The 144,179-nt window shown below is 37.5% G+C and overlaps 1 protein-coding gene across 1 annotated transcript; it reads right to left on the bottom strand.

Annotated features, from left to right (window-relative positions):
* Positions 1-1,034: 1,034 nt before the first annotated feature.
* SLC1A3 (solute carrier family 1 member 3) lies at positions 1,035-67,500 on the bottom strand. The gene is made up of 10 exons (XM_030968182.1): positions 67,367-67,500; positions 65,327-65,601; positions 48,336-48,473; positions 22,594-22,798; positions 19,241-19,283; positions 10,621-10,916; positions 8,352-8,585; positions 6,378-6,572; positions 4,848-4,982; positions 1,035-3,600 (listed from the first exon to the last, which is right to left on the bottom strand). The coding sequence occupies exons 2-10, from the start codon at positions 65,505-65,507 to the stop codon at positions 3,396-3,398; spliced, it is 1,632 nt and encodes a 543-aa protein (XP_030824042.1). The 5' UTR covers positions 65,508-65,601; positions 67,367-67,500; the 3' UTR covers positions 1,035-3,395.
* Between the last annotated feature and the right edge of the window lie 76,679 nt (positions 67,501-144,179).

Raw genomic sequence — 144,179 nt, forward strand, 5'->3', positions numbered from 1 at the left:
TTGTCAGGTATGAGAACAGGCTGCCCAGGGAGATGTTGGAGTCATCATCCCTGGAGGTGTTCAGGAAAAGGATGGACATGGCACTCAGTACCATGGCCTAGTTGACAAAAAATTGATCAAAGGCTGGACTCAATGATCTTGGAGATATTTTCCAACCTAAATGATTCTGTAATACACTAGCCCTCTTTCTTTTCACTATTTCCATCATGGCAGTAGTTCCAGAGACGCAAAGATACCTACCTGGATCAGGTGAATGAAAATGCATGTAACTAGAAATAAAATTGTTACAAGTTATGTTCATGTGCCCTGTAACACCATGACTTCTCTGAACCTTTTTCATCTCCAGTTTTTTTCACAAAATTTGTTTACGCTTAAAACACCACAGACATATTCACAGAGGTCATTGTTTGGTGTTTTGCTGAAGTATGTTCAGGAAGGCAGGACTTCTCCCTGCTGTCTCCATTTGCTCCAAACAGCACAACCCCCAAGATGCAAGTGGTTCAGCTTGTATATTTTACACCTTTTCAGTGCCTCTGAAGAGATATTCACTTCCATTAGATGATAACTGCTAGCTGAAGGTTTTGCCAAATGAGCCCAGTGTCATAAACCACTTTCATGGGCATAATAGTGGATTGTCTAAGAGGGTTGTAATGTTATAAAGCTGAATTTGGGGTTTGGATCATCCAACTATGCTTTTTTGTTGTTGTTATTGTTGGCTTTGTGGGTTTTTTAGTTTTCTGGGGTTTTTTTAGATTTTTCAGACATTAATATGTATTTATAAACTTGAATTCAAATGAACTTTGATGGGGTAAACACTGGTTCCTTAAATTCTTAATGTTTCTGCCTCCCACCATTTATGTCTTTATTTTTGATTGTGAAACTAAATATTTGTAGTGAAGAAGCCCTGTTCAAAGCCCTGCTGTACAAAATGGCCTGTAATTCCTGAAATCCCATACTATGAGTTCCTCATCTCTGGGTTTGTGCAAAGCTTGTATTACAGAGCCTTTGAAAGAAATCTAAATCACAATAAGAGGAGTAATGTAAAACTATTTTTATTGAAAATACATCTACAAAGTAATGTTTCTCAATCCACTCTGGGTGCATACCAATGCAGAACCATTGAGGATGGGGAAGAGAATCTTTCTATAATACCTGATTTCCATAAGAAACAAAGTTAGTATAAAAAAAGATCACATTCTTTGTGACACAATTAATTTTTCTCAGCTGATGTCATAGAAAGACAGCCTTTTACATTGTCTTTGCAATGTATTTCCAAACAAAATCTTAACAAAAATTTAAAATGTTATGCCATAAATTCTACAGTTAATGTTTATACACACATTCTGAATACAGTATCTATATAAAAATATCTCTAATTATATATCAGAAAATGCCTGTCTGTATCCTAGATTTGCATTCTGTTAGCAAAAAAACCAAAACAAAACTGAAAATGAAAAAAACAACCCATATCTTCTTCCAGTCATTCATTTAGAGATTCATTTAGAACTTTCTTGGTTTGATGCTCAGTAACCTATATTAAACCCTGCTCACTTCATTCACTTGAGAGTTCTTGCTCATATTTTCTGAATTACTCAACTGGAGAAGATTGACAGGAATTTTCAGTCCCAAAAAACCAATCTTGCCTGGGAAAAGGTTTGTCTTTGACCAGCATGCTAACATTTTCACTACAGTTACTTGTACACCTTATTGATGGACTTTAAGTAACAAACGCAACATATTGAATGTTTTTTGAACGGCAGCTGGGGCAATGCGAAGGGATCCTTCATTTCTGTCATCAGAATTATTTTGGCAAGGGGGCAAATAAAAAGAAAGCTCAATATTTCCATAAAACAGATCATTGAAAATTATTGTGCCTGTCCATTTATTATTTTTCTTGCTCCCAACTGCATCTGCATTATAAAACTTCCTGGTTTAACCTCTCTAATAATACAAGGCAAAAAGGGAAAAGTACATAATCTGTATTTCTAGAAAAGGACTTTTTCAGGGAATAATCTTGAGCAAAAGAGCCACTGTATTACAAGTGCATTGTTTTCTTTTTTTGTTCTTTCCTTATCTACTCCCTGAAATTTACCTACAATATTTCATTTAAAAAATCCTTTCTAATTAAAATTTCAACATATATTATAGTATTTATTATTTTTCAATTTGCATATCTTTTCCTAATGAAATATGAAAACATCCATTAATTTTATTTTCTAAAGGCTTTTATCTTCTTTTTCAGGTGCTACTGGTAAACTCTCTAGGAATTAAAAAATTCACATTAAAACAGGGAGCCTTCTCCAGATGGCAAAATGTAAATCCAGTTCAGACCTCTATAATTTATTAGTGGATCATGAATTTAGGAGGTTTCCAATCAGAAAACCTCTGCTGGTCTCAGGGATTCAGATTCAGAATGCAGCCCATTTAGGAGCTGAACATCTCACCCTCTGCACCTTCTGTAGAAGGCTGGCATTGCCTTCTTATAATTGCTTATTAAGTAGCTCATTAGTGCATCCAGAGCGTGCAAATTTTTTCATCCAGAGATCAAGACACATTTTCTGTCCCAGACCAGGGCCTTGCTCCTACAAACACACACACAGATTGTTTAACTGGGTTGTGATGTTGAAATTAAGGGAGCAAATCCAGATTGGAAGTACATACATGCATATGTAAATGTTTGTGAGACAGTGGGAGCCAACTAGGCTAAATTTTTATAAAGATCAGCTGAATCTAATTAAAAAACTGTCTAGATAAAATAATTTTCTCAGAAATATTTCATCTCAGCTGGTAAAAGTGCTGATTTGGGGGTATTTTCTTTTCTTTATTTATATATCTTCCCCCTTTTTATCCCCTCAATTAATCTCCTGCTTTTTATTTTCCTGCTAGTATTTGAACAATAATATAACACTAGAGAAAAAAAAATCAGATAAAATAGCAAAAGTCCTGTTAATTTTCTTCGCTGGATGCAGTTATCAAGTTAGAAGGGTTGATTGTGTGTTTATAGATGTTAGGAATTTCTCAACAGGTATTTAAAAAAATAAAACCATTTTCAGGCTCTGTTATCTGTTTTTACTTTCCAGTTCATAAAGAAAAAAAGAAAGAAAAAAAAAAAGATTCACAGGACTGAGTAACATATACACAATCTCTTTTTTTATCCCCAGTTAGCATATGTCTAGCAGGACCAGTGTTGTTGCCTGTTAATTTTTTTTTAAGTGGGAAGCCAACATATACCATGATCGCTGCTAGTTTGGAATATATTTTCATTAATTCTTTCCAGTGCGAGCATAAAGGGAGAAATCAAGGAATGGATGAAGTTGGTGAATTCAAGATATAAATCGCCGGAAAAAGTGTGTGTTTTCCCACACTTGTAGTGTTGAACTCACGCTTTCTCTAGCCTACATCTTGGTTTCACTATCTATTGGTTTCTCATTCTCATTTTCTTGCGAGATCAGTTGGTATGGTTTCTTCATCTCGTTCTCCTCTATCACGGAATTGCCCATCTCAGCATCCCTGTTCTTCAGCTCATGCCGTGATAAATGTTCGACAATTCCTGCTCCAATGGAGTCTCCCAAGACGTTGGTAGTGGTACGAAGGCGATCCCTAGGGAAAAAGGCAGTGAGTGACTCCATCCCTTGCTCAGGGAAGCAAGCAGACTCGGTGCTAAAACAGCCCTCAGACAGCTACCAGGTGAGTCACCTGTTTTATAGACATTCTCTTATCTGAACTCTTAATGCCATGATTTCTTCTACAGACATTTACAAATACAGTGGGATGTGGAGTCACAAAATGTGTTAATACTCTTGGCAACTTCACAGCAAGAAATGGTCATGTGATGAGGGTGGCAAAGGGAGCATATGGCTTCTTGCAGGCATTTTGATACTCTTGGATATCAAGAGTTCGTGTTTATATCCTCTAAACATGTAAGCCAGCAAGAATTTACCTTGTTAGTCTTTACCTTGTTTTACCTTTACCTTGTCTGTCTCCTGACCATAAGATATGATGTGTAATTTAGGGTGGAATTGTGCAGGAATGACTCAAATTAAACTACAAAAACTCATCCCTCTCGGAGGGCTCTGGCCAGCAATTGCAGAAGGCAGCTTGACAAGGAGTGACTGACAGTGTCAGTAGGAAAGTATCTATTTACATCAGGCGGTTGGATAAACATTTGAAGGCATTATGTTCTGATAACAACACAGAGAACTTCTTTCAGGGATCACTTGAGAAGATTGAAGGGTAAAAGCCCCCAGAAAGGCTAAATAATAGGTGTTAGAGGAAATAGAGGTTGGAAAAAGACTTCCTTTCATTTATTTCCTGGACCTAGGTATATATATTTAAAGGTGCCTGTCATCTTCTACAGATAGATGAATGGAAAAACTGAAGGGCAATACTTTGTGCTGTCAGTTCCACAATTATTTTTAATTTCTGCTTTCGTGGGGCAGACAGATGAACCTTTCCTAGATTAGATAGTCAGCCAGGTTGCAATGAATTGGTTGGATCTGATTCAGTTTTGAGTCTGATTTAGTGAAAAGTTTTCATTGTTATTCTACAAAAATGAAAGAATAAAGCAATTCTTTGCTTATTTAAATACAGTGTATCTGAAAGTTTTCTTAGTATCTGAACAATACAGGCTTCTATGTAAAATTTGCATGCAAAAGGAACCATAATTAAGCAACACCTCTCACCATCTGCTCTAAGAAAATATCTTACTAGCAAGAAGGAGTGATTCCTTTTAACACTTGTTTCCAACTGCCTTCCAGAGCAAAACAGTGTAGTATAGCCACAATGTGCCTGGCTATTTCACTTCTAAATATGGTCTAAACCTTTAACAACTCCATAAAAATACTTACAAGAACCAGTCCACTGCGATGATAAGAGTGATATCATCTGTAGGCAAACCTACTGATGTGAGAACAATGACCATGGTGACCAGTCCAGCTTGAGGAATGCCTGCAGCCCCAATACTGGCAGCTGTAGCAGTGATGCTGTGCAAAGAGATGGCAAGAACAATTAACTGATTTCTGCAATTAATCTGTAAAAAGCTGTCCTTATCATCTATCAAGCTTTAAAACTTGATATAAAGCAAGAAGGCTTTTACTCAGTAGTAAATAAAAAGATGAGCCTAGTCCTTTATCTGAATACCCTACAGCTGCAGATGACTATGGCCCTTGATCCAAAACCTAAACCTCTATTCAGAAACCTTGAAACATAATTTTGTAAGTGATAAATTCCCAACTAGATGCCAAGGGACAGAAGAAAATATAATAGTTACATGTCCCCACCCACTGAAAAAACTCTCTCCACAAGCTCAAAAATGTTAAAAGAAAAGCTGTGGAGGTAGTTCTGTCCTGGCAGATCTAACATATGAACTTTTGCTCTCTGTCCATCTCAGTATAACTTCATGCCAGGTGAAGTCTCTGTCCTCCAGCAGCTGGTGTTCTGGCACTAGAAAACAGAAAGCTGCCAGAAACCCCGAGTCATATAGTCCAGTGACTTCATAGAAATATGCTTGTTCACACCTGATATAGGGGGAATTTGTTTTCTCAGGTAGTTTGCCAGGGAGCAGCTCTAGTATTAATGAAACTGAAACAATTGCCTTGGAGGGTGAAGGCAGAGTTTTGCCTTAGGTTAATGAATATTGAAATAAACTGGTGGGTTTTATGGAGTGCTATATCTGAACTTTCAGCGTTCCTATGTGATAGATACGTGTCTTTGTCCCACAATGCCCACTTGACCCCTTGCTGACATTTCTTTTTTCTGCACAAATATCCATCACCCTTTTTCCTTGAATTGTGATAAACAAAATGAAACTAATGCAGATCAGTTATTATTGAATGCTGTAAGTAGTGAGTTGTTTTCTGTTATATTTCAAGCAAGAAGGGTTGTGTTCTTGAAAACATAACCTGTGTTCATCATTTCCATCAGCTGATGCAATACAATTGTATTACTATTCCTTACACAGCTAGCCCTGATGGTCTTCTGAAACCAGGAATACCCTTCCTCCTCTAGCAATAACACTGTGATGACTTCATGCTTCAGCTTTGTACATGCCTTATAAACTACCTGGTACTCATTATAAGTCTGTAGGTTCCAACAGCTGCATGAGTTCTTAAGAAAGAAAAATTTGAAACTAATTAAATTTTGTACTTGTTGTCTTTATTAAAGTAGTAATGGGTCTATCAGAGTTTTCTTAAAGTTTATCTAAATGAGAATTTGTGCTGGGGGTCCTTCTGTGTGAAGAAGATATAAGTTATGGATAATATGATACTGTAGCAGTTTTTGTTTTTAGTTCTAGATGCTTTTGTTTAATCCCACTTAAACCAGGAAGGGGTCATCACAAAGGTGCTTTTATTAAATGTAGGTAACAGTGGTTTCCATACCTGATTGTGATAATCTGTCCAAAGTTCAGATCAAAGTTGTTGACCTGTGCAATGAAAATTGCAGCCAAAGCCTCATATAAAGCAGTTCCATCCATATTAATCGTAGCACCAACTGGGAGTACAAATCTTGTAACTCGCTTGTCCACTCCATTTATTTCTTCTAGACACTTAAATGTAACAGGTAGTGTTGCAGAACTGAAACAGAAAGAAAAAAGATAATATATAATATAAATTCTGCAAAGAGGGAAAGAGAAGAATGTCACACTATAATCATGAGGCGGTTCTGTCTTAGTTTTTATGTGATCTACCAGAATAGGTTTTTTTTTTTTTATGCAAATACTGAATTTAAACATTTCTAATGGTGAAGGTTCTCCTAAAGCCCTTGGAATCTTTTTCCAACTGTTAATTACTGCTATTTTCTATGTAATCCCTAATCTGAATGTGTCTAAATTTAGGGTTTCATCACAAGGTTCTTCTGCCAGGCACAGGAATCTATCTAAAATTCCTGCTTCTCAGTTTTAAGTCATGGAGCTGTGATTGAATCACCCCTAAGCATTTTTTTCTTGAAGGTATACCAATTGGACTATTCAAACCTTCAGTAACAAGCTTGTTTTCTCTTCTTGTTTGTGGGCTCTCCTGCAAAGGGCATTTTGATTGATGGTTACATTATTTTCCCATCTATTGGCTAACACCAGTAGGCAGCTAAGCACTGCACAGCCACTCATTTGCCTCCACACCTTGATGGGACAGGCAAAACAGAAAGGAACAGTAAGAACAAGAAAATGGAGAGGTTGAGAATAAAAATGTTTAGTAAGTGTGGGAGAAGTTTGAAAGAAGAGCAGAAGAAAATAAAACAATACAAGTGATACTTAGGCACCACTCCCACAGATGAACCAGTGGCCAGCAAGTCCTGGAGTAATATGTGGCCAGCCTTCCTGAAATCCTTTTTCCTCTTTCATTGCTGAGCATGATGTATGTGCATGGAATATCTGTTTACTTACTTTCATCTGTCTGTTCATCTGTCTGGCTGTGTGCCCTCCCAACCCACTGTGAACCCCTCAACTCACTGTGGGGGCAGAATGAGGGTCAGAGAAGATCTTGATGCTGTGCAAATACTTAGCAACAGCTAAAATGTCAACATGTGATCATTGTTGTTTCGGCTAAAGATATAAAACATGGCACTATATGAGCAGCTATGAAGAAAGCTAACTCTGTCTGAGCCAGGCCTGCATCTCTTCATCTGATCACACCAAAGTAAAGAGGTTTTCCAAGACACAGCAATTCAGGTTACTTGATCCCAGTGAAACCTTCATTGCTAAATACTTAGCAGACTTCCTAGTCTTTGAAAACTCTATCAATATTGATAAAATACTGACCAAAAATAAAGAGGGGCTGTAGAAGACTGTATTAGAAAAATATCTTAGCTAACAGCCATCTTACAGTTGAATTTAAAATGGTTTTTAAATCCACTTGCAGTATAGTATGCCATCTTGCATCAGCCTAGGTTTTTATTCAAAACAATCTCAAACACCAAGGACTTGAATTTAGCATCACAGAATATCTGACTGAAACCCCCGGTCTTTAGGACACGTTTTTAAAATCTAACAAAATTGCTGATGTTTTATGAAAGGTCAAATGGTATCGAAATGTACACTTTATTGTAATGTTTCTTTCTGTCATAGATGCAAACAATTTTTAAAATTCACATGACATAACTCTGACCTGCAAGAGCAAAAGTGGCATTTCTGTTGTAGGTTCAGTACCCATAATTGGCTATCAGGATTTTGGGTGCAAAATGTCAGCTGCCAATAGGAATCCCCTCAGGACTTTTCTGTTTGCTGTTCCATTTTGCCATGCATCCTTCATTATCAAGCCATTACAAACTACTTAGAATATCAAACATTAAACAAAATTGTTTCTTAAACCAGTAATACTAAAAAAAAAAAGATGCAGCTTTAAAATATTTTGTTATACCTGGAAGATGTTCCCAAAGCTGTAACTAATGCCTGGATTAAGCCTCCAATAAATACCCAGGGATTCTTCCGAGTGATCACGAAGTAGAGAAGAGGTAGGACAATGACAGCATGAATTAGCAAGCCAATGATAACTGTTACAGTGTACATGGCAAGCTGACCACCAATCACACCCATATCTTCCATCTCAACAATTTTCCCAGCAATCAAGAAGAGAATTCCAAGTGGAGCATACCTGCAAGTAGGAAATCAAAACAGCATTACAGAACGAAGTAGAGATTTGGTTCCCCATCCATCCTGTTTGTGTTTATATGCATAAATGCAGAATTTCACTGTTAGGATGCTCTTATTAAGGAGCAGTTAAAAAATTTAACTCTTCAACTCTTAACAATTCTACCTAGATTGAACCACAGCAGTGAGTGTTTTTGGTGGGGTTCAGTGGATTCAACATCTGGTGAGGATTTCAAGATGCCTTTTGGACAGGTAGGGAAATGAATTCTCCTTGGAATTCAAGTGTAATATAAAAGCTAATTTAGCCAATCCCATTATAATTGTTCCTGTGTGAATGAAGGCTAAACTGATATATATGTGTACTATACGAAGACCCAGTCCTATTCCAGTGCTGTTTCCCACAGGGAAAGTAAGTTTCCTTGGGGAAGGAACCCACACAGAAGTCTGATAACTTCTGAAGATTTCAAGCTGCTTCTGATGCCTAAGATTTTTGAGCTTTTTATATTTTTCACATATTCGCAGCTTTGTAGCTTTGGCTATAACTTCTAACATTTTTCCTACCTTCCGTACATTTAGGAACAATAAGCTAACCTTATAAATGCATTCCTAAATATTGTTTAGTTTTATTCCAAAAGGAGTACAAGGGTGTTCTGTTTTCCAACCAGGATCTGGACCAGATATATCAAAAGTGGGACAAAAGAAACCTCTAGACTGTTTCCAGTGGGGCAGGACCCCAGGAATAATTACCTAACCAGCTAACCTTTTAATTAGACAGTGTATGATAAGTATAATAATGGACTAACCATATAAAAATTATAGAATTAAAATACCATGTGCGACTTTTGACATATGGTGTACCTGAAAGGTTTCAACTAAAGATTTGCATTTATATTCACTCTAATGTTTTTGGGAAGGTCTGTCTATTTTCCAGGCATCAATTCTGGCTATGTTACATTTCATCCAGTGGGGCACTGGATGATATATTCATCGCCATGAAGAAATCCATATGTCAAAGGTTGGCTGCACAGGTGAGAGGAATGCTTTTGCCTATCAGGAAGCACAGCTAGAGATGAAGAAAGAGCTGGTGCTGAGCATTAAACTCAAACATAATTCTGCTGCAGCAGTAATTTAGTAATTTACAGCCCTACTCCTATAAATGTCCACTTGCCTTCTCACAGTAAGATACCATGGAATAGAATCTATCCATTGTATCTCAACTGCCCTTTATGTGATCAAGTTCCTGTGGAAACTTATCTGAATCCACTGCTTTAACATTTTAAACATGCTTGTGAAGGAGAAAAGATTTTAGTTAATGGAGCAAATATACTTATTTTTGGTTTACTATCTAGTATGGCAGTATATATGTGTGCTCCTTGATAGACTCTTGGAGCTGATTTGGTTTTTACCTGTAGTAAAGAAGGCAACAAGACATAATTTGTTTTCAAAATTAAGCTTCTACCTGGAGAATAATGAATCTTAATTTTTGAGAAGATTTCATACCTTGAAGGAAAAGGTATATATTTTATTTACCTACTGAACACAACAAAGAAAACAGGAAAATTATATGTATGTGTGAGCAGTGCAGCTACAATGCAAGGACGTACATGTAGACCCCACAACTACAATGTAGGAAAATTATGATAACAAGGCCTTGCTGTGTAGAAATAAGATTATGGGAGAGGTTTGTCGGTCTTCTTTAATGAATTCAGATTAGTATATAAGGAAAATTCAACATCTTACTGCTGTGAGTGCTGTCTTTGTGAAGACATAGAATAGGTCTGATAAGGGTAGCAACTTCTGCCATGGACCCTGATTTTTCTCATGTCAAAAGTGAAACCCACTGAAAGAGTTGGTATGTTTGGGCAGATTGTGGTCACAGAGAGTTACAGCTCTTGGGTCCACCCATGAAAAAAGTTCCAAGGTACATGCAACCTTATTGTCGGACTTTCTGCCAAATAGATTCTTGCTACTCAGTGCCTGACTGTGATGAAAAAATACTGTTAGTAGCTGAAAAAGGAATTTATCGAAGAGGCACTTACCACATGATTAGAGCTACCAATCTCATGATAGCCTCATTAAGGCTATCAAAGAAGTCTTTCAACGCCTGACCCTGCTCCCTCATGCTCCCAATCACCAGGCCAAAGCTTATTGAGAACACCACCAAGCCAAGGGCATTCACTCCATTCACAGAACCTGGAACAGGAACTATTTCCTCTTTCATTCGGGTGAGAGCTTCCATTGCTTCTGACACATTGCTTATTATGGAAGTCACTGTGGATGTGTCATTGGGTGGAATTGCTACTTTAAACTTTCTCTTTTCATAGTTGGTTTTGAACTGTTAAAATGAAAATAAAAGAAAGATAGAAATTCAGTGAATCATATCAAACAGAAGTTAAAATCACAAATTAAATTATTATTTATCTAGGTAAAATGTACTATGATGAATACTTGGTTTTCCTGAGAACAACAAAGGTCCTATTAACTTCAAAAACTAAATCTTCAGCTTTAGCTTCTGGAAAGAATTTTCTCATAAATAGATTGAAGTCAAAGATGCAAATTTGTTCATGCTCCTATATTCTGTAACAAAACTATTGACTCTCAATTTGCATTTTATATAAATTACTATTTTTCCTAACAACAAAATTCCAAATTTTTATAGTCCTTTTTTGGCTAGTGAGAATATTTTCTTGTGCTCTGGACTTTCTTTATTTCTTCATCTTCTTGTATTAAAAAAAATAAGACTGAAGTTAGCTTAAATATAACATACCTCTTTTTTCCTTTGTTATGGCAAGCCATTAGTTTACTTTGCAGTACAAGTCACCACGTTTCTTAATTAGAAAAAGTGTTATATTTTAAACAGTTCCTTTATGGAACAGACAATTCAATTTCTAAATCTCAATATGGTCCTAAAGGTCTGCTTTGAAAACCAGTCTTTCACCCCGAAATGTTTTTCCAAAGAGCAATTTAGAGCCTGAATATTTCCATCTGGGCACAAAATGCTCTGCAGCTCTGTCCTGGTTAAATTTTGTTGAACACAAAGCATACTAAACATCATCATCACTAGGATGTTCCTCATGTGTCTCAGGATGCTTAGTCCATTAAAGCAGCAGAATGTTGGTGTTGAGGTTATTCAACAACTTTGGATTTTTTTTTTTTAACCTATTTTTGAGCTACCAGGAAAGCTCCAATTATCCTTACTGATATCTGGAGACCTGTTGAACACTTCAGAAGTACTTGAGTGAAATGAAGCAATTATATCCAAGATGGGAAACCTGAGTATCATCATCTTTCAACACTAGCCTGATTTAATGTTACTTTCTGCACCTGAACAGTTTTATGCACTCCTTCCACCTATTTGAGGTACCCCCTAAAGGCTCTAAGTCTCAGAATGTCAAAACCTGGTAACTGGACATTTATGGAAGGTTTCTGAATAATATGTAGCAGAACCAAGATTCATGAAGGTCAGATGCTCTTGAGTTTTGAATAAAATTTGCTAAAATCTTTCAAGATTTGGGCTGTACAGAAACCAGCTGAGAGCTGTGTGAGCAGTTGGCTGACAAGGAAAAGTCCAGTTCCTTTGCCTCACCCATTCACATGTAACCTGTGATAATTCTTGTTTGATCTGCTAGCAAGACAATGCTACTTTTTAAAAAGTGGCAGAAATCTCACCAAGCAAAGAATGTCACCATTTTTTACGTAAAGCCCGAGGAAGTGAATCAGCTCAACTGGCTGTTGAAATGTTGGAGAGGGAAGAACACAGAGACTGGAATTACACAACCAGGGAAGAAGGGATGGGGTTGTCTCTTTAAGAAACATAGAGGTATTTTAAAGTGTAAATGGAAAAGTAATATAAGTACTCATTAAAGTGTTTTTTATTCTGTCTTGTCAGGAATGTCAAAATACTGCCTAACAATTTACATCAAACACTGTGGTTTTTTTGCTTTTGTTTTGTTTGGGGGGAGTTTATTTGTTTTTGTTTTTCTTTTTTCTTTTTTTCCCTTTCCATTTCCCTTTCTCTTTCCCTATCTTATTCTCTTTCCTTGTCTCCCAGTGTGGTAATTGTGTTACATTTCTATTTTTATTGCTGTTTTTCAATAGGAAAAAAACCTTAGGTGCAAATTCATTAATGCAAATGTCTGTAACTATTTTGCATTTGCAGGCACACAGATTAGATGAAAGTAGGAAAGCAAGCTGTTTAATGAGTTCTGTAACAATAAGGTCTGGAAGTAAAGCCTAATTTCTTATGAAATTTCCTATTAATTTCCCACTTTCCCTAGCACATCATAACTTGGTTCTGAATCCCCTCCATTATGCTCAGGCTCTTCTCTCATCCCTACCTGGAGGGTCAAAGGTGTGAAACAGCTGTAGGACAGAGCTGGATGTGTGCTGCCTGCCTGCTGGAACAGGGCATGAGCTAATGACAGGGCATGAGCACTTTTCCATCAGAGGCACCATGACCTTTACCTGTCTGAGAACTGCCCCCTTGTGTCAGAGCAGGTCAGAGCTGCCCATGTGGCTTCAAAATTCTGGTGGGGGACTGGGAAGGTGTTGGGAGCTATATGGGAAAAAGTATAATCACACAAAGATTTCACCTTCAAATACCTGTGTTAGAAAGAATTTTAGGTGGTAATAAGAATATGTCTTCATTTTATAGTCATTCTGCAATTCTGTTGCAGCAGGAACATGCCTCTAATTCATTACTTAAGTCTCTTTTGGGGTATTATATGGATTTTAAGACCTCACTCAGCTAAGTCCTTTTCCATTTCAGCTACTAGAGTGGACCACAGAGATGCAGGTCTTTTCTGTTTGCTCCCTTTATTCATCAGAATTTTAAGTATTCAGAAATATTACTACGGAGAATAATAGCCTTTCTGGAACCCCTTCCAGAGCGAGGGAGAAACAGCTTATTCAGAGTGAGATTCAAAATATTAATCTAACCAACAGAAACCAGAGCAACTTTATGTCCACTGGAATATTTACTACATGCTCTTTCTTCCATTATAGCTAACTGAGCACCAGGAGATCCCTGTGGATATGCCTGCTGTGGATCTGGCTTATGCACAAAGTTGTCTACCAAAAGCCACGAGAAGCTTTGTGGTGAAGCAAAAAAAAAAAGCAAACAAGATACAGGGAACACAAGGGATGTATCTACCGAGGAAAAAGTGTGAGGTGTTGGTTGAGTTTTATCCTCACTTTTGCTTTTTCAAATGACATGAAAGGCAAAATATAAGACTGCTTGACCACCGCAAAACATATTTTCTGTGTGTGAATGGTGAAAAAACCAACTGATCATAGGAAGTGACTGGATGAAGGACCACCTTCAAGATGTTAGAAATGGCTTTGAGATAGATAATTGTACAGTTGACTATTACTGCACTGCAGAGTAACTGGTGGTAAGAGTTAATTTTTTGACCTTTTATGATATTCTTATTTTTAGAAGATCTCAATCTCAGTGGCAATCAGAGTTATCAGCTTTTAATGTAGCTGAAACTCACGGTTTCATTTCACATTGTGATTCTACTGATTCTTGTTCCTTTGCAACTTTCAGAAATAGAAGAAGTCAGGCAAAATAATTGTAGGTTTAAGGATCTCAGAAGAGAGAACTGAGGTCCATACACTGATAATATATGATGGGCTAGGCAGTACTACTGAAGACCTATAACTTCAGGAGGATATAATTTCGTTAGGCTTCCAGGAAGAGGTATTTTTGCCTGGTAAGATTTTAGATGCAAAATGCTCATAATTTTTCCTTAAATTCATGTACTGAGAACAACTGAGGAGTAAGATAAATGTTATTTGAATGTATTAATTTGAACAGCCTTCTATGAACAATCATATCTGCAAGTTAAATACAAAAGTAATGAATTTCTGGACTTTTTTTACAAGACATGGTGATAATGATCAACTGGAAAATGAATTTTAATTAACTTAGCTTACTATGTAATAGACAATGTAGATTTTGTATTGAATAATATGATGAATCAGTTGTTTACACTTTGATTATTATTCTGGTTTTATTAGTGATACAAGATATCCCATCATTTGACTTGGATATATTGAAGGACTTTTGAAGAAGCAATATTATAACCTGGCAGCAGCGTATCCCATTGGCTTAACTTGCAGAAAAGGTAATTGCAATGATGGCTGTTCTGAAAGTTCATAATTCACTGTCATAATTTACTCTGTCATTAGTACTGTCTGTGCTAAGTCTGCATGATGATGCAGCATTTGGTGAACAATGATTTTAAAAGTAACAAGTTTGCTCAAATGCAACCCTAAAAAATTAAAACAAGACAGAGATATTCTGTCTTCTTTATTTTTTTTTCTTTGCTCTCCATATGGATATGTGTGAACGCATTCTAAATTTTATGTGTAAGAGTTGATGACACAAGTCATAATATATCTTAATTACCTCAAATTATCATGAGGAATAGACACTATATAATAGTTCGTATTCGTTTCTGGATGTGTGATTAACACTTATAATTCCCTTGATAATTACAAGTTCAGGAAAGAATATATAATTAAAAATATCTCAGAAGAAATGCAGTTATCAGATGCAGCTCTTTAGGCTTCAGCTGGCATCAAATTCTACCTATTCACACCAGAACAACCCTTGCCAAATTTTTGGATTGATTTTGTTTCTCTTGATTTTGCAAGTTTGCTTATGTTTCTTCTGCCCTTTGATAGACCTTCAGAGCACAGCACAAGGAACAAGATACTTCTTAAGGCAGTATCTGCTTAATAAGCAGACTGCTCACTACTGCCCAGCCCCAGGCTAGCCAGCATTTTTTAATTTAGCAAAGAAAGAGAAATGAAGAGATAGATAGTGGCCAGAGCTGAAATTTATACCCAAAGATTTCTTTAGATCTCCTTATACTGGGGTGAATGCAGGGGCATAGCGAAGAATTTGAACAAAGTAATCTAATTTTAGGTGTGGAATATTCACCTGCAGTCAAACTATACAGATTCTCTTGTTACTCATAAAAATCACAAAAGTCTCATGAGGACTGTGCATAGTGAATGTTGTGACAGGTCATATGAAAACATCCATCATCAGAAAACGTTATTTAGATTAATAATCTTCTGTTCAACAATCAGCCTGAGAAGGCCGAGGTACCCAATGAGTTGTCTCAGTCCTCATTGTCTGGCATATCTCCTTATATCTCTCAAGTCCCTGAATCTCCAGGTGGAATTTGGAGGAGCCAAATCCCTCCCACTTTACGCAAAGGTTTGGAATCACCTAATGAAATTGAATGGATGTATCCAGGACATGAAAAAATGCGTCCCATGATCTTGAGGGACCAAAACCACTCTCCATCATATTTGAAAATTCACGTCAGTCAAGTGGAAAATGGAAATATCTGAGAAAGAAAAGGTGCAAAGAAGGGGGATGAGGAGAAGTAAAAGAAAGGGGAGGCAGCTTTGCCTCACAATTTTGTTGGGAAAGAAACAGGAAAGGGAATCCAAAGGACCAAACAAATGAAAGAAGAGTAGAAAATTTAGGAAGACATTTCCTAGGTAAGTCCTAAGGTTTCACTCTCAGGACTTTGTCTCCCAGCAGGAACCATATAAAAGCATTGCCAACTCCACTTAAAATCTCTCCCACTTTGGTTATGCTCTCCTTTAATTTCGCATTTTCCAGTGGCTTCCAGTACAAACTAGGAAAGAAACCTGCCTAAGGATGCTGTAAGACATAATGTGCACATCTGATCTATCCAAATGAGATTTAAACGTGCAGTGCATATTCCAGTGATGATTTCCAGGTGTGTGAAGCTGTGGCATGGTGTTACACTGTTAAATGTGGACAGCTATGAGAAGTACTGTGTTCTGATCATCAGACACGGTGTTACACAAACAGATTTGTGCCAGATGGCTCATTCCTCTTCGTAAATCTCCTGAGAAACATATGAAATAATGGATGGAAATTTTTGGAAAGAAAATTGTGGGGTCAGATGTACAAAATCATCTGGATACCTAAGAATATTATACATACTTGTAAGCTAAGATATTTTTTTAACAAATTTGATACAACAAAATAACTTCCATGTAAAAATCTAGGGTTTGGTATCAAGTCCAAAAAGTAATGGTGGGACAAATTTAAAATGCTGGTACTTCAGTAAATCTTGGTACTGCTGCTGAAAGTCAGTAAAAACTTCCACTGAATATGTCCGGTTTTTCTAGATTGTTTTTTCAAAACTCCCTTAGGCTTTAAAGCACATGAGAAATACAAGATACTTAAATGTTAACATAATCTACAGGACATCCTTAATTAAGAACATGGTTTAGTACTGCTAATTACTGAACCAAGTTTTCTGCTACAGTAGAATACTATCAAAAGAATTTTTTAAACTGTATTGGAAAACTGCTGAAGTGTTCCTATAACTCCCAAATGAAGATGTTTTCAGGAATTCAACTTTAAGTTGTGTAGGGTTAAAAACATCATTAATTTCCAGTTTAAATTTGGCAATAGTGATTTCCATTTCTTTTTGTATGTTTTTATATTATTTATCTCTGTTCCCACTTTTTTTTGTACTTGAATAGTTTCTCAGTAATTTTTTTGTTCTATATGTTGTGTTCCTTTGATAATTCCAACAACTCCTCTCTTCACTATGTTCGTTTTGCATGAATCTATGAATGAAGAAAACTGAATATACTCATTATCCTAAATGGTCACGTTCCTCTGGCCTTAGTTCATGCCTTGGTGTTCTGTCACTTAACATACATCCTAGAGCTGAATTGAACATTTTTGGTGTTTTTGATGATAATTTGCTATGTCAAAGAAGAAATTACTGTAATTTCTAAATGTTTACTTCACATGTGTTGAAGAGCTACTGGGAGGTAACCAAACATGCCAAAGTGTGCAAGAGCTGAGTAATTTGTTGCTGTGACTTTACAGTGTTGTGTTGTGCCAGGGTTTTATCACTTTCTTCGGCATTTTTTTGATTTCTCAACACAAAGTGCTTCGACTTTCTTGTCATCTGTAAACTTAACTGTGTGCATCTTTTGGCAATGTAATTTATAAAAATATCAACTGATGTACTTCCAGCCCTTCAGGAACTTCCATTGCTATCTCCACAAATTTTAAAATTCTTACAGTCCCCTGTGCAACTATTTCACTTTTGTAATCTTAAAAACACTACTGTTTCTCAGAAGTCAAAAAAAACCCCAAAAAAACCAAAATAAAAAACTTCAACCAAAACAAATAATAACAAAACCAAAAATGAAATTGAAAAAAAAATGAAAGAGCAAATGAGCAATATTATGGAAGAAAGATGGTCAAATTTATGTTTCAGAAACCTTTGTGGTTTGGTAGTAGGTTTGTTTTGTGTATTTTTCTTTTTTGTTTATTTTAAAGTCTCTACTTTTCCCTTTAAGGCATTTATAGCCTTCACTACAACCAAGATCAAACTAATGGCCTGTTATCTGCTTAAATAATTTCCCAAACCTTTTTGAAACTGCAATCTGGAAGACACTTTGATTGCTTTCAAGAGCTCTAGATAATAACTTCCAAACTTGAGAGATTTATGAAAAATACTTGCTGCTACATCCGTAACTTTATGCCCTAATTATTTCATTGTTTTGAGATAATGATCATATCATTCCTGTACTTTATTGCATTACATTCTTTGCATTTATTTCTTGTTTAGATATAGACTTTTGCATTTCTATACTGCTCTTCTGCTTCTCTGTACTGAGTTCATCAACATCCTTGCTGAAGACAGAGGCATGGCATTTGGACCTGGGTCTAGTTTGCTTTTTAATCTTTAATCTCTAAATCTTTAATGCAGAAAGTGACTCCTTTTTACTGGTTTCTGTTTATACAGCTAAAGATAATGCTACAATTTCTTTTCAATTCTTCTGCAAGATGTAAGTCAGCTGGATTTTGGAAAGTTTATACTTTATGCTCTTCTTGACCTCCACATCTGGGGTTTTTTTTTGCTATGACAGCAACTGGTATAATAATATCAGTTCAAGATTATCTGTGAGGTCAATATGAAGCAATTAGATTATGGAAAGACACATTCTAGGTTTCATTGAATCACTAATGTCCTCATTTAAAAAAAAAAATGGGACTATTATTTTCTCCATAGTACAGCTAAGATTAAGACCAAGACAATGATAGAGGTTTTTGAAAAGCAACATAAAAAATGAGCTCCTAAGGACTTCTACTGTAGGTGACAGGAAGATCTTAATTTGCTTTTTTTGTTAATGTCCATAAATTTTTTTCCTCTGTTTCCAACCTATGCATATTTGTCATGTGGCATCCTTGGAAATCTTCCAGTCTTTGCACAGATGGTGAATATCTCAGTATCTCCCAGTTTAACAAAACACTGTTTTAGAAAAGCAGATCCTGAATTCCCTCTAATGAACCTTGCTGTCAACTGATGAATTTGACATTTTGAAAAAAGGAACTTTTTGATTTGCCAAACTGTGTGAGTTTTCTTTACTTCTAATAACAAACACTGTTGTCTCAATATGATTGAAAACAAAGCATAGATTTAGTTGGTTTAGTTCAGGGAAATTTTTTTTCTGACATCTGATAGCAAATATAAGTTATGTTCCTGCTATAAGTAGATATTCTTAAGGCAAGCATGGTTACATTTAATTTCTTAATTCTTCATGTTTTATTTGGAATTTAAAAAAATTAAAAGTTACCTGCTTAAAGCAAGCTTCCACCAGATTTGGAGGGAACATATTTCTGTGAAAGAGAAAAAAAACATGAGAATAATATGGTAAAATTCCTTTAGTAAGGACATAGCTAATAAAAGAATTGGAGAGCTAATTTTTGAGGAATCCTAAGAATAATATGCGATTACATATTCAATGAGTAGAGCTTTGCAAGTTGCATTGGCCTGGTTAGCTTTACCAGGATGAAATGTAGGATTGGATAGTTCCTGGCAACTAGAATCTCTGTATTCAGTATTGTATAACACGTCTGGTTATGGAGAAGTGTATTAGCTAAATTACTAAATGTACAAAGCTCTATGGGCTCACTTTTGATTTTATACTTATGAACGCATTATGAATCCAGATTAAGAAATAATTTAATAATATTTAATGTATTTTGAGTTTTCAAACAATATTTGCATTTATGTAGTCTAGTACTTAATGATATTTATTACTTGATTTAGTCTTGTTGTGGTTATACCCAAATCTTTGTTTGAGTATTCTATAGTAATATATACACATGCACATTTGTTGCAGATAGGGATTTGTTTGTTTGTTTTTGTTTGTTTTGTGCATTTCTGTGGGATTTAGAAGCAGCCTAACTGAATAAATCTTGAGGAATCTGAGTGCAAACCTCTTAATGGAGGTTTCTGTAGTCCCCCTTTCTGGCAGTGTGATCCTTGGAGGCCTTTCTCCGTGTCTCCAGATTCTCCAAATGGGTTAGTGGAACACAAAATTTTGGTGGTTTTACCTGTGGAAAAGCTCCTGAGTTCAAAACCTCAGCTTCCCTACTCCCTGGAATATATCTGTGACATGTTAGCTCTGTAAAAGAGGTACTGCAGATTCTCTGAGCAAGGAAAAACCAAGATTTTACGTCTGTGCCCTCTATCTCAAGCATTCTACTTGCCCGTTCCTGAAATGCATTTCCCATTCATATAAATTGAATAAATTGAGTAGATGCACCCAGATTGGTGGCTACAATTCAAAATTGAAATAAATAAGTAAATCAGGGGTTCAAGTGAAGTGACAAAACTGTTGCAAGTTGGAAGAAAACGGGAGGAATTTAATAATAAGGTCTGTGCTATGGAAGGAGGAAAAAATACTGATGCAGATGGGTAGGTGCAGATAGAGGAACAAAGGTCTTTCTTTTGAGAGAGAGAGAGGAAAAGAAAAAGAAAGAAAGAAAGAAAGAAAGAAAGAAAGAAAGAAAGAAAGAAAGAAAGAAAGAAAGAAAGAAAGAAAGAAAGAAAGAAAGAAAGAAAGAAAGAAAGAAAGAAAAGAAAGAAAGAAAGAAAGAAAGAAAGAAAGAAAGAAAGAAAAGAAAGAAAGAAAGAAAGAAAGAAAGAAAGAAAGAAAGAAAGAGAAAGAAAGAGAAAGAAAGAAAGAAAAGAAAGAAAGAAAGAGAAAGAAAGAAAGAAAAGAAAGAAAGAAAGAAAGAGAAAGAAAGAAAGAAAGAAAGAAAGAAAGAAAGAAAGAAAGAAAGAAGAAAGAAGGAAAGAAAGAAAGAAAGAAAGAAAAGAAAGAAAGAAGGAAAGAAAGAAAGAAAGAAAGAAAAGAAAGAAAGAAAGAAAGAAAGAAAGAAAGAAAGAAAGAAAGAAAGAAAGAAAAAAGAAAGAAAGAAAGAAAGAAAGAAAGAAAGAAAGAAAGAAAGAAAGAAAGAAAGAAAGAAAGAAAGAAAGAAAGAAAGAAAGAAAGAAAGAAAGAAAGAAAGAAAGAAAGAAAGAAGGAAAGAAAGAAAGAAAGAAAGAAAAGAAAGAAAGAAAGAAAGAAGAAAGAAAGAAAAGAAAGAAAGAAAGAAAGAAAGAAAGAAAGAAAGAAAGAAGAAAGAAAGAAAGAAAGAAAGAAAGAAAGAAAGAAGAAAAGAAAGAAAAGAAAAAGAAAGAAAGAAAGAAAGAAAGAAAGAAAGAAAGAAAGAAAGAAAGAAAGAAAGAAAGAAGAAAGAAAGAAAGAAAAGAAAGAAAGAAGGAAAGAAAGAAAGAAAGAAAGAAAGAAAGAAAGAAAGAAAGAAAGAAAGAAAGAAAGAAAGAAAGAAAGAAAGAAAGAAAGAAAGAAAGAAAGAAAGAAAGAAAGAAAGAAAGAAAGAAAGAAAGAAAGAAAGAAAAGAAAGAAAAGAAAGAAAGAAAGAAAGAAAGAAAGAAAGAAAGAAAGAAAGAAAGAAAGAAAGAAAGAAAGAAAGAAAGAAAGAAAGAAAGAAAGAAAAGAAAGAAAGAAAGAAAGAAAGAAAGAAAGAAAGAAAAGAAAGAAAGAAAGAAAGAAAGAAAGAAAGAAAGAAAGAAAGAAAGAAAGAAAGAAAGAAAGAAAGAAAAGAAAGAAAGAAAGAAAGAAAGAAAGAAAGAAAGAAAGAAAGAAAGAAAGAAAGAAAGAAAGAAAGAAAGAAAGAAAGAAAGAAAGAAAGAAAGAAAGAAAAAAGAAAGAAAGAAAGAAAGAAAGAAAGAAAAAGAAAGAAAGAAAGAAAGAAAGAAAGAAAGAAAGAAAGAAAGAAAGAAAGAAAGAAAGAAAGAAAGAAAGAAAGAAAGAAAAGAAAGAAAGAAAGAAAGAAAGAAAGAAAGAAAGAAAGAAAGAAAGAAAGAGAGAAAGAAAGAAAAAGAAAGAAAGAAAGAAAGAAAGAAAGAAAGAAAGAAAGAAAGAAAGAAAGAAAGAAAGAAAGAAAGAAAGAAAGAAAGAAAGAAAAAGAAAGAAAGAAAGAAAGAGAGAAAGAAAGAAAGAAAGAAAGAAAGAGAGAAAAAAAAGAAAGAAAGAAAGAAAGAAAGAAAGAAAGAAAGAAAGAAAGAAAGAAAGAAAGAAAGAAAGAAAGAAAGAAAGAAAGAAAAGAAAGAAAGAAAGAAAGAAAGAAAGAAAGAAAGAAAGAAAGAAAGAAAGAAAGAGAGAAAGAAAGAAAAAGAAAGAAAGAAAGAAAGAAAGAAAGAAAGAAAGAAAGAAAGAAAGAAAGAAAGAAAGAAAGAAAAGAGAAAGAAAGAGAGAAAGAAAAGAAAGAAAGAAAGAAAGAAAGAAAGAAAGAAAGAAAGAAAGAAAGAAAAGAAAGAAAGAAAGAAAGAGAGAAAGAAAGAAAGAAAGAAAGAAAGAAAGAAAGAAAGAAAGAAAGAAAGAAAGAAAGAAAGAAAGAAAGAAAGAGTCTTCCTTTTAGTATTAAAAACAATTTATTCCCTTACAACAGCTAGATTTGGAAATAAATCCATGTAACCATTTTTAGCATTGTACGAGTTACAGATATTGATATCACACAGTTGAAAGGAATTTGGCAACTTTATGCAATCACTGTTTAAAATTCTCTACTTTGTTCTCTGTGAATCTAACATTACAATAGCTATTGGTACAGAAAATGTACAATATCATAGCCATACCTGATTAAATCAAGAAAGGCATCTGCTGCTGTCACTTGTACAATTTTGCCTTCTCTGTGCATGTTTTCCTTTGTACCTTTCCCGGGGTGGATGATGACCACAATGATTATGCCAATCAGTACAGCAATGATTGTAGTGCTCATGTAGTAGACTACAGCTCGGACTCCCATCTTCCCTGAGGCTTTACTATCCAGGGCAGCAATTCCTAGTGGATTTAAGCACAACGACATTCACCCGATGCAGTTGTGAGGAAAGAGTATGAACTAAGCATGATGAAAATAGTTCTGTGGGAAGAATTTTGATGATCGCACTTAAAACTACCCAAGGCAAGATGTCCCTAATTTGCAGCTCATACTGCCACTGTCATAATCTTTAAGTAAAGATTATTGGTCTGATGTGGTGTGACACTCCCTATATTCCAGTGACACAATTCGTGGTTTCTGATCAATGTAGTTACCATAGTCTGAAAAATGTGCTGCACATAATTTATAACTGTAAGATAGAAAAGCGAGTACTCTTAAGTAATGTTGATAATGTTTGCAACAATTAACATGTATGAAGAGTTTTCTTTAATCCCCAATGGGCAACCTCAGATTACCTCTGTCCCAAGCCATGGGAGTTTAAAACAGATTAAATGCTGTTTCAGAAAATCCTTACCATGGCATGAATAAGCCTTTATAGTCTTTCATAAACTTTACAGGACTTGCAACATTAATCCTAATTCTTGGCTCTATTTGGATCTATTGTGAATATTATGGTGCTCCTTAGGCCATCTTCTATAGTGTTTGTTCATCAGATTGCACTGATGAATGGCTGCAATGTGTTTTCTAATAGAAGGTACAGCTCTGCCAGGGAAAGAGTTCTGAGTCTCTGAGAAGGAATGTCTCATGAGGGCTGTCAGAAATGGAAATGCTCTTTCTCTTTCCAGCAGATGCAGCTAAGTCTCATAGTTCTTCTCCTGAAAATGTCCCACTCCTCTTTCTCCTCACTATTTGCCCATTCTCCATCAGGAGGGATGTGCCATCTGCCTCAAAGCAGTGCTAGTGCTTCTTGTTGCAATCAAGCTTTCAAAGTGCAGAATGAAAAGAGGGGTTAGAAAAGGATCTTTTAGCTTTATTATCTGCTCCTATATGGAATTGCCTAATCCACACTTCCTAAGATTCCCTGCACATTTATTGGATGCTACCTTTGAACATATAAAATATAAAAAAAACTGACTAACCTCTGCTTTGGGTGCCTGTTTCATAGGAGAAAGCATTTAAAATAAGGCAAGAGGACTGCAGGAATATAAATAACATGGAAACTTGAATCATAGCCCAGCAAAACTAAAAGTTTTTTAAATTATTGTAGATATATAATACTTCTGTCTGCTTTCTCAAGGAGAAGATACATTCTCTTGGAGCTACAGTGAAAGCACTCTAGTCCCTGATCTGGCTGAGATCAAGGACGTGTCCCAGGCTCTGATCAAATCTTCAAAGTATAAAACCAATCACATGCTTTATACTTACCCTTTCAGTTCAGCTTTTTTCATTTTCTGCCCTTTTGGCAGAGACCATTAGAGTCAGTAAGATTTGTACCCACAAAAGGAGTTGCAAACAGACATCACTAGATTCACACACTGAATTGTTTGGTTTATGTGTGTGCCATTGTAGTGGAAGAACAAAGGGTACAGCAAGAAACTGAGCGTGGAAATCCAACATTTGAAGCATTTGATCCTTCATGTCTCTACTCAGCTTTTCAATCTGCAAAATTGGATTATTATGTTCATTTTATCTTTACATTTGTGATTTGAAATGCTGTGAGGAAAATGGTTAATACTAGCAAGTTAGAAATAGCTTTTTGAGTTTTACAAACAGGAAGTCCTGTAATTCTCTTATTTGTGGAGGGAAGATTTGTTTGTTTTTAGAGTCCTCAAGTAAAGCAAATATGAAATAATGCAAATGCTATTAGCCAATAAAAGAAATAAAGTTAATAAGTTTTGGAAAATTTAGATCTGCTATCAAACTGCACAGCACATATCTCAGACATTTGTTACAAATTTTATTTTTAAAGTATTAATATGGCACTTAAAACATAACTTACAAAGTGAAAATTTGAATATTTACATACTAGTCCATTCAATTTAATTTTTGTAAATATAATCAGTTTCTTTCTGTTATTACTTTTTCTTTCTAAAGTAACAACAATGGTCTATCTATTTTTGCATTTTGGATAAGACCATTTTTAAACTTTTTTCACAGCCTGAGCTGTGAAACTGTACAGTTAAGTAGGAAACAGTTTAACAAACTGTTAAACTGTACAGTTTTGTAGGAAAGTTTGGAAATGCAGAGATTTTGAATTAGTCAGTTCCCAATATTCTGCCCTTTACAGATAATAGATTCAGGACCAGAGGCTGAGCACTGTCATTCTTAGAAGATTTGCAGGCACACCTGCCTGTGCTTTGACCAAGCCTGTTATTTTTTTGTACTTCACCCCTTATGAAAGTTGGACCTCCTACACTCCAAAAGTCACTAGGAGTCAGTGTAGGACATACCTTACCAGAAAGGATTGCTGTTTTGAAGGATTAGATATTTTGATCCTAATTTTTTCTTGGGCTGGTTCTGGGATTGATTGGTGAACCATGTGAAAGCAGTATGTCAGGGAGCAGGGGTGATGCTCTTATCTCTGTAAACTGCTTTCCAGCCTGGCTTCCCAGGGTGCCCTCTGCCTGGGACTACATTGCTCCTTGTTTTAGGTTGCTCAGTCTCATTCCTGCTCTTGCTATCATATAATTTATTTCTCAGCTTGGACATAGGGAACAGCAATTCCTCTCTTCTTGAGCTGTAACTGCTTGTGGTATGTACAGCAGAAAGCATTCAAAGCAGAGGGATGACAGGCCTAAGTATGAACAAAAGCTGTTTGAGGGGGAAACAAGTGCTCACCTCTGAGAGCCCTTGCTGGGGACCTGCTGGGCAGTCTCCCCTCCCACTGCAATTAATGGGAACTCGGCAAACTGCAAAAGTTTCCAGCATACCAACAACAACAATTTTCTAAAATAATATTTAAAATCCGTTTTTAAAACACGGGGAAATGAGAGGGGTTGTTTCCTTTGCATTTTAAGATGTTGACAAGACTCCTTAGAACTGAATGGGGCTCTGGAAAGGTCCCCAAAGCTTTCATGTGTCACAAAGCATTGTATCCTCAGTGTGTCTTTTCACAGTCAGCCAGCAAAACCCCCATTGTCCCGCGGGAGATGTATGTGCCCCTTTCATCCTGCTCGCTGCTCTCTCCTCCTCGCTGCTGGCTCCAGCACCTCTGCCTCCTCTCTCCCTCTCCCTCCCCTTCCCCAGGGGGCCTGGGAAACTTTGCCGTGCCACCAGTCCCCACGCACAGGGATGCCTTGGGGTTGTCAAGGGGATCTGGAGCAGAGCCCCTGCAATTTCTCCCAGCGTGTGCGCTCACACAACATGAATGGGAATGATTTTTTAAGTACTGATGGGGAAGGAGGGAGGGAGGCTGGAGAGAAGGAAGGGGAGAAAAGAAAGCAGGGGGTAGGCATAAGTCTGCAGAACTGTAACTCCCCCCATCTTCTTCCTTCACCTACCCCTTCCCTCTCTTGGGAAATAAACACTGTGTGTGAAATAAGGACATGAGATGGAGTTCTCCAGGGTGTCACAAAGCAAAGCACTAGTTTGTTGTTTAACAAAGATATTAGAGAAAAAATGAAAATAATTTATAATATAGGAAAGGCAAGGAGAAGGTAAATATATAACAGGAGAAAGAGAGAGAAAAGATACAGGGAAAAGGAAAAAAATCTAGTTAGGAGGACTTTAACAATTCTGAATTGTTAATTTGGTAGTTCTGATTGCTCATCTGACTTGATCACTGTTCTGTAAATTGGCATGAACTATTAATTCTATGACTCATCATGAATAGCTACTATTTTATGAATAGTCTCAATATTATGACTAGTTTTATGTCAATTATATTTTACTTATGATTTTCTATTATACAGAATTCTAGAATTTGCCAAATCCAGAGTTATGAGATATTGAAAGCATGCTGCACATAATCTATGTGTAATATTGAATTATAGCAGGGCACACTAATGCAGAGGGATGGTACTGTACTCCTGGAAGATCAAGCATAAAATACACGGAGCATGTTTTCTTTAGATAACATTTAAGACAAACAGCTTTGAATCTACTTGCTCAAGAATAAATTCCAAGGAATTGTTTTAAAAGCTGGAATGTAGAACCTATGCTAAAAGTCCTACAGCTTCAGAATACTTTCTCCCTTTAATTAGCACAATAGAATCAATGGAATAAACTGATTTGTGCTGAACAGTCCAAAGTCCTCAATGAGCTATTTCAGTCTGAGATTGGAGTTTATGCCTAATTTTCCCTAATACACTACTTGAAAATTTCTACCTCTAGTATTTTCCTGTTTTTTTTTAAAGAAGAACTAAATATATTACATAATTAGATGCAAAATGCTTTTTTCCCACAGCAGTAACTGGTCACCAGCTGGTATGCCTGAAGCCCTGTTTCTGTGTGTAAACTCCTAGTCAGCAAAGCATCCTTGGGTTTATATTTGGCTCCAAAATTAATCACTAACAAATGAGAGCGCATAAATAGTAGCTTTTAAATAGGATCTCTTTTCTTACACTCCAAAGTAAATAGCAACCCTCTGAGGAAAAACAGTCATTATGTAGGATTGATTCTAGTACTTTGGGTGATTTTATCTTTCCTCAGGACAAGCAAGACTGACACTGGGAATAGAGGGTGTGCATGTAAGCACATACATTTATGCATGCCTATAATTTTAGTTTGAAAATGGTTAAAATGCTCAGCCACTGCTTATCATATTAAAAGTCCCGGTTTCTGACTGGTTTTGGTGCCCTTTAAAAACTTCTGACAAAACTAAAGAGTTTATGTGTTTGCTCTCCTACACTAAAATTATTGTGGTTTTAAGCGTTTCCCCCAGTGCTTTTAGATTTTTGTTTCTTTAAAATGCATAATGCCTTTTCATGCATAATGACAAGCATTTAAAATATTTTCTGTTGGGGCTGAAATGACCATCTAGGCCAACTAGACTTCAGAACTGACCAAAAATTAAAGTTATTAAGGACATTGACTTCTTCAACACTGACAGGTGGGGGTTATTGGCCACCTCTCTGGGATGCTTGCTCCAGTGTGCTGCCTCCCTCACTGAGAGGTCAGCCCCTCAGCCTCCTTTTCTCCAAACAGGACAAACCCAAAGTCCTCAGTCACTTCTCACAAGGTATTGGTAACTCTTCTCAGTAGGGGAGATTGTGTGCTCAGAGCCCAGGTGCAGGCTGAGCTGGCACTGCCATGGGGTTCCCATCTGTGGGCACAGGACCCAACACCTCCAGGTCAGGATTCTGACAAGATGTAGCAACATGTTGATGAAATGGCATAAAATAATGAAGCAGTTCTGGATGAGTGTGTGGAAAAACTGTCCATTCTGGTCCTTATATATGCTAACTTCTTGAAACAAAAAAAAGAGGATTCCTATGACCATGATGAATTCTTTCCCTATTCAGCATATTAGAATTGAATGGATGGCACTTCCTTTCCAATGGAGATTTTCATATAAATTCCCTTTAGATGTTTTGAGCTAAGTTTTTATACACAAAACATTATGAACAGACCATCTTTTTATTCCTAATTATTTTCCTGTTTACTTTTTTATGGTCTCTTCATTAGGAAATTGCAGTTGCTTGTTAAGGACTCCTATGGTGGAGCAGCAATAATGGCAACTGTTGACTCAGGAGTGTTGCCCTAATTTTGTTTCTTTAAGGTTGTCTTTCACTCTCCTAATGAAGCAGTCTCAAATGGGCTACTCCCACCCCCTACATCCACTAAGCACTGTGTGATGAGTAAACTCTCAGTGTGAGACCATGAGAACAATCCCTTTTGTGTATGTTGATGAGGATTTGTGGAAAGTAAGAACACTGTGCAAGGTCACGGTAAAATATGCTGACAGAAAATTTGTATGGAAAACAATTAGTTAGGTAAAGGCAGTGGAGATATTGCCCAAATTTAATTAACATGATTAAGCACTAGAGTTTTATTCTAATAGCAGCTGAATATGTCCTCTGTGGTGCTGAGCATTCCGAGAAAACAAAAGTTAAATTTTGGCTTTGACATTTGGGCCCCTCACAAGATCAGGTACAAATTACAGTTTTTAATAATAGTAACAGTAAAATAATAAAATTGCAAAGAAAAAAGACATTAACATTTTCAAAGAACTATATGGATAGGTGAAGTTCAGCAATATTAAATCAATATGGCTAATGGCTTCCTGAAGCCACTTAAAATATACGTCTGAAATACAGCCTTTTTGCATAAACTGATAAGACAAGTTGCTCCCAAATATCAGTTTAACTTATCTTTGTTTAGATATGAATGTTTAGATAATGAAATTAGATATTACATTATTTTTTTCCTGTTCTGTTAAGAACAGTGGGCAAATAGAGGAAAATTAGCAGTTGTATTTGATCCAAAATTATGTGACTGTGATTAAGCCAAGCTGACTAATGAAACCCATGGCTGGGATATAGTAATGCAATTCAAAGAGCCAATTAAATGGCTAAGAGTGTCTCCTAAATGACTAGCCTTGCCCCACAGCAGTAGTCCTGCCCCATCCTTGCCCAAAAAGGATCAGCTTCGGGTTTTGTAGGATTAGTTTTTTCTGATAATTTGTCATTTTGAATTACCCCAGAATTGTGTCATGTGAACACCAGAACTTTTACAAGGGAAGCAGAAGGAAAGTGTCTGGGGCAGAAAACTAGCAAACACCTGCTTTTTTAGCTACAGTTTATTCCTTAGAAGGAGAATGTTTGTGAAACCCTGCCACAATAATGTCTGAACATCACTGAATGTTATAAATGGAAGAGGTCCAAATAATCTCTAGTGGCTTTACAGTGAGTTTTACCTTTCAGTTAACCATGAATAATAAAAGACTCTTGTTGTGGTTCATCACTGAGTAATGCTCTTTTAGTAAAATAGCTTCACTTTATGAAACCTAATCTTTTGTGTGTACTTGAAGGTATTTTTGGGCCATCAAGTTTAGCCTTCTAATACAGTAGAGAAATACATTCTACAGTATTGGTTAAAAACTTACTGAGCTTGAGGTTCAAACCAATAGCAACTTTTATCCCAACAATTTCCATGTTTGGATATTCCGCAGCCTTACTCTCTTTTTAGTTTGCTAATTCAGTGCAAAAATGATTTGATTGGTCAATGTCCAGATGGAGACCCATGATGGATGGTGTCCCTCAGGAGTCTGTGCTGGTGTCAGCACTGTTTGACATTTTCATCAATGACACGGACAGTGGGATTGAGTGCAGCCTCAGTAGGTTTGTGGATGACACCAAGGAGAAAGGTGTTGGACATGCCCGAGGAACAAGATGTCATCCAGAGGGACCTGGACAAGCTCAAGGAGTGGGCCCAGGTGAACATCATGAGGTTTAAACAAGAGCATGTGCAAAGTGCTGGGCCAGGGCAACCCTGGGTATCAGCACAGGCTGGGCATGAACAGACCCAGAGCCCTGGCCAGAATGACTTGGTGGGTGAAAAACTTGACATGAGCCAGCAAAAGCATAATCAGCAGGTCAAGAGAGGTGATTTTCCACCTCTACTCTGTCCTCATAAGATTCCACTTGCATGGGAGTGGAGCACTGCATCCACCTCTTGGGCCCTCAGCACAAGAGAGACATGGACCTGTTAGAGCAGGTCCAGGGGCCGCAAGGGTATCAGAGGGATGGGGCACATCTTGTTTGAGGACAAGCTGAGAGAGTTGGGGCTGATCAGTCTGGAGAGCAGATGGCTCTGGGTAGACCTTTTAGCACCTTCTAGTACATAAAGGAGGCCTGTAAGAGAGATGGGGAGAGACTTTTTAGTAAAGTCTGTTATTACAGGAAAAGGGGTAAGGGTTTCAAAGAGGGCAGATTGAGGTTGGACATACAAAAGAACTTTTTTCAATGAGGGAGCTGAAACACTCTCGGCCAGAGAGATAGTGTCTCTCATGGAAACTGTCAAGGTCAGGCTGGAGAGGGCTCTGAGTACCCTGATCTAGCTGAAGCTGCCCAGCTGATTGCAGGGGGTTGGACTAGATGACCTTAAAGGCCCCTTCCAACGAAAACTGTTCTACATTTTCTTCCTTTAAAATTCTCTGTCAGTGTGAGTCACTGAGGGCAGGGAAGAATTTCATAAACTTCCCCTTTACTCTGCTTGTTCTTGCTAAAGTATTTATAAACAATGAAGTATAACACCTGGTAAAATGAAATATGTCAATATAAAACAGTACATCTACTGAGTGTTAATGATGCTTACATTACTAAATGAAAGCTCCAACAGGATCATGCTCTTCTGTTCTGAAAAATGTAGTTGGCTTGCTTTTCAGGTTTGCAATATAACAGGATACATTTGAAGAACCAGTAGGAAAGCACATTTCCTGAAACACATCTGCCTGAGAAGGACCCTGCTGTGGGGCTGTTGAGATACTCATTTAACTCTTCGCATTATTCTGTCTTTTGCTCACAGTATTGGAATGTGACAAACAATATGCTTTTTGAAGGGAAACTAGGGAGTAATTTATCTTCTTTATGTGTGCTAAGCAGAGCAGGAGGGAGATGCAAGCAGGGATTCACAGCAAGCCATGGAGCAGTGATTAGTAACAGCTGACAGTCTCAAACCAAGACTCTCTTTCTTTGGTTACTTCATTGTAATAACAGAGTACAAAGAACTGACTGTCTTCAAGCCAAGAATCAGAGACCCAGGAACACAGAAAATAGCAGCTCAAAATTTTTTTGGTAACAAAACACTATTGCTACCTGCACAGTGCAATTCTAAAAAGACATCCTTTTATGCCCAGACACTTGAACTAAGCTTTCCTGGAACTGAGATTCTTATGTTGGACATAAAGCTGATCATTTTCTGTGTAAGGAGTGAAAGAAATAAGTGTATTTGTTTATGAAAAGGCGTAATGTAACATGGTAAATTAGTTCAGTTTAATCAGGAAACAAGTTTATTTTGGTAGCTGATAAGCCAAAGCACATTCAATCAGTTTAAATCCTAAAGTGCATGTTGTTGCAAGACTGAAATAAATATGGTAGTAGTTGTGCGACTTATATCCCTGAGGATGAAATATTAGTTTTCATTTATTTTGAATGTATTGCCAAAAATACCTGCCTTAAGCATGAGATGCACTGCATCCTACGAAGCGATAGAAGCGATAAAATTACCTTTGGTTTCTGGATGGTGTTACTCAGTGCTCCATAAAAATCCCTAATGCAATTTCTCAAAATACATGTGCAAACTTAATTTGCTAAAATGCTGGTCCGAGTTTTGGCAGACTGTGTCAGGAGCTCTTCACAGACATGTTTTTGTATGCGCAGCACTTATTAAACAACATTCCACAAATGTACAGTGCTTCCTTTATCTGACTGGCTCTATACAGTGTAATGAAGCTGCAGACTATTTACTCTGCTAAATCACTCCTGATGTATGTTAGTTGCTGCTGAAAAAATAGTGAGAAATTAGAGGTATCCATAAGGGAATAGTAGCTGGTAGCGCAGTCTAGTGTAAAAAATAATTCGCTTTTACATCTTGGGTATGTAACAAGTGCCTGAAGAGACACTTACATGAATTGCTAGAAAAATGGACACAGTTTTAGTCAGAGTGGTGCAAGATTTAAAGAATGGGAAATTAAGCTTCTCCCCTAAAAAAAGAGAGATAGAAGGCCCTATTTGTGTGCAAAACTACATGGGTTTTGGGGCATGGGATTGTTCTGATCATTAACTGGTCAGAGCTCTATGCTGGAGACATCACCTTCTCACTTAAAATATGATTCAGAATTGTTGGCAAACCTGTTCTTGGCTTCACTGAAAGTTCCAATAACAGACTCTACTGCAATGCTAGTATCTTATTTGGATGTTTGTCCACTAGGATCTGACACGAGTTAAGTTAATTTTATAGAGTTCATGCAACAGTCATTGGAAGGAAGCTTTGCCCAGTTGGATGTGACTTGATAAAGAATCAATGGCGGTGTGTGACTAATGCATCTTGCAACATCATAGCCTTTGGTTTTCTGCTTGGATTTTTAATTTTAGCAAAATTTAGCACTGTTTGTTAATTCATCTATACTAAGATAATTTGGAAACAAACGATGTGACGTTGCCTTTAGGTGTGTATGAGACTTGGCTTTTTTGAGTAATCTGACATTCCACACCTTAAGAATCTTTCATGGTTTGTATTGTTGCAGTAGCTACTATCTATTCTTGTAACAGTTTATGAATAATAAAAATAGCCCTGCTTTGTTGTTTTGTTCATTTAAATAAATCTTGTCAGTGATACAATGCTGATTTGTACATCTGTGGCCAACTTAAAAGTTCTAAGTGTTCATTTTGCTTTCATCTAGCAGTTCATTCATCTGCTGCTGTTTTACCCATTGATCTTCCATGAGCTGCTCATGGAGATAGTGGGTTTTTTTTCTTGTATGTTGCACACACTCTGCTGGTGTTTACATCTCCTCATGAACCTTTAAGTTGATTACATTCCTCCCCATGTGCCCTGCATTTTTTCAGTCTGTACTGTTTTACAGCATCCTGTATGCTTCTGTGGGGCATTCTTTGCTGACTTCTCCTTTCTCCTTTCACACTTGAAGTATAATTTTAACTCCCTCCAAGTTCAGCTGCTATCTGCACTGTAGCAACAAAAATCACTTTCAGTGAAGCTCCATGGTACCACTGCTATTCTGCTCCCCAGAGTGATAAGACTTAGCTCAGTTATCTCTCTGTGGCAGTGATCTTGGTGTAACAGCTTCTCAGTCTGCAGAGGTTTGTCCTGAAAGACATAATACCCAAGCCTATGCTGACATTTGTGCAGGACCTAATGTTGGGATGCCTCAGTGCCGCTGAGAGTTCAGGCACAAATAATGTACACCACTACACAGTATCTATTCATGTCAAAAACAAATACACAGAGCTCTTTCATGTATCTAAGTCATTTTTTGAACTAGAAACTACAGAGCAGTAACTAATTAGACAATACAGACTACTTTAGGATTCCTTTTTTTAAAGAATCACAAGAACTTGCATTTGACAAAAGAAACAATGTGCATAAACTTCTTTATAACAAAAATTAATCCTGTGTTGATAAAGAATGTAGAAACAATTTGAGACTTCCTTTATCATATATAATCGTCTATTTAAAGAGAATGGTATATGATACAGAAATTATTAGAAAAAAATTATATAGACATGATTAAATTTATGAACTTGAAGCCTTTTAAAATGCCATTTATAATCCATTCGTTAATACGTTAATAATAAATAAGAATATCCTAAGGTATAACATGATAGCATTTTTCCTTTTTTTTCATAGGAGTAAATCAGAGCCTAATGACACTCTAACTTCACCCCAAAAATTTAATTAGTAACAATCAAATCAAATTTAAGAAAAAAATTAGTTTCTATTTGTGAATTTAAGGTCCTCTGGTAAAATGCCATATGAATACTAAGGAGTCATTACTTTAGCTGCAATTAGTCTATTATGTTTTCAATTGTCATTATAATTTGGAGGGTTTTTTTCACAATTCAGTAATGATGTTAAGGCTCTTCTGAGAACTCATTAAGAAAGTGTGGAATTGGAGTTTCATGTGAACAGGCTTTTGTTTTCCTTCTTTTCTCTCTTTTGTTTCAATGACCTCTTGAACTTTGGGTCACTGATTCAGTTACAGCCTTGCAAGATCAAAGACGTACATTTTTTTCTTTGTATTTCTTCATCTTACAGACTTGTAGGAGGGAATGGAAAGAAGTTAATACTTACCCCGGAATGCCTGACAGTAGCAAACAGTACTTTTAAATAATATTATTACACTCTTTTCAGGATGTTACAGCACCAAGTACAGATGAAAAAGAGGGTTTGGCATCCACAATTCAAGTGCTATACAGTTGCCATCTGGACACTATCTGCTTGTTGGCAGGATTCAGAATATGAATCTCTATGACAGGTCAGAGGTATCAAGAAAACATCATCTGATTTCAAGCTAAACACGCGGAAGAGAAGAGATGGGTTTTTTAGGTTACTCTTATTGCTGGACTGCGGTGTTCTGCAGAACAGAAAACTAGCCTGTTGGTTGGTTCGTTTTTTTTTTTTTTTTTTTTTTTTTTGTTTTGTGGTTTTTTTTTTTGTTTTGCTTTGTTTTGTTTTGTTTTCTTTTCTTTTCTTGTTTTTTTTTTAAAAAAAGCTAGTAATCATCCTATCTCAAATTTGAAGGTTTATTTTCTAATGGAGGATAGTCCTTTGCAAGGTTCATTGGCCATGAGACAGATGTTAACCAGACTTAGTAAGAGCACATTCTACAACTTGGTTTTCAGAGTCTGGGGAATTAAGACATATTGAAATTGTAAAATCTGGACAAAGCTGATTTTCAGTGCAAGAATGAATTAGTGCATTAATGAAATAGCCATTCTTTAGGTGAACTCTTGACCAAAACCTACTTTCTCTCTAGCTCTGAAAAGAAACTATATTCACTGGAGAAGCTCTGATATTATCTAAGTATTCAGAAATAAGTTAGAAGTGGGTGGTGAAACATCAGAATTAAGTATTCAGCTTTGCATGTGAGTAAAGAGAAAATGAGAGAGCTGTTTATGGTGGGAAGAATCAGACTCATTATGTTAGCTGCAGTGCAAATAGTGTATTTCTAGTGTTATGCTGTACTTTTGTTTTTCTTATCTACCACCAGTAAGGAGCTACTTGTACTGTTGTCTAAGGATGAAAAAATGCATTTATCTGAAAAAGAGTTGATCTTGTTTAAGTATACAATTATAACAAACCAAGGTCTGATTCTGAAAATGCGATGAATTGAGGCATATAAATAAATATTTTTGTTAATGTACTTAGTCTGAAAACCTCTTCACAACTTGTGATACTCTTGAAACCCTTCAAGATCTTCAGTGAAGTAGACAAGATGAATATTGCTGGAAGATTAATACCAGATCTGGTAAATCAGGAACTAAAAGTAATGTTCTCCAAACACTGGAGAACACTTTTCAAACAAGTGCTCTCTGTATTGTGACTCTTGAGTTCTTAGAATACAGTTGGAATCTATTTGTGAGCTTCATTTTACAACCAGAGGCCCAGAATTTAGTTTGCTTTGATTTTTGACTTCCAGAGATGATGGTACTTTAAGAATAACATTAAGATCTGAAAGCTTCTGTTGGCACAAATGTTGAGTTTTCTTTATTTGCATATTAATTCCTCAGTCTTGGAATTGAATTGCTATTCAACTGTGTGAAGCTGTAAAGAACTTTATCTTTTCCTTTCTACATGACAGTACTTTAATCTCTCTTCCCCCCAAGTCTCCCTGTATTGCAGTAGCTTTTGCTTGTCTTTGTAAATCATCATTTGTATATCTACCTTTGACAGACTCCTGTAGAGGATAGGGTCTTTTCTTGAATGCACAGAACTTCTGTATCTGGCAACCAATGAACCAAAATTTCAGAGCTTGTCATCCCAGGTGCCTTTCTTGCTAGTTTGCTAGACATAGGTGTGCCCACACTAGCAGGAACTGAAAGTGTGGGGTGTACTAAACTGTCTTTTTTTACAGAGCATGCAAACCTCTGAGGAATTAATGTTTGTACTGATTGGACATGTCCCTTTTTCCTTTGGAAACACTATGCTTTGTAACAATGTACACCAGTCCAAAACCAAAACCACTAAAAATACAAACTCTGTTGACCCCAGGAACAGGCAGACAGAGAACTCAAGAAAGGACTACCTTGAGGATAGGTAGAGGTCTGTAAATTTCTTTTTACCCATTTCTGGAATTCAAATGGCACTTGCTACCTTGCAGAGACTAATAGATGTGATTTTACGTAAACTGGTGTAGCTTTGCTGCAGGGTGTTATCAGTGGTATCATTCTGTCAAACTTGGGAAGACCAAGTCCTAGAGAGAATCAAAGGAAAAAGGCCATGTGGAATGGAGAAATGTGGCACCAGAGAGGTCCAAGTGAACTATCTGATGCAGTGTATGGAGATGGCAGAGTATGCCCAGACTTAGCCCAAACTGATGCTCTCTGGGGTAAGCCACCATCACAAAACCCCAGTTATTTCTGGGGTCACCAGGGCTTGTCACCAAACTTCAGCAGGGTAAAAGCTGAACCCCAGACTCACCTGTTTGAAGAATAACAGATCTGACTCTGTGAGTCTGAAAACTTTGTACCAAGAGACTTCCTACCCAATTAAAGAAGACTGGCAACTCTGTAAGGAGATTCTAGGCTGCAGCAAATACTTTGCAATGTTCATGACTGTCTCAGGCATTTATCTGGAAACAACTTTGCAACACAGGAATAAGGAGAAGGTATTCTACCATTCTGCCAGCCATGTCTCTGCAAAAAGTTAAGAACTAGGGAAAGGAACTATGATACAACTGGAAAGCAATTCCTATCAGTGAGGCCAGCTCTTATATACTTGCAATGATTATCTTTTGAGACATTCTCCACAGCATGTACAACAGCATAATTTATATTTTGTTCCATTTGTTTCTCAAGATCTGAACAGGACGATTGAGAATGTATTCAGAAACAACCTATAAGTAAAGAAAAAAATTATGCACTACCAGGAATGTCTGGATGAAAAGAACTCTAGCACATGCAGGAAGTGCTTTTTTACTCCCTGACATATAACTCAAATCCCAGATACTGCTGGTTCTCAGTTGTATATATAGTCTCAAGAAATTATTAGAGATTTTTGTTCTGAGTGTTTGTTTCCCCCTTCTTATTCTCCACCAGTAAGAGCTGTGACCTGTGGCTAGAATGCCAGGATGAACAATTATCTGGGAAGCCTTCCTCTTCATCCAGACAATCCAACATGTTACTGGAATCCAGACCCAAAGCTTGAGTCCTGTAAGTCTTGTAGTCCACAGTGGCTCTCCTCATTTTCCATTACTCAGAATTCAGGTGGAATTTCCACCAATGCTTTCAGTACCTCTGCCTCCAGTGATGGTGATAATGATGGATCTACCTTATAGAAGTTTATAATCCAGATACGTGTTTGAGGGACAGTATGTAGTAGATCCAACAATTAGCTTTGAGAATTAAATGGAAATAATATGTTAAAGGTCAACAACTGTCCGTTATCAAAAAGCAAAAAAAAGAGTAAAAACAAGGCTAGAGGAACAAATGATAGTATATGTTTTTGAAAGTGACAGTGTTCTGCAAGTTTTAAAATGATCTGTGTAGCTGGTGCAATTCTTCAGAAAGTACTTTGTGCCTTATGATATTTCACAGTGCTGATGAAACAATTATATGTGTTACTTCTCCTGGTGTGCAAGTGCTTCCAGTACCATCCCTGTTCCCAAAATTCAGTCTCAGGAATTTTCTTCCTTGTATTCTTTCAATTTTCACAAGCAGTTACAGCAAAGACAGACTGGCAAGGAAGAAAATATGATGGAATTGTGCTATATTTGAATGTACGAAATGAGAATGTGAATCACAGTGTCCAAGGGAGAGTTAAGGAGGTAAAAGGAGTAGGAAAGTGAAAGCTGATAAAGCCTGAAAGAAGCCTGCATGTAGGTAACTATACCCACATTTTCTGGCTGTTTGTTGTTATATTTTGATATTGTGATAATGGCTCTTACACTGTTGCTATTTGTAAATTTCCCAGAAGTGGAATAATTAAGAGCTACCAGTTCTGTTGTGCATGGTGTCTTGCTTTGGCTGTTTTATTTTTAAGTCCAATTTCATGCCAATGGAGTGAGTTAATGTCTGGTTGAGGTGAGATGATTCTTAAATCCTGGAATTGTGTTTCCTTGGTTTTGAACTGGTTCTTGAAGAGCTGTGGTGTGTCATAAAGCTGAAACTGTATACAGCAGTCAATGCCTCAGGGTAATTGGTAGGTGAAATCTTAGCAAGTGAGACATACTTTCAATCTGTTAAGAAATTCTAAGGAGTGCAAAATCAACATAAAACTATGCGATATAAATTAGTCCAGAGGTTGTCCAACCCATTTGTCTTCACGTTTATCTGACAACAGGTTCTTACTGAGAGACTATGAGGAAAAGAAAAAGATAAATTGCCCTTGTTTGCCCTCCCTGCAACAAGGGAGCAGTGGGATCTAGGGCCTTGCTAAATTGATAGTTTCCAAATTTACTAGCTAGTGATGACTGTATCTGTGAACTCTCTTTCAATTTAATTTTAATTTTAAACTATTTACTTAATTTAATTTTAATTTGAAACTGTTAACATAATTGAACTGAATTGTGTAATGTGAAAAAGTACTTCCTTTAATATAAATGCATGCTCTTGTTATTTCTTAGGACACCCTATTTTTCCTTTATTGTGAAATATAGTTAGGGCATACAGTAATAAATAGCCACTGCATTATAACTTCTGCAAGGAATTAATGATTTCTGTGGACTTTTACAGCAACTTCTGTGCCTGTATTTTTTCAAGTCAAAAATAGAAGTCTGTTCAATTCCTCCTTGTCTTTCACTGGAACTTCATTCTAGCCCTGTCACCCTCTCTGGACTGCTCACAGTGAGTCTGAGAACTCTTGCCTGTACCAATGCCCATTTGAGAACTCCTGATTAGGTGTAGCACATTTCCCTTTCCCAGGTGTATTACTTTGCACTTGCCACCACTCTAGTTCACCTGTCAGGTTATCACAGACTCATTCATTATTGAAGACATCATTCTTTACAGTTTCAGTATTCAATATCCTGAACAAAATGCTTGCTCAGTGTCCTAATTCTCAAAATGCTGAGAGCTGGTTTTGTATTTTGGACATTTTGCTGTACAAAATTTCCATTTACGAACTAATATAACTGACTTTGCAAATGATTTTTAATATTTTTTGAGTTTTTTGTTTCAGGTCTGCTGTTTTTCTGTAACCAATAGAAAACAGTTTGTATTAAACTAAAAAAAAAATGTTTTCAGTTTTCCCTAATACATTTTCAGTTCTGCCCTCGACTGAAATGTTAAGAAAAAGACAGTGTGGTTTTACAATGGTCCACCAGTGCTCAGGCAAGATGCTTTAAATTTTATGTGTTCTTTCAAACAGTTTTTGCTTTGTCAGCAAGCAAAGTATTGATGTTATGAATTTGAACTAAGATATAAAAGCAAAACTAAATCTTTGTGGGTGGGAGGTTGTCTCTCTTGTTAATTCAGCTGTAATCTCATGCAGAATACAAACTAAATAAAAGTATAACAACCTGTTATTCAATACTTTGGGCAGCAACTGAACTTACATTTTGCAATGAAGTTTAAATCAGCCTTCAATTAAGGACCACTAGCTAAATTGAATTATTTTAGGGGAGCTTTTGAGTTTTACTATCTTTAGTTATTGTAGACTTTATTCTTGATCACCCCTGCTGTTTCTGCTGCTCTCACAGACTAAGACTTCAAAAACCATGCTGCTCTGTACTTTCTGCTTTTGAATGCTCTATGTCCTGCTTAGGTTTCCTCTTTTATGGTATAATCATATTTTATCTTATACAGATTCTTATTTTGTGGGGGAATTTAATCTCTGCTGTCAAATCTGACTAAGAATTCACTTAAAATTGTTCTCATAGGCTCTTGTGAAGATAGATTTTTGTGTATTCTGTATTGCCAAATTGTTTCAGAAATGGCTCAGAAATAATAAGTTATAATTTAATATTATGAACCTTTCTGGAGTCCTTAGTATTTGCATAGATTAAGATGTATGGCAGTTTTTGAGGAAGATGTTCCACCCAAAGGTATATTTATTGCACAAATACTTATGACATTTCATTATGATTTTCTAACTTCCATGCCTTGTAAAATACTAGGTATAGTTCATTTCCTAACTGAATGCCAGCACACTCAGAATCTGAACATAATTTCTTTAGTATTTTTACATGAAAGTTGATGTTTCTAGGTGCTGAATACTTCCTAAGCTACCTTTTTTCCTTCCGATTTTTTTAAAAATGGAGCTACCAGCTATTTATACTCAGTTTTTTAACTTTAAAAATATTTTTCAAAAATATTTAAGATTATGTGACATAATTATGAAAGGCATATTGCTCACATTGCCTTAAAACTGCACCGAGTAACAATTTTAGAAGGTTCAAATCTTGTCACCTATGAGTACCTATATAAATAATGGTTATTAAAGACTATGTGCCAGACTTGATAGACACTTGTTTTATACAGAAATACAGCTACTGAAGGGAAGGTATTTAAAATAGTTTTATTACAGATGAGTGCTTGTATATTTTTAGCTGTTGTTGGCCTGAATCTACCATAAAGATGCTATTCTGAGATGAAAATGTTATTGAACTTGGATCAATATTTGTAATGTTTCTTCAGTTGATTTTTTAACCTGACAGGTTATTCTGTTTACAAGATGACTGGATCTCTACTAACTGTGTAATTTATATGCCCACACTTTAAAACAGTCCCTATTTTGGACACACAGATATCAAAGCATGACTTTTCCTTTATTTCCTTTAAGTATGTGGATGTTCAAATTAAATAACTTTGTCATCCATTTATGTAAATGGCATATGCAAGTATCCACATGAATGCATGAACTCATTTGTGCATGAAATGTACAAGTGCATAAAATTAAAGCTGCCATGTAATTCAGCTTTTACAATATTGATGTGCTTATAAAGGTTTGGCTGGCAAAGAAAGAGGAAACAGTTGCCTAGAAAGAAGGTAAGTTACTTTTTAAACAATATTTTATGCATTAAAAGAAAACCATAAATGAAAAAATAATACACCCCTAGGATGTCCATGAATTTTACTCATAGTAGGCTTCATACTACAGGACATGTCTACAGAATTCCTCTGTAGAGAGATCCCAGTACAAATACGTAGGCAGCTCAAATTCACTGGCAATGCAAGAAGTGCTTTTCTCAGAGAGAATGTGTTATTTCTTTTCACTGTAACTGGAGTCAGCTGAAATGAATGTAGAACTTTTTATTGATTTGGTGGGTATTAATTATTCTGACTTCTAAAATTCTTTCTACAGACCATCAAAAATTAGAATTTTTGGAAAATCAGAAAATGTGCCAAACTTTGGAATTTAGAAAATGGGTTCATTGCTTTTATGGCTAGCTAAACTGACCAAATACTCTTTAACTGCTTCTTGGTTTTTGTGTATGAACTATATGAACTGAATCAGGAATGCTGCATTTCTTAAACTTTTCTTAAACACAGAAGTGTAAGACTGACTTTTATTAATGTTTTTACCTTCCAGCTTAACTGTGAGTGCTAAGATGTTTCACAGGTACTGGTTATGTGTCTGTTCTGCCAGAATGAATTAAAAGGAATTACTTCTAGATCTCTCCTCTTTTTTTTCCCCTGGGAGAGAATTAACTGGCTCCACAGGTCTGTTCTGCCTGAATGAGAGACTTTCCATCTGTTGAAATTACCATAAATATTGTAGCTGATATGAGACAGCACCTGGGGCCTTGTAGTAGGTGACAGACTTTTTTCCATAGCACACTTGTCAGCCAGCAGACAGGAGAACACAGGAATTACTTAGAGGCTTCAAGCAGTATGGTTCCTGCTTCAACAAACCTAGACACATGCTGCTTTCACAGCCCCTTTCTTGAAGGGATGATGCACAGATCTCTGCTCTCATGTGCGCTCTGATGTGAAAGGTTGAGATGAGCAAATTAAAAATTCTGGCCCTTTAAGTTTACTGCTATTAATTTATTTTGATAATAAAGGAGATTACTATTGTCAAAAAAAAGAGAGATTAATACAGGATAAGGGTTTGATATGATTGATAGCATTTGCATCTAGTTACTCTTCAAGGGTCATTTACTTTCTCATTCCAACATTAAAAAGGCAAATATAAAACCCAATTTCTTAAGTTGAATAACATTAGACTATTTTCTAGAATTATGTCTTTACAGAAGGTAGCGTACATCTGCTGTCTGGATGTGGGAGGTTGAGTCACTGTACCACTGTCCCCTGCTATGCACCCTAATTTAAGTCCATCATTGTAACTCAAATAGCTCTATGGATCTGCTGAGCTATCCTACCTGCCTTTACTAAAATTTCCATCACATACAGTCGTCTTATTTTCTGCCTAATAGCTATAAAAACCTAAGAACACTTCACCAGCAGTCCATCTGAAGGGAGAAAGAAAGCAGAGACGCAGAAGGGAAACATGATTTGTCTAAGGTTATACAAAATGTCACAGCACTGACTTTCCACATTTTACATCCACAAGAAGCATCTGGAAAAAAAGTGGCTTTTCTGCAGTAGAATATGCTCGTGTCCAGATGCTGCATTTTTCCTGGCTTGTGTAAAGGGAGTGAGTTGGAGCCTACGTCAAGTTCAGTTGTTTGAACATTACCCTTGTTCATTGTAGGAAATTTTAAGCAACTGCAGCTACCACTTATCCGTTAGTTGTGAACCCTGAGAGTGCTTTGTTTTATTACTTAAGTAATTCTGTGTGACTTAGTTTTTATCTCATTAAAGGTATACACCTTATTCCTTACTGCACGTTTTTAACAGGCACCATCCATTGCATTCCTTTAATAGCTAAACTCAAAAGCATTGTATGCACTTCTGAGGTTGCTTAGGAAGATTCCATCCATGGAAATCCCAGCTTTTTTCTCTTTGTCAACACTTCCTATAGTTTGTGTAGCAGTAACTACTATGTAAATTTTCATAAAGTTTCAGGAAAAATTCCTGTGTCTCTGAGTCTGCCCCTCAAAAAATCACTCATGTCTCCCGCAGTACTCAGTGTTGTTGACTGTTATTGTAACCGTACAGAGGCAGGGAAGTTTCTGTTTCTTCCAGAACCCACTAACAATAGCTGCATTATTTGATTTAGAATGTAAAAAAAATTTAAACTAAGATATTATACAAACTACATATTAAAATGCTCTTCCTCTTTGGAGTAAATTTTCCATGCTCATTCTTTTAAACTGTTTTTCCACACAGCCTTCTTTTTTTGGCAGGGGATCCATGGTCTGTGTTTGTACAGAACCTTGCACACAAAATCCTGCTAAGTGGTTAGGACTTATTTGCACCATATTAGTGTTACCCCCATAAACAGTTTGGACAGTCAGTATTGTCTAGTGCACAGTGTGTTGTACTGGTGCTCACAAATGGGCTTTTTGCTTGGTTCTGTAATTGCTGTATAATCCTTGGTGAGCCAGCAAACTTCAGTTTTACTGTTTCTATACTCCTATTCTCCTTCCCTATCTTGATGTATATTAGTAAACACACTGTACACTTACTGTTTCTGCAACGTGCAGCAAAAATTAGTGTCAGGTCTAGAATGGGCTTCTTATGCTTTGCTATGATTTACCAGACAAAGATATCTGAAATAATTTCACAGAATTTAATACCAGTGCACTTGCATTTAAAAGTAGTCATCCCTGTAAAAGTAAATTCCAAGTTCTTAAAATTTTGTGGAAGGAGAAGCAGTCTATTAAACTGAACTATGTCTAGAACTGTGCAAAATATCTGCAAATAACCCTCACAATATTTCTCTAGATTTAATATTTCTCACTAATATTATGTTAAAACTATGCTCTTCATAAAGACTGGCTGTGAATCATTTTCATGGAAGGGATTTCAGGAAATAAATGGTTTCATTAAGGAAAGATACCTCATTCTGACTGCATTATATTCAGTCAATAACTGAAACATGCAGAAAAAAATTGTGGGCCAGTTTTAAGGACTGGACTTTCAATTTCATTATCATCTTGCTATAACAGCTCAAAAAGTGTTAATGCATAGTGCTCTTATTGCTGATGCAATTTTTTCTGGCTTTGGCTATTTCATGATGGGTTGAATTGCTATCATATTCATATACATTTGTTTTATATACCTTTTAGGGACAATGTACATTTTAAAATAATTGTGTAAAACAATTTTCATGTTATATGCTTCACGCTGTAATGAAATGAGAAAACATAAAATATTTTTTCTCTTATAACTGCTGCAAATTTGAAACAGAAACAGAGCAAAATTCTCAGCTTGCTGTTTGTATAGGAATTCATATTTAAATTCGTATTTAAGACTTGGCCATAATACAATCCAAACTGGAATTTATTTATTTGGTTATTTACATTTCCTCTCATATACTATGTTATAATTTTGCCTTTGACTTTATATGAGATTCCCATTGGCAATGCTGACGTAGGAGTTCTCTCATTTTAAAGACTGTAGACAATAAACCCAACAGAGAGTATGGAGCTGAATTTGTGTCTAGACCACAAAAATAAATAATATAGACATTCATATAATCATATTTTCCTATAAACATGAAAAGATGTATAATGGTATGCAAATAACCTCCATTTTCTCCCAAGCAGACGTTAGTACATGCCTGGTAAAACACACACCAGAAGATATAATCTCATGGAGAAAGCTGCACACCTGCTTGAACCACAGGCAATGGGGATAAGTCATAAGGCAAATGTGACTAAAAACCTCTGAATGTGATCCTGCATTGCTTCTTTCATGAAATACACAAACCAGGGTTAAAGAAATGTGACTGGATTGACTTCATCTTGCATAGTTTATTTCCCTGAGGTCTGTGAATAACCGTCAGAACTATTTACCTGAATAGCACAAGTCTTCAGTTTCTCAATTTATCTTTTATTTCTATAACAGTGCATTAATTATTAGTTGGATTTTATTGTTCTAACTTCTTTGACAATCACAAAGTTGGCAAGGGAATGCAACCATCCTCAGCCTATTTCTAATACCACAGAGTCCATAGTTTATGGTTTTGCCACAGTTACATCCATCACAGTTGTGTAAATATAAAAGGAAACCCAGGAGATAATTTCTACGAGACATTGTTGCTCCTGCAAACAGCAAAATATTTATTCAAATAATTGACAACTGAAAGAAACAAGTATGTTATCAGGATTAAGACCTGTAGGGGTCACTTTGAAATTAGTTAAGAGGCATCCACTTTGTTTGCCACACAAAATACAGGAAATAAGAGATTTGCCCTCAATATACTGAGTGGTCTGAAGAGTAACTTGAGAAGTATAAGACTTTTATCCACTGAATTATCCTATAACATGCAAAAAAAGAATTTAAGCATGCATAAAATTGCACAGTAGTACATCTGCAGAGGTTATATTTAATTAATATTTTGATGTTCACTAATGCCTGTATGTTCATTTTTGTATGAGAATTCTGCAGCAAATACGTAAACCATCCTTCTTCACGAAAACAATTAGTATGCTAAATGAGGTATTGTTCAGCGTAGAAAAGAGCTTTTTTCCTAAATTTTTAGAATAATATGGAAAAGTATTTTATTCCATGAGAAAAGGTATAGCCCTGCTGTACTGAATGATTCTTAAAAATAAATTAAATCTGCCATTTGTGAATTGCATTGAATTTTCTCTGATTGCTCTCTACCCAGCTAAAGAAGTTTAAAATGTTATTCACCTTGAAAATTACTGTCTCTACTTCAAAGGGATCTCTAAGTATAATCCACTTAATATCCACTTAATATTACAAGGCACATGGATGATAGGAGGGCAAATCTTACCAATAGAGAAGATTTCTCTTTGCTAAATGCTTTTCTATAGTAAAGAAAATTATTGTTATGAAAAAAAGGATAAAGGGCTTTAAAGGGAAAGAAAAACACATAAAAAGAAGGGTATTGTTTGAATCCAGAGAATGAAGATTCTTTTCAGAATAGGATTACTTGGAAGCTCATTTTTCTGATATTTCACAAAATCTCTACTGAGAGCTGGTGACACAGCAAATGAGATGGTTTCATCAAAAGTCCAGCTCTTTGTGATGCTTGTGACCCTCTAAGATGAATTTGCTGATCTTTACCTGAGCGCAGTTTTTCTACTTAGATTATTGAAAATCATTCCCATCCCTGTATAGGAGGATCGATCCTGATTTACCTTGAGCTCTCTCAGAGAACCAGTATGATTGAAGAGTTACAAGGAATTGAGAACTGATCAGATACATTTTCCTGAAATAATTCATCCTACAAAATTCAGCAGCAGTGCTAGCTGACATTGAAAAGGGGTAAATATCTCTCCTTTTCTACTTTTAATGGTTCTTCTATCTGAAAAATGTCCTGCCAACCCATGGAGTTCTGCAGGTAAAAGGGACAAGAAGATGGGAGAATGTATGACGTGTAGCCAAACTATATAGTGGCTGGGAATAAAACATACCCTTATGTCTCCTGCAAAACTTATACTCCCTAGTTTCAATGTTCATTTAACTTTCAGTATCCATATAATGTGAGTGCATAGAAGCAAACTTCACTTTTTTTTCTTGAAATATGAGAAGGCAAGTGATTTTGTAATTGTGAATACCCGAGTTTTCTGCTGTTAAATGAACAGCTTATACTTGCACACACTTCCTTTGATTTCTCTGAACATGCGAGTGTCTGCTCATCTGCATTTTTAAGACATCTTTATATTAACATATTTGACAATCAATTAAATAGAGAACAACTTATTATCTGAGTTCTCTATCAACCAAGGCAGTGTATTTGTGTTTTAGATACTAGGACTGCACAGTGGGTGATTTTAATTAAGTTCTCCAAGCTGTCTATAGACTAAAATCCATACCTTCTTTTCTTCAGATAACTGAAAGAATAAACACATCACAGGTACATCCTAAACAATCATAACAAATCTGAGAGGTCCTCCACAAAACTTGGGCGGAATGCCAAGGCATACATCACCATAAGAAACTAAATATTATATCACTAGTTAGAGGAACAACTTGGTAAAGAGCATTCAAAGCTTGTTAGAGCTTCTGACCAGAAGACAAAACAGAACTGATGGAATTAAGTTTCTTCCAAACTTTCCATCCAATTCTGTCTATCCCCTATTGACATGGGTACATTGGAGTGGGTCCAGAGGAAGTCATGAAAATGATCAGAGGACTGAAATACCTCTCTCATGAGGACTGGCTGAGAGCATTGGGGTTGCTCAGCCTGTAAAACAGAAGGTTCCAGGGACACCTTAGAACTCCTTCCAGTACCTGAAGGGCCTAAAGAGGGTTTGTAGTGACAGGAGAGGAGATAGCTTAAACTAAAAGAAGGTAGTTTAGACAGATATCAGGAATAAGATCTTTGCTGTAAGTGTGATGGAGCACTGGCACAGGTTGCCCAGAGAAGCTATGGATGACCCATCCCCAGCAGTGTCAGAGAACAGGCTGGATGGGGCTCTGAGCAATCTGCTCTAGTGGGAGGTGTCCCTGCCCATGGCAGGAGGATTGGAACCAGATTTTTAACGTACCTTCCAACCTAAACAACTCTATTATAGGATTCAATTTTTTCTAATCTATTGCTGGAAAACTAGGAGGCAGACAGATGTTCTGCATATCTGTGGTTACAGGCATGTGTTGTTGCCCACAATCAACAGTTTCAACTTTCTTGGGTTTGGCACTGTGTTTTTGAGATATGTTGTCTTTGATAATAATAGGATACTGAGGAGGAAATATCTGTTCAGATAGTAAAAGAAGAGAGTGGAGTACAGAGTCAGCTTCATAGCAGCTGCATATAGTAGCTTGTACTGTTAGTTTGTCTATGAACTTGGAAAACCATTTTTCATTATCTCTGTATATTAATTCAAACCTCTTACTACATTGTCTCTAAAGCAGTAATAGCAATGCTATGTCTTTCTGTAGGTTATAATACTTCTAGAACATAGAATGTTCACTTTTTAGATTTTGGTGTGCGCATCTTTGTAAAATTATTCAAAAGAGGTGTTTCGGGGTGTATTTTGTTTTGTTTTTCTTTGTTTACCTGTGACTAAACTGGATACAATTAGTGGCAGGACCAGCATCTGCAGCATTCTCATGAGTAGTTCTCCGGGAAACGAAAAGTATTTCACTTCCCGATAGCTCATCTTATATGATCGAAGAGAAAATCCCAGGATTACACCTGAAGGGAGGGAAAAGAGGTATCATTACTCAGTCTTTTAAAGAAGCAGTAGCATCTCAACATAAATATCTATAAAGCATCTAAAAAATCATCTATACTGGACATACCTAATTGTAACCTGCGGTTTTTACTACACTGATTTACTTTCTCCGGTATCATCTACTATTATGACTAGCCCTCCTGAAAATGTTAAGTTATTGCCATTTAGGAATGGCGTTCCCAATTTAGTGTTCCCAGTGAAACACTGCAAACCACACCCCACTTGCTCAGTCCCCTGCTCCCTCCCCCTGTGGTGGGATAGAGAGGAGAACCGGAGGCACAAAATGTAGACACCATGTAATGAGGCAAAAGCATTTTACTGAAGACAGCAATGAAATAAGAAAAAGAGCAGTAATAATTATAATAATGAAGTGTAGAAGAGGTGAATGATTCAGAGACAAGTGCTCACCATACAGAAAACCCTAACATGCTCCAAGAACCAGAAGGGACCCCTTCCCCTGATCCCAAAAATTACATCAGGCTTTATAGAATAACCCCTGGGTCCTGGCCGTCCCCCCTCCTGGCTACTGCAAAAATTAACCCTCTCCTGGCCAGAATCAGCACAGTTATTTAGAATTATTTTTGTGCTATTTTTTAAAATCTGGATTACTCTCGAAGGTGTGTCTTGAGTGCTAATGAAGAGAAGCAATCCCTGCTACTACAGCCAAGTGTCTTGAATTCTGAGATTTTGTGTGTAATCTGATATGCAATGCATATACATACTAGCTACCAGTCTTCAGAAGTCTTGTCCATGCCTGTCTACTCTGCCAGCCTGATCCTACAGATGTGCGTCAGATTGAAGGAGATAAACAGGACAGACATACTTGAGAATCCCCTTGTGGTTTAGTCTTTTCACAGTCAAAAAGAAACAGGAGGTAAGCATCATTACCCATGGCTACCTTCAGGAATACTGACACTTGCAAAGAAGCAGATAATCAGGGCTGAAAGGCCTTACTGGATGATTAAGAGGTGGGTTTCAATGCCTGAGGGACAGGAGCAAGGGATTGCCTGGAGCCATTTATCTTGCTGGGAACAGATAAATGGTGCTTGAGATACATTTACAGATTGAAGTCATAGGTGGGCTCATGAGTGGAAATCTAAACTTCCCAGCTACAACTTTGAAGATTTTGTCCTGTATTTGCCACCAACTGCTTTGTTTGCATATTTATTTAGTTATTTGGTTAGCTGACATGACCAGTTGCAATTTGCAATTGTTAAATGGCTTGGTGCCTATCTGATGTGGGACTGCTATACCCAGCCAAATAACACATGGCTTTATCTGGAACGCATTAACCACACACACACACACACACACACACGGTGAAACTCAACTATCTCTCCTTTCCATTCACTCCATGTTCTTCACCACTGTCTGGTACTGGCATTTGGGTAGGCTCTGTGTAGAAAGCTGGATCAGACAATTGATCCTACTGCAAACCACAGTGTGTTTGCAGCAAAAGAATTTATTTTACTGGGTTCATTTTCAGCCAGGTCAATTCCCTGATGCAATTATTTCGTATGGCTAACAGAGGTTGGTGCCTTCCTTGGTAGATATGTGCCTCAGAGAAGAGTAGGATTGCTCTTTTTGAAAGACAGGCAGACTCAGGTTTCATAAAATGTTTTATGAAACTGCTCCTCACTGATCTTAGGCAGCAGAACATTCCAGCTCCACTCTAGATCATGTTAGGTCTTCAGTACATCCTGAAAATGCTGTACCACTGAACAATTTTGACAACTGCTAGTTCCAATTCTGACTCTTTGTGGTTTTGCTTTTATTTAGAGACTGATTTTTGATTGGTACTTCCATAGAGCAGATAATATCTTCATGCCAAATTTTGCTAGTTAAAATATGCTGTCATGCCTCCTACACCAGATTATTGACATCTGCTGGTGAAAGGAAACATCTGTAACTCTCAGTTTAGTGACCTCTATTTGATCATGATTTAGGGACTTTGCCATGTTGGTTAAGCTAGAGGAGTCCAGAAATATCTTGTGCAGAACAGAAAATAGAACCGTGTTCTAGAGAATAGTGTTACAGAATGGAGAGAAAAGTAGTTAGAGTGCAAATGACACCAAGCATGGAGTTGGGGTTATGGAAAAGAGTGGCAGGACTAGAAGGCATTTGTTTAGTCTCATTCATGTTCTGTGGTCTCAGGTAGCTAAAGTGCATTTCGCATAATTTTTTTGTTGGGGTAAAATTACATAATAAAATGCCTAGAAGAAGAGCCTCTGGATAATTGTTGTTTAAAAGACCTGCCTGAGAGTTTCCCTTCTTTTCAAAAAAATTTTAAATTCTGCTGCTGAGTTTCTCATTATTTTCTTTTTTTATGAGAAACACATTTCTCAGATATAAAGAATCCATCTGGACTTTTGTTTCTGCACTTAATGAGCACTACATTTTGACAACTGGGTAACAAGCAAACAGAGCTAGACTGGTTTCTTACTTAGGCCACAGTTCTGCAATTAGTTCCACATGAATTAATCCCTACACTAGCACAAAGCCTCACTGAGGTTGGTAAGGGTTTCTGAGGCTGCTATAAGAACTAGTCCTTATGCTATGCTATAAGGGCTTGATTATCTGTTCCACTACCATCCAAGCAGTACAGAGTGGCCTGAGATGGCTGCTTGAATGAATATTATTGGTAGTGAGAATGAGTTTCTGAAGTTCCATGTAAACCTGTTGAGCCAAAAATTATTGGCTGTTTTTTGTCCTTACGTGCTCTGTGCATAATTACAGGGTTTCCCAGCACTGCAGTTTACAGAAAGAATTTCTGCAATGTGAAAAGAAATGTGCCCTGGTAGTGTATTATGTTGAAATGGGTCAACACACAACAGCTACTAATTCTTCAGCCTTAATCTTAGCACTGTTATTGATCTCTATGCAGTCATGCCCAAGACATGAGAACCTTTCTCTGACTCAGTTTCCCTGCTTGAAATATAGATACAGTAGTAGTTGTTTCACAGATATTTCTGAAAATTGATTGTGTTCACACAGAACAAGAAGAAATTTAGACAAATTATTTCCTCCTTGTAGGGTTTGATAATGAATGCAGGACAGCATGGTTTTACCAGTCCCTCTTGATTTTAGAATAAATTAAGATTGAACTTTATTTTCTGTTCCAAGTCTGAATAACTAAATAGTGGGTATAATATCCCATCTGACAAAGTTTAATTAAAAAATTCTTGAAACAGAAAACTCAAATTTGGCAAGGTAGCTTTGTCTTCTTTGAATTAGCTTCTTACAACCAACATTCACAGGCTTGAAATGGTGAGATAGCAGCATACAATGATGATGTAAAAATAGACACAATGGCAAAGCATCAAAATAAAGTCCTGAACCAAGACCTGGTAGGAGGTACTAAACCTTTTGGAAGGGGTGCAGTATTCCAACAACCATCCACTACTTTGTGTGTGGCAGGAGTTTTAGTGCTTCACAACCAAGACTGGGAAGATTACATACTGGAACTGGCCTTTCTCAGCAAAAGTTTAAAGTTTCAGGTTAATTCTGAAAATTGTTTTGAGACAAAGCCTTGTGTGAAACAAGCTCCCACAACCTGTTTTGCAGGTTTCTGTGTACCCTTTGTAACAGAAAAGATCAACTAATCAACATTATCAGAGCCTGACTTCTCAAATGGTTAATAGTGTACCATTTCTGCACTGCAGCAAAGAGTAGATTTATCAACAGAATTTGGGCTTTTTCTGGAAAAAAATCAGTAGTGCCTGTTTAAGTTAACACATAAGTTAACAAGAATTCTATACATGTGTTTAGTGCATAACAGAATCATATTGTTAAATAATTTATACAGTTTATAATGAAAAAGCAAATTAGCTTAGAGTTATAAAAGGATTTTTGAGGTGTTCTTGATATAGTGATAGCTAAGTATATGGAAAAATTTATTTTTCCACTATAGTGATAAAGTTAATTTTATGGAAAAAAATTATTTGTAGATGATCCTGATGATAATCAGAACAATCTAAAAAGCTAAAATTATTGCATTGATTTTACACCAATGTTTTTGTGAATCAAAATGAAATTCAATATGTATGAATACAGTGAAGAGAGGACTTAAAACTTGCAAGGAGCAGAAGGTGGAAATAATTCTGGCAGTTAGGGTAATGAGATGGAAATGGCAAAATAGTAGTTAGGATTTGGAATTCCTTACTCTAAAAATAGGACTATATTGATGAATGGCCTATGGTCTTCACTTCCAGTTGCTGGATACCAGAAAGAAAACAATTAAATCTTCATGTTGGACTTTAACAACTATGGGTATACTTGTATATCTAAAAAAACCTACACAAGTTTCTATACAAAATGTCTTTAACGGATTGACATCAAAGTGTGATGAAGTAAGCAATAAAGTCAGGGTCTAAGTTATTGAAATGAATTCTTATGAGCTTCTGGTCTCAATCTTATTTCAGAGTTACACAGAAATTAAGACTATACAGTTATCTGATACTTTTTTACAATGCCCATGCTGTCTGCTGCATTTTCAAGCAAGAAGTGCACAGTTCTGACAGCTGTACTTCTCAATTGACCAAACATCACTTAAACATATTTCAAGAGAAAATTACTATTTGTTATATCAATAATGGAGCAAGAGCTGCTTTGTCTTTATCAGTGCTTGCCAGTTCAGTCAGAACATACCACTAAGAGTTATATACACTTCTGCTTCTTACTGTAAATCTCAACACACTATTAAAGGAGGTCCATATTGATATCCTTTCCCTTAATATATGTGGTACAGAATTACTTCTTCTTTTCCAGTAGGAAATAGAAAACTTCAAAGATAACTGGGGAAAAAAAACCCTTACGCTGAGTAGAATGCTATTCTAAACTAACAGCTGTTAATAGTTCAGTTCCAGAAAACCTTGTAACCAGCAAGCAAATAACATTTTGTTCTATAACAGCAATTGGGCAAGAGCCATGGAGGGAATCAGGCTTCTACCAGTTTAATGGGACATTGTATATTTTTGTTAGCTCCACAGCCATTTCATTCCTACATTCCTGCAGAGCTCTGGAATGACTGCTTTTGTTCTTTGGGTCATTTGTTATTGCTTAATTTACCATTTTGTTCTGACACCTTTTCTTCTAACAGCCAGCTTCAGATAAGTCCACAACTGTATTTACTTGAGACAAACAGGTAAAGTACTTCTCTAGTGATAAGAAATACTTCAAGTTGCCGGCAAAATCTCTTTCTTAACTTTCCTTGCTTGCAACAAGAATCACCCAATTTGCTCAGCATGACTTTGATTTTCATAATTCTTGTTTCAGAATTTTATATTGAATCTTCATCCCCTAGTACACCTGGTGCATCACACCCACCCTTTCCTTGCTTTCTGGTTTTCCTTATGTAGGTAGGAATGTGTGTTCCCTTTGAAACCATTTTATTGAACATAAATGCCAGGTTATAACTGCATGATGACACTGCAACAGAGAGTTTAAGGACTTGTACTCCAAGTTGCCACTTTAGAATCCATAGTAAAGTGGAATATGTGTTGATTTGGACACAAGCAGCTATCTCTCCTTTGCCTGGGACATACTGAGAGTAGTCATGGGAGAAATAATGTGGAAGAGCTAGATATCCTAGACATGACTGGGATCTAGAAAAGATCTGGGACCTGCAAAAAGGGACATGTCAGAGAAAAGCAGGTTTATAGCAAAATAAGAGTCATGGTGATGTTGGAGAGTTGTCCACTGCATCAGAAGATAAGTCAGTGTGTTACCTTTGCTCAGGGGCCACAGGAGTGTCATGGAGCTCACAGCCGTGCTGGCGAGACACAGAGTCACAGTCCTACAGTCACAGTGCCTCAGGTACACCTCCCCCTGAACCTGACCCTGAGGGTTCGCTTTATCCTGTAAGAGAGATCGTTTTCCCCAAAAAACCCACACCAGGCTTCTAACGGCAGTATTCAGTTACAATTTGCAAAGATGCAGAGGCGTTTTATCATAAAAGTGTATTGTGGGCATTTAGAGCTAGATTTACAGAGATACGTGGGCACTCAATTCCCAGCTCAGAGACAATCAAACACTCTGCCTGACATCTTCTGCCCAGCTCTGGAGGAGCCTGAATTTCTGACACATCTTTATATCTATAGCTATAAAACACTTGTATGTTGCCTTTACTTGCAGACACAACACCTCCTTCTTGGATTTTGTGGACAGAAAACATGCAAGTGGAAAGGGGAGTCTGAAGCTGTAAGAACTGATGTAACAAAGCAATGAGCAAGAGCACCATTTGACCAGAGGCTGCCTAAACTGGATACCAAATCTGAGGACGGCTTCTGAGTGTTGCTAAAAAGGCTTTTTAGAAACTATTGAAATTTGTCCTTTGCTATTTCTTTGCTCTAGTGTTAGACTCATACATTTTTTCCCTTTTGTCTCTAGTTGTTTGGCTCATTTGCTTATCTTCCCCAATTAGGAGGTAATTTTGTTCCTTTGAAAACACGTCCAAAAAATTGTTCTCATTTTATTCAACTTCAACTTCTCTGTTTGCCTTTAACTGTTTTTAAATTTTTTTCACTTGTTTTCCTTGAACTGTTTCTGCGTTTGTCTCTTGTTTGTAATTGATTTCTGACTTATTTTTATTTTTTAATTTTTAAAAAAATATTTTATTTCCAGACAACCAATTGCAGGGCATTAGGAGCAGATTTGGAATGAAGAGTTTTCACTGCTGGCACTGAAGCAGATGGTTCTTAATGGAATAGGACATTATTCATTATTTCATCCTCAGACAAGAGACTTAATTGAAAGATAAACTATGCCTAGTTTATGTACTCTCGTTAGTCTCTGAGCTATATTAAAAAAATACTTTTGATGCAAAAAATAACAAATAATTCCATGAACAGGAATAATATGTTGCTATGTATATATGAAAGCTCAGACATTCACAGTATATATCACATTATATTTTATGCAGTATTACTTAGAATTAAGGTACTACTCAGTGCTTTACAAACTTACTACAATAGCTCTTCCTTTCATGCCTGACTTTACTTTGCTGCTTCATGTTCATGACTAAAGTTAATGTATTTACTCCTATAAAATATAGATCAAAACAGATAAGAAAGCTGCTCTCTCCAAGTCTATAGGGTACATTTCTTTCCTCTTTTTCCTTGGCTGGAAGTTGACATATTCCTTACCAGCACCGAATTCTACTTTTCCCTACTGTGGTTTCAGCTGCCCATCCATATTATTTTGTCTTTTTGACAGTATAGCTTCACAAAGGAATTGCAGACAGTGAGACTGAGACCACTCAGGTCCAAGAATTTTGTGCAAACATTCACAGAAAACAGAGCTCTACTCTGAGGAGCTATTAGTGTAGTTTGACAGAGCTCTTGAAACTGGATATGGACAGTTGCCTTTGTTTTTTTTAATTCCAGCTTAGACACACACTACAAAGAGTTAATTTTAGGCTGGGCTATCTTGATATGCAGTTTAGCACCATCATTAGCACATTCAAATTATGCATACATATCCCTATGGAGCTAGTCCACCTTTTAGTTCCTACAAAACCACCTGTTAATTTAGCTTAGTGCTGGTAGTCTATGGTAGTAAATGACTTGTTTGACACCAAGGTTTAAGTATTTTGTTGAATCAAGATATGGCCATGCCAGAACTATCTGGATCATGGAACATATGGCAGACTTAGTTAAAAAATTTCTTTTTTTTCCAGGATTTTTCTGAGACATGCAAACAACCAGGACAGACTGAGAGGGAGCATTTCCCCTTGTAGAATACAAGATTTTGCCAAATCAGGTGTAAGCTTTGCCATAACATTTTTTTTTTAATATTTGATTTGTTCGGTGAATTCTTTCCATAAGAAAATCAGGCTCATGGCTGAAGTTCATGGAATTATGTTACCATTTTCTTAAAAAGATACCTGGGATGCTTTCAGTCCCTCACTGTTTGATTATGAGCCGCTTCATCCCTGAAATCCTCAGTATGACTGTGAAACTATTCGCAAATAGAACCCTCCATCTATTTCTTTTACTTGCCAACAGCCCCTTCCAACACGTGAATTTCCAGAAGTGTTTAATTTCAGTTGATTAAAATGAGGTATCACACCTTACTACTTGTGAGTTGACCCATCTTGAAGATACATTGTAGCATATTTTATTAAAGTTGATGCAGCCTCCATACAGGTAATGACACCTCTCTTCCAACTGTTAGGTGTTATTCTGAATGGTAGAATTTTCCTATCTTAAAGGTCATAAAATGGCACAGAGAAACTTGCACCTGGAATAATACTTGATTACACAGTAAGTACCTGAGTCCAGACTATGACCTTTTAAGTCCCTCCAAATAAAAAAAAGCTTAGCTCTGGAAATCTATGAAGTTAATAGGCACTACTCCATTTGCTTTGGAAGACTCCTCAGTTCTCACCTTTCTGCTTGTGTTTTTCTCAGATCTGCCATGACCTAAACATTTATTTGCCTAATTCCAGGCTAAATCCTGAGGGACTAGCAACTGAACACAACTGTCACACAGAATGCACAGAATCATCTGGACTTGGCATACCCTGTGTCCCTGTTCTTGCTCCAAGGGCTGCTTCACAGCCTGGGGCTTCCTGTTATAGGTGAGCCTTTTAGTCATTAGGTTAAGCACAATGATGCATTTGCTCTCTTGGCATATGCTTTTGTCCACAGAAGTCTTACACTTACCTCTGCCTAAAACCACAGCTTTGAAAGGAATGGTGGAATTGCCTCCTCCTGTAACTTGCCTTTTGAGAGGAAGGGAATTAACCTAGCTCCTCAAGGGCTGCTTGAGGACAGCATTCTCACCTGGGCTTCTGCACCTCCACTGGGTGAAAATGTCTGGCATGGTCCTGACTCAGAAAGGAGTGGGAGTAGGAACGCAAACCTGTTTGCTTGTTTGTTTGTTTGGCTGCCTGTGTTCCTCCTGGAAGTTTTAGTTACATGCTTAGGTCATGGACTTGTGCAGCTACCCAGCTGAGTCTCCTTGCTCATGCACTAAAAAGACACAGAGCTCTGAGATTTAGGTTCCATGGGCAGCTTCCTTTGCTTGCATTTTAGACTTTGCAGAACTTGATTGCACATCCATATCTGTTTAATGCATGGATTCTCAAGTCAAAATTTTTTTCAAAAGACATCAAAATATATGTAGTAGACTTGCTTGTCAACTAACTTTGGTTAGTACTCCCAGGAATTCCCTGATTATTGCTCCTACAATACAAAGGCAATTTGACTCTTTTACTTTCATTTAGCCCTTGTGCGTGGTAAAACCAAAGAATTTACTAGAGCCAGTTTGAGGGGCCAGATTATGTAGCAGTGTAAATGATGCTTAAAATTTAAGCTCCATCTTTTATAGATTTTGTTTTGAATAAATTAATTTACAGTTATACCAAGTTACAGTAAAAGGCGAAAAACAAGCACAAACTTTGTAACTCTCAAGCTCATTTCTATTTATGGTCTTCTATCCATGCCAATAAAATATATATACACATGCTAAATTTCAAGCAAGATATTGCATTTTTTTAATGCAGAGAATAGAAAGAAAATTCAAAAGGCAGATAAAACTCATGCTAAAAGAAAGGATGTGTGAGAATAACCAGGAAATATGAGTAGCTGTAGCATTTTGTTACTATCCTGATTCTCCTCTGATCCTTCTGGCTTTCCTTGCCTCTTTTCTAGCATTTAATTATTTTCCTTTTCACTGTTGAGCAGTTCATCACACCTATTATTTTACTCTTTTATTTTAAAAAGTCGCATGAAACCTAGAACCAAAATAAGTTTCTCTCGTATGGCTTTTAAAGGGTTACACACCCTGTGGTTTCATTGTGTTGATTGAAAGTGCAGACACTGGCTATACAACTTCAAGTGTGATGGGTTGACATAATAAATGCAGTAAACCAGCTTTTACTAAAATTCCTCTGAAATTATTTGCATTTATTCTTTTCCTATTTTCCATAGTTTATTCCCTACTCTATACCATATATATATATTTTGTATCCATTAATAATCTGAGACTTCTTTGTGAGGAGCTTAGATGTTCTCTAACATACGTTTTAGACACCACAGAATATTCTGTGAACAACAGAGATAGAGAAATTTATATGGGAGACAGAAATTTCTTATTGCTCCTTATTAAGTATTTTTATAACACCAGTTGCACTGCCTTATTGTTCCAAAGCTCCAGTTAAACTGAATTGTAATGTGCTGTGAAAAAAAAATATTATGATGTATGCTAAATCCCATTGAATCATAGAACCAGAGGCTGGAACGGACCTCTAAGATCACCAAGTACAAGTCTTAACCCAGCACTGCCAAGCCCACCACTAAACCATGACCCAAAGTGCCACATCTACACAGCTTTTAAGTGTCTGCAGGGATGGTGGCTCCAGCAGATGCCCTGCTTCCCAGGGCAGACGCTTTTAGTGTTTGACAGCCAATTCAATGAAAGAATTTTTCCCAAAATCCAAGCTAGACACAAAATCCTCTGACACATCTCCAGACCTTTCCCTCTTGTCCCGTTATCTGTGAGAAGAAGCCAATCCCCACCTGGCTAAGCCTCCTTTCAGGGAATTGTAGAGAGTGAGAAGGTCCCCTGAGGCTCCTTGTCTCCAGGAGAAAAGCTGCTAAAACCTCGCAGCTCCCACAGCTGCTCCTCACAGGACTTGTGCTCCAGACCCTTCCCCAGCTTTACTGTCTGTCTCTGGACTTGCTGCAGCACCTCAGTGTCTGCCTTGTTTTAAATTTACTTATCACAAGATCACTGGGTTGTAATTAAAAATGAAATGAAATACAAAATCTTAAGGAACTGCACAGTAAACAGAAGGACTTTGGAGGATTGTCAGAGGATATGCACAACTAATGTGACTACAATGATTATTTTATGAAGCTGGTGGTTGCAAAAGACCTGATTTCCCTTTACCAAGGCATGAAAAAAAAAAATTAGTGTGTCTTGGCTATGGATCTAGATGCCTATGTTACACTAAAGCAAAATTATCTTAATACCTGCTGCTTTTTTTTTAGCAGCCTTTTCAACATCTAGAATATCTATCCCCTTTGTTTATTTCTCTTTAATACTGGATTTATAAGTATAGTTTTTCAAATGCTCTTAAGATAAGGATTTCATAAAAACATTTTTTCTATGATATCATATAATCCCATGAAAATTTCAGATGCCAAGCTATTTCAAGGAATTTTGTCAGAATTTTAGGCTAAATGAATATTTTCAGGAATTCATGAACAACTGAACATACCATCTTCAGACACACCTTCATTGTGGCCAGCTCAAAAGCATTTCATCTCCAATGACATCTTGTTCTAGCTTTACAAGTGTAAGTAAGGATCTAACAATGTCAAATATTTATTCAGCATACAAATCACTGGCATCTTGTTTATGATTTTGTGCTGCCTTGCAGTCACCACAGAAATTATAGTCCCTGTCTACTGAAAAATGGAAAGGGTTGGCAAGCTTTAATACTAGTTTATTTCATGTTTATGTGCCTTTTCTGACCCCTTTCAGGATCAACACAAAAGCTTTCTTGAGAATCCTTGAGATAACTACTGTTCCAGTTGACCATACTCTAATGGCATTCAGAGAATTTTCTTGTAAAATCTCTGAGAAACCACATCCTAAATGCCCCACACAGTTACTGCCATGCCTTTCACCTAGGATAGCTTTGAATTTTGATTTGTAAGAAGCATTACTGTGTATATACATTTATTTTTTAACTTCTAGAAAGAATTTTGAGAATCTCAACAGCCTTTTTTCAATCTCTATGAAGAGTGCAATGAATGTATGTTTCTCTGGACTGTTTCATGACCACTGAGACACACTGCTTTTGAGCACCACTGTGCAAGTCCACTGATTTGACAGTTTAGAGCATTAGGATAGAAATAAGCTGATATTTGGCTCTTAAAGATTTTGCATTTTTACTGTGCATTTATGCACAGCTGTTCTCTCCAGAATGCTTAATTGTTATTCACGAGATAGCCAAGTTTATTGTTGTTACTCTGTGCCATATATGGCAGTTCAACAATCATTGCTGTTTCATTTCAGTAACAACAAAATGAGTTGTGGTAAGAAATGTGGATTGTGATAATACATTATCATTATTTTATTTTGCTGTTGAACTAGAGTACTGTTTGTATTTCACAGTCTGACTTTTACTGCTGTCTTCTTAATGGCAGAATTAAGGTTCCTTGCATTTCTATACTTTTTCTTCACTTGAAAAGAACAATCTCTTTTGGAACTTTAAGTGTCACTGAGTTTTATGGTGTGAATTTATGCTTTTTTTTTCCTTCCAAAATTATAACTATTTTATACTTAAAAAAAGAAAGGTTTTGATTAGCAAATTTTAAGAATATTACTTGGCAATGTTTTGTTACTCAGTGTGAAATCAGTTGCATTATGCAGATTCTTTAGGAGAGCCCTGAGACAGAGTCAACCTCTAAATTCAGCATAAAAAGAATTAATTTATCTGTAACTGTAGCCAACTGTCTTGATTTTCTTGCATATATCTTATCATTTTTTTGGAGAATAATTTCTCTCTTTATGTTTTAACATACTGTTCACCTAAAATTCAGGTCCCACCGCAGTTTCTCCTTCAGTGATGGATCTTCACTCTGTCCTCATGTAAATTTTTCCAATGCTGCACTAGGATTTGTCACAGTGTTCAATGCCAATATATAGTGAAGGCAAACACTCTTCACTGGGTATGTCAGCCTCAACCTTAAGCAGATACAGAAATCTGTCAATAGCAGAAAAGATGGTGCAACACACCAGGCTGCTGTTTTTGTGGGCATTATCCTGAGTTTTGTCTACCTGCGTATCACAGACTTGTACCTCACAGGTCTTTTAACTGTTGTTCAGACAGGGAGTCTCTTGAGATAGGAGAATCTCATATCCTATGCTCCTTTGCACAGCCTTTCACTGTTCAGATATTGTAAGGGCTCTGTGGGTGTTTTGCCTTCTGTGTCACGAAGGATCCTTTCAAGGTTTATTTATCACTGCTTTTTTGTCTTCAGGGAAAAGGGGCAAGGCCTTCATCTCACTGTCTTCTTCCTGTTCTTTTAGCTAGGTTTTTTTGGTAAACACTGGAAAGCTTTGGAATCTCTCACATGGTGTGTGCTGTTGCAGAACAGAGGTTGTCTGGGTTTATCTATATTTCACACATATTGTGAGATTGCTGGCAATTACAGAAGCCTGGCTTCAATGACACAGCCAGACCTGCATTCCCTCTTCCCTTTGGGAAAACAGGGAGTCAGAAAACATGGATCCATCCCCCACCCCCTTGAATGTCTCAGCAGAAAACTGCAACATGTACCTCTGGCAAAAGGATTTTAGCTAGCGAATTGGAGCTTAAGAACTATGCAGAAACTTACTTTCATAGTACTTGCATCACAGCCTACCCTGTTTCAATTAAAACAGCATTTCACTGCAGACAGTTTCTGAGGATGTCTGCTCAGCAGCGCTCTATATCTCAGTCTTTCCTTCCCTACAAGTCCAGAACCCATAGGAGATTCTTTGGCATTTAGAATCCTATCAGAATCTGGGTTCCTGTGCCATTTTTGAGAAAATAGCACGTGAGAATGAAGGCAGGCTGATAAAGGAAGTGTATCTGAAAGGAAGGAGTTTTTGGGGACAGGATGATGGCTCTGAGTAGCGTGGGAGAGCCTTAGATTTTGCCAGTAATTTGGCTAGCACTTCAAAGTTTGTGAGACTTCCTGCAGATTTTCCATGAGCCACCATGTTCCCTACTCTACCTTAAAGTGCTCCTGGTCGTTGTGATATTCTCAATTTACCAGTGGTCAGCTTCAAAAATTTGTCTTACAGGCTTGCTCTCATCTACTGAGTCTTGGCAAGATTGACTACAGAAAACTCATTCATATCTTTTTGTGGACAAGGAAAATGTGAAAAAATTGCATCATAATTTGCTTTTTGACTATGCTTTTCTCCAAGTTTCTTGAAGGGCCTGAGAAAAGTTTAAATTTCACTAAAAATATTAACAATTATTATGACAATGTGCAAGACAGATCCTACCTATGCAGAAGGTGTAGTCTGAAGGACATTCCATGCATTTTTATGGAAATAGAGAATAGTTCTAAGTGTTTTTCAACATGAATTACATGAATTTTAGCTTCTTTCATCTTCATCACTACGTTTTTAATGAGTAATTGGCTTAGTGTGGTAACAGCTAGTGAATTTAGTTTAGAATTTAGTTTAGAATCTGAATAACAACAGATGGCTATATAAATGTCTGTATTTCTCTTTGTCATGCGAATGCCAGAAAAACCTCACCCTATTTGCAAAATATCTGTATACAACAGATAGAATTGCATGTTTTAGTTTCCCACTTCATAACAAAGAGCAAGTTCCCATTCAATACAAACTCAAGCCCCTGCTATAAACTACAGTACTGGAACTAAGATAAGATCCTATGCACTTAACCTCTACTGAAATCAATCCTGCTCAGCAAAGAAATAGGAAATGCTCTATTAAAAAAGGCTTTTTCATGTTTATCCCTTGACTAAAGAGACATGAAAAAAACCTCTCTGAAGAAATGTTGCTCTCTCTAAATGAAATGTTTTCTTGAGTATGGTGTCTATGAAAACTTCTGGACTGACAGCTCTAAGAATTGTCATCTGTCTGTTAGATTACAGAGCATTAAGCTTTATTTCTTGTAAATTATTCAGCCCTGGCTTGAGTATAGTTTAGTTGCCACTTAGACTCACATCCAAGCACCTCAAATGGGAGAACCAGTAGTGCTAATTGGTGGGCTAATTCTGCAACAATAATTATTGTCTCCTAGGGAGGGGATCAAGACCATCATCTAATTTTCCACAGACCACCAAACGACTGAATGATGAGAACAACTTAGTCCGTGCCAAACTAGACAGATGGAGTTCCACCACTGAGTGTTTCCCAACCACTTTAGCCATCTGTTCCCTGCTTCTGAGTATTTCCACAACAGCAAAGAACTCTCAGAAGCCCCCAGTATTACCTTTTTATAATCGATTAACCATGAAATTACTGCTCTAATCATATATAGGTACTGCAAAATTACACCACAAATAGCAGATGTAAGAAAAATTTTGAGCATTTTGTGATAATAACAAGACTTTTTCTTCTACATGCTATACTAGATATATCTTCAGGTTCATGAGCAGATTTGGAGCAGCCAGCTCATCCTAGGCTGCACATTTTCATCAGTTCTCCAACTTGTGTCCCAGTGCCTATTGATCCTCTGCTGTAGGTGGTAGAGGAGTAGTGGGCAGAGTGTCAGTAGTTACCTAAAATTATTTGGAACGAGCAATAACAGCAAAACCACTTGTCCAGTCTACACTTCATTTCCATTTCGACAAATCTGTGGGAGCCTTACTGGATGTAGATGACAGAGAAAAAATTGCAAAAAGAAATTTTTTTCACATGCTGTCTAGAAAAGTAACAATCAAAGAATTGTGTTCTTTGTGGTTGGACAGTGTTTCAGAAGTAGCCTTGCCTTTTCTGACCATTGTAGATAAAACATCTAATTTTTCACCCCTGATATTAATGGGGCTTTTAAACCTATAAAGTTCTTAGTTAGGAATTAAAAACATTTACTATCAAATGGTATTTATAAATATCAGAAACTGAAGTTACTGCTTTAGCAAAGAAGTACTTTATTTTACCAATAGGCAAATTAATATAAATGCCTCTCAAGAAAAGACCATCAAACCTGAAATTAATTTGAAATAACAGTGCTGATGTGGTATCAAGCAACAATAATGGTAGAGCCCTAAAATTTCAATTCCTGTAAGAGCTGCAGAAACACAGCAAGCAGACCTATATAGAATAGCACTATTAAGGACATTAGGGCATACATAGGCAAAGGATATAGGCCATTATCTTTAGGTCCTTACATATGGTTTTTCATCATCATCATCATGATCAGATTCAAAATTTTATATTTTAAACTAATGGGAAAAGTGAAAGATATACAGAAAAGCCATTAACTTCTTGCTCACCCTGTAAAGAGTGGCTATTTCATGAAATATGGTGTCACTTTGACAATATCTAGTTAAAGAAAAATTAGCTTAAGTGATCATGTAATAATTTAAAGAAAAATTAGTTTTAAAAATTGCATGTTTTTCTCAGCAGATTCTCTTTCTAATGCTAATTCAAAGTATGTAGCAATATTTTGGTGCATTCCAAATCAAAAGGCTGTTTGATGTACTGGATTCCTCTCAGTATACTCTTAAAAGGCATTTAATCAGGTGATATCTTTCAGTCCTTTGAATAAGTAACACTGCCATTGTTGCCCAAATTGCATCTGAAAGATGCATGTGTAAGATTGTGACTGGCTGAGGGAGAATAAGCTTAGGTTTGCCTTTATCAGGGGAAAACTGAAAAGACTGAGGCTGTATTTATTTCATGCCTTTGCTTAGAAACTTCTCATTTCGTCCATTGACAGTTTCTGTTCATCATTGCAAAGTGTTAATTTTTTGATAGTTTAGGCGAATAAAAGTTGCTTTCTGAGCATTTTGCTGCAACTGGCTTTGGTAGGAAAATATACAATTGAAAGCATTCAATTTAGTTATTGTATCTGATTCTTTAAGGGAAGAATTCATAACCCAGCTATTCTGGTTGGTTTTTCTCACCAAAATTTTTCTTAGGAATTACTAGAATAATTCAATGGCTCTTCCTTAAACTACAAGAAGCTGTCAAAGCCAAAACTCTCCAAGCCAGAACATTCTTATCAGTGCAGAAGAATTTGGAAACTCATTTGTAATGCAAATCACCCAGTTACATCGTCATTGTCAAATGCACTGGAGAATAGAATATTCCTATTGAACAAATTACTCACCAAGAATCACAGCAACAACGGTGAAGAGCACAAAGGCATTCCTCATTAAATAACTTTTAACATCGTCCTTTGTTATGCTCTGCACTTTTTTTTTTGCCAAAAGAGTACGTTTCCGGACTCCTTGTTGAATTCGCTCCATCCTACTTCCAGGTTTTGGGTCTTCTCCGTTGCCTTTAGTCATTTATCTTGCTGAAAGCTTTCTCTTATAATTAATTTCTGTCAGTATCCCTTCAGAAAAGTGGAGGACTCTTTTCAGTGGGAGTTACTGGAGAAACCTGCAAGACAAGAAATATCAAACACTGCAGTAAGATTTTAGGGGAATTATTAGATATATTTACATAGAAGCAAATATTCTTCATGTTTCAGTAAAACTTGTATTATTCTTAATATCTAAGCAGTCTTTGATGCAGAACATCATTGACTTTGAAAGAAGGACTACATGGACTGATCAGATAAGTGTCCCATGTCTTCAGACATGAACTGCTGTCATGCTGTAAAACCCAGGAGTAACTTTTTTTAATATTTGCTATTAATACATATATGTAAAATCAGTACAAATCATACCAATTTAAGGTAGAATGTTTAAAACTCTCTGTCAGGCTTGCTCTTGTACTTTTTATCAGGCCATTATTATCTGAAAAAAAAATCTAGCTCACCTTCACATTAACCATTGAAGAGAAATATTTTGCTCAAACTGGTACATTTAAATTGTTCTACATTTCAAATGTTTTTAAATGATTGAATGCATCATCTCAATTCCTTCTTTTCACATGGAAAAAGGCAGCAGCAATAGTTTACTTATCCCTCAACCACTATTTAGAAGATATGCCTTTGACAGCTTTATGTTGATAACATTCATCTTTTAGCTGTATAAACTACTCCGAGCACATCTGTAAAACATCAGAAGTAATATCCCACTTAACTTGTTGCTTCAGACAGTAACACCAGCTCACATTGCAGAGCAATGCTTAGCTTGTCCTGATAGCAACTATGAGCATATATCACAGAATCGCAGGCTATCCTGAGTTGGAAGGGACACATCAGGATCATGGAGTTCAAATCCAGGACCTGTGCAGGACAACCCAAGAACCACACCATGTTTGACTTCAATAAATCATGCTTGGAATCAACCTTAAAATGTTTCAATATTAAACGTTTTTCATTAAGGTATTACTTTTTATTTTAGATGGTGTGGGTTTGTTTTGATGGCTGCTGGGTATGAGTTTGTTTAGTAATGGAGACTCCTCCAAGGTATTTTCCAGACTGAGAATACAATTTTCTGAAGTCTTAGTCAATATACACTGGCACGCTTTTTAAAAAGTAATTATTAATGAATAAATAGATAAACCTAGGTGCTTCTGCTGCAATCTGTCTCTGTTTATAGACAGCTCAACTCTAACATCTCATTTTAAATAAATTTAGTGCCAAAACACTTTTTTTTCCCGGAAGCATTTAAAATATAAATACACTGTGGTTTCAGCCAGCACGTTTTATGCAAAATCGCATGTTGTAACAAGTTTATTTTAGTGGATTTTGATCGCTGCTTTTACCATATGTTTCAAGACGGTTCACTTTAGCACTTCAGTGCAATATCCTCCCTGAATTTTAACAGAGCGCTATAAACTTTGCTGCTTTAAGGAGTGGAAACAGAAATTCTGAGACCTAGCTAAATATTTAAATTTAGTAAGGGTTCTACCGTGGACGCGGCTGCTGTATGGAAGCAGGATTTTTTTTTTCCCCGACCGATTAATGTACGCATTAAAAAAAAAAAAAAAAAAAAAAAAAATAAATAAAAGGGGGGGGGGGAAATCGGGGGATCGTTCACAGTGCCTCTTCTTTCCAGGATGTTTAGCAGCTAATCTGTTCTGCACAATCTACATCAAGATCATGAAAGAATACGGGCGCAGCCAAAAGATTAATCAATCAAAAGACTAATCGATTAATTAGGACACAAAGGCACAGAGTGAAGGATGAAGGATGCCTCCCCCCCGCTCGGACCCTCTCTGCAGGACAGGACAGGAGAGGACAGGAGGGGCTCACCTGGTCGGGGCTGTCGCGCCCTGGGGAGCGCGCCGGACGGGGCAGGGGCGGGCGGGGAGCGCGGAGCTGCGGAGCCGGGCGGGCGGCAGGGGGAAAACTGACATCTGCATGTGCTCCCGAGTACGGCAACTTACCATCCCTGTAACTTAAGGAAAGGGGAGGAGACTGCCGGCCCAGCGCCGGAAAAAAAAAAAAGGGACAAAACCAATCAACCACGATCCACGCATCAGCAGAGAGGGGAGGAATATTCTGGAATATTGATTAGTCTTGGCCCAGTGAAAGCAGGGTCGCTTTCTTTGTTTTTTCCTTTTAGACCACTTTCACGCTTTGTCAGTTCAGCTTCGTTAGAAATGCAAAATCAAGATCCGGGAAGAATTGAAGGATCGCACACACACAGGGCAGGGGAGGCTGGAACGCTTCTTCATTAGACATTCCAGGCTGGACATCTGAAAATCCTAAATATAATTATATAACACTAGCCCTGTGCTTTTTAAAACAAATGATAAAACATCTGAGCATGCCACTTTGTTCTAAAAACAGGCATGGTGTGAAAGCTATCACGTATTTTCTAATTCTTGAAGACAGCTATTCAAGATCTACTCTTCCCAGGGTGGGGAACCAGACATATCTTTCAGAAGCAAATGGAGCACTATCAAGGAGAGAGAAAAACATGATCAGTCATAATCCTTTGTATGTTTCTTGTAGATATTCAAAATACATAGTAAGACTTGCCTCTTGTTTGGCACTTTAAACTCACAGACAGCAAGCCCCATTCAGCCTGTTTCAACAACAGAGAATGAATGAATGAAAAGTATAAAATATCCACTTCTGAGAAATAAGTGGCATTCAGTTTTTCTAGCATTCTAAAGTATGCATCGTTGAAAAGGTATTTGTTGATGGGAATCAGGGGAATTCCCGAAGAACTTTCCTTTTTAGAAAAACACTTTCATTTAAGCATTGGTAAAGTCAGGTTAAAATATTCCATAATTATATTTTAGTGCATCTTTAACAGGATTGAAAGTATTTTCTTATAGACAAATACTGTAAATTAAAATGTATATAATTTTATGTTAAATATATAATTAACCTCTATATATTATCTTTAAAGGTTTGTTTAAAAATGATGTTGATATTTAAATTATTTTCCTGAGAAGTCATTTTAAGTATACAGGAAAAAGACCTAGGTACAATACAGAAAAAGAATAGATAGGTGCAAAATAAAATTAAGAGCAGATTTACTTCCATATAGTCAGAGTAATGGTTTTGCTATAGTGTTTTCCAATTTGAATGTGATTCAAATAATGATGTATAATGTAGAGAAAAAATCTAAAATCTAATAATTTCAAATTTTCTTATGATTAATGTAGATTTTAGATTGATTTGTGTACCATAGAATCTTGCTCTTTGGTGTCTAACTTAAGAAATAAAACATCTAAGTCAACTTATTAATTGACTTTAAAAATGGAGAAAAAACATTGACAGCTTGTGTTGCAAAGACAGAAACACGTGCTGTATTTTCTTGCACCTTAAATGTCTATCTCATTTTTATTTTTCGTGGTGCAGTTTTTAAACAGTTTCACCATTTTTTCTGTAGATGTGGACTGACCTTTTAATGAACCTTTGCCCTCTAGCAGTCTGCCTGTTTGATCTTTCTTTTTGGAGCATGGCTTGCTTTCTGCAAAACCTCCCATATACTCCTGCCCTCTGCTCATATGAATAGTAATGATACACTTGACTTAATGGGACAGGGCCAGGCCCCAATGAGGTGGTCCAAAAGTATGTAATGATTTAATGCTTTCATTAATACTGAATCCACGAGAAAGCAGGATAATCCTGTGAGAGAACTAACTGTTCAGTGAGACAAAATTAAAATAAACAATAATCAGTTGGAGAGCTCAGCTTAACTTCAACGGTGATACTTCCATTATCTCTCTGAGAACAACAGATATTATTACACACTTCTTAGATAAACAGAATATTAAGAGCTTTTGTGGCAATATGTTCAAAATTTTCTGTCTTTTTTCCTTGCTCTTTCATCTTCTGACATTCATTTATTTTATTGATTTTAACTTTCAAGAGTATTATCCTTTATATTATAAAATCCCATGTATTTTAGGTATCTCGGATAGCAAAAAAAAGAGTCAAGTAAGTTCATAGCATGATGTCACTCTGCAACACATGTAATTAAAATGCACTGGAATTTCCCTTTATAGATACAGTAGATTTAACAGATTTAGTATGCAGTGTTTAATACTAGGGCTAGGACAAATTTAAAATGTTTTTGGTAATGTTCTTTTACCTGTAGCATTTCCAACAGTGTTAGTTTCTAGGAAAACCAATTTAGAAGTTAGACACATTGTAGATTTTAGACTGGATCAGCCAAGGAAAAAAAAATACACAAAAAATTTGTTATGTTTTGTAGAGTGACACAGAAGGGTAACCGTCAGTGCAACCACCAATTTTACATAGATGAAATAACCTCTACATGCTTCAGGTGGTAGGTTTTCCTCATTAAAACTGAGAAGGAATGACCTAAGGCCTGGATGAGCCTGTCCGTGTTGACATGCTAGCTCAGCACTCTAATCTGTGCTTTGGGCTCCAGTTTCAGCCCTTCTTTGATAATGCCCCAGGTAGCCTGCAAAGCAGTGAAGTGCAAGTGCAGGGCAAGGACTGGCTCTGACTTGGACCTCGTCCTCCCAAGCAGCTTGGATTCAGCCACTTGAAATCGTTTTGTGGCAAACCCAAGCACTGTGTGGTTGTGGCTGACAAAGTCTGTCACTAAATGCACTTTGCACAGTAACCCAGTGCCTTTGTAAAATAAGTAAAGGTATTAGAGGGGAAGCTGCTGTTCCAACACAAAGTATTGTTATTTTCAGCTGACAAGAGCTATCAAACAAAAACCCAGGGAAGCCAGTTGTAGCAAATTCAAAAAGTGGAAATGAAGCAACCAATTGTACAATCTAATTTCCCAGATAGCAATAAATGTGGCATGAGACTGCATGGATCCCAGCTGAAACAAACTTCAAGATTCAAAGTAACACAGGTTTCACATTAATAAGTCAGCACTATAAATTAATACTGGCTGAATATCTGAAGTGTTAGAGTTCTACTTAGAAGCTCAGTGAAATACTCTTGATAGCATAATGGTAAAATGGGAGTAAAATTCTTGTGAAAGAATATGTTTATTCATGGTAAATGGCATGCCAGCATGTCCCAGACTTCAATTAAGCTGGACAAAATAAGAAAATATATTACTCCCTTTCAAGCTGCAATCCAGTTTAGAACTGTTTATTAGCATTATACACTGTTGTATCAGTGAAGAAACTGAGTCTCTAAGAGGTTGAATTTAATCCATACAAGTTAACAAATATTTGACAGAGCTAAGCCTTAGGCTCCTGAATATTTCCACAGGATGATGGCATGGTTTTCTTTCTGAGATACTTGGTTGGCTCTTGCTCTTTTGAGCATGCTAAGATGAGTAGGATAAATTGAGGTTTAGTGTTTGTTTCTTTTCAAATATCAAAGGGGAATTTGATGAATACCTCCATTTTGGCCAGCCAAATGTGAGGCAGACAAATTTCACCAGCATGTGCACTACAATCATCAAAAAAACCATGGGCTCTGTTCTGTTAGCAAGTATGAAGTGCTGCAGGAAAAGATCTGCAGATCCATAGCTGGTTCTGAGTACGAAGTTTGCAGAATCTACACATTGTAACACTGAATTTCTTCTAACATCATTTTGTGCCCCAAACGCCTTTTACTGCTTAGACTGTATGATCTGGTTTTATTTCTCCTAGAGGAATCCAGTTCACACCTTCTAAGACCACTCCATGAAATGAATCAAGCATGTCTTGGTCACTTCTAGAGGAAACTTCTTGTACTGATTACACTGAATTTCAGTTTATCTTTGAGAAGTTGTAAACCATTGGTCAGTTCACTTTTCAAAAGAAAAACCCCAAGTCAGTGTTAAAATGTTCTGTTGATGGTAAGGATCAAATTATTTTAGAAAATGCTACTATTCTGTCAAAAAACATTTAAAAAGTAAAGTTTTTTGCCTAACATAGGATGAACGACTTGCAGTACAGGACAGTTGAATCAGCAGGACTTCGATTTTTCAGTGATCTGTTTCTGTGTTTCTATTTAGTGTCCCATTAATGGTCTTAACATTGCTCACTCAAGCCAGCCAACAAATCCTCCTTCATTTTGAGGTCTTGTGCCGTGAGAATAAATGTGATTTTATGCTTTTGAGCTCTGTCAGTAGTCAGTCGGAAGTCACACACAAAAAAGGCGGCATTCCTTTTCTGCTCTGTGAAAATTCCCAGCAGAGAAACATGAACCTTTAGTATCTCCACTCAGCATCATGGGCTGTCTGAGCCTTAACACACACTGTATGTCTGACTGCAGCTGAATAGACAACCTTGTTTCCTTTCAACACAGGGCGTCAGATCAGCGCTCACTCCTGGGAGAAGGGGGGAGGGAAATGAAGTTACACCAGCAGAGGATGTGGCTCATGAACTTTTCCCCTAACTGTCTTATCAAGGATGTGAATGTCTGTACGTACAATGGGGCGATTCTCACCAAAGAATAAGCAAGGTTGTTTAGGAAGGATTGGGGATAGGATGGGACTGTGTCATTGTAAGAAATCGAATGGGATCTCATCAGTAGCTGATTGCATTTCAGATGCAAACGCCTGTACACTATGGCTTCACTGGCTTTCCCACAGCCAGTGGCAACCACTTAAATGGGTGCCGGGGGAGAGGCAGGTTCATTTGAAAAGTTAATGCTGCATTGTGGCTAGTTACAAAAGAGCATGGCATTGGAGCCAGAAATTTGCTACCCCCTGTCACTCAGGTCCCTCTTGGTTTCCTCTTCCCAATTTCCTTTTTTTTTTTAAAGCCTTTTCTCTGATCAGCTGCTGAATTTCAGTAGCTTGTGAACCGGCAGAGATTCTGAGAGTGCCCTGGGCATGCTCCAGCAGAGAGTATTCCCTGCCACGGGTACTTTAAATCCTGACCTCCAATCCCTGCCTGTCACAGTGGTGCAATGGTCCCACATGGGTCCTGATTTGGGATACTGGCATCATTTTTGGGCGTCCCACTGGCTGAACTGTTTTCTGTCTTAATTCCCAAACTTGCTGTTGAAGAAGCCCCTTTCTTGGATCCTGTGTTGTTTATATTGGATATTCTTTAAGCAAGATACAGGCTTATCATTAGCACATGTGCTAGCTTGTACAACAGATTGGTCTCAGACTATTTTTTCCTTTTCCTCTGCCTTTTTTTTTTCTTGACATGTCCTCCTTACAAAGCAAAGGCAGAAAGGTGAGAAACAAGACTAAAGAGACATGGGCATTTCTGAATTAGAATATGGTATTATCTGCATGAAGCACTTTTAATAAAAAACATTGCTTTTCATTTGACATTTTTATCCATAGTTATTTTTATAATGAAACAATAATTTATCAGCTGCTTAATACATACTAGTTTGTTATTAGTATAGCAAGTAAGATAAATACAGAAAAAACCACTCATTTGTATGAAGTTCATTTAAGGAAAGTAATTTATCTGGAGCAGTAAGCTAACGCGACATTTTAAATAGATATTTACTACTATGGAATCATAATTACTGCAATCAAGACACACAAAAATCTTTTGTAAAAATAATTATAATTTAAAAGCACGCAGCTCAAAGTTGCTGCTTTAATAATGACTATAATAGCAACTGTTTAGCATTTGGACATTTTTTTGGCAGGAGGGCTTTGCATTGTTTATTGTGAGAAAGAAACAGGCTCTGAGAAAACATGCAAATTTTCAGCGAAGGAAAAAGCAGTATCAGGTTTGCAAAACAGAGTGGCAGAAAGTCTGTTTTGCTTCTATATCTTTAGCTCACATAGGCTAGGATGATTTAAAGTAATTGGGTTCTTTTAGAGGATGTCTGCTTAATATACTGTGGAAGATCTCAAAATATCTGTTTCATAGCATCCCTGGCATCCAGACACTCGGGCTTTGTGGTGATCAGCATTTATTTTCTTGCTGTGTGTTTCATTCTGAAATTCCATTCTCTGTTGCGATCCAGAGTTCACAGAACTCATTGGTAATCAGCAATTAGCTTAAAACAGGAACTGTCTTTAATATTTATTACTCATTGTTCTTCTTGAAATATGATCAAATGCCTGTCATCATATATATAGAAAAATTAAGTATTATAGTGTGAACAAGTATGTTTCAAAGAAAAGATGGCATGTCACTGGTATGATATATTACTTCAATTTTTTCTGTCAGCACTCATTTCTTTACTCAGCTTCTGGGAGGATACAAATATTATTGTTGTACAAAGAAGTTCAGATAGTTGTAATTAAATATTAATTACAATCACAAAAAAGATACATTGAATCCACATTTTAATGCCGTCTTTCTGTAACCAGACAAAGGATTGATACATTGCACATTGTTTTTATTTAGATTTCTGTGACATACAATGAAAGCTTTTCTGACATATATTATAAATGCATCTATAGAAAGAAAACAAACAGTAGTCTTTTCATTTGGACCAGAAATCGTTAAAAGAAAGATGTAAATCAAATCTCTGTCCATAATATAGCATCCTATCCCTCATTTACAGACTCAGTAATTGCTACACCTCAGATTTGTTTTCATGCTGTCAGTTACTCCATCCATTCTTCTCCATTCTGAACTTCTACCCCAAGACAAGTTAACTTAATGTCCTTGTCCCCCCTTGCCCTCTTTTCCTTGGTAAAACTACTCCTCCCCATGTTTTTGCAGGTTCACTGCTTTCCTTCTCACTTTACTTCCATTTATTCTATCTCCATTTTTAGCCCTTAGCCCACCACTAGTTTCCTTTGAGTCAGAGAAAAATTACTCAGAACAGGTCTTGTTTTAATTTTAATCAATGAATCCAAGTTTTGAGGGAGAGTTAGACTTTGGCCCTATTTGGTCCTTAGATGCCCATTGCAAACCATTCCTTATTTTATGAGTTTTATTTGGGTAGTTTGTAATACTACTTTTTCCTCTGTTCGCTCATGTTATTTTCTCCTTCTTTTTTTCCTGTCATTTTGTTCTTTTTCTTTAGTTCATTCTGTCTTCTTTTTCATCTTTAGCTTTTACTTGTGTTCCACTTATACCAACTTTCAGTGGTTTGGGAGGCAGCTTGAAGGTATCACTCATCCTGATGTGGATCCATGGAGGAGTTTGTACCATAAACAGGTAGCCTGGGGTGTCTCCACAGACAGTGGATATGCACTTGCATATCTGCATGCTGAAAACTGCTTAGTTAGAAATCTCTCCCTCCTCCAACTAAACAATGATAGCAGGTATGGATGGTGGAACAGATTTCCCTTCTAAACTGCAAGGATGTCAACTCCTCCCTTCCAAACAGAGGTGCCTCTTCCGCCTACAGACTGCACGCAGAAAGGAAATTATTTTAATTAATTTGTTAAACCAAAGGGAATGTCAGAGTGAACAGCCAGATGCCTTTCAAAACAAAAACATTTAAGCCAAAATAAGGGGAAATAAGAGACAATGCGTTCGAAAATGCTGCTTTATACAAGCCTTTCACATGGCTCCAAAAATGTCTGTATTTCTTCCAGTTATGTCTACCACCTAGTGTTAACTTCAGAATGGTGATGTATTGGGTGCTTTGCTTAGCCACGCGGTGAATGGCTCCCATTCACCACGAGTCTCAGCTCACTCCATATGCAGGCAAAACTCCCAGTGAAAACAATGCGAGCCCAGGTCCCCTGACTCACATTTTGCTCAGGCAGAACCCCCATTGTCCAGTGATTGCTTTGCTCAATGAGCAGTGATTCAGAAGTGCTGAATAGGAACCCAGTCAGCTGTGCTTTGATATTATTTTCCTGATGATTCATTAATTCTGTAAAATCATTATAAAAGTCTTTGTAGAGTTACCTAGTAATTTTTGTTTGGACTAAATGTTAAAAACACATCATCTGTGAGAAGAGGGCATTTTGGGAGAAGTATCATTAAAACAGTATATTTTCTGAGATCTGAATACTTATAAAGTATTTGTTGGTCCTGACTTCCTCTAGGCCCAGGAATATGAGAGCATTTAGTTCTTTGATCAGGTTCCTGATAAATTATTAAAGTGTGAGTTTCAGTGATTCAATAACACAAAACAGGAGAATAAAATGAGAGATGAGTGAAATGAGATGATCACATTCAGTTGCTTTTGTCATGCTGTATTCAAACAATTTAAAACAAGTTATGAGAACTTGATAAAATCACAAGCTACTAAAGTCTACAGTGGTTCAGTAAAAAATGAGACTCAGAACTCCTGTTTGCACAAAAAACATAAACAGTTGAAATCCTGTTTGACTGTAGGAATAACATTTTACTTTGATGGATCTATGTGAATACCATGAAAATCAAATATGCTTTGTCTCAGTTTAACATTTTTAATTTTCTATTTCCTCTGTTTTATCAGGAATGTGACAGGAGCCTCAGTCCTTTCTTTTCCGATACCTAAGGGCTTTCTTAATGTGGTGCAAAATAAGTGTAAAATGCTTCTAATTTCCCCTCCCACTAATTGCACTGTGTGAATTGTACAACAATGTACTACAGAATTATGCTACAGAAATATTTCATTTTCATTACCAGAAACTCCAGGAACCATATCTAACAGTGAGTCCCATCTTCCTCAGAGAAATTCCTGCTCTGTAAGGTGTGGGACCAGTGATCCAGAAAAGGCAGCTTTCTGCCTATCACAGAACTTTTCTTTGTTCACATTAAAAAATATTTAGCAGATATTTAGTAAAAGCCCATCAAAGCCTCAAAACTTACAATGTAGTGCAGGGGTCATGAATCACTTTTTTGGTGTGTTTCAGATGGATGCATTAATAGACACTGTATTAAACAGAAATATCTAGATAATTTGGAAATCATTTTTTTCCAGTAATCAAGGATGGATGTCATCTAGGTACTTGATTTCCATCACCATTAGTTTTGCTTTCTTTTGGATCCTTGTGTAAGAACACTTTAGACATAGTAGAATGCAGAATATTTCAACACTCTTCATTCTGCTTCATTAGATCTCTGCTGATGACTCTTTTCATTGAAGGGTTTTTACGTACTTTTAACAGCATTTTGAGATGCTTTTTTGACACCAGATGTAATCTTTCCCTACTGGACTCTTGTAGTTGATGCAAGTTAAGGACCACAGGCCTTCTTCCCATCCCAAATATTGATTTCCTCAAATTTCTTCAAGAAAACACAAACTAAGATCACAAATTTCCATACAAGTTTGAAAAGTAAAAATAAACACAGGGTTTTTTCTACAGTGTCAGACTTTTTTCTGAACTTTTTCTTCTGAAGCCACATTGGTACATGTAAAAGGACCTATCCCACTTCTTTTCATAAGTTATCTGTGTGTTGCAGCCCTTAAATTACTCTCTTTTGCTACTGTGATTATGTAGATAACAGTAAAAAAACTGTCTGAAGAGGAGTACAAGAAATCATCTTGGTCTCTCTTGACTTTTAAATTTTTGAAAGATTTACTACTCAATTGCCTTCCATAGGGAGGTTTCAGCTCTGAATTCCTGAGCACTGGCAGAGGAATTTGCAGTTCTATTAATTTTCTGAGAGTTTCAAGTAAGGGTTCTGAAGAAGGAAGATATCCACTTCCTACTGAAGAGGATCAGGTCATGATAATACGCCCTCCCAGACTCATCACTTCAGAACTTTTCTGTTCATTCTGGTACTTTTAGCACAGTACAATATAAAAGGGTACTCATACATCACTTCTAGATGAGGTCTTAGCAGCCAGAATAAATAGCAATATTTATGCAACAAGATAATTTCTGCCCCTCTTTTTTCTTTGGCTTTTCTCTCTCTCTTTTTTTTAAATAGCAAAATAAACATAATCTTTCAGTTATTTTCAAGTATTAATTATGAATTCCACCACCCGCCAAATTAATTCTGAGTTAGAAGGTTCTGAGGTAATATTTAATCATCATAAAAAGGTAATAGAAGTTGTCCATTCTTCTAGTAGAGATGAATCAACATATTTCTGCACTCTAATGTTAAGATCACTTGCAGATAAAAGTTTATGATTTTACTTGGTGTAAGTCAGCATCTGTGACATGTTGAAAGCTAGATGTTTTGAGAAGCTATCACTGTGGAGGATCCTGTGAAAATTTTGCCAAGCAGATGATTTCAGTCTTGTTCAGAAGATATTCCTTAGTCTGACAAAAAGTATTCATTTATCCACTGATTGCTTTGGACATTTCTTAAGAAAAGGTCTTTCAAACATACTTTTACCCTCATGAATATTGTGTAGGTGGCCATTTGATTACATTACTTGCCAGAAAAAGTCCACAGAAGAGAAAACTTTCCTGACATCTCTATTTGCCCTTTATGAGCCTGCAAAATTTGCAGTTTTGTTTCAGGAACTATATGTGGCTTTTGAATGAATCTTTGACCAACTAGTGAGACTACTGGAATACAACCTGGGCTGCAAGGTCATTACAAATTACTAGGAACATTCCTATTTCAAAACTCTTTGTTGCTTTGTAACTTGGACCAAATCACAAAAGCATCAGACAGGTGACAATCAAAGACAGGAAGGTGCAGCTGATGGTAGAAATGTGGTCAGAGCTGAGAGAAGATGACCCTTTAGAAGATCTGTCTCAACCAGCACCTCAACTTAATTGGCATAGGACACAGAAATATTTCCAGAGGAGCAAAGGATGGCTCTGCCTGTTTACCTGCCCCTTCCTCCTACTATCAACTGATCAAAAAGGTCCTGAATGAAACATCTGTGGAATCTGGATGCTGCCATAGAATGAGTGCAATGCTGTGATTGTAAACCCTGTCTTCAATATTCAAAGAACCTCATATGTGCTAATCTTAAAACTATTCTTCTCATGCTAATGTCTTTGAAGCCTTTCACTCTCTGCACAGGAATGTTAGTTCTACCACAGGGCAGAGAAAGCAGACACAGTTTTACTTGGAATTAAGGAGAGCAGCCAGACCTGAGGAGGTTATGTCCTGCCAGCATTGCAATACTAATAATATGCTTCTATTCCTGAATTTGTTCCAAAACAAACAATCAAAAAAGAGCCTTGCCCCTACTAACACTACTTTTTCCTTTTCTAACAATATATGTAAGATCATTCCCTGATTTTTTTCTATACTCAAGTGTGTGGAAGTCAGTACTTGGCCTCATTTCTGAATCACAGGAGTGCTGTGTAAACCACAAAACTAGTCAGTGATTACACAAATAGAAAAGTTCTGAACTGATGGATTTGTAAGAAAAATCTTAAAAGGGTTCATCAAAGAATAAATGCACTAGTACCACATTTATATTCTATTTCTCTGGTTTTACTGACACTGGTTTATTTACTTAAATTGACTTGATCGTGACATTTGGAAAATGTTTTTTACATATTTTGAGGCTCTCAGTATAGCATTCTGTAGTATATTTGAACAAGAGTCTTGCAGACAGGAAAACATTAACTTCTCTCTGTAGGCACTCCTGCATTTTAACGCTGTAAATTCTAAGAAGAGTGAAACAAATTTGTTATTAGGAAAGTTTAATGTTGCAATACTTTTGCCATAGATACTCCAATAACATTTTTGGAGAGACTGTTCAGAATAGTTACAACACCACTTTTACACTAGACATTCTCCAGAGTACAGAAAATCTTCCAAACCTCTCACTTCCAGCATGTTAATCCATCACTTATTATATTACACATATGAAACTTGAGGGAGAAATCTCTCAGCTGCATTTTTGCAACCTCATTAATGTCATTCTGCCTTTCCTTTTTATACTCGCCTCTCACTTTTGCTCACAAATGTGGTAATGAGTGAAATCTTCTTGGTATGAATCTACAATGACTTTGCATAGTTAAAGTGGTTTTGTTTTCCCATTCTTCATTGTTTTCTTGATAAATCTGCACTTTGATCTTGAAGCTGCCTTACCCCTGGCACAGCTCTCATCCTGGCGGTGCCTGTGGATTCTTTGTGAATGAAGAGTAGAAAGTTGAGTTTCTAAGCACATGAAAATGTGGGAGTTGCAATTCATATGAAGTCAAGAAAGTTGTTGTTGTTTGGTTTTCAGAAAAATGTGTATCCTCTGAGCAAGCTCAGAGAAAAAATCATTAAATTTCACACATCTCGCAGCAAGAGGTATGAATTTCTTCCCAGTTCTATTGTGAAGAAGTCTAGTATAAAACTTCAGCAAGTTAGCTGAAAGAGTGAAACTGGATTGAAACAGCTATCCTGGTATTTCTCATCATTATGATATCTTCTATCAAAAATTAAAAACAGGGCAATCAAAATGACTTTAGAAAAATATCTGTTTTCTGCAGATCAGTTTCAAATTGAAGTTCCTATTACATTATAACAGTGAAAACAGACAATTCAAATTATTTGCATTTCATTTGCCTCACAGGTTTTATGTGAAATACTATTCCTATAGAATGCAGCCTACTCAGTGGCAGGGAGCTGGTGACTGAGGGGTCAGGGAGAGCTGTTTTCCTGGAACACTGCGTTACGAGGGTACACTTTAGATACACTTTGATAACTGGCATACGCCATAGTGTATGGAAATAAAAACTGAAAAGGCAATAGGGAAAAAATAGACATTTTAAAACTAGATTTCTTCTTCTGGGATCTTTTATCAAGCTGAGAAAACATATTCTCATCAGCTGTTGTGGGTTTAGAAATGCTTTATTTTTGAGGGAAAAGGCAATGAGACCCCCACAAAGATCTTTTTATTGAGAGCATTTGCACTAGAATAATAAATACAGCACTTACCTATAGCATGATATCATTGTGCCACTTCTTATTTTTCATTCCATATTTGTGTTTACAAAGGTTGATATGTTGGCACAGCAGGAATCTTATGTTTGCCCTCTAGCCATATACACTCCTGGGTCATACAGGCAACCACACTGGGAGCTCCCTGGTAGCCTGCCAAAAACCTCAATCCTGCAATCAAAAGCAATATTTTCTTCATGGACAAGAGGTAATTCAGTCTCTGCGTGTGTTTGGTTTGGTGCTAGTGCAATGAGCAGTTTAGAAAACACTCTGTATTTGCATGGTGATTTCATAACTCCACATGGGCAGTGGAGCCAGAACGCTCACAGGGATTTGTGTTCCAGGTACTTATTGCCATGACCATGGCATCTGCAGATCCTGCATGTTCAAAAATCCACATTTGACTGTGTATATCGGGAGGTTTGGTTTCTGACTATGAGGCCAGCTTATATTGGGCTGCAAACAACTACAGCATCCTGTGAGTGCTAAATTGCACCCAGATTCAGAGAGAGTTTCCTTGTGCTGAGACTGACATACTGGGAGATTAAGGACAAGGAGGTCTTTTAGAAGAAATAGAAGGAGTGTACTTCATTTTTATATGGATTTAACATCTGATGACAAATGCTGAAGAGCCTCAGCAGACTAAACCCAGCCTGATGATATCTTGTTGGGATGGCCTTATAATGAAGGGAGATAAAGCATCTCAGAGAATCTAGATAGCACCCAGGTCCCCAGGGCGGGTTGGGCCTTTTGTGTCATTTAACCACAGAAAAGAGACAGACTGTGCCCTGGAGGGCTTTTTGTCTGAAGATATGGAATAGAGTAGCTTGTACCAATCAAATCAATTTGTGGGGGAATTGGCTCTGTTGTAACATTTGCATGGCATGCACTCTCTGTCTCTTCTCCTGAGTCTGGAGACTGGGGAGGAAGTACCTTTAAAATGAATAAAGGGATGGGAAACAGCAACAAAATCTTTATAGCTGGAAATTTGCCAGGAGGCTGAGGCCTTACAGGGGGATTTGGTGGAAGATAAAAATATGTCTCGTTATTTATTGCAATTTTGTGAGGCAGGCTTTTCAAACCACAACTATCATGGTAGAGGAAGTTTTAATTGTGTTTAGAATTTTGGTGATAAAAGGAAAAAAAAGAAGAGCTATAAGGTTCTCAGAGCAACAGGTATTATTTATGGCGTCATTACTTTATCAACTTCAATTATTGTAAATTAGCCTGGACTCTGCTTTGAATTGTTGGGATTTATTATTTGAACTAGACATGTGTGCAAGTTTCCCACTCAATCCTGTGAATTTGTCTCAATTTGCCTGAAATGTTTTAAGAGGCGCTTGCAGGAAAGTTCTGCTGGCAAGAGAGAAAGTGTGGCAAACACTGGGAGGGGCGCACCAGTGAGTAGCCAAGGACAAATAGGAGTTGTAGCAGTGTGAGCTGGCACAGCTGCACCCAGAAAGGACACACGGCTCCTGTGTGCCCTAAAATATATTGGAGTACAAGCAGGTATCTCCAGTGGAGCATGCCAGCTCAGGAGGGAACATGTGGAAAAAGCAACAGCAGAGGAGAAGAACAATCTCACTGCCTGCCCAGTGGTACAGATGACACAGTTTGGCTCCGATGTAAATTGTGTGTTTTCCAGACAGGGCTCAACATCTTCACATAGTCACACTGAGTAAAAAGCTGGGGAGACCTGGCTGGCATTTGCACTGTGCAGGAATTTAATATCATATGGTTGTACTGCTAGGGTTCAAATTTTTTCTGTTTTCTGCTGTGTTAAACAAATAGAACAGAGAACACTGTTGGAGAGATATATTTCAACTGCAATTTACTAATATTTCTATAAGAGACTCAGGGTGGGAGACGGAGTGCTAATTTTTTCCTGGTTTTGGAATTTTGATGTCTTTGTTGTACCATGTAAAAAAAGTACTTTTCTTCAGTATACTTGTGATATTGTCTTTCCTTTTTAGTAGTAAAGACCATTTAATTTCCTTTTGGTTGGTTTCTGCTATGCAAACACAGTAACTTTTACATAACTCTTTATGATGGTGGCTCTAGCAAGTGAGATGCAATGTGTCCTCATCTTTGTTAAGCTGTTATAGTCATCATTCATTTTTTTTTCACACTGCTGTGACTTTGGGACAGCTGCTGAGCATTTTTTGGTTCCATTGGTAGGTTTGCACACCATCTCCACCTGCGTTACCCTCCAGGGCTCACTGTAAAATGCTTATAAAAGGCAATTAAGCAGACTGGGCATGTGAAAGCTTCAATAATAAACTCTGCTGACCTTTCTGGACGGTGCATCTTTGATCATTTTATCTTGATTTTCTCAACAGCTCTTTTTCTCAGAGTTGTTTTTTCTTGGCTCTTCTCTTGGCAGAACAGCTGCTTCTCTCTGGCCACTGGGTATGGCCTTATTTTATTTATTCTTGCCTTTAACTTTTGTAGGGCAGCCAGATACATGGGGATGGGTGTTATATAACAAATACAATAAATAAATAAAGCCCAATTTGCAACGTTTTTGCTGTCCACAGTGAAAGCTGTGGTCATGGAGAAAGGAGTTCATTACACAAAAATGCCCTGTTTGATCCTGTTGGGGCAAATGGCTAAAAAATGGGAGGATAGTTTGAATATAAAGCTTGAAAGCTGAAAAGCAAAATTAGGAGAAACTCAGCTGGTTTAGGACTTGTTGAGTGATTTTGTTAAAAACTAAATTTGAAGCATAGAATATCTCTTTAGACTAAACAAGTCACTGAATTTAGATTTAAATTCTTAATCCTTCCAAATGTAAAATGGTTGAAACTCAGGTTGCTGCTGGCACTGGCCACTGAGAAGCAATGCCAGAGTCTCAGTGTACTGTGGAAAGTTGATTATGCAGAGCCAAAAGACTGATCAAGGATTCACGCACTGCAAGCAGTCACTGAGTTTATTTGAAACACTAGGATAGATTTTATAGTGTTTAGAACTTTAAAAGGGTTTGAAAGAGGAGGTCAGCAGGGTCTGTTTTTGCAGTAGGCTCTGGGGCTTGAGAAGAGGCCTTTGCTAGTGTTGCCAGACTTTCCAGATGCTTTTAAAGACTAAAGACTATTTCTTCCCAGCTTTCACCTCTACAATAATTCTCTTGCCCTTTCCCCTACCATTTCCCATTTTGCCCTTTCATTAGTCCCTCTTTCTTTCTTCCCACATCATTACTTCTCCCTACTCCTTCTCATTACATCTCTTCCCTCCCCATTCCTATTACACTCTTTAGTCTTTGGGATCAAATACTATTTGTATTATTTTTCCCTTAGGGAGTAAGAGCTAAGTTGCCATCTTGAGTGGAGAGTGTCTCCTAAGGTGGATGGTAAAGTATAAGAGAGCCATAATTGTTTTTTTAAAAATCAGAGTATGGGAGATCTGATCATAAAGTTTAAGTGTACTGTCCAAACAGAAGCTTTGCTGTCGCTGGCCTTGTAGTTACAAGTTACAGTTACTGAGTTCAGTGTCACAGTTAGCTTTATCACTGTTAGGAGCAGCATATTTTCACAAGATATGTTAGTGTGCCCTTGCAGAAGGCCAACCACGTTAACAAGATGACTTTTAGAGTGTAACCAGTAGGTCAAAGGAGCCCATAATTCCCCTTTATTTGGCACTAGCTATACCTCAGTTGGACTGCAGTGTCAAGCCTTGCACTCCCAAGTGCGAGAAAGACATCAACATGTTGGAGAAGTCCAGCAGAGAGCTGTGAAGCTGATCATAAGCATGGAACACATGTCACATATGAGGAGAGAACTGGGGTGGTTCTGCCTTCAAAAGAGGAAAAAAAGAGGCAGATCTTACTGCTATCTTGAAATATTTCACCTCTGGGAGGATGTAGAGAAGACAGATGCATTCTCTTCCCAGAGGTGCCCAGTGGAAGGACAGAGGGCAATGGACACAAGTTGGAACAAGGGACTTCATGAGAAATTTTTAATGAGGTGGTGATAGATTTTGAAATAGAGACCAGAGAAGTCATGGAGTCCCTGTCAGTGGAGATATTCAAAATTTCACTGGACAAGGCCTTGCTGCACAAGGCCTTCAATCACACCGATTTGTCATTGTGTTGACATATGCTTGACTTGTGTTGAGGACCTCAAGAGTCATAACAGGATGTAATTTGGGCAGCAGCATACTACAGTTAAAAACCACAAGCCAGCTAACAAGCAGTAAGGGAGATCAAAATTATCTTCAGATACCAAATTTATATTTTGCTGAAGAGAATGTAATGTTCTTTATAGATGGCCTGAGATGTGCATCGTCACTTCTTCCAATCCCTGTCTTGAAATCCACCAGGGCAGACTTGGGCATTAGGGTGTAGACCACAGCGTATGTATTCGCGCTGGAAGTGAATTTCTCATACAGGCACACAGTGGCTTTTCTTTTGAAAAGTGTAAAATGTGATATATAAAGAATACCAAGGCAAAGATGTTGCTGATACAGGGAGAAAAAATACTCAGATCTTGCAGGGCAGTGGTGCATTACTTCTTGCGCATCTCTTCACCCTGTTAGTAAACTTAAAGAAACACAAGTATTTGATGAAGGAGAACAATGAGTCCAGTTGAATCTGAAGCCACAAAAGAACAAACTTGGAGTAGTACATGCAATTCCTAAACATCAGAAGTGGGCTTGCATAATGAAAAATTTTTAAAGAGACAGATCTTTAGTATATACAAAAATGATGCTCTGAACACAATCAGTTTCAACAGGATTTAATTTGAAGACATTTGCCATTTTATTTCCTTATGGTTCCTGTGGAGAATTTAGCTTTAGAAGATAGAATTAGAGAGTGTTCTGCTCTGTTTTTGTAACTGTGTAAACTTATACTTTATAAGGGAACAACCTAGGAGAAGTCTGATCTTGTGAATAAAAATGGCTAGGAAACTAGTCATGCCAGCTACAGGAATAATTTGGTATTAAGATATCCTAATTCAGTGGTCTAGAAGGAATTCAAATTACTGGGCAAATTTAGAGAAGATAAGAATGAGATCATTTACACCCACTTCTGTGCTGCATAAACCCTCAGGACAAATTCTTTGCTTCACTCAGAATTTCCATCTCTGAATAAATATTAACTTCACTTTCTGTACTGCAGAGCACACCTTTTCCCCTCCCTTTTTATCCCCTTTTTTATTTCTTTCTTTTCTTCTAAGGACTTAGGCACAGGGATGTCTTGCTGTGGGTTCCAAGTGGCCTCAGGTGAGAGCTGCATAGCTGAAAGTGCATCTGGAATGCAGAGCATGTCAAGTTTGGACAGGTAAATCATTTTGGTTTAAAACATTTGATACTGCATATGTTGCTTAAGACAAATGTAAACATTCAAATTCTGCAAAAATTACACTTTGAGTGCCTAAATTCTTCTTTTAATTTTCCCAAAGATGGGGACTAAAAACAAAAGAGGTATCAATAAGGTTTTTTAGGCTTCCCAGACATTGGAAAGGGAATGATTCTTGTCCTGCAACCACACTTAGAGACATGAGAGATGCAAAAAAGAAAACAAGGCTTACTTAATTAATGCTTGAAATTTATTTCTATTCTGCTTCATCTTCTTCTGATGGGGTAAAATAAGAAATTGTAGAATCTGTGACTTCAGTGTCTGCATAACATGGTTAAAGCATTAGCGATGACTACATACGGTCATTTTATTTACACACAAATTGTTTCAGCTGAGTCTTGTGTGTGAAAATGCAGGAAATGCCACTACTAGAGCTCAATTACTAGAAATCACATCCTCAGTGACATTTAGAGAATCTTGGACAAATATTTCTTTTCAGGCTTTTCCTTTGGTCTGAAGTTTTCCTTTGGCAACATGAAAAACAGGTTCTTTTATTTTGCATTTGTTTGCACTTGGATGTCTATAAAGACTCCTAACAATAAGTAGGCAATGGACTGAATGCCTTAAAACCTGGAGAAACTTTTTATGGCTAACTAAGGTTGCATATTAAGTTCTGAAACTGAGGAAAAATAAAGAAAGGGATACTATTTAGTACTCACTACTCAGAGATTTGTGTATCCAGACTAAAGTAAAAGTCCAAAGAAGAAGAAGATAAGGTCATAGCTATACTCCACAGAGTGGACAGAGTAAAAATAATCTGTTTGAATGCATCTGCTCTTGTGTTGGGACAGATTGTATTTCTAGGCAGAACAAGCATTAAAACATTACAGACAGTAATACAAAGTGAAATAATTTTATAGAAAGAGGGTTTATATTGACAGAATTAACTGCATATATATTTTTTTAAATCTCATTTCTCTTTCCTACATGATTTTTTAATTATCTCATTTACCCTGTGATGAAAACCAGGATGCTTTCTATAGACATATTTATTGACTCTATAAAAACCAAAGTACTCCAAACAGGTTTCACAATTGTCTTTCTTGTGTAATGTAACACCAAAATAGCCCCCTCCCCAAAAATAGAGCACAACCAGCATTTTCCAATGGCAAGTAAAGTGTTTAAATCACTAGATTGCTGTGCTAAAGATAAAACTACCAGTTTTTACCTACATCATTTGACACTTTTAGGAGAAAACAATGATCTGTGTGTCAGTGTTGAAATTCTAAACTTTTAGTTTTTGTTGTTAACAGCTGGTGTGATTTAAGTTATACCTCAAACAGTTCTGACATTCCAGCAGCAAGTCCAGCCCGTCTCCTCCTTGCTCCCTGTATTATCCTGCTCTTTTCTCACTTCTCTGACTCCCTTGCTCTCCTCAGTGGTTTGCACATTATGTGGGTGGATGCAGAGACAGTGGGATGATCTGATGGGAATGCAGGTTTTTTCCCCCTGTAATGTTGGTTCAAGTCAGTTCAGCTTCTTGATAGGGGTGACTGCAGTGCCAAGAAAGATCCATTGCTAATGCAAGGGAAGGAGCAAACACCCACAGGCCAAGAGGAGAGCTGCTCTGCCTGTTAGCAGCACTCAGCTTTAGCTGCCCTTAGCTGTACCATTATATATCCTTAATCTGCAGTGCCATGATTTCTGTAACCCTTTGCTCAGCTTGCTGTCCAAAGTCTTTTTTTTGCCAGAATGAATTCTAGCCAAGCTAAACAGTTGGCCAGTTTGAGGGGCTGATCTGGCTGAGAATTAACTTGTGGCATCAATAACAAAACTGCAAATTTTCAGCTCACCTCCATGACTAGGAAGTGTCTCCCCAGGTAAATGTGTCAGCACCTCATGTGTCCTAGGGCTCTGAGTTCTGAAGTTTCATAACTGCAGGTTTCAGGTAGGCAAGGCACAGAATTCTGAGATTTCTTTTTCCTTAGCGTTTCCTGCCCCCTGGATGTATTGCCTTATTCTTGGTCTGGCTGCTACTTAGAATTGTCTAATTCAGTCACTGTATGGGAAATTCATCAGCACCTTGGATTCTTACTTTTAGGCACTGAAGCATTAAGCACTGCAATACCAAACTAATTTTTTGGATCTCACCTCATGAATGAGATTAGCAAACAGCTCAGGAAAGATTGTAGAAAGTATTTCAATGCTTTAATATCATATTTAATTGTGGTGACAGGGGTAGAGAAAAGGAATGAAATATTTCTATGTGGTTACTTTTGTCTGTAAAGTAGTCCAGGTAATTTGTCAGCTCAGACCTGACATCACCTAAAGATGTTTTTTAGAGAATAGTTTTTGAAATAAGCCCATGTTTTTGAATAATGCTAGCTTGTACCAGAATGTGACATCTTCGCAGTCTTCATATATGATGTACAAAAAAGAAGATTATCTGATTCCCTTGCTGAATATATTGCTTTCTCAACTAGGTTTTCATTGGTTTGTTTGGTTGTTAAGAGTATATTATAAATCTATGTAGAATAAATGGCTTCCTTGTGTGTTAGCCATAAATTCCGAGTTTAGACTCCTGTTTACAAAGTTACTAATGTAAAAATTATCTGTGATACTCCTGTGTTGCTTAATCTGCAGTCACATAGAGACTTCTTGAAAATGAAGAAAAAACTCATGAGAAGAAAAAATGTCACCATTTTTTGGTTTTAATTTTTGCAGATCTTGGTTGTTAGTTTGGCAGATTAAAAACCCTCTCTATTTGTATCCAAGAGAGATCATACATTGCTAACTCTCTAGGGGAGAGAGTTTCAGAGTTTATATACTTTCCCTTCTGTCAACCTCTACTCTACTCATCTCAAGATCTGCCTTTCATGTCTTACAGCCTGTCTTTTAAGCATTACAAAAGACTTGCCCATGCTGGCAGCTGAAGCATCCCATTACTTCATGGACAGCCTGAAGATGTTCACAGAGATAGTGTGTGCTCTCAGAAGGGTCACACCTACCAGTGCTCTGTCCTCAAACTGTTTTCTTACTCAGGCTCAATCTGTACCCTTCCTTCTAAAGTTAGGATTTCTGCTAACATAACCTAATAAGGATGGTGACACTTTCAGAGAAGGTTTATCACTTCTACGTAATTTATAAAAAACATAAAGACAGAAATGCCTAGGTTGAAAAGTCTTCAGTCCAAGAAACAGACACAACCTGCTAAGAGCTATCAGTTTTTCAAATGAGTAGAATACAGTTTTCCACCTTGTGACTTGGAATTTTATTTGAAACTTAAAGCCTAAATTGAAACTTAGAATATTTATAAATATGACCATGCTGGTAAGTGTTTATTATACTAACAAAACCAACATGTTTGGGTTATTTTGAGCCTTCTGAGACTGAACACATTAGTGATGAAATATTCCTGTAATAGATTTGAGTTACATGTCTTTTAACTGAAGATTTAAGATAACTTGATGTCTCTCATAGAACATTTCTGAACTATAAGGCAATGATTTTTTTTTTCACATTTGCCACGGCTAGGAACAAGTATGAAGTGGTACCATGCCTATGCTACCAACTGGACTTCATGACACTATGTGTACTATGTCTGCATCTCTAAGTGAGTTTTCTGTGTCTCAGTCTTCCCTCTGTAAAATGTTTGCTCAGCTCATTTGACTGTCTGTAGAGAAGTTTTTTGAAACTAAATACACTAAGAATTATCTGGTACTTATAACTTGAATGATTTTTACGTAACTTGTAAAAACAGTGATGGTACCGGATTTTAAAATAAGGTCTATTTAAATGAAGGGGTTTTTTGTCAGCAGCATAGTGAGAATTGAAAAGAGCTATGCAGAAGTGGGAAACTTAACCTCATGGGGTAAATTAAGATAGTCTGATTAATTTTGTTAGCTTTTTCTCCTTAATCAGGCCCAAGCCTTAACTCACTGAGTGAGGAAGGGGAATGGAATCTGGTCCTGCAACAAGTGAGGTGGAGTAAAAATGTTTTATCTTCCTGCAATTTAGTGCAAGATGTGTTTCCTTTTATTCCTTTTTTCTTTTAACATTTCTTTTCTAGAGTCAGTTTACTAAGTGTTGCCATAGCAGTCAGCGTTGCCATAGTAATTGTAAACAAGTGAATTATATGACCAAAAGTTGGAAGAGGTAGAGCACATAAACAGCAGCCCTGTGGGCAGTTCCTGTCACTACCAGAGAGTGAAGGGAGCATTTAAAAAAAACCATGAGTGCTCACCATCCATATGTGGCACATAAAAATAAACAGAGGTTTCTATTGACCAGGATTCAGTTACAGGTGATGGGTCTCACATTATTGCAGTCAAAGCTGCAGTCATTTCACAAAGCCCCCACACTTTCTGCTCTTGCCTTTCTCTGGAATTACATTCAGGCCTGTTTGCAATGCACCAGTACTCAGAGGAAAATAATAGTTATTAGAACCTACTTCATGATCTTGGTCTTCATTTCTGCTGTGCGACAGGGTGACATAAATTTGTATGCTTCCATGAATGATTTTTCCTTTTTTTTCCCTTTCCCTGAGAATTCTGAAGATCACATTCAGAAGCTGCAATTTTTGTCCAGACAAAAAGCAACTAATTAGCATTTTCTTGATAATTTAGCTGGACTTCATGCCCAGGATTTTATAACATCAAAGATGTAACAAGGTATAATAACACTCAGTATGAAACAAAAAGTGTTCAGCTGAATTTAAAAAAAAATGAAAAAGAAAAGAGAAGAAAAGACATAATGCATCCTCCCTCAGCTTTCTGACTTGCTGGGGCTGGAAGGGAGCTGTGGAACTGCTTGGATGGCCTCTGTGGAATGGAAGAGATGTGTGAACCAGGCACCTTAATTCCTCTTTGTGGATTCTTGTGCTTGCTTTACCAGCAAAAATGCAAAGTATGTCTGCATGGAAGTGTATTTTAAAAGAAACCACAAATCATTGTAGTATGCCAGGAACAAGAGCTACGACTCTCAGAAGTAAATACCATTGATAAAAGGAAAAGTGATCCTATCTTTTCCACTGATCTGAATATTATTTCAGATATATATGCTACATATGGAGATTGCTCCAATGTCATTTTTACCCCTGCTATTGAAATTAAAATGCTAAATATGAAATTATTAAAGAAATCAGCCATAAAGTTGATGTTGCATGGAAATTTGAAGAATACTGCAAGGAAGTTACAGTCAAAAAAGTCAGGTAATAAATGGGAGGCATGCTCTGACTTGCCAGTACTAATACTTTTATAAAGAGAAATTTGGGGAATTTGAACACAGGCAAAACTTTCCACAGCTAGTTCTATTGGAGAGACTTTTGCAACCTCAATGAATTTAATTTTGAAACTAAGATCTCGCAAAAAGCCGAGATATTTAAAAAGAAAACTACAAGGAGAAAATAATCAAATTTATTAGGCTGAAACAGATTTAGTTCTATAAAAATTATTTCAAAATGAATTAATGCAAGGATAACACTTGCCTGGTTTTTTCCAACTTTATTAGTTGGTCTAATAAAGACCAGTTTCCCCTTTCTATAGACCTTACTTGCCCATCACTTCATCCATTTATATCCAAGGTATCAAGGCCTTCTACAGTAATACAAAATTCTGTAAAACTTCTCCATGAGGGAGGTGCCAAAAACTGACACGTGTGACTTACACTTAATATGACACCTTTAATATAGTCATTGACTACTTAGATGACTTACAGGCAGCAGGTGTAAATTATTGATTTTGTACTGCTGAAGGACACAAATTCTGCTAACACTTGTCACTGTGTTCATTTATTAAAATGTTGGTGCAGTAAAAAATTACTGGAGGACATTCCCACCCTTCTGTTGTTGTGCTTCAGAGCATAAAAGGAAGGTGCATACCTTTCTCATTTTCCTCTTTAATTCTGCCTGCCTTTTATGGTTTTTCAGTCATGTTTAGAAGCTGCAGGCAATCCAGCTCCATTGGCTGAATTCCTGCAGTAATTTTATATAATAGGTGTTGGTCTGCCATAGGGCAGCTTTGGACAGCATGTTGCTGTTCTCTGTTTCGGTTTGTTCCCGAACTTTACTAGCACAATGCACTAGTAAAATAGATAGCAGGGAAATGCTGTATTTCTAACCAGGCTTGTATGAAAAAAATACCACCAAATATACAGCAGGTAATACATTAAAGGTAGTTTTTATATTTGTCATGAAGTCCTGTGTGCTTGGACAGGAACATGAAATATATTTTTCCTTTGTTCATCAGAAAAATTTGAAAAAACCCCAGTAAAAAAAAAATTCATCTCGGTCTAATTTTTCCCCAGTATATATGTTCCAGAACATTCACAAAGCTTCCTAAAATCATTTTTGTAGAAGAGATATCCATCCAGAAATGAGTCAGTATTTTATCTACCAACCAGTCATAGAAATTATTCTAGTGAAGAAATATTAGGAAGATGTAGAATAACAGCAAAATCTGTACTTTTATAAACAACTTAGAAGTCAATATCAGAAACCATAAAGAAATCTGTAACTGTCTTCTCATTCACAGGTAATTCTTGCAGGAAATGCTTGATCTTCATTGTTTTTGGGGTTTTTTTTGCTGTTGGTTCTTCACCTATCTAATCAGAAATACTGCCTTCTCAAATGGAAAAAAAGTCTTGATTTTCAGAAAGAACAGAGCATGAATAATGTTAATCAAAAGTATTTCATTAAATATATCTAAATTAATGTAATCTGAATCTCAGATGAGGTTTAATGTTATATAAAGTTTCTAATTTGATTTAGAGAAAATCGTTTATGCACATTCAGGCAAAAGTATGTTCAGTAAATTTATAGAATGGCAAAAAAAAAAGGACAAGGGTAGTGGTTTTGACATCTTTAAAGAGATGGAATAGATGAAACCTTTTGAATGAATTTAAATATTTTGATTTATGTTTTGGTTTCAGATGTGATCCTGAGGGACCATACCTGCACAGTAGCCACCTACTTGAAACCTGCAACAAACCCACAGCTGAGTCTTCATGGCATTTATAGCTTCCAGTCCCAGTAAAGGGTATGGATTTTTCTGGTTTATTCACGGATTTTGTAGGCCACACTTTCTTGCAGCACTATCCATGGATTAGTGTCAATCTGGAGGAAAGAATTAGGCAAAAGAATGGACCATGAATTACCTACAACCCAAGTGATGCTTCATTTCTTTTCTCCAAATAGGTAAAATCAAGATACCAAAGAAAAATACCAAAGAAAAATACCTATCACCCTAAGAAAATCTGTTATTCATGATGTTCACAACCTGAAGAGTGATGATATGTTAAAATTAATAAATATTTATAAATTAGCATTCATACAAAGAAATGCTAAAACACTGTTTTATACTCTGCTGTAGAGGTTAATATTACTCACTTCATTACCATAACAAAGCATTATTTTATTCTGCAAGTCAGACATGAAAAGAGAGATTACTTCTAATAAAAGATAGGCTGAACTAAATAAAGTGTTTTGATATTAGAACAAAGGAAAAGACATAATGTTTTGGGTTGATGCTGGCCAGATGCCAGGCCCTCACCCAGGCTGCTCACTGACTCCTCTCTCCTCAGCAGCTGCACAGAGGAGAGAAAATGTAAGGAAGGGTCCGTGGGTTGGGATAAGGACCAGGACAGATCACTCGCCAAATACCAGCAGAGCCAAAACAGGCTCAGCTTAGAGATATGAAGTGAATTTTTACTAACAAAATCAGAGCAGGATAATGAGAAGTAAAACCCTTAGAAACACCTTTCCCACCCCATTCCCTCCTTCCATCTACCTCCTACCCCATCAGTGCAAGGAGACGGGGAATGGGAGTTGTGGTCAGTTCATCACCTGGGGCTTCTCTCACTGCTGAGGGAGAGGAGCCATTCCCCTGCTGCACCGTGAGGTCCTTCCTGTGGGATTCAGTTCTCCATGAACTTCTCCAGCATGGCTCCATCCCATGGACAGCAGCTCCCTGCAAATTACTGCAGTGTGAGTCCATCCCATGGGCAGCAGCCCTGCTCAAACACTGGGTCACTCTTCAGTGGGGTGCAGTCCTTCAGGGACAGGCTGCTCCAGCCTGGGAGCAGGGCCCTCTTCCACAGGTCTCCCTCAGGCTCACAGCCTCCTTCAGGCACATCCACCTGCTCTGCTGTGGCTCCTCCAGGGGCTGCAGGTGGATCTCTGCTCCCCCCTGGGCCTGCAGGGGCGCAGCTGCCTCACCAAGGGCTGCACCAGGGGCTGCAGGGGAAGCTCTGCTCTGGCTCCTGGAGCAGCTCCTGCCCCTCCTCCTTCACTGACCCTGTGTCTGCAGAGCTGTTCTTCTTACATGCTCTTACTCCACTCTTCTCTGCTCAGTATTACAACTGCACCACAATTTTCGTTTGATTTCTTTTTAGATATGTTACCAGAGAGACATTGCCACCATTTCAAATTGGCCTAGCCTTGGCCAGCAGCACCTCCATCTTTAGAGCCACCAGGGATTGGCTCTGCTAGATATGGAAGAAGCTTCTGGCAGCTTCTCACAGAAGCCACCCCTGCAGGTCCCTCCTGCTACTAAAACCAGGCCCTGCAGAACCAATGCACATAAAAAGAATTTTCCTGGAATGTTTTTGGTACAGTTAAACCCATGTCTATTGGAAGGCAACATTATCTATGGAAATCTGGAAACTTTTAATAGGCCCTCATTTTCAGTTCTAAAGGCCAAGAGTGATGTCAGAGGACATGTGTAGAGTGAAAAAGTATGTACTGGTTGCATGCATTATCCAGATTATCATGAATATTTTCCTAAGGTTTCAAATTTTCAGGCATGCCTTTTCAGACTGTCTAATGCTGATCATCACACATCTAGAATCCTGTCTCCTATTAGAGTCTAAAATGAAAATACTGTAACATGGGTTTCTCAAATGCTGTACAGCTGTACAGCTGCTTGGACAGACTATGAAGAGAAATACCAATGTATATTTACATTTAATCTGCATCTCTTTAAGGCTGTATAAATTCACAAAAGTTCTATGTATTAGCTGGTTTCCCAAAACATAGATTTTACTCAATATTGCTAACTTTAATTAAAACAAAAAATACCTGGTTCCCATGAGATTCCCATCTGCAGATTTGAAAATATTTCACAGAGTAACTCATTATATTTTCTTTTTTTTACAGATAGAGAAACCATAGTGAGAAGAAAAAGCAGGACTTTGGGTTGATTGTTTCTTAATATTTCTGTATGTTCTTTAACATAGATGGCTTCAGTTATTTTATGTCACAAATATTGCTTTTGCTGTGTAGGGGGAAGAGCAAGTTTCAAGTTATCAAATAACATATCAAAAATAGTATTTATACTGAGGGAAGAATTATGGAAGAAAGACATTCATCTTCTAAAACAGACTTCAGTAAACAGAGAATAAGAGGGTGTGTATGCTTATAGTGATGGATTTTCTTAAGGTGAATTTTTTTGAAAAATGAACCATTCACAGCTATTTGGGAAAGTTTCAACAACACAGTCTTTCTGTGCCTTGTTATTTAACAAAATAGAAGTGAAATTTCTTCTTCACCTTTGCTCACAATTCTTTGAACAGTTTTTAGTTCTCCTTCAATGAGAAGTAACAGATAAATCTGTATCATTTTAGAATAAAAAGACAGAAATCTCTTTCACATGACTTGGATGCTTGAACTACTAGCAAGTAATCCAAACACACCATTTGAGTTACCTAAAAGTTTTTCAGACTGAAGCTAAGGAACACCGAACAGGAAAATTAACAACACCATGAAAATATAAATGCTTATATGTAAATCTGCCAGAGTCATAATCCAACCATTTTTTTTCTCAAATCTGTCAAATAGGCTGACAATGGGCAAAATTCTTGACATATGATGTTCAGACATGATACATAAAAATTACTTTTAAAATTAAGCTCTCACAAACTTTCAGTCTTTCAGCTCACTTTATTTCCATCAGATTGAATAACTCTATCCGTATTCCAGGCTTTTTTCCTCATTTTCAGTTACACATGATATACATTAAACCTATTGGAAAGAATCATAGGTCAATTATTTATGAATCAATTCAACTCTAGATACGTGCACAAAGTAGAGCTCTGCCAAGCCTCTGTCACATACCAGTATCACATTTCTAACAACAAATAATCAAGAATCTTGACAATTTAAAAGTCCAGTAAAATTTCAGTCCTCTTTTTACATTGGTCAGCATTTATAAATAATGATGGTTTAATTGTTTGTGCTTTGAAAGCAGAGTAGCAGAAAGTAGGATTGGTAACGTTTTTCAAACCTAACACTGATTTTCCAGTAACACAAAGTGTCATCTTGCAGCTGCTCAGACCTTTCTAATCGGAGAAAATGCTGTAGGTATGGATAGACTAACTACATCCTATGTCAGCCTGCAATCTAAACAGGTCCCTCAAATTATTTTGGTATGTTCAGCAGTTGTATGTCATAGCCTGGAAAAAGTGTTTGCTGCTGCCTCGTTAGCATTTCAGCTCATAGTAGTTTCTCTGAGCTAATCTCACACACGATCTCAGTGATGCTACTTGAATGAAATATGACATCAAGCCCTCGCCCGCATCTGAATAGTGGTAATATTTACAGGACTATTCTTAAAGTAGGGTTATTACCTCTTTGCCAAGGTTAAAAGGGAAAAGAATGAAAAGACCATTCAGCCTGGTTACCATCTTTGCACTCTCCACCAAATTGTTGCACATCATAAAATACTGTGCCCTCTTCACAGGCCTTGGGGCTGAGGATCATTCAAGAAAATGACAAAGATTTCACTCACCTTCCATGAGATTTTAAATCTACCACTTATACTAAAACCCATCAAATGTTTGCAAATTTCAAGCCAGGCTTAACGTTTTTAAGAATTTAATTAAAATGTCCTTCTAAAACATAATGTAATTATTTTTTTAATTTAAAAGTGGCTCTTGCAACCAGGATTTTACTTTTATGATCTGAATTTGATAAAAAAATTTGGTTTCAGTTTGGGGGTTTTGCATGTTTTTTGGTTTGGTTTGGGTTTTTTTCTGAGCATTATACTTTATGTCTTTGGGTTTTTTTGTTCATTCATTCATTCATTCATTCCAAACACTTTAAACTATTTCACTGCTATTGGAAGCATCATAGGGTATTCCACAGCTGACAACATGAGGACTGTACTCCATGGGATGGAAACACAATTGTTTCATGTTCTGAGAGCAGAAGGGCTTGTTTGCTTGGCAATATTGAATACAGAGCAGACCAAATAACTTCTCACACATAACCTTGAGTTTACTGTATAGCTGCCATAGTTATCACTATATTTTTCTGATCTCAGAGTCCCATAACATTAGAAATTTTACTTTTATCATGGGCAACTGCACATCTGGTAAACATTGAGACAGAAGTATTCCATCAACTCTGCCTAGACAGTATTTTGAAGTGGAAAAATGAAACCAGGTTCTGGAAGAGTAGGCATGCAGTACTGTGGTCGGTAGAAAGGATCTTGTTTCTGAGTTATGTGACAATTCCTGTATTTTGTGTAGATCAAGATGACCCTCAATTTTTACTAAAAAATTATTATTGTGTTATTGGACCATGGAGTAGAAGTGACAGCTACAGTGTCTGCTACCAGCTTTGCAAGGGGGGATTAGTGTGACCTAAATCCTTTCAACCTAAGGGTCTCTTTATCTACAAATATGGTCTAGGCGGAGAGATCCTTTCTAGATCTGAAAAATGCTCTGAGAACCAGGAAGAGAAGCTAGCTATTGTTATTTCACAGTGCATTTCAGCATGACAGATCCCAAAATAATTAGCGGGCCATGTAGTTTAAATTAGTTTTCTCCAAGAGGAAATTACGTAGAAGATAAGGGCTAAGCTGTACCAGAGAAACATCCACATCTGCAGTCAGGCAAGGTGAACTCTATATTCCCTGCCAGCCCTTAGCTCTGTTCCAGACATCATAACAAGCTGTACTTCAGAGTACAAACTGAAGTTATGTGGTGACTTGTGGTAAATAAGACAAATTTTCCAAAATTAAATTTGTCAGAATACCAAGTCATTTTTTTTCAAGAAATGCTAAAAGGGGAGATTCTCAAATACTGAGGGCAATGGCAGAGATATATCTGTGATTAGATTCTGGCAACTTTTGAAGATGCTTTCTTACATCATCATCCCATTTACAGTACATATTATAAAGCTTTCAAAAAAAATAAAACAAAAACAAAAACCAGCTTAAGCCATTAACATAACTAAAATACCAAAAGGCAATTTTCTGCGATAAAGCCTTACTTCTCTGAGCATAAATCTAATTCTTTGATAAAATAAATGGTTTTAAAAAACAACCGTACTTCATGAAAGTGCGTGTTTAGAGTCCCAAGTACTGTTTGATTTTGTACAAGCAATTTGAAGTACAATTAGCAGTAAAATAGCCAGTTGTTAAGGCCACCAATAAATTAAAGCCAGAATACAATGGTGACTTGTGCTTAGTATGCAGATCATACAAACCCCAACTGCAGAGGCCAGCATTAGGATTCTGGACACCTGGTCTGCTCTGGCGGTGAATAAAGAGCAGGGCTGAATGTTGGGCTTCAGTCGTACACTTCTGGTAGTTAATCCTCTTTGTAACGGTCGATTTACATGTTAGAAGATCTAAAAGAGAGGAAGTACAGTGTCTGGCTTTGAGTCTTGGTTCAAGAGATTTCTGTTCATCTTCCTATGGCAGGAATTGCAATTTATTGCCCGCTACTTCATAGCTTGCTTTGAAAAATTTCCATATGTTATACAGTGATTTAGCAATCCACAACCATGAAGACAGTTTGGATTGTTTGTGGTTTTTACAGCTGAAAATAAGGCTGTTCATAATATATATTAGAAACTGAATATTGTCTGTGTAGTGTAACAGCAATATTGACTATGAATCAAATATGGAAAAAAATGTTCAGGTGAGTCTCAAGCAACTACATTCATAATGCATAATATATTCATGCCTGAATGAAATAATTCTGCTTATCAATTCTTAAAAAATATTACTAAACCAGTTATAAACCTGCTTGAAGTTCAGCAGTCACCTCGGGTCACACAATAGGCAAAAATTTGTTAGGGTAACCCAAAAACATGAAGGGTAACCCAAAAACATGAAGGTGCCATCGATATCTTAGAGGGTCCACACTCTAAATCAAGCCTATGAGCAGAAGTACAAATCTCAGTGCCCCCATGTTCACCAAACTGCCCTCCTGGGACCTCCGTGCTTGCCTGACTGGCCTTTACAGCAGAGGGTTGGAAATAGATAATCCTTAAGGTCTCTTTCAACACAAACCATTCTATGATCTCCGAGTCTGTGACTTTTCTTCTGAATCAAACAGTGTCCTGATGAAGGACAGGGAAGTCACATGAGAAACCATCATGCTGGCCAGCTCAGCTTCTCTCCAGGGCTTTGCCATGGCTCCTGCACAAGGAGCACTTGTTAACATTCAACAACATGTGCATGGCTGAACGTGCTGTGGTTTCATTTAGTCTCCATCAAGTCACTTCAGTCTCAAAAATCACTTTGGTCTCAGACTGACTCAGACTGGTGCTTCTTTTTCAGTGGTCACTCATTTTCTCCCCAGGTGTTTTGTGTTCCTCTGGGTCTCTCTTTCTCACAACAAGTTCTTTTGGCCAGCACTTTAATTACTGACATCAGCTTGAGTCTTCAGGTATTTCCTGTGCCTCTTACCTTTTCCAGTACAGCCAAGTACACAGATGAGATTTTGTTTGTAGCTCATTAGTGGCAAAATATGGCATGTTATGCTAGATGCTGAATGACTGCTAGTGAATGCATTTTTGATCTAAGAAGTCTTCAGACTGCACTCAAGCTGATAGGTATGTCAGCTGCTGCCCACTCAGTCAAAATGTGGAAACAAGTGCACTTATTGTTCTTTGACTGATGGCTGAAACAGTGACACATCATCCAAACACAAAACCTGGAGAATGATTTGGATTCATCTGTAAACAAGGCTGCTCTGGTTTCCCCAATTAGGAAAGAAATGTTTGCCAGAATTTTTTGAAGCACAAATGCAGCTAACATATGATACTGACTCCAGCTTCCCTCGCTGTTTCTGAGTGAATTCAAGCTTTGCAATGTGAGCAGATGAAGGATCATGACAGACTACTTTTCAGTATCTAAAGACTCATCTGTTTGTAGATCACTGTCTGAGATTTTGGGTTCTTGCTGTGTCTTGTAGAATATCTATAAAAGGCAAGATGAGAACATAGGTGTGTGTATGTAATAAAAATATCTAAAGAGCAGAGGGATGGTGGAAACATTCACATACTGTGACACAAGCAAATAGACAGGGTAAGGGACTTATTTTCTGTGTGCTCTCTGGAAAGATAACTTAGGGCTTGTGAGCAAAGAATTCCTTGAACTAATTTGATCTTAATGCAGTCAATGAAAAGAGAGTTCTTATGAATTCTGTGTTTAAAAAGACATTACTTAAAAAGGAACAAACCAGCAACTTCTTCTTTTTTTTAAATTGGAATTCAAGAGAATCTGGGCTGTGCCTATATTCTGGTGGCCACAATGGATAACATTATTTTTCTCTGTTAATGAAGTGTAGTGCCCATGAATATTTCTGTAATTTTCAGAGGAAAAAGGTGGGTCTAGCTTATAAATGCTTGTTTTCTGATCAAATTCTTGACCAACACTGTTACAAAAATATGGCTTTTGGTTTTATCACAAATATTTTAGTTCAGCCATATAGTGCTGGCTACTTTTCAGAATGAATGCCTATTACTATTGATCTTTGATAGCTTTCTTCATTCATAATTTTTTGAGAGAGATATGCAGATCTCTGGTGATCAAGATAATAAAAGTTTTATGGTAGTTTGGAATATTTGGGAAATTTCTTGTTTTCTTTTGTTGTTTTGGACTGCATCTGCTACTCTTATCAGAGGTGAAGAGAATTCATGAAACTACAAAAGAGGTTACTGTTTAGCATTTCTCCAAATATAGTTAATTTAAATAATTTCAAATAATTACAATCAATCGTTTAATCAAACTGAAAAAGATGTGAGCAAATTGATAGAGGTGGGAAAAATTAGAAAATGAAATGTCAAGTGAAAAATGAATCTCAGTGGAAACTTGTCCAACTCAATAAATAATTTCAGAGGTTTTGAAAACAAAATAGAGATTTTTGTAAGTGCATTTCATATTTTGTTATTATTTTGAAATCACTGTTCTACATTTAATGGCAAAGAAGCAAAACACATGAAAGCAAGGGATAACATCTTGTTTTAGGCAAAATATTATCTAGCTCTTTATTAGGTGAACTGAAAGGTGAGCTGTTCACTCAGTCCCATAGACTGACTTCATGCCATGCTGATGTACAGCTCTGCCACAGGGGCAAGAAAAAACCCATCAGGAATCAAAACAATTTGGCAAAGATTTCCAAAGTTAGTTAATATTGGCCTTACTTTATTTTGTTTTCAATTATGTTGTCCAAACCTTTAGAGATCTATCAGTGGGATTCTCTTTTCAATTATGTCTATCCAAAAATATTGTCATTGGTGTTTATTTTCCATTAACTCAATCTTTAAGGATAAACAAACTTATATTAATAAGAGGTTCAAAAGTGAGGCAACACTTCTATTAAAAAGTAATTAAAAATTAAAAATTGGAGGAAGATTTGATTTTAAGGAAGTCTGAACATATGCTATGCATTTAGCTCTAATGTATGTTACAATGTAAACTATAAACTGCTTTAAGCTAGATTAATTTAGCAGAAAATGAGACTTGAGTAAATGTGCTATAGTACCTTACAGTTTCCAAAGCAATTAATCATATATTTCTACCATCTGACTGCATTGCTTACCTTGTGGAATAACATAAACTAACTTCTTCCGTGATCTACAGTTCTTATCCTGGCACTTTAAGGCTTTGATAATTTCATAATCTCAAAAACTTCCTGTTTGTTCACACACGTACATCATATTGTCCCATTAATTGCTGATAATTTGAATTCCACTGTGGATTTGACAAATTTAAAAAACATCATGGCTGTTGTTGGGGGTTTTTTAGTGGTTTTTGTTCATTTGTTCATTGGTATTGTTGCTGTTGCTTTTTTCTAATTTTTCTGAATATACTGCCTAAACTAACTCCTGTGAAATTATTTTCTCCTATCAGATAATTCCACAAGACCCGCTTCCTTGAACTTGCAAGAAATGAGCTGTAACTTGTATAAACTAGGAGGAGAACACATAGATCTGTAGCTGTAATGTATACAACAGTAATTATAGGTTGGGCTGGTAGCAATCTTTTATGAAAGCTAACTGACATTTTTTGTTAAGAATCTATCATTGGTTGCTTATAACTTTTCCAGGCTTTTACTCACATTTCAGACTGAATGTGTGCCTTAACTGAGCATTTGGAGGCATGTTTTTGTATGTAATTCTTTCATTCAGAGAGAAGAAAACTTCTCTCTTTCAAATTAAGAAAGATATCCATCAACCTCTGCTTTGAATAGCCCTGCCATCTCTTTACTATGGTATTTGCAGCTTGGCAGAGTGCTTATAGCTATTCCCATGGAGTTCCACCCACACATAGCCAAGTTACACTTTGAATTACTTCACTTGGAATATGCTGCAAGACTTCAGAAGAGTTCAGCACCTTAATCTGGAGTCTGATGGAGATGGCCTCATGCTGGCCAGCCTGTACACGTCACTGAAAACACAGCTGTGCACGCTGTGCAGTAGCCAAGGCACAAAACCTCTCTCAGCACACTCAGTCCCAGCTGCTCGTGGGCCAGCTCTGCTCCAGGCAGGCAGCTGCTGGGAGCAGCAGGTCTGCCCTGCGCCCCAGCTGTGCGGACAGCGCTGGGGCAGGAGGAACCTGGTAGGAATGCAGTGCAGACAAGCACTGACCCAGGGAAAGTATTGGGGGCTGGAGTGTTGACTTGCAGGGCTGGATGGGCAGGGGGAATGGAGCACTGAACTGGGAGTGGGGCTTGGGATATGTACACACATGGCACAACATCATGGACAGGGAATTGACAGGAAATGGAGCTGGAAAATGCCTAGCAAGACAGATAAAGGGAAGCTTTAGGCTGCAGTTCCATATGAAAGTTAGGAAACCAAGATGTGCTGTGTCCTTTAATCCCATGCCCTTCCTGCTTGCCCCCCTTCCCCTTCTTGCATTTGGTACATTGTCCAATTCCTTGCTGTGACACTGATAAGTGACACTTAAGCTACCTCAATACACCATACCCAGCAGAAATTATTCAGCCTTTTCCACTCAGTTTGTCTTAAGCAACATTAGGAGACTAAAGGGACCATTCAAGGGCTCCAACAGGTGCCAATTCTAGCACAAAGTGCCTTGGAGGGGGATGTAGCCCACAGCACAGAATGGAGAAGGATAAAGCACCATAACTGAGAAAGTCTCCCTTTTCGAGGCACTTTCTTTAATTTGATTTGGGCTAAAAGTCAAGGAAGAGAAATCTGACAAGATTCACTATGGAAGCAAGATGGATTTTAATGGAACAAAAGAGTAGTGATAAGGTCTGAAAATGGGTTTGACTTGTACAAAGGAATGTTGATAGTAATGGTGAAGTGAATGGTAAGCCAGGAGGGTGAATTTATTTCCTTTTAGTTTTTATCTCTGTATGCTTAGGGACTACAAGTCTAAACATGGATAAAATGCAAAGGGGAGAACAAAAGATAACCCCATTTATTCTGTAGTAGACTGGGTAGGTAAGGGGAATGGGACTGAAATTAAGATAACATAGGTCTTTATAATTGTAGCCCTCCACAAAGGGTGGATGCAATATAGATTGATGTTTGGAAGACTAGTGAGTGTCAATACATGGCACATGCTGCACAGCAGTGTTGGCACCCTTTAGCATAGCAAAGTATGGAGAAAGGAGGAGGAGATGTGAAAAAGACCACATAGAAGAACACTTCTGTCCCATTCTCTGCATTCGACAGCTCGTCTGTGAGCTAGTATCTCTGTGTCTGGCCAAATAGCAATTTATCCTGGTGCTTCTCATAGCCTTAATAAGGGCAGTGACTGTCACTGATAGCTTACTCCTTTGGCACATTTGCTATGCTGTTAGCTTTAAATTCTTCTTCTCTTGGTTTAAAAAAACATAAAAGAACAAGTTTTAAAAGCCATAACTTAATTTTAAAAAAAGGAAGAATGGACAGAATATAAAGGGCAAACCTCAAGATGAAACCTGGGGTCTTTGTTTTGGTTGATTGGTTGCTGTTTCTCATTTGCTTTTCAGGGAAAGCCTAGAAAATAATGCAAACTTCAGAGAAATTGCCTAGAATATGTAAGCTTGTACTCAACAACTCTATTGTATCTGTAAGGTGGTATGTCCCATTAATTCTATATGAATGTCATAAAACTTAAATTAATAAGAACTAACAACTCAGATATTGTCCTAATAAATGTTAGAGAAAAGCAAGGAAAGCAAAAATTTCTGTTGTCAGGCAGGAGTTTAATAGTATGTAGTAAATTTCTATAACTAATTCTAAGGGAGCAACACTGCCATTATAATTTGAATAAGCATAAAAATTTCTTTGATATGTAAACAATGTGATATCATGTTTGTATGTGACTCATGTTTATTGCAAATAAAATTGTTACCATTGATATTGTTAAAAGGAAGGAAAAATGCCAAGGTTGTCATATCAGTGATGGTGTTGAGAACTCATTGGCTTAGCATTATTTTCACACACAGAGCATTGCTTTGCAGTGGAGGCATTCACTAAGATCCTGGTGATTGGGGATCATGTCTTGGCTAAGTTACAGGCATTGTATGGGACTGCAGTTAACTCACATAGACTCACTGGCCTTAGTTATTATCTCATTTCTCATCTAATTTATTTTTATTTTTTACATAATAATTTTAGACCATAACCTCAAGACAAGAACTCCTATGATGCCTGTAGGCACTGCCATAGGATTGGGAGGCACCTGTGGTCAGAGAGAAAGGTTTGAATGGTCTTGAGACTTGAGTAACAGAATGATAGTATGAAGTGTAAGGTAATGTATGTCTAGATAATTGAAAGCATTCCTAGGAGCTTAGCACTTTGAAAAGCTGTTTCCAGCAGATGAAAACGAATTTAATATGCTACTCTAACAGATGTGGTGAGTCCAGAATTACAGGCATGGTTGCAATAGTATTGTACAAAATACAGTCAGGCTTTTTTGCTTAATGTCAACTTGTGTATGTGCAATGCAAAATATATTGGGTTTTAGCCATAGCTCTTTTCCCACTTACAAGTTATTTCTTATGTGTTGCTGGCTGTGATGCCAAAATGTTATTGGCACATTTATCAATGTTTCCTTTCATTCCTCTTTAAGTTTATACTGCATTTGCATGTATAGGACTATGTTTGCATGTGTTTCTGTGTGTTTCTGTAGAAGGTATATAGCAACGTATATGTGTAAGATGCGTATATGTGTAGTGGATTAGATTTTACTTTCCACAAGCAGATAATGTTTTGCTGTTTCAGGTTTATACTCATGTTTTCTGTGTCCCCATCCTTTGCTTACTTGACAACTTCCATATTTTAGTTTCTTACAAAATACAGTACCCCTGTTGGTTCACTTCCTCTGTAGGAAGTACTAAAGTTTGGTAAGGGGCACTTTGCTACCCTCTTTACAGACTGGATGGGGAATTTGGACGTCAAAATATTAATTTTATAAGCACAAGGAATGCTTTCTACTCTAGCTTTGGACTCAAATAACACATTGCCAATGTTCATTAGAAACACTAATAAAGATATGCTTTAGAAAGTAATGGAATGATTACATTGCAGAGGAAAATGCAGAAATAATGAGATACTAGTCAGTGATTGACCCTTTTTTAACAAATATACACATTTGTGCAATCAATGCACAAATCAAATAGGCAGAACTGTCTAGTTAAAGGGGTTAATTTAATTATATTACTTCAGCTTCATATTAATCTTACACAGAAAGAAGGTTAAGTCACTGGTATGACTGTTACATATTTAGCCAAACCTCCCTCAGTAATTAACTTCAAACTCTGCTGTTTAATCTTCATGTTTTATATCCCTGTTTTTCACTTTGCAATGTTGTTAAAGACAAGTACTTTCATTACCATAGCAGCCACAGAAACGTGGTACTGTAGATATGACACATCTTTCAAAGTATACAGAGCCATGGGAACTGAGCTATGGAGTCTTTGGGGGCAGCAAATGTTTGCAGTAGAAGCAATTCAAATACATCACTCAAACAAATGGTAGAAGTCTCACACTAAGTGATGCAAGACAAAGACTGAGGGTCTGTGCTGCTGTATAATCCTTCAGATATTTCCTCTAATTGTTTGTGGCCTGGAAATTTTAGGGATGCTAGTCAGGAGATGGAACGCTATGATCCCCTTGCAATGGAAAATATTTTTCTGAACCAACTGGGCCTTGTGACTATATTATTTTACCTTTCTAAAACTTCCCATAATCTTCTGTTTCCAACCACTATGCTCTTTAATTTATTTTTATTAAACACCTCTGATTTGGACACTGTGTAGTATGTTATCATCTCAAATTTATTCCAATGACTATGTAGCAAGTATTTCAGAAGCTCCTGCAGAAAAATGTCAGAATGTAAGTCATGTGTTTGGGGACTGTTCAGACCTTTTTACTTAGGATTAACTTAAAATTCTTCCTCTTTAATTATAGCTGTTTTTCTATTTTATGCTTGGTTTGTAAACACCCAGAAGTTAAGGGGGGAAGTGTGTAGGTATCCAGATACTAAACACCAATAGCCACATAGCTGAGGAGCCAGCTAAGGTTTGTTGGTAATTCCAAGCAAGGATTGTTGGTACAAACATACTGTGAGAAAGAACAGGATGTGGCTACAGAAGGGGACACACACAGTAAGGGCAGCACTCTTCGGAACAAATGTCTTTGTTCTGGCTCCTGGGAATAAACACAACACAGCACAGCAGGAATGAGGCCAAGTGGGCAGGGGCTGTAGAGGGGATCAAGACCACCCAGGACCCCCAAAACCTCCAACTCACTTCCAGAAAGGTCTGAGAGAATGAACAGCACCTGAGAATTGATTTGCATAGAAAGAGAGAAATGTATGTCCAAAGTGGGGAAAACTTACCTGTAAAAAGATACTCCCAACAATCCAAGTGCACATGGACACTGGACACCCCATCAGGTGGATTGATGCAGGAACCAGGACTGTGAACTCTTTTTCTCTCTTCCTTTTTCTCTCTCTTACTGACTAATTAATCCCTCTCTTTTCCTTTTGCCAATCTACGCCACACTGTCTGTCAAACTCTTTCCGGTAGCCACAAAAGAAAGCCAGGAGAATGGGAAGAGCAAAGGTTACCTGTGCTGTCACTCAGTTGTTTTCACCTCACACTTATTGTGTTCTATTGATAAACAAAGTGGGTTTTTTTCTCAGAAATGTGTCCAGTGTGTAAAGAAAGACCTGTGGTCTAAAGGGATGTCATGTGTGTTCATACACTAAAACAGGGAAAAAATTCTAAATAATAAAAGACGAACTTCAATTGTACTTATTCAGTCAGCAAATGCACACTAGAGCTACCTTTACAAACAACTAAAGTTACCTACCAGAGTGAATATCTGGTCTGACTGAATCAATTGATTTCACAGGAACTGTGATTCTTCCTCGAAAAAGCTATTTTCTTCCTTTATAGATAAATTGCATAAGCTGCCTCCTTTCATTGCCAGCCTTATCATTTGCTGTTTTGCAAGACCTTTTGAACCATGTAGCATAGAAATGTAACACTGCAGCATCCCAGTTACCTGTAAATAAATCTTACATCTATTATTTAATCCTTCTAACCTTCTGAAGGTGGATTAGGGAGTGTCCATCCTCCAGGGATTGCCTGCATTGATGCTGAGAAGGGGAACAGGAGCCCTGCAGGGTCACTCTGAGGACAGAAACATGACCAGCACACTGGAACTAGTGCTGCTACTGTGATCCTCCTGAATTAAACTTCAAATGAGCCCTGCTATTCTCTTTAATTACTGTTGACTAGAAATAGCTATTGCTTGTTCTCATGTCTGAAGAAGAACATGATCTTTTTTATCAGGACCTGCTTGATAGCAGATATGTGATTTTACCTTTTTTTAGGCAATCACTAAATGTGTACTTAAAAAAAAAAATCAGTTGAGCATACAGTAACTGCTTTCACATTTAAACCAAATGCAAATTAGAGACCACCCAAATTAGAGACCACCAAAATAAAGGAGAAAGCATAAGCCTTCAGTTATTTGCAAGATGCAGCATTGCTAGAGTACTTCCGAGTGACTCACCATGAAAGAGAGAGCACTACCCTGAGAAAGGAAGCACTTTGAAATGAAGAAGAAAAGACAGTACAATCCCTCACAAAAAAATGTGAACACTGCATTGTGCAGATTGGTGCATGATAAAAGTCTCACTGGTCTAAATTGAAAAAAAAAAGCATTATACCCTATCCAAAAGAATTTAAGTGTCACCACTAAAATCAAGTTGTCTGGATGTTACCTACAGTTTTTGTTATGGATGCTTCATAAATGTTTTTTTAAATTGCAAATTATACCTTTGCATATTTTCATAGTATTGTAACTGCTAGAGTGGCACAAACTTCCTATACTTTTTTGCCAATCTTGACCAGTTGTATGTATACATCTGTGCCTGAAGCTGTGTGTATGTTACATATTTGTTATTAATAAATTTACCTCCCATTTCTATTAAAACTTTATGAAATCTTATTTTTCAATGGTTAGACTTCTTCACCACTCTAATTGTCTTGGGTTGGCATTTTTTTGTAGGACCATCAGCTTTTTTGTAGGAGTGTTGCTAAAATGACACTAGAAGCAGCTATCTTTTCCTCACATAGCATTACAAAAACTCAAAAACTTTTTGGGTCAGGAACATGCCTGTTGGAGCAGGGTATTCAGTGTGAAAAATACTGTGAAATTGTGAAAGCCAAAGGTTGCAGAGGGGATTTCCTAATTTTTCAATGCTTGAATTTTGCAACATCAGTGAAGTTTTTGTAGCTGTTTCGTAAATACAAAACCATCTAACCAATTGGTTTGTTGTTTAGGTATTGTCTCTAAGTACTTAAAGCCTCTTGTCCTCAAGAATACAGAATATGCTCTCAAATAGTAAACACGGCTCTATCTTGGTCTTGTACCTGTGGAATTGCACTCATGTACCTCCCCTTACACGTGCTTTTGCACTCTGATTATGTGAGAGGGTAAATTTTTACCATCTGCTGTTGACAGCAGAAAGAGTAGCAGTTCATACAACATTTGAAATCTCAAATTCTTCCATAGCACCAGCCTGGATGTCTGTTAACCAGCTTTCAAAATGTGGTAGCAGTGGAGATCAGAGAACCTTGATTTCTTATCAGGACAATAAATGAGTGACAGTTTAAAAAAATAATGAAAATTTCATCAAAACAGTTTGCAAATCCCTCTTAGTTTCTAAGATTGGCATTTTGAGGAGGAAAGAATTTAGTCTGAGTGGGCAAAACTCAGCATAAATTCTGTACTAATTTCCTTACTGACTTTATGAAATATGAACCAGTTCTGACAATAGCATTTCAAAGGAGCAACTAATCTGTTTCTTTTCACTAATTCTTTCCATGCATCCCATGTGTAATGTATCAAGCAATGCCTGTGTCACTGTCAGTCCAACAGTTTAGTAAATTAAAGTAATTCAGCTCTCATGATAAAGATTTCTCTCTCACTCCCTTGTGGAAAAAACAGTAGCTAACTCTAATAATTATTCTTAAAAAGAAATGCAGTGTGATTTCCACTCTGAGACACAATGGGGCTTTCAACGTTAAGATGTGTTCTGCTTTGCAGAGGTGATCTACTTGGCTAGCTGTTTTGTTGAGGTTATTTTAATACTGTGAATTTTCCCCATTTTTCACTTCTGTTTTAGTTGCTCAGATTTAGCTGTGAAATAAGGTCTTGGACAGTCATCAGGAAAGCAGCACACTTATTTTTTCAGGGTTATTTCAGGAGTCCTTTTTGTGTGAGAGAGGTTATTTAAGCTAGCTAGCTGGAATTTTTGGTCACTATTGCATAGGAGAGAGGAATATAAAGCAAAGGAAGCTAGAAAATTTTTTGGTTTCGGTGATGTGTTCCCTTAAAAGGAAACTGAAGACGCATTAATTAAAAACGATTTGGGAATACTGTTTGTATATGTATACTGCATTTTTCTTGTGCTGAAGAATGTAACAGTTCTGAGCTGGAGTTGGTGACAAAGGTACGACTGGTATATAGTATGATATATTCATTACAGTAATGAAAGTTTGAACACAATTTGCCCTCTACAATGTTTTTCTAAAATAACTGATTGGAACCACAGGAATGTCCGTAAGTGAATAGGCACATAGAAAAATCATTCTATCAGCAGATAGCAGTCACATGCAGGTACAGAAAAAAACCCCAACCTCTTTCTTTTTATGCTCTTGACTATTATCATGTTTATTTTCAGGGTTTTTTTAAACTTTTTTGTTAGTAGCCTATTTAGGTTATGTTTCCATGGCACCTGTGGTTCCATTAGACTTTCCGCTAGAGTGGATTTAAGTGTTCCTTGAAGGGCAGTGCCTCACACTGGTTGCCTTGTCCTGCACACCCTGTGGTTTTATCAGCGCTGATCCAACTAGACAGATTACGTCACTTGTTCTGCGGTATACATTCTGTTTATATAACCTAGTCTGAGTCTTTTGTAAGAGCAAGCCTGTCTTGGCTCACATTCAGTGTGTGATTTACCCCTAGTTCCTCCTTAGCCAGCTCTCCTGTCTATGGCATTTGTATAGTTGGTAGATTACCCCTGCTTTCTATAGTACTTTTATGCATGCCTGCTGGGCTTCATTCAGGTCATGGCATCACTCAGTACTGCCATCCTTTTTGACAGCTAAACATAAATAAGGCTGCTATGGGTATGGATTTCCAACAAATTATACACTCTTTCTGCTTTTAAGAGAGTCGAAAAAAGCTTCTGTAAGCTGTTGATGAGGATGTTTTATGGGACAGTTTTAAAAAGCCTCTATAGTGTCTGAAAACATTGAATTACCTGCTGCATCCTCAGCTGCAAGTCCTGTTACTTTATAGAAAACTTGACATGATTTCACTGAATCATAGAATGTCTTGAGTTGGAGGGAATCCATAAGGGTCATTGTTAGTGGGATTTTCTCAGTCATTGAACACTTTCTCCTTCTTTCTGTCTCTCAAATAAAGTTATACATTGTGCTTTCCCTCTATAGAGGTTTCTTATCTCTGGGTTTTTTTCACAATACCCAGAGGACTGCTTATGCCCTGAAGTTGTATCAGGTATTATGCTAAGAAAATTTTGATGGTGGGTCAAACCAAAATGGAAGTTACTTTAAGTTGTTTTCACATATAACATATCTAAAAATTGCCTAGCTTGTGCTTCCTTTATAAATTCAAGCTGTGTATTTTAACATTCAATGAAGTGTGTTAGCTTCGTGTTCTCAAGTGATCTCTTTAGTGGTTTTTGAAGCCTGGTAGCTTTGCCTCTCTCCTATTATTCTTGTTGTACTATTCTTGGTGTATTATTCTTGCTTTGCTTATTGTTACTAATTAATTATTACTTATATATCTCTTTCTCGTTCCTCTTTGTCTTCCTTGCTAATTACAGCTCTTTGTGCCTTGGCTTGAGTTTTGTGTCTTCTGAAAAATACTTGTCCCTAGCAGTCTAACCTAATTTCCACTTTCTCTGTGCTCTCTTCCTGTGTTTGGGGCTAATAACAAGCTCATGACTTAGCCAGGCCAGTCTCTTTCTACGCTTTCCATCCTTCCTCTGCATTGGGCCAGTTTGTACTTGTGCCTCAATACCATTTCTTTGAGGAATTGCCAGGTCTCTTTAAATCCTTTCCCCCATGAACTTGCCTGCCATAAATTCTTAACTAATGTCTCCCTGAGTTTACTGGAATCTACCTTCCTGAAGTTAATATTGTTTTTATTTTGCCTTCCTCTCCTTGGTTTCACCACTCTTCACTGCTGTTCTCATAACAGATTTCTCTGTGGTGAGTAGTCCTGATACTCCAAGGAAGCAGTGGAAGCTTTAGAAGTACACAAAAATCACATTCAGAATCCAAGGTTTATCCAAGAACCCTCCCCATGCTCTTACAACTCTGCATAGACCCTTCAGTTTCATCTGCTGAGACCGAGTGGGAAAGTTTTTAATACATCTTTGTAGTGTCTTTTATTTCTGTTTACAAGGTTACAGCCAGCACCGTGTGACAAGCCAGCTCTCCGTGGATGACTGCAAACAATAGTTTGAAAACTACTGATTTAGAGTGCAGGAGTTGCTCTGTTGGAGCAGGTCCTTGGTCCATGCAAAACAACATAGGGAAAAAACCCTTAATGATTTAGAATGCAAAGCATGCATGTGAAGATTACTCAGGATAAAGTTCAAGAAAGAATTACAGGGAGACCATAATTGCAGAGAGTATTCAAAGATTGACTCAGTCCTTAAAATTCAAGCACTTCATTTTCCAGTCTAATCCAAGTTTTATAACCAAAAGAAAATTGACATTCCCACTGAGCACTTAATGTTATTAGAATAGGCAGGGGTTTTTTTTTTCTCAGCTTTCAAACTTTTCTTTGAATTAGCTTTGTTTCGCTTTCTCCTCAAGCATGTGAATTCTCTGAAAATCCTTTCCTTCTCAAAGATGTCTCCTGCATCAAGCCATCTGTTTTTTAAAAGTTAATCAATTTTTTCCGAGCTCAAGTTATAATTTCAGAAAAACTTTAAATTGTGTCTATCCTGGTTAACCAGTCCTTCTTCTCTTTTAACTCCACATTCACCTTTCTTTCCTCTAAAGAAAACACCACATATATTAGGTGACAGAATTAACCTATTTCTTCAATATCTAGTGCTTTTAAATACTGAGTATTTTGTACAAGAGGATGCACATACAACAGTGATCTTTTAAAAGAAACCTTTGAATATACATGACATATGTCACCAGGGTTGCATAAGTCTTAGTCTTTTTCTTAGAGATTCATTTCCTAAGTCCTCTAGTCCCTTTGCAATGACAACCTCTTCTCCAAAACTCTTTTATTCATTTGCATGCAGAAAAAAAGCCTGATCAAATTTCTTTTCAGTGTACTGTAAATTTCCATTGCAGCAGAATCAAGCGTTTGACACACATGTTGGGGAAGTTGGTGCTGATTTCTTTAAGACATGAACTTTGCATTCTAGCAGCAGCTCTTCAACTTGTTCTATAACAATAATAAGTAGTGAAGTGATTAATCAAGAGAGCTATATTAATGTATGCAGAATGCGTAAAGATTAAAGGGAAATCTAATAGTATTGGACAAAAAATAATATTACTAGATATTAGAAGTCAGCCAAAAGTATAGAAAACACCATGCAAACATGCATAGTGGGATTGTTCAATGTAGGATAGTCCTGTAAATGTCATGTTATGTCATGCATGGATGTATAGCACTATCAAACCTCTCATAACTACTGGTGAAATAAATCTGAAAAAAACCTTACAGGTTAACAAAAAAGTGTTTTAGTCTAATTTTTCTAATGAGGGTACATTAGGATAGAAAAGTCCTTACTTTGTAAAATGCTGCATTCTGTTTAAGGGGAGGGTTGTGATTTTGGGTTTGGTGAGCAGCCTGTGCGTACTCTTGCGAAAATCAAGATCTGTGGTTCGGACCTTTCTTTAGAAAAGACCCCAGTTTGCCTCATATGAGGCAGCAAGCCGCAGCTCTGTGTGGGCTGAGTAACTCCACATCCAGTGTAGACATGCCTGTGCTCTCCTTGTGTGGAACAGTTCTGCAGAAACTCTCCTGCAGTGTCTTACATCAACCTTCAGGACAGAGGTCTTGGCTCTGCTGGCTGAGGTGTGCTCAGCAGAAGTTCCTCTTGGAAACTTGGAATAAAAACTATATTTCTGACAGCTCAAGCTTTTAAAAAGGAGCAAATGCTTCAATCCTATTGTTGATAGATCAAGCAGCTGTGAGGGCAGTGACCACACAGGCCACACTTCAGGGGAAACTGGGAAAGAAATACCTACAGTCTGGTTATTAAAGGATTTTCAGGTACCAGGGGGAAGTATGGGAGGAGACGCAGAGTTACATCCTTGTCAGAGATGCTGGACTGACTCCTTGGAATAGGAAGTGGTTCATTGAGCGCTGGGCTAAGTGAAGCCTGGTTTCCTGTACGCACTGGTTGAGTAAAACTGTTTAACCAAAACATGCTGAGGTGATGATTTCAGCCCAGCCCTTATCAGAGCTCTGAAAAACAAGAGAAAAATACCAGGAATGTCTGTTCTGTGGCTCAAGGCTCAACTGAAATTCATATTGTGTGAGGTTCTAGAGAGCCAAAGCAGAAGAGAACCCTTGGGTTACAAAGACTTGTAAAAAGAGATCTCATCAGAGCCTTGTTTCCTCATGAAATTGAGCAAAAATGTTTGGAGCAGCTGTTGACTGGGTCCTTCTATAGGGAGCCTCACCTCATTCTTCTGAGGAGGACAGAACACTGTGCAGTTTCAACTGCGCAAGATGCCAGGTTTCTGAGCTCCACGGGGAAGAAGTGAATGAGAAGGAAAAGAACCTCCTAAAAAGGAAGCAGTAAGGTCCATATAAATGTAATTCAGGCTTTAAGTCATCTAAGCTCCACCAAAAGAGATAGTTACAGGAAACAAAAAAACGTGAGGACTGCTCTGGTAAATGCAATTTTCCTTCCTCAGCAGCATATTCCTTGTGTCCTTCAACCTCCAATTAAGCCAGGTTTGAAAATAACTCCTCTAATTGCTCATACATGTACAACAAGTAGGGATCAGTGCCCTCCCAGCCGGTCACCAAGCAGTGGGGCTAAGAAGCAGAACAGTGCTGGTTGTTGTTTTCTTCTTTCCTGCCACAGATTATGAGAGGACATTTGAGTTGTTTGAGGACATTTTCCTTTTCTTATTTTTTCTGGTAAAGGACTAATTTGAGGTGACATCTGTTTTTCCTTGGCCTAGGGCTTAGTGTTTCTGTCTGTCTCTCACCTTCAGCAGCAAGTCAAAGTAGCCTCCAAGGTAACACTTCCAAAAAGTCACAGAATGTACTTAAATGGGAGGCAAAATAATTGGATATGTGAATCGGAGAAGAGGGCTAGAGGTTTCTGAAGACAATACTTGGCAGGGCAGTGGATTGGGCAGTTTTTAAGTGAAGACTCTACCTATAGCTGGTTAAAGTATCTTCAAGAAAACAGAAACTCAGTCTGGTTTTTTTTGGAAGTAAGTCTGGAGATGTCTGACTCAGATTCCCCATTCCTGATTCTAATGGCGATAACTCATCAGAGTCCTAAACTTTGGCTAACTTTCTAACTCAGTAGTGTGAATACATAGTGGTATGAAGTTGGCAGGCAGTGTCAAGAAAGTAGATAGCATAATGAACAACCAAATTTGCATACTAAAATTAATCAACCATTTCCCTTCGATTGCAATTCTGATCTGGTTTTGGGTTTTGTTTTGGTTGGTTTTTGTCTTTTTGGGTGTTTTGTTTTGTTTTGTTTCTATTTTTAACCATTAGATGAATTCAGGTTCGCAGAAGAATTGACATACCATGGAGCTAAAAACACAGGAAGAAACAACCCTACCAAGATTCTCCAGTCAGGTATCTGCCTGATTCAATACAGTTAACCACCAACCCATAAACTCATCTAAATGGCTTTATCCGGTGGGGAACCTGGGCAAGACACAGGCCTGCAATGAAGACTACATGTTTGTTAGCAAGAACCAGGTCATACAACCAGGAAAAACTGTGGTGACTGTAGCACTTCAGCATTTTAGGTATTGAATGTTTTGTGTTTCTGGGGAGATGCTGTGCTCTGGGTTAGCACTGGGTCTATGGAGACACAGACATAACACCTGGAGAGAGCAACTCCTGGTCTCCCGTGCCTCCAGTCCCTGTTCGAAATCAGTGAATGAGACTATCTGTGTAGTCTAAGCTGAATTTCAAACTGAAACAGACAAGTTTACAGCTGATAACAGAAGTAGAGGATACAATCCTCACTTCTCCACATAAGCTTTTTAAATAGAGCATATGAAATTCTAGATTTTATATACCAAAGGCTCTGAAATAATTTCTGTGTTCCTGTTGTATGAAAAATACAGCATAAATGAAAATATTGTTTTTTTTAAAAAATAAATTAGGGGGTTTATGGATTGTTTTGGCATCCAGATACTTCACATTTTAATTCCAAAGAAACCCTTTTGAGCTTATTTTTGCAAACATATTTTTATCATCACTTTCTGGCTTTAAAAAACATTTTCTTAATTCAAAGCAGTAAAAATCAGTCATTAAAACTGCAGAAAGATAGTAAAAATCTGCAAAAAACTATCAAAACTGCAGCTTCTTGACAGGTATATGTTAGTACAAAATTAAATAATCCATACTTAAAACAGCTTACATATTTTTGTCTTGTAACAAAAAAATTGTAAATTATTTTTCATTGTTTTGGACATGGAATAATACTCATCACCAGCAAAAACTTATGTTATTGTCAGTGCGTGTAAAATGAGATGAGAACTCGTTTTAGAAAACTTGGAAAAGTCATTTCTCTGGAAGAAAGAGACCGGTTTGTTGTCTTGACAATTCAGTCAGTCTTTTCAAAATGAAGCACTGAGGTCAGGAAGGATTGTTTATTTTATGTTCTGCCATGTGAGAAACTTGCCTGAAATTGGAGGACTGCATCGTGGTTTTCATTTAGCGGCGCATAAGCACCACCTTCTGGGGATAGCCGGTATTTCCCAGTGGTTTATAGGACTAGAGCAGATCCCATTTGTTTATTACTGAAAAGATGTATTTGAACTTTTATTGCTCGATGATATTGTCAGTTTTTGCACTATAGCAAGATTAAAAGTTTAAATAAATTTATTGATATTGTTAATAATAATCTTCCTAATCACTATGCTTACCCAATAATTATTGTTACTGTTGTTGCTATTGTTACTTACATTATCTCAAAGAATAATAATAGCATTACTTTAATGCCAATAAATCTGATTCATGGACCAGAAGTTCACAGAATGGGGGTTTTTTTGGTCAATAATCTAATAGTAGAACACAAGTGACATCAGACATCATCAGTTAAACCCAAGGGGATGTTAAGATATCATTGGTCTGTATGATAAGCAAACCACAAACTCAATTATCATCCTCTTATTGGCAGTCTACTTAAGAGACACTTAAAGTGCTGTTTGTAAGCAATCAGGATATTTCAGAAGAAGGTAGTTGATGGAAACCAGAGTTTGTTATCTCAGTAAAAATGGGAAATAGCACATGGGGCTGTGGGCCCAAAAGTCTTTGAAATGGGGAAAGAGGACAATGGCTTGTATTTTCTAGAGAATAAGAATGTAGTGTCAGTGAAAAACTGCCTGGAAGATTGTACAGGGAACAAAATAACAAGTTGAAAAATGTTTTCCTCTTCATACATGCGAGCAGAGGAATATACCATCTGTCAAAGGCAGAAAAGGCCTAATAGAAATGTGAAAATAAAGCTTGTAGTTTTCCTGTGCAATTGGTCTTGGCATCTCAGGAAAAAAAAAATCAGTGGCAGTCAAGCACAGCCTCTGTGAAGCCTTGAACAAAGTGTGACTTCAGGGCAATGCCCAGGTTACACAATAATTCTGGTGCTCTGAACTTGCCACCAGCCAGGGGTTAGAGGGGAAGGAATGAATGAGCTTTTCAACCCCTTTTGTTGCTCCATCCCAGGAAAGGGGAAAAATGACTGTTTGTTATATTGCTCCCTCTGTAGCTCTGTGTGCAGATGGAAATTTCTTATGGCAGAAAGCTGCACTGATCCTGAGTTTTCTAGATGATAAGGAAGTGTTTAAATGTTTTTTCTGTGCTGCCAAATACCCAACAGAACACAAAGGAAATGGGCCATATTGGACATGAGGACTATCAGTGTAATAAAGGCAGGCCCATGTGTTTCTGGGATACACTTCCTGAGAAATATCTGGCTCAGGGCAAGATAAAATAATAAACAATATTAATCACTAATGTCATAAAAGTGCTGTGCTTTGCATGGTGTGTCTTTGAACTACGAGCAAGGAGAGAAACACTGGCAAGACAAAACAGACTTCAGGAACTTCAGCAAAGAACTGCACAACAGGGAGTAGTTTTTAAAGGCACCAGCCATGAAAGAATTGGGCAACTTGTCAGACTGCTTCAAGATTATATTGTTAGACAGCATTTTTATTACAAAGCCTTTGGTTTGTTTTTTTTTTAACTTGCTCACAAAAAGCAGATGTTTTAAATTATTTGGTGTTGTTTATTCAGTTAATATTTTGCAGGTGGTAATAATTCTTCAGTCTTTGAAAACCAGCATATCAGAAAAAGTAGAAAACCCTCCTTTTCCAAGTGTCCCACTAGGAAAACATGGGAGAAAGCCTCTAGATCAATTCAGAGTGTGATTGAATCAGTCACTGGAATTCTCTGTAGTTGTCATGTTACGCTTTATTCACATACAAGATAGGAGGGTCCCAGTCTAGAGGAATTTATGGGGTGAATTAAATGGTAGAATTGTGGAAGAATGGTCGTTGGAAGTCACCTCCAGAAAATGCCCAGTCCAACCTGCCTGCTCAGAGCAGGGTCAGCAATGGCAGGCAGCCCAGGACTGGGTCCTTCCATGTTTTGAATATTGCCAGGAATGGAGACCCTGTAAGTTCTCCTGGGCAACCTGATTTTCTGTTCAATCACTTATGCATTCATCACTTATGCATTTAGAAAAAAATTCTTCTGTTTAGACAGTGTTTCCTATATTTTGGTTTCTTCCCATTGCCTCTTGTCCTGCCACTGGGCACCACTGAGCAGAGCCTGGCTCCATCTTCTTTAGTCTGCCAGCCCCATGCCCCTGATATTTATACACATTGATAACAACCTCCTGAGTTTTCTCCACTCCAGCGTGGACAGACCCAGCTCTCTCAGCTCCTCTTTGTAATCAGGCAGTCCGACCCAATTGTCTTCATGGCCTCTCAGTGGACTCACTCCAGTATTGATGCCAGTATCCAGCCAAGTCAATGACTGGCTTCCAGCTGGATTTGTGCCACTGAAGACTTTATTTTGGGGCTGAAGTCCAGCCAGCTTTCCATCCACCTCTCTGTCCACTTACCTGGTCTGTATTTCATCAGTTTGTCTATAAGGATGTCTCAAGAGACTGTGTCAAAAGCAGAACTGAAATTGATATAAACACCATCCACTACTCTCTTGCCATCACCAAGCCATCCAGTTGTTTAGTGAACAGGGAAATGTGCAAAGTATTAAAACACATGAGGGATGGTTGCAGTCACAACACACATTGATTTGACTAAAAGGCTACACTGTTTGACTGCCATTCTTTTCTAGAGAGGTGTAAAACATGTAATGTAGGATGTGTGATCATATCAGAAATTGAGAACATCAGTGCTACTGAAACAAACCTTGAATAATCACCATGGTGAAGACACAATCAGATTCTAAGGGATTTAAGCACCTTTTATAATTGTTTTTGGTAAATCAGATAGATACTTGCATCTTTTTAAAAACTGAGTCTGAGGTGTAAGCCTTAGAGGCATTTTTGCAATAACTGATTTTAATTTTCTAAAATATGTAAAAGACTAATCCAAAGTAATTGTAATTGTTATCTTCAAACATATCCAGTAGATATTAGTCTTTCTCATCAACACAAGTAGTGCTTCTAATATGTCCTAGCTTCAGCTACTCTGCTGCTTCTGGCCTTTTGATAAACAGGTCAGCATGAACTATAATCTTTAAATGTACATCTATTAAGAGTTGCATTAAAAAATTAATTTAAAATTTTGCTTCTGAGAAGCGCTTAATTTTTTCTCATTGTTAACTGCATCTTTTCTTACAAGTATTTTCCATGATCTTAGTTGTATTTGTTATAGTTTTTAAAAACCTCCGTTCAGAAGAAGATACTGTAAAGGATTTAATGCCTCACAATCAAGGTGAAAAGAGCAATGTGTCTGAGTTTCCAGACACCAGCAAGTCATAACAAATTCTTTGTTCTTGTCTCAATTCCAAGAACACTGAAATGTCATTTTTAGCTAAATGTAACTGATATCAGTGATGTTGCTTTTCAAAATAATTTCATGTCTTTTCTTCTGACATCAGAAATATGTGAAATCTAATGTTGTCTCCTGACCTGTCATAAGTTCAGAAAAGTTTTTATAATTTACTAGTAGCATTCACCATTAAAACATATTTCTTACTTTTTGCTACATCTCTGCCATAATTTTCTTAATCTAACCAATACTTAAGTGACAAGAAGAGAGGTTGAAATCTCAGTAGAAGCTGAAGGCTTAACATGTTACTTCAGAAAAAGTTTACTAAACTCTAGGTGAGCTGCAGGTACAGAGTTTTCTTAAGGAATCTGAGAGTAGCGTTGCTGTGTGTGAGCAGAAGCCAGTTCAGATGGCAAAAGCAGGGCAGTGTGGCACCACAGGGTGCAGCACTTCCAAGGGGAGCCACTTGCATGAGTCATGGAGCAGCAGCACTTGGGAGCTTCCCTGTACCTCCTGCTGTATTTCTTCACTGCGACAATTTAGTCCTTGCCATATGGCTAACTAAGATTGCTGCCAATTCTGTTAGAGAAATATGCTCCCATATTTTATCCCATTAAAAGAAATCAGGCCGAGCAGATTGACATCCTTTCCAATTTAGATATTCTGGCTAATTTCCTTGGAAATTTGCTTGCAGCAGAGAGATCATTTGGTCTGTTTTTATACATATGTCTGACTTTATCCATATGTGCCTTGGGTGTGATTGTTGCATATTTTCAATTTCTCACAGGTCAAATTATAGGCATCCTGTGTCTTAAATTCTCTTCTTCACATATGCATGGGAGTCATCTGGAAAGACAAATCACACCAGGGACACATGATACCACACAAGAAATATGACTGCATCACTTGTGATCATTTTGATTTCAACCCCAGAAGTATGATCCTTTGTTCATGGCAGCTTCATGATTCCATATTGTGTTGGAATTTTGTATACTTTTTTTTTAAACCCCACGTCAATTACAGTAAGTTTTCTATTTCTTAGCCTTCCTTTAAACTGTGAGGTGGCAAACCAGATTTCCTTAATGTTGTCCCTTATTTAACAATACTAAGAATAGATAAGGGTCAGATTTTCATCCTCAGTGAGTAGTTCACTTATAATTTTAACATTGTTTTCAGCAGCCATCAGTGGCTTCAATATACTTCAAGGAAACTGTAAGTCATTTGGATTGAACTTTATAAAAGTTGTTTAAATTCATGCCGATGGACCTTTTGTTAGATAACTGGTATAAGGTATCTATCAAAAGTATCTGTCTTCTTTTGCTGCTATTGGCTTAAAATCTATGCATAATACTTTCAAAAGTCTTTCAATCCACTCTAGGCTTGCCTTGATCCTAGCAGCCAGGTCTTTTAGCGCCACTAGACTGTGTATTTCTGCTTAGCTTGGCTTGTAATTCTGCTGTGTCAATCAAAATTTCGTAAGTTGTTGCTACTGACACAAATCTGGTTTAAAACATTTTTCACCATTCCACTAGATTTGATTCCAAATGAAATTTATAGCCCCTTTGAACCTTTGTGCAGCACAGGGAATCATTGCTGCCTACAAGTATGTTCCACAGAGGAATGACATCATCCCCTACACACATACTTGGAGAGTTACCCACTCAGTATTACTTGACATCCTGGATTATTGCTTTAGTTATCACAGCCCACGCTATCTTCTGTGACCAAACTGGATTCTTGTCAAGAGGATATTATGTAGCTGTAGACTTGGCTTCTCTGCATTTTTGCAGAATAATGGATTCTCTCTAGTTTGCAACAGTATTGATGGTTGGGCCTGTGCTTCCCACCTCACTTCAGCCCAGGTGGAAGGACTGTGCTGGAAGATGAAAGTTCTGTGGCAAAGTAGGCTTGAAACCTGAGAATCCTCTCTCAATTCAGTATTCTAAGTCTACCAGCTGTTGTAATGTGTAGTTATACCTGCAGTTACTTTTTCCATTAAAAAGGTGTCTGGAAGATCTGGTATTTTTGGCCTGACTTCTGGTAATTGCAACAATTAATCTGACAAGTCTGACAGCTTATTTCATTTGTGTGTAAGGATACAGGGTGAATTTTGATTTTGAAAATCTCTATTGGGAATATTTTTGCCTAATTAATGTTTTTAAAGGTAGATGTAAAATTAGTTACAATACTTTTTGGCCAGATTCAAATATTCCTGTGAAACACAGTTTCTGAACTCTGTGTGGCTTCAGAAGGATGACCACTACATTCCATAAAGATGAAAATTTCACAAAACAGCAAAACAAATCAAGGTAGGAAGTGGCTGAAACAATAACGAAACTTTACATTTTTCTTTGTATTGTCACCTAAAAATGCTTGATCAGCATAAAAAGGAATGAATAATTCACACAGTAAGTAGTAAGGTATATAGAAACAATTACCTTGATAATTACCTAATAATTACCTAATCCTAGGTCAGCCCAAAAGTCCATCCAGCCCAAAATCCTGTCTTTGCCAATGGCCAAAAGTAGCTGCTCAGGAGAAGAGTTTGCAAGCAATACAAGAACATATGGGTGTTTTCCTTGATCTGCCCCTTCTAGCCTGAGGCAATATGTGACTTGCGAATGGAATTAATAAATGTGGGGTTTTTGTTTAGAAGCTTTCACTTGCAGGTATTTTGTTCTATTATTTTGCCTAACTGATTTTTAGTTTACATTAATAGTGTTTATATTTAGAGAACCCTGTGACAGTTTCATCACTTAATTATTTGCTGTGCGGAATATAGTCCTGACTAAACCACTCCTGGCACAGCTCTGAATCATTCCCATGCGTTCTGTCACTGGGTACAAGGAGAAGAGCTCAGCATGTCCCTGTCCCCTCCCTCAGGAAGTTGCAGAGAGCAATGAGGTCACCCTTCAGCCTCCTTTTCTTCAACCTGACAACCCAAAGTCCTCGCCTGCTCCTCACAGCACATTCCTTTCAGACTTTCTCTCCGGCTTTGTTGCCCTCCTCAGGATGCATTCAAGGGCTTCCACATCCACACTTCACACAGGGCCCCAGGTGAGGCCGCCCCGAGGCTGAGCCCAGCGGGCCCATCCCCTCCCTGGGCCGGCTGTGCCCTGCTCGGTGCTCTGGGATGGGCTTTGGCCTCGGGACCCACCCTGAGCCCAGCACCAGCCAGCCCCATACCCCCTCTGCAGGGTGAGCAGCCACCAGCCAGATGTAGCCCCATTCACTACAGCACTTCGAGCCCTGTTGTCCATTCACTTTCATTACAAATGTCTTGGTTTCACAGATATTAAATATTAGTGTCAGGTTATTGTTAAGTGTGGTGTTGTGTGTTTAATGTCAGAAACACATATTTGTCATGCTAGGACATCCCTAAGTTTTGTCGCATCCCAGAGTTTTCCTTCTAGTATGGCTCTACTGCAGGTACTTGTGGAAGACCCAATGACAGAAAGCTAACACTCTGCTTGGGCATCCTTTGCCTAAGCATTTCCTGAGTGAGCAGCTGCAGAGCTTCATCACTGCTCAAGGGATTAACTGCATTTTGTCTCTTTTCTCTTGAATCCCTTAAAATACTGACTACCATAACACTTTATGGCAAGAAATGCCTGTGTTTCATTTAAAAACTGTTTTACCTAAAGATTATCTGTTCTGATGGGTAATTTCATTGTTGCCCTCTAGTGTTCAAAGTGAGATAAATATTTAATAAACATTTTCTTCAAATAGGTAATACAGACAGCCCTGACAGAGAGGGTGTCTTACTGGACCTGTCAGTCACCAGCCCATGTGAGTTAATTAATCAGTGACATGATTGGAGGCAGTGTGGGCTGCAGTGATCATGCACTGGTGAAGTTCTGACTCATGTCCTTCACAGTCCTGAAGGACATGAGTCAGAAGATTGAAGTGAGGACACTAAATTTTAAGAAAGCAAACTTCAAGCTGTTCAAGGAATTTGCCAATGGTGCCCCCTGGGAAATTGCCTATAGAGACAAGGGGGGTGGACGGAGCTGGCAGATCTTTGAGGGTGTGTTCCATGGAGAACCAGAGCTCTTGTTCCCCATGAGTAAGAAATCAGGAAAGGGCTGATAGGCTATTTAAAGTAAAGGGCAAGAAGGAAATGCACAGGCAGTGGAAAGAGTAGTGGGTATCCTAGGAAGAGTATGGGGACACCACCCAGTTGTGTAGGAATGGGCTCAGGATGGACAAGGATTGACTGTAACTGAACTTCTCTCTTTGAACAAAGAATCAAAGGAAAGGTAAAAGAAAATGTATCCAGCTGATGAAAACAGCTGGCAAATTGGTAACAGTGGATAAGGAGAAGGCTGAGGTATTCAACAACATTTTCCTAAGTCTTCACTGGCAACCTCTCTTCCCAGACCTCTTTTCTGGATGGAGCTCTGTCCAGGAATTGGGAGACCAAAGTCCATCCCACTGGTTCAAGAACCTGAACATATGTGAGTCTACAGGACCTGACATGCGTCCCAGAGTCCTGGTTGTATTGACTGATGTAGTTCCCAGGGTGCTCTCCACCATTTTTTGAAAAGTCATGGCAGTCAGGTAAAGTCCCAGGTGACAGGAAAAGAGGAAACATTGTACCCATCTTTAAAAGGGGAAGACAAGAGGAACTCCAGGAATCATCTGCCACCCTCACCTCTGCGCCTGGGAAGATCATGGGACAGAATCTCCTGGAGACTGTGCTGAGGCACTTGGAGGACACGGAGATGATTTGGGACAACCAGCACAGCTTCACCAAAGGTAAGTCCTGCTTGACCAGCCCAGTGACATTCTGTGATGGAATGACCACATCAGCTGACAAGGGAAGGACTACAGATGTCATTTATCTGGACTTCTGTAAAGCCTTTGACATGATCCCCCACAACATCCTTCTCATTAAATTGGAGAGAGCTGGATTTGATGGATGGACTGTTCAGTGGACAAGGAATTAGTTGGATGGCCATATCCAGAGGCTAGTGTTGAATGGCTCAGAGTCCTGAAGGATATCTATGCCAAGTGGTGTCCCTCAGGGGTCTGTATTGGGACCGCAGTTATTTAACTTCTACCTTAATGACACAGTTAAGTATTGAGTGCATCCTCTGCAAGTTTGCAGGTAACACCAAGCTGAGGTGGTTTGACACACCTGAAGGACAGGATGCCATCCAGAGGGACCTGGACAAGCTGGAGGAATGGGCCTATGGGAATCTCATGAGGTTTAACAAGGCCAGGTGCTGGTGCTGCACCTGGGCTGGAACAACCCCTGGTACCAGCACAGGCTGGGCATGACCAGCCCCAGAGCAGCCCTGCCCAGAAGGGCTTGGGGGTGCTGTGGGTGAGAGGCTGCACATGGCCCAGCCATGGCACTCACAGCCCAGAGACCCAAACGTGTCCTGGGCTGCATCCAGAGCCCCATGGGCAGCAGGGCAGGGAGGGGATTCTGCCCCTCTGCTCTGCTCTGCTGAGACCCACCTGGAGCACTGCATCCAGCCCTGGGCTCCCAGCACAGGAGGGACAGGGACCTGCTGGAGTCAGCCCAGAGGAGAGAGACAAGATGATCAGAGCACCTCTCCAATGAGGAAATGCTAAAAGAGTTGGGGTTGAAAAGCTTTAACAAGAGAAGGCTATAGGCACACCCTCCTGTGGCCTTTCAGTTTTTTGAAGGGGCCTACGAGAAAGATGGGACAGATCTCTTAGCCTTGTTTGTTGCAAAGGACACAGGGTAATGGCTTTAGACTAAAATAGGGTAGATTGAGACTAGATGTAAGGAAGAACTTTTTTACAGTGAGGGCAGTGAGACACTGGAATAGGTTTCCTGAAAATGTGGTGGATGCCCCATCTCTGGAAACATTCAAAGCCAAGTTGGACTGGGCTCTGATCTAATTGAAGATGTCTGTGCTCATTAGGTCAAATATTAGCTAGGTATGACCTACAGAAAACCCCTCCCCACTGTCCACCAAATGATTAGCTGGGCATAAACACACCTAGCCTCTTCAAGATTTTCAGATCAAACCCAAAGAAATCTATATTTCTGATCACCTGTCATTTGCTATAGACAAAATATTTTAATTAATTTTTAGGGGGCAGTTAGTTGTGGTTTTTTTAAGGTATATGTTTAAATATTTGTTCCAAGCGATGGGGGTGATTTGAGGGTTCCTCATGAGATCTAAATTTTCATCTAGTCAAAAGATCACAGAATCATAGAATGATTTAGTCTGGAAAGGATCTTTGAAGATCATCTAGATCCAACCACCCTGACACGGGCAGGGACGTATTTCCCCAGATCAGATTGCTCAAACATCCATCCAATCTGGCCTTCAACTCTTCCAGGGTATCCACCAAGGTCCCTTTCAACACAAACTATTCTATAATTCTATGATATTGTTTTCTATTTACTCTCAGTCAAATATTATTTTGACTCACCTCTCATCTATTTCTTTTTTTAAGATTAAAAGTCCTTCTTTGCTCAGGTTCTTTTCATGTGAAAACCATATCTCTTTGTCATTCATTTCTTTATACCTTTTCAGTCTCCAGCATATTCAATTTGGCTCTGAGAAAGGAACTGTGGCCAGAAGTAAGGATTCATCAGCAAGATGGATGTATAAGGAAGCTTAACCATCTATATTTCTTTTCTCCTTTCATCATAATTCACAGGGTTGTGTTATGTTTTGATTTCCACTTAAGGTAATTTTTTATCCTGACTAAAGTTTTATTACTGATGCCAAAAACTTAATTACGCCCATATTTGTACATCCACATAGTGACTTTTTTTATTCTGCTAACCCTTTCCTATCTTTTGTTTGTCCTTTCAATGCACAAATACTGAGTATTTTTGCAGTTCCTTTGCAGCCAGCTTTAATCTTGACTGTTAAAAACAACAATGCCACACACTCTGCTGCTTCACTATACAAGGCCTTTTCCAAATCATTGACCAATAAATTGAACACCTTGGGTTCTAGTACTGAGCTTCTCTTGACTTTCTAGGTCACTTTGCAAGTATTCCTAAATTCCCTCTTGTATCCTATAAACAACTACTAGTTCAGAAGCACAGGAACTGCTCTTTTACAGACAGAAGAACAGGTTTTGTCATTACTCTTTCCCACACACCCATAATTATGTCTTTACTTCACAGAATTTAAAAAAACACAGCGTTACATTCAAAAATAAAAATGGTGACTGAGTGAATGGGTGACAAAGATTGGAGGATACTACAGAGAGTACAACATGTCAGTATGAGAAAACAGTAGAGAAGGCTGATATGACCCTGCAGTTTTTCTTCAGGAAAATGTCCCACAGATTTTAGTGGATTTTGGCCCTCTGGAGTTTTTTGGGGTCACGATGCACACTGCTGCATTGTGACCCCAAAACACTCAGGAGGACCAAAACCAAAAACTGGTCAGAAAACTGGAAGGAAAAATATCGTGACACAGCATTCCAACGTGTTTATGGAGAGACCACACTCCCAGCCCCCCTTACCATGGGTAAGGCTCATACCTCTGCCAATAAAGCACGCAGTGGAAATTTCCACTGCAAGTTACAGCACATTTCCACCCTTTAACCCTACCCACACTGAAGTTTCGCAATTCTTTATGGTAGTTGAAATGTATAACCTTTACTTCACTAAAGATAACCAATCTGCCTTTTTTCTAACCTAACCTAATCTAATCCTTCTTGTTTAATTAAAAAAGATGCATTTATACAGTTCTAGTGAGAAATATGAGGATGTAATAATTTGAATGATGAGCAGACACCATGAGTTACCAAAATCATAGATATTGTTTTAAATTTAAATCATTTCATTTCAACAGATCAGCCTATTTGTAGATAAAATTGGTAGTTATAGGTTTCTCAAATATTAGCATTTTTGTTTTAATAGTACATAGTTGTAATATCTAACAAATTCTTTGTTTTGTTCACAGCAAATTGTTTTTATCCTGAGCATGCTGATTATCAGGATGCTTTGTGATCAGAAGACATCTCCTTTGCTGTTGGATGGGCTGAGGTTTTTAACCTGTACAAGTCAGTATTGCCACCCAAAATGTATGCCCACAAGCCTAAATTTGCACTTGTGAACCACTCAATAAGGTCATGTTCCTACCCTAAAAGGACTAGTATTTAAAGCAGATAGAATAAAAGAATGTAAGATGGGCAGAGAATTGGCAAGGAGAAATAACCAGTAAAAGGGTAGGAAGTGTATCCAGGAAAATGTTTTCTAAGGCAAAATTTTGAGAAATAAGAGAACAAAAGATCTAGAAATGAGAATGGTAAAAAAACCGATGTCTTGGAGCTAAGCATGAAGAAAAAAATTATATATGGCTTGGGCACATGAGACAAGGGAAAAGGAAACACTGCTTGTTTTCAAGATATAGTGGAGACATGATAAAATTTCCCAAGATTCCTTCACCTTTGTGTTTTTTCCCTATTCTTCTATGACAATTCCTGGACAAGCTACACTCACCTCCCCACCATCCTTTCATGTTGTGGTTTTGACTGTTACTTCTGACTTTGATTCCTTTGCTGCCTTCCTCCACTGTGCTGCACAAACACAAAACAGTAAGGGAGGAAGGAGAAAGTGACAAGGATGGTCATGCAGGGCCTGGATGTTCCCAAACATGAGCTCTTTTTCCTGGCAGTCTTAGATAGCAGGATTAATTTTGCTGAGATCTGAAGACTGAAAATTTAAAAAATATTTGCAAGTTGTCCACTCCTCTGACATCACCAGTTTGTCTTCATTTTATCTGAACACTCGTGATAGTGTTGTCTCTGCCCAGTGTTATAAATCCAGTGCTTTTTAGTTGAAAAGATCTTTTTCTTGAAGTGTGATCTCAGTTTTAGTTGACCTTTGTAAGCCTCCTTCACTTCAGCTTTTTCATCTTTGTGCAAACTCAGAGATTTATGTTTCTCCTGCCTTATACATTCTCATGTATTTAAGCGGTTTATTGCTATTTCTACTTGTTTAACACCCCTTTTTCTTAACATTCTCAGTTATATATCTTGATACCAAGCCTCATTACCTACTGCAACATCATTTGCTTGAAGATCTCTTAAAGATGCTGACACAGAAAGCCATGTTCCTGTCCCTCTATTTGACAATGGTCTTCCCATATGGGCAACTTTTCCACCTGCTATCTCATCAGATTAAAATTTCTTGCCCACAATTTCTAACAATTCTTCTTTCCTATCTTTTTTTTTTTCCTAACATGAAGGGATTTTCATATTTTCCAATATCAGGAACAACTTTAAGGCACAAGAAATTGACTGAATATTTAAATCTCAAATCTTGCTCCCATTCTGTACTAGTGACCCATCTGTATTGTTGCTTACCAGTACGCCAAACTGTGTCATCTACAGGCTTTAGCAATGATTTCCTCCAGGTAACTGGCTGAGATAATTCTGAGTACAGTGTCAGTTGTCATACACTGGGGTGAGAAAGGGTACTCTGATCTTGGCATCACAGTTAAAAAAAGTCACTTGTGTTGTCAGGCTTTATTTTCATTTGGCTTATATTGACGAACACTTTTAGTACCATCTAAAAGTTCTGTCTTAATTAATTCATATCATGATAGATTTTATAAGAATCAGTTTCAAGTGGATAAATTAGAAATTATCTGGACTGCCCTCCTTTTAAATGCATGTGAAGCATTAGTTTTCTCTCCCGCATTCTGGAACTTTTCCAGTGTTCCAACAGTTACTAAAAATCAGCAGCTATGGTTCAGACAATGCTGAACTTTCTAGCTTGTTAAAACTTTAAACACAAATTACATTGACCAGCTGACTTCTTCCCTGCTTCATTTGTATGATATCCTTTCTTAGTTTTTGCATGGAAATTGTGCAATTATCTCTCTGTAATAAATTAATAATCTGTGTTTTTTCTTCTGTAGATACAGTCCAGAAATAATAACAAATGCTTCCTTTTAATAACATTTTACTATATCTTTGTATCTGTGGCCTATATATAATATTAGGATCTATTCATTGTTCCTAATATATGAAAAATCTCATTATTATCCCTATCCCTACAGACCATAGATTTCTCTGTTGGAATGGTGATTTCTTTATCAATTATCAAAAGTTTCCAGATTTTAGTTTATTTTTCTTGCTGACAGTTTCCTGTTCCTTACATTTGAGTATATATTTTTTGTATATAAATACAGATGTACAGATCATTGTTGCTGCCACATTTATCAGAAAATAGGGGTTTTTCCCAATTTTTTCATGCTATCCTTAAAGTGCTTTCTATTACCATTCACACTTTTCTCCCAGGCAGCTGATTCACTGATTTTTGGCAACATAAAATTAAATTTTCCAAAAGCCAATAAAGATGTGTATTTGAAACTTCAGTTTTCTTCTGTTTCACTTCATAATCTGCTCAAATTAGAGTTCCTTGCCACTTCTTGCCACTTGACCTGATTCTTACAGTGTCATCTCCTGCTCTCTAGTGTGACAGGACCCAGCCCCACACAGTGTGATGCTTTTTTAATCTTTTAGGACATTGATTTGTGAGCATTCAAGAGCTCTATTTCCAACTTCCCAGTGACTTGTGAAACAGCAATGTCATTTTTGATGTAGACTGAGACTCTCACGTGTTGCCCGCTCAGATCTTCCCTAGTAGTTGAGACTGAGTGTGAAGTGGAAAGTTACAGGTATGCCTGAGAGCAAACCTTCCAAATTACTGGCTGAGGTCAGGCAAACTGTGAGCAGTATCTTAACAGTTCTTTCAAATGACAGCAAACAAAGCTTCAGACCTTGTAAAATATTTAAAGCTGTGTGAAACTCAGCAGTTTTTGCTGACAAAGGTTCTGACTTTGGTCTTGCTGCAGCTTGAATAAGGTTTGCATATACTGAGAATTCAAACAAAAATGTAGGAGGAAGCTCACCTAATAGTAATATCATGGTTTCGATAAAAACCTAAAAGCAAATAATTCTGATGATTTTCACTAAAAATCCAATTATGGTCCAAAAGTTATTCACACTTAGGTCCGTCGTTATCGGAAAGCTTAGAGTTGCATTTTCCCTGTCACAAATGTAAGGTCAAAATTCAAGTTGTATGGGAAACAGATGAATCCTATTGAATTGTATTAATACAGAAAAAATCACAGCTCTGAAAATATTGTTATTTCCTCTGAAAATTGGGATTCCCTGATCACTCTTGTAGTACTATTGTGGAGATTCTTCCATCTCATATCAGCTCTTAACTTGATCCATAGGAAACTAAATCATAGCAATGAATCACTCTAGAAGTACATTAATCTGACTTTGAAAAGGACAAAGAAAGGAATACCAGCTTCCTCTAACTCAGTACAACAGTTTTAAACTGGTGGAAAGATAAAACTGAAGTCTGTCTTCTGATTTCAGTCTAGAGTTTCATTGATTGCAGTGAGTGTGGAACATTGTAAGATCACTAAATTCAGAAATCTCACAAGCAAAATTAATTTAAGCTTTTTGACAGTTCTTATAGTAGTACAGGGCTCTTTGTCATGTGCTTTCTTACATTCTCAAACACAAATTTACATCTGATAGAAATGAAATAAAGTGGAAATGTGGAGGCACATACTATATACAGCTTCTTTCTACACATACTAAGGCACATTTTATTGAGCCAGGCTGCTTAGGGCTCAGCAAACCAGACCCTTAAAAGAGCTGTGTGGTTCAGAATGCTAGAATATAATCATTATCACCTTCATAATGACAGGTGTAGAAGCAATCCAGAATACCTACTCTGCCAGCTCCAGTTGGTGTTACAGACACAATTTGTTCCAGTGAGAGCATATTCATAGAATCATAGAATGGCCTGGTTTGGAAGGTGCTTTAAGGATTGTCCTGTTCCAATTCCCTGCCATGGGCAGGGACACCATCCAGCACACCAGGTTGCTCAAAGCTCCATCCAACCTGGCCTTGAACACTCCCAGGGATGAGGCATCCCCAGCTTCCCTGAGCATCCTGTTCAGGGCCTCACCACCCTCACACTCAAGAACTTCTTCCTACTATCAAACTTGTCCTATTTCAGTTTAATGCCATTCCCCCTTGTCCCATCACTACCTGCTCCTGTAAAAACTCTCTCTCCATCCTTTCTACAGGCCCCCTCTGAGTACTGAAAAGCAGCTTGAGGATCTCCTCAGAGCCTTCTCTTGCCCAGCTGAAGCACCCCAACCCTCAGCTTGTCCTTACAGCTGAGGTGCTCCAGCCTCCTGATCATCTTTGTGGCCTCCTCTGGACTCACTCCAAGAGGTCCATTTCCTTCATATGTTGGAGATCTCAGATCTGGAAACAGAGGTGGGATCTCACCAGAGTGCAGGAGAGGAGGATAATATGTATCTTTAAACTAAAAAATAAACGGTGGCATCCTTCAGCACAACTCTCCAATGCTCAGATGTTCTATCACATATTCCTCTCTGTGCAGCTGGGACAGTTAATCACCAGACACAAAATCAGCTGCTCGCATGTCTCAGTGTTATCTTCTCTCCTGTATACCAGCAGAAAGCAAATTTTTAAGGAATTTCAGCAGCAGTGACTGCGGTGTCTTTTCTTTCAGGTTGAAGGTCTCTGGATGAAGTGGGATAGCTACCAATCTCCTTCGGGTTTTGTAAATAAATTATTGCTAAGGCTGACTAGGAAAGCTCCAACATGGCAGGGTCAGAGCAAAATGTCTCTTTCTGTATAGCAGATAAATTCTCCATTATTAAAAAAATTTTCACATAAAGTAGGAAAATGCCCTTAACTTTAAGATTACAACATTGTTCCAATTATAAATCGCTCCATCCTCAGTTTCCTGAAGGAAAATTGAATGGGAAATCCAGGATGTTTTTCATACAAGACTATAATACTTCTTAATGTTCAGTAAGACACACTTGGCACCATGTTCGTCCTTTCTGGAGCCTATTATTATTATAACAAACTGCTTTCTATCATTAAATAGTTAAAAATACCATCAGTTCCTCCCTTCACTCATGATTTTTCTACCCAGTTTATATTCTATAATTAATCTGGGCTTTGTCTGTAAATTGTAAAAGATATATGTGGACATTAGAATAGTATCTGATTAATAGAACACTGTAAAGAAAAAGAATTTTGTTTAAATAGAGGCATTCACAGTTTTCCAGCAGCTCGTAGGCTGTCGATTCTAAAGGGCACTATTATTGTCAGATGAAAAAGGGAAACCAGATGGATTAAAGTATTATAATTAGAAAAGTTCTTCAGAATCTTATAATAATTGCATAAGAGTGTAATTTTTGTAAGGCTTGAAATAGGGTAGAAAATAAATATTTTGTATACGTTCTCAAACTTTAAGGTTTGGGTTTTTTTTTTGTTTGCTTGTTTGGTTTTTTCCTTTTTTTTTTTTTTTTCTTTTTTTTTTTCTCAATTGTAAACAATGATGTTGCAGAAGCCTGGAAGATAAGGGGATATTGTGCATATCTCAAACACTGTTAGCTGGGTAGCTGTGGAGCCAGCCAGGGATTGTTGGTGAGAACATATCTGTAAGAAAGAGCAGGATGTGGCTGCAGAAGGGGCCACACTCACCAGGGACAGCATTTTTCAGGACAACTGTCCTTGTCCTGGCTCCTGGAGATGTGCAGCACAACTCAGCACAGCAGGAAGTGCATATGGACTGTAGCGGGTGTCAAGACCACCCAAGACCCCAAAGCCTCTGACCCATCTCCAGAAAGGCCTGAGAGAATGAACAGCCCATGAGAACTGATTTGCATAGAAAGAGAGAAATTTATCTCCAAGGCGGGAAAAACTTCTCTGTAAAAAGGTACCCCCTGAGTCACAGGACACCTCATCAGCTGGATCATGTCTGGAACCAGGATTGGCAATCTCTCTCCTTCTCCTATTATGCCTTTTCTTCTCTCTCCTGCTCTTTAACCCATCTGTTTCTCTTCCCTCTTTTAACCCATCTGTCTCTCTCTTCCCTTTCACCCTACACTCTTGTTCAAATAAAACTTTGCAAACTTTTGCAGAATCTCTGACTTCTCTTCCTTTCTATCACCAGCATTGAAGCTCCTCTTCCTCTTAAGGGTGACATGCCACAGATGGATGTCACTGTATTTAAATGGATATTTTGAAATTGTATAGAATTCATGGTATCATATTGGTATGTTTATATTGAGAGACTGAAAGTCTTTGACAAAAAACTGCAAAAGTAGCAGAAACATAAATAAAATGTATAAATAGATATGATGATGTTCAATAAAGTAAAACTTCCTTTTCACACAGGAATTTTAAAAGGCCCTTCTCAACATGTCTATTAAAACTAGATACAAGCAAAATTTGTCTTGTGAATATTGGCCACATGTTACCTGTTTTTCTCCTTTCTGAGCTTTAAAAAGGCACCAAAAAGGCACCAAAGAATTGGTTCTTATACAAAGTTGTTTTGAGTCTTCTCTGTTTATCACTCTGGAAGGATCTCCCTTCCTGTCTCAATAAATGTGCAAGTGATCTTAGCCAGGTTCTCCTTGCTTCTGGGATGATTTCCCCATGTGTGCTCAATTGTACCTTTTCACTCCTTCCATCCATAGTTCAGGAGTTCTAGGACCGACAATTGCATCTTGAAATCTTTTGTTGCCCCTACTGTAGCTCTCTTTCCTGCTCTTCAGTGACTGAGGGTCTCCTGTACATTTCTTTTCTCCTTTCCACACTTCCAGTCTACTAAACTGTTCTTCCCCCCGCTTAGAATGTTAAGTCTCTTTTCTTCACTTTTCTTGGTGTTGTCGCATGGTTTGTTTTCCATCCCACTGTAGCTGAAATAAGCTGTGTTTTAGACTCAAAGCTGACCTTCTGCTCATTTGTGTATGTAGATAAGTACAGCTGTTATCTTTTCAAGCTGCTAAGCTGTGTATTCCTCACACGGGTCTGGGAAAGAAGAAGCTGACTTTAATCTAAGCAGAGAACAAACTGATTAAATGTTCTTTCAGTCAGAGTGGGACCTTTAGTCAAATCTTCAATAACAACTGGCTATGGAGTTGGTGTTTTAAATTGTGTAGAAAAAATTACTCCACAGCTATCGTTGGAGCTATTAGGATGTTTTGAAATTTGGTGAAAGAACAAACTGTACAAAAAGAAAACCTAATTTGCATATTTCTGACAGCAGGCAGAGCTGAAGCTGAAAGTTCTGACAGGGTATTGGAAGTGGACAAACCTATTTTCAGTTCAATTTTCAATTGCAAGATTGAAGACAATAAGCTTATAAAGGAAACAATTCACTAACAATCAAAGTCTGGGCAGTTAGGTTTTTCCATGTGGGCTAAAACTTATTACTACAAAAGTGCTTTTGATAATAGATTTTCCTTCATGTTCTGATTTGTACATTTTGGCCTTGAACAATTAGAGATAACATTTCTTTAAGTAGAGTCAAGAATACTAAACCAAGATGCTAAAAACGTGCATGAAACACAGCAAACAGTTAAAATTAATCTCTCAAAACTGTTGTAGACTCAGCAGTTAACGTATTTGAAGCCTTGTAGAAGCGTTACATGTGTGCAATTGGCTACATTATGCATATAAGGGACAGGAACAAGGAGCCATGTTGTCTCAGAAACATCATCTAGTCCAGAAGAAAGCCCCTGTGACTGGAATCCTCTAGGGCCTGAGATTCTCAGGCAGGTTTTGATCCATCACTTGTGATCTTAAGGAGTGATACATTCCAAAGAGTACAGAACCACAGGCAGCATGCTCCTGCACAGCAAACGCTGTCTTCAGGCGCAAGTTCTTCACAGTAGCAGCCAGAATATACGTGTGAATTTTTTAAAAATTTAATTTAAAATGGGTCTAGTTAAAGACCAGGAAGGAAATCTCCAAGCTAATAAATACAACTTCTGAATTTTAAATGTCAAATACAACAGGCAGAAGATCAAAATAATCAAGTTGACCACACTGTAGCATTAGATTTTTAGCAAGTTGAATTTTTAAATATTTTAAATTAAATTTTCTGTGTTAATGAGATGATGTAAATTTTCCTCAATGTTAAATTTTTCCCTGTTTAAAGGTATGTAATACTGTGTTATTGCTTCTTTGTATCTTTTACTTTCATATCCCCCCTGAAAGAACTTAGGTGAAATGAATCAATGGAATAAAAAGCCTTTAAAAAGTTTCAAAGTAAAATCACAATTCTGAAGAATCAAAGAGGAAAAAATGCACTTAACAGTTACACATAAAGAAGATTTAGAAAATAAATATGCAGGTGTATTATGACTTTTTGAACTTTCTATATATGGGGATTTTGCTGGCTATTACAATAAATGAGAAACTCAGTTTTTAGATGGTTAAATGGATGTGACCTCAATAATTTGTGGAAGAATTCTTCAAGCAATATGCAGAATGTGTGAGGTATGAAAACTAAAAAAAAAAGCTGGATCAAAAAAGCTTGCAAACTATTACTGTCTATCTTGGTCACTGTAGGAGAATATAAGTACTACAAAGAAACTTTGATTGAAAATTCTCAACTAATATTGGGGATTTGACAGAAAGAAATTGGATTTCTATCCAGTCACTCAGGAAGAGTGATCTCATGGTTTTTATTTTATGCTTCTTAATTAGTTAGAATTACTAACCTCCTCTCCATAAATCATTATTGTTTAAACTACTGCTAACAACAACCCTGTTACGACTTAGTCACAAGTGTTAGCAGAAAATTAAGTGACTCCTCAACCCTTTTAGGATGAATTTCAGAAGTTAAATTGATGAGGAATACTGAAATCAAAAGGTCAGTTACTGTATATAATACTATATTTTGGCTTTACATATTAGCTATACTGGAGCTGTAATTCAGCAAAGAACTTTTGCATATGCTTAAGTCCTGTTGAAATAAATGGGATTTAAGTCTGAGCTTATGCTATGTATATAGACATATATGCATTGAAAAGCTTTGTTACATAGGGGTGATTTGTTAAACTAAAACTAAATCAGCATTCTTTTCTTATGTTTTCCAAGCCTTCATTTAAATTACAATTTTTTCTGACTTGAATTTTACAAATTATTTTTAGGATGGCCAGTCTGCTGGCAATTGCAATCTGATATCTTTTCTTGCACTGAATAATATCTTACCAGTGTTACTTATTTTATCTATTTAAGATGAAAAAAAAAAAGGTCAGGCTAGACTAGAAATACTTTTGTATGATTTAAGATTGCTGTATATTTATCCAAATTAATTGTATAACTGACTTTCAAAAGACACCATGTATAGCCTATGCAAAATAGGTATGTAGTATAAATCTGTTGCATGCAGAATAATATACATTGTCCATTAGAAAAAAGAATAAGATCGCTTTTAAATGTGTAAATATATGGCAAATCATCTTCAGTAATTAGTAATGCCGACTGCTTCAATCTTTGATTTTGTGATCTGCATTCAGAAGGCATTTAATGTAAACTTAAATATTTGATTGTGAGAGGGGGAATAAGTCTTAAATATTTACACCTATAGGATGTCCTGTGTTTAGTATTATATGTGTAGGAAAGGTTTCTGATGCTGTAAGCTCTAAACTTGAATTTTAAAAAAGAGAATAAAGTCTCAGTAAATGAAAAAAAATCTTTTAATTCCCCAATGAGATTATAGCTCTAATTAGTATTAGAATTGACATTTGTAACCCATCAAATTACATTTTTGCATTAACTTCTATAAATAAAATATTTTCATCAGCTTTACATTTGCCTGCATGGCAGATGTGCTGATTATTCTGCACTTGTCTGGAAAACACTTAGAAACTTGATATGGAGCCAAAATATGCATGGAGACAAGTAAATTGCCAATTGTAACATTTTTTTGCCAGCAGCTTCCTTAGTCAAGCAAATCAAGTACCATTCTATCAGCTCTAAAATCAGACAGCTTGAGACTCTGCTACCATTTTAAAACTTTCCCTTAGCAAAGACACTGTAGTGGAAAATCCCCAGCTCAGAGGTGGGGATAGAGAAAATGTAATCATTTACTTGTCACTATGTGTGCCTGTAACCAGGACCAGCTTTCCAGGTATTCCAACCCCCAATTACAGGGCTCAAGTGTGGAGAAGGATCAGAAATACATTAAATAGATTAGAAATGAGACTGTTTTTCTCATTAAAAACACATAGCTACAGCACAACTACACTGTAACCCTCAACAAATGAGGTTTGTTAAGTTTTGTGCAAGCAGGGGAATGATGATGTTATTGCATGTTCACCTTTCATTCCCCTCTCTGATGGAGCATTTGGGCCCTCTGAAATAGCTGAGACAGAAAGAAAAGATTTTTGGACAAACATTGCAGGGTAAGGTCAGGGCATGGCTGATCTGTGAGCGCATTACTGCGACAATGTAGCCTAAATACCTGGATATAGCTCCCTGTAGCTCCGTCCCCTGTTCCCAAGTACGTCCTTTCCCCTTGCTGAAGGTCTGTTAGTCTCCATGTTCTACTAAATAATGGTAACACCAAACAAAAGGGGATCCTGGAGAGAAATCTTTTCATGTTACGGTCTCCAGTCCTTCCAGGATTGAATCCCAACATGCTTTCTCTTGAGTGACATTTTGCCTCTCTCAGTTTCATTTGACTCATAGTGTGAGTGTTTTTACAGCTTTATTCACTCAGAAGCCCCAGCTCTTCTTTCAGCTCAGGCTGGCTGTTTGCTCTGGAGTGAACTGGTCTATGGCTGAAACCAGCACAACCCACCACAGCTAACACAGCTTTTCTGAGGAAGAGTTCATTTGGGCCCTCTGAAATAGCCAACTGTCACTGACACAGTTCTGCATTAATATGAGCTCTCTAGGCTGTAGTTGCCATGTTCAAATATCAGTTGGGGACTTCCAGCACAAGAACTGGGTTGCTAGAAGGATGTGTTAAGCATAGCTGGCAAATCCCTCTGCTGCTGTCTGCAGCCCACCTGAAGTCAACCCATTGATTTTAATTTGCTGTAGAGCACTGTACTGACATCAAGCCGGGCTGTTCCTGAAACAGCTGTTCCATGATTCCACTGTATGAGGAATGGGCCAAAGTGAAGATGGAGATAAACTTTGTCAACTGTCCTTTTCATTGATTTGGGACCCAAGGCAGATGAGTTAAAATGAGAAGATGATCTCATTCTTTTAATCCCCCTCAAAAAGGCAGACACAGTGATTGTGTCTGTGATTGACCTTTCCAAGATATGGCTCCTTTTAGCTGCACAAATTTGTGGACCTGATTGAAATGCTGGAGATGATGCAGGAGCTAAAGAACTTCTGGATTTCCCCTGGTGGCATTTCAAGTTTTGCATACACGTGAGTACAGTTAGGATAAAGCCATAAGAAAATCCAAGTCATTAAGTTGGTACTGAGCTTTCCAGCTGAACCTGTCCCCATTACATCTTACACAGGAGCATTATGGAGAAAAAAGAAGTAAGAAAAGAGAACTATCAGTATGCCTGACTTGTTGTTGATAAGGTTTACAAAAACCATTTGTAAGTGGTTTATCATATGATATTTCCTTCCCAGCCTCCCAGTCAACACAGCCTTATGGATGCTTAGGACTGTTTAATTAGTCAATGACATAGTGTAATCAGGTGAACACAAGGGAAGCTTCACACCTTTTGCTTTCTTTTCTTCTGCTACATGTTAAACAGTAGGTCCTATAATCTCTCAGAAAAGCCTGCAATTTTCTAGCAAGAAAAAGTTTCTCATGTTTCTCACGCAAAGCCTACAAAGTGGTCCTATATTAAAAAAAGGGGAAAGAAAAAAAAAAAGGCAAGCCATACAGAAGTCATACAGAAAAAAGAGAAGCTCTAGAAGTGCCTTCTCAGTTCAGCAGTACGCAGTAGAATGGCATGCATTTGAGCTATGTATGTCCCCTGGAAGCCCTGTTATTCACTAATAAAGACTCTTGGTATGGAAAGCATGTTTAAGGCACGTAGAACAATAAAAGAACCATTGCACATGAGAAGCATGAATACTTAATAAAACTGTTACAGAAGTGATCATAGATTGAAAAAAAGAAAATAGATTTCTTCTAACTTTTAGTCTGAACTGGGCACATTTCTATGCCTCTTGTTTAGTTTAAGCAAATGTTTAAATTTTGGTGCAGAAACTGGCAGGTGCCAGAATAATTTTTATGGCCAATATACAGCATGACTGGCTATATTATTCTAATAATACTGTAAACATTTTGATTCCAGGAAGCTGACAAAGACTTTCTACCCTTTCCTAGAATGGCAGTTTGACTGTGAAATTATATAAAGGAGATACATCAGCAAAGATGGTACTTTAAGTCACATATTGCTACTTCACAAATGTATGTTGTGATTTATTTTGCATTTTCATCATATATTCCCTCTCAGTTTATTTCTCCTTTGCAGTAAATTCCATGAAAACATTGTTTGTAACTGTAAATAGCATTATAAAACTCTGTTTTCACTCAGTGCTGCCTCTTAGTCTAGAGACAGATGAAGACTTCAGTGAAAGATGTGCTGAAGAACATATAATTTTTTAAAGAAATCAAATGACAAGAAGTCCACAGAGAGCACAACATTGAACAGTTTCAAGATGTTAAAATTTCCCATGGGACTGCTGAACCCACACAATCTACCATGATGTCTCCAGCATGGCATGCAGGTGACACAACTGTAATTATATTACAAAGGCATGAAATAGGTCAGGTCAGATAAAATAGGTGGAGTTAGTGAAACTTTAATAATTGATTTAGGAGTAATATTACCCAGATCAAATTTCTGATTTGCAACTGCAGATTCATTAAGTTGCTGTAGTAACATGTGCCAGCTACTAGACATATATATAGATATATATGTATATATGCTGACTTCACCAACAAGCTTGAATAAAGAAATACTTGGCTCCTTCTGCCCTCCATAGTCAGGAAAACAGGTAATCCACTCATCCACTAATGTAAATTGCATATAGCTTCTTTGATCTGCTTGGCTATTCTCAGTCAGAGAATAGCTGACTCTCAGCAGGCATTTCCTGCACACTTCTAAGTAGTGACTGTCTGCAAGACAATCACATGAACTATTACAAATCAATATTTATTTGTGAAGTTTTTGCTAAGAGATTAGATTTGTTTGTGTTTTTGAACAACTGTCAAAGGAATTTTTACTTTGAATGAGTCAGCACCGAATGAAATTTATGTGTGCTTTCTTATTTTTAATCATAGAAATCTAGATTTTTCAGTATCTGAGGCAGCACAAATAATCCATTTTTCCTAGTAATGTATATTGTGTCACAATATAGGTGTATCAAGAGTGTCTTATTTCTTTGCTTCTTTGAGAACATGATTTATTAAAGGAAAACCTGGTGTTACAAATACCCAGGACTCTGGGCAGTAGAAGGACACAAATCAATACATTAAACCAGTAGAAGCTAAAAGGAGATCTGAAGCTGCCAAGTCCCAACTATTAGCAATAGAACAGTAGTAAAAGAACATTACCAAAATAGATGCTTTTTGACTTAAGCAAAGTCAAAGACATGGGGCGATCACGTACCTAAACTTATGCAATAATCTTATTGTGAAACCGTAGTTCATTCTGAATTCAAACAAGACTTGCAAGAAGCAGAGGAAAGTAAATCTGGCATCAGTTTCTCTCTGTCAGCCAAGCATTTATTTTTGAAAAATGAGCAGTACCCCAGAATAAAACAAGAAAACATTGGACAACTTGGGCTTCTCTATGGCTGGCTGCAGATACAAAGACACTGGAATTACTGATAGGATTAAGATATATGTATTTGTTATTCACAATTATTAAGCACTCCAGAACTGAAATCTGTTTAATCAAAAAAGTCCAATATTATTGATGAATTTATGATTGAGAATGATAATTTATATTCAGCCTTTTAGTTAAACTTGAGCAATACTGACAGGTACCATTGACTCCCCTTAGGAAAAAAGCATGAGAGAGAAAGAGAATGTATACAAGGGTGATTGTGTATGTCTCTGATAGGTGTTACTGAAGAACCTAAATGGACAGGTAACATTTATAACCTGAGTGTGTCAGCTGGCACAGTCAAGACTCAGGAACAACCACAAAACCACAGGTGAAATGTGAAGAGTAAATTTAATTTTGTTACCTCACCAGCCAGGTTATCCCTGATGCAGCACTCAGGCAGAGGCACACAAGGGACAGAGGCACCACCTGGGGGCTTGGTCCATGCAGAGGATCAACTAAACTGCTATTTTCACCTGAACTTCAGGGATTCAAGCAGGTGTAGGTTGCTACTCTGCTTGGGTCTTTCCCACAGCAGAATATAAAGAAAGAAAAGAAAAAGGGAGAAAGAGAGAAAAAGGGAGAAAGAGAGATCACCAGTCCTGGTTCCAGGATCAGGTGAGCCACTGGGATGTCCAGGATCCTGGGGCACACACCTGGGCTTCCCTGCCCTGGAGATGAGCCTCTCTCTGTGTAAATTAGTTCTCAGGTGCTGTTCATTCTTTCAGATCTTTCTGGAAATGAGTTGGAGGCTTTGGGGGTCTTGGGTGGTCTTGATCCCCCCTACAGCTCATGCCCACTTCTTGGCCTCATTCCTGCTGTGCTATGCTGTGTTGTGCTTATTCCCAGGAGCCAGAACAAGGCCAACTGTCCCCAGAAATGTTGCCCTTGCTGTGTGTGTTCCCTTCTGCAGCCGCATCCTGTTCTTTCTCACAGCATGCTCTTACCAGCAATTCTTTGTTTTTACCAACAATCCTTGTCTGTTACCACGTAACTTTGGTTGGCTCCACAGCCATCTGGCTACGGGTGTCTGAGATACACAATATCCCCTTCTGGGATTCTACAGCAATAATGCACCATTCTGGGTACAGTAGGTTTGAAGTAGCACTTGGTTGAGGAGCAGAAGATGTTAACTAACTTCAGGCAAGCCAAACAGCATGCATGATTCAAAGTATGATTCTGGAGGTTTTTTGTAATTTAAAAGTCAAACACTGGCAAGAAATCAACCAGCAAGGGTTAAAACTGTTCTACTGTATTGCAAAATAATTGGGATGTCTTTGGCTACATTGAAACTAATGTATTAGATCACTTCCAAGGACTGTCAAGGAGGCATAAACCTCTGCCATTTACTTTAGTGTCATCCACACAACACAGGGGCCTTGAATGTCCTTGGGTGATAAATTTAATCCAAGAGTCATTTCATTATCTCATCAAGGCCCTTAAATAACCACCTTGATCCAACTTCATACGCACATTTGAAAGGTGTTCTACTTTACCATATACAAAGGATGCTGTTTCACTCCATTCATCTACCAGACTGATCCAGCAAGAAAGAGAAGGACTGGATTCTCTGAGAAATCAGATTTCTCCATTCTGCCCCATCTCAATACTGTCTGTCCTGACAGCTGACATAAGGTAGGGCACAACCTCAGGAGAAAAAATCTCTAAGACCACACTCTTTATTGATGAGACCCCAAAAGCCTTACTATTACAAAAGACAAAGGATCTTTGTTTTCCTTCTAACAGTGCCTAAACTGAGAGCAGAACAAACTCCCAAAACGTGTAAAAGAGGGACCAAACATGAATGTTCCCAATGCACTTGCTTGAAGCGAGGCTGCAGAGAAGATAAAAGCTGTCTGAAAGCAGTCCACTTTCGGGAAAACAGTAACCACTCTCCAGAAGAAAAATTACAAAGTTAAAACCAAATCCTACTGGATGAGGGATTTCACTAGGCTTTCTCCCTTGCCCAGAACTCATGGTCCATGGGACCATCAAATTCAGTCTACAGAGAAGTTTTTGATCATTCATTTTTCCCTAGTCTGAATATTTCAATTGACTTGGTTAGGAGTGACAGAGCACCCAAGTTCCTCACAGGAGCACCAACATCTCCCAGCACATGCCATTCTCAATCCTTTTGCGTTGTCCTCTGGGAAGATGCAGGACAGTAAGGCACAGGCAAGGGTGCCTCAGAGAAGACAGAGTAAGCTACACAGCCCATGAATGTGTGGGCTGAAGTGACTTTATGAATAGAAGAAGTAAAGAAAGAAAGCCTTGTCGTGGAGCTTTGCTCCATCTTGTAAGCACCTGTGCAGGGAGGCATCTGTCATGGGTTCACAGACTGTGAAACCACTGATTGCAAGGTGAAGTGTTACCTCTGAAAGCCCCCAAAGAGGAGCAGTGACCTGGCTCGCAGTATAAACAGGACCATCCAAGGGCACTCACAGAGCATCTCCTGCTCCATAATTATTATCCCTCCTCTAGCTCTACTGTCACAATGGACATGGCTATTCTCAGGCCAGCCTGGAGGATAGGGGATACTTTCACCTAAAAGTGTTTGAATAAATATGTAAGAGGTTTTACACTCCTGCTCACAGCCTGCTTCTTATCTCATCCCTTTATTACTTCTATTCCCTTTATGTTTCCTTCTTTTGCTTCTTTATCTTTTTAGCTGCTCTTCCTAATAATATTCCTTCATTCTATCTAATGTAGGTATAAATATGGTTGGTCTATCAAATACAAATAATTGCCATTTATTATAAGGCAAAATTATAAATTTCATTAATATAGATCCTGTTTTACCATGAATGTGCATAGCTTTTCATATTTCATGCTTCTTTATGTATATAGAATATTTATATAAATAATCAGAAAATCATCTGAATCTGGGTCGATCCTTGGAAGTGATCTAGTACAAATCTAATAGAGATATAAAACACACTCAGCTCAGGATCTTCAAGACTTTTAGAAAGTATATTTATGTATATTTAGCCTCATGCTTCTTGGTTTTTTGTTCATTTGGAGTTTTTTGTTTGTTTGGGGGCTTTTGTTTGGCTTGTTTTGTTTTGTTTTGTTTTTTGTTTTGTTTTGTT

The sequence above is a fragment of the Camarhynchus parvulus genome, chromosome Z, assembly GCF_901933205.1.
Source record: "Camarhynchus parvulus chromosome Z, STF_HiC, whole genome shotgun sequence".
In the NCBI taxonomy this organism is placed as follows: Eukaryota; Metazoa; Chordata; class Aves; order Passeriformes; family Thraupidae; genus Camarhynchus; species Camarhynchus parvulus.

Bases quoted from the DNA above. Each gene is read 5' to 3' on its own strand.
- SLC1A3 (XM_030968182.1), bottom strand. From the start codon at position 65,507: ATGACTAAAGGCAACGGAGAAGACCCAAAACCTGGAAGTAGGATGGAG. The intron at 22,799-48,335 runs GTAAACAAAGAA...TAAATCCACTAG, and splicing joins TGTATCCAGTTTAGTCACAG to GAATTGCTGCCCTGGATAGT. The intron at 6,573-8,351 runs GTATAACAAAAT...TTTCTGTTTCAG, and splicing joins GCTTTGGGAACATCTTCCAG to TTCTGCAACACTACCTGTTA.